This window comes from Plectropomus leopardus, chromosome 3 (genome assembly GCF_026936395.1).
Source record: "Plectropomus leopardus strain MGB_pleo_1.0 chromosome 3, ASM2693639v1, whole genome shotgun sequence".
In the NCBI taxonomy this organism is placed as follows: domain Eukaryota; kingdom Metazoa; phylum Chordata; class Actinopteri; order Perciformes; family Serranidae; genus Plectropomus; species Plectropomus leopardus.
Window position 1 is genome coordinate 14,719,501 of NC_142178.1, and position 144,179 is coordinate 14,863,679.

Genomic DNA, 144,179 nt, shown 5'->3' on the forward strand with positions numbered 1-144,179 from the left:
AAAATATTCTAAAATAAATTTAAAAAATTACCTTTGCTATATTTCATGTCTGTCTGTGTTGTTGCATCGCAGACATAATGATGTCGACTTTTTGTGCTGCAGCAGTTCACGTGGCCTCTTTGTTTCTCAGCAGGATGTGTAAAATCTGCTCAGAAATGCAGCTTGAAAACAGCCTCTGTAATTAATCAAATTGTGAGTATGAACAAGCTCATAGCTTTTATATAGAGTCACCCTCGTATCTGTCTGCCTGCTCTGCATTATTCTACCACATCCTCAGCATTACATACAACAATGCCTCTGCAAAGCAGTGCCTTCCTCTCCCACTTTGCTCTCTAACTAATTTTAGTGTCCATAAATATACACATATGTCACTATATTGTTATCCGTCTTCGCGTCCGCCGAGTACAGTGGGTCACAGAAGGGAACCAGGAAGGAAGCCAGAAGATAAATAAACGCAGGGGCAGCAGTGAAAATATAGCTGGTGTTTGCCTCTCCGAGGGTGTTAATGTTACTTTGAGGAGGCAATAAATATCACCTTAAACCCTTGGCGGTGAGTCAGCAAATGGATCATCAACTTCAGAGCCCTGAAGAATAAATCCCAACATGCACTTACAATGACTGTTTACATCAAGCTTTGCTGCGTAAAGAACGAAATAATCCGTGTTGTAATGCTGGAGGGCTAGGGGAGACTATGGAGGACTTATTCTAATCACAGTGAACTTGTCTCATTTCCCTTTGTTCGTGCATTAAATTTTGAGTTGTTGGATATACTAATACACGGGAAACAGTGCAAAAAAAAGTTTCATTTGTAAAAGCTCCTGGACTTTTACAAAGGTTGAAGAGCTGGTTTCAAGAAGCTTTGTAAAGTTGTCAAAAAGAATCTCTGTCAGTGTTTGGGTGCATTATTTCCTTATTCCATACCTTTGTAAGCACTGTCACTTACTGTGAAAAAAAAAAAAATTAAACGGATTTACTGGCAAACCAGCCTTTGTTGTTCAAGGAAGCACGCTCTCTTGCTCAAACTCAAAAGACATTCCTGTAGACAATCGAATGTGTTGTGTCTGCAGCTGCTGTATAAGGTGAAAGTAGCAGTGAGATGATAACATCTACTGAAACAACATCATACATTCAGTCCTACAGACTGACTTGATTCTGCGTCATTTGGCAAGTGATCACCTGAAATTAAAAAGCATGTTGCTGTTTTCAAAATGAGACACTTGACTCAGCAACAATAAAAGTCACCAGTGCCACAAGTTGCCGAAAGTTTACAGTAAACAACTGATGTGTTTGTATTTCATACATTAATGTGGCTCGCCACCTGAACAGTGCGGTACAAGACGTTTTCAAGAAACAGGGTGAACTTAAAAGTCCAGTGTTTAGCATTTAGGGGGATATAGTAGCAGAAATGGATTTAATTTCATTAGTATGTTTTCTTTTGTGTTTCAGTGACCTTAAAGTAGAGGAATGAGTCCTAAAAACCCTAAATAAATTAGCATTTCAGCAGCTTGGGTTCCCTTGTCTCAAAGTCAATGGGCTTTTTTTAATGGGTTTTTTGGTTAGAAACCTTAAATAAGGTCTGTGGTTAACACTAGCTTCACATTTTGTTCTACAGCTTAAAGTAAATTGGTAAATACCCCACTTGTAAACCTTGAAGCTTTTATGTGTCTTAAAAAGACGGTTGCTAACAAATGATGATAATAAATGAGACTACAGAACGTCATCACATCAAGCCGCACCAAATATGACTTTACAACCTTGTAGCAGTGGCAGGGCGACCATAGCACAGCTCCTAGCAGCCTCACATAAGCTTTTTACTTCTGGCGATTGCATTCAGGCTTCAAAAATCGTGAAAGTGGTGTTCATTTGTGAAGATTATCTTGCTGAAGAAAACATGTAAGTATCAAAAATGTTTGTTAGCCACACAGCTTATTTTTGGCAATGATCTAAGATCTAAAAAAAGTCCCATGGGCCTTTTAACGTGGGAACCAGGGTGATGTAAGCTTCTGAGTTGGCCCACAAAAAAAAGCCATCTCTGGGGCACTCTTGCTTTGAGATTGCAATGCTGCATCACCATTTTCCACAGAAGCCCATAGATAGATTTATAGATAGATGTTTTTCCATTTTCACGTTTTCACGTCAACCACTGTCGTCAGAAGCCCCTCCTGCAACAAACAGCGTGTTCAAATAAATAAATAAATAAATTATATTCAGTGGTTCTGCCTGTTTAAATCACTTGGTTCATTTGTTTTATTGAGGAGGAGACCTCTGCGGATCATACGGCTCCCAGTAAAGTCTGGATCTTAAGTTAAAAGAGCAAAAAAGGTGAGCACATGTTAGCAGGTGCTGCCCTTCTCCGGCAAGCCAAACAGCATTGGAGAAACACCAATATGTAACGTGAAACTGTTTTTTTCTTAATTTTTACCTGTTAAAATCAACAGGTCTGTTTGTTTTGGTGACATGATAATTTGGCTTCCTTTAAAAACCTCCTGAACATTAAATACTGAGGGAAATCTAACGGGAGAAGGTTCATCTGGCTGCAACCTGCAATCCTCAGCACTACAAGCCACTAAAACCCCCTATAACTTACACACTACAGAGAGAGTTGTGTAGCATTGTACAGTGAAGAATAAGATGTAATGATGGAAAGAATACAGAGTATATAATACAACAAACACTGAATATAAATCAAATACATAAATATGCATCATCGTAAAGCAAAGAAAAGTGTCTGCAGATATGTAGCTAAATGTAAACTCTATTCTTTTGGAGAAATACAGATGTGTGGCTGCAAACCAGCTGGAGTTTTACCTTTTATTGGGGGTATTACCTCACAATCTATACACAATAGATTTGGCAACAGGACTGTGGCTCATCATGGAAACAAATGTGACCTTCATGGGAAGCCATGTCAGAAATCCTCCCCCGCGCAGATGCACTGAGATAAGGGATTTTTTAAATGTATTTTTATTATTAAAGGCCGGAAGTTAAGAGTCATTTCTGCACCTCCCCTCTGTCGGTCTGTTCCCCACTTGCTCTCTCTCTCTCTCTGCTATAATTCCACCCTCTTCTCTTATCCCCTGTTGTCCAGCCTGTCCCCCCCCTCCCGTCTCATCACCTGTGTGGGAGGCACAAAGCCAAATCCACTCAGCTGGAATTAAACTCACTGGGACCCTACAGATTGCACTTCTTCACTTTAATCACACACACACACACACACACACACACACACACACAGACACACACCTGCACCTAATCACACACTGACACAGACGCTCTCCCACTCAGCGGATGGAAATAAAGAGGCAGGGATGGAAAGATGTAATAGATAGGAGCACTGGGAGTGCGTGGCGACTGGGGGGTGCCCACGTCATAGGAAGTAGGTATAGACATTACAGTCGCATGCAGTACATAAAGCATAAATATACAGACCGAAACTGTTATCATTTGGAGCTGGTGCCAGTGTGTTGGAGAAACAGAGAAAAAACACACCATCAGACGACAAAATGAAAAAACAATTTGAGGCACATTACCCACAGCTGTTTGTCAATAGTATGCTTTAGGATTATTAATGTTTCTAAAAGGCTAAGGACAGATTGTACAGGAGGAATAAACAATAATAATAATAATGTTATACCTACTGGGCTTTCTGTTATCAAAAAGGCTAATGGTAAAATGATTAAAAGTCAAAATTTAGGGATGTTTAAGCTGACTATGAGTTGATTACAACTCACGCAACCTACTGCATTCAAATCCTACAATATAATTTCATGAACCATAAACACAGTGTTCTGTGAATAGAAAGGACAAACCACATGTTACTGATCAGACTTCATATTGTATAATACACTTTGACAGAATATCAGTGGGTGGGAAAGCACTGTGTAATTTCATTGTCACGGTGATGCCCCTGCACACATGCACGCGCGCGCGCGCACGCACGCACGCACACACACACACACACACACACACACACACACACACACACACGCACCTGTACAGGCACGCATGTGCGCGCGTGCGCACACACACACACACACACACAAAGATGTTCATAAGTTTGTACTCATTATGGTGATGTTTAAACTGATGTGATGCAGCACACTGAAGCTGGTGGCGGGTTTAGCATGCACACTGACAGCTGGGCGTTGACATTTCCTCTTTCTATATCATTCTTGAAAGAGGACCTATTATGCTTATATTCTGAATTTTACAATGCCTGATGTTCGTGTTAAACATAGCTAACGTTTCAAATAATGAGGTATATTGTTTGTAAAATAGCCTGTGAGCCAAAACCTCAGCTTCAGACTGTTCTAAATACTCTTTTTCCAATCTTTTCTCTATTTTGGCTACAAGACACAATATTGTAACATACTTTTTTATATGCTCATCTACTCTAGGTACGCCACTGTAATACCCCTTTTTTACCAATATTAGCACATGCACGCAGGTTTTTGGAACATGGGTTAACCTAACAATTGGCTACTGCTTTCCCCTTGCCAGGTGAGTAGAGCTGTGTACATGGCTCTGCATCAGATGAGTATGCATTTCTATGTGTGTGTGTGTTTTTTGTTCTGATTTGTGTGTGTGTGTGTGTGTGTGTGTGTGTGTGTGTGTGTGTGTGTGTGTGTCTCACATTCTACATAACAGGAGAGGCCGGAGAGGAGGTAAATAGAGTGGCTACTCTTTATATATCTCTGACTAATTCAGTCTCCGTTTCAAACTTGGTGCAGACTAATTTGTATCGATGTGTTAGTGCTGATTAGGTGGACACAAATGGACATTTGTGTTGGGGTCTCACCAGAAGGAACTAAAATTACTGTGTTCACCCAGGTGCTGTGTTTCCATCAATGCCAATCAGAGCCAGAGGCAATAAATACCCGACACAACTGCAGTCATTTGACCCAGGTGTGAATGCCAATTGTACACTTTCCCATTGCATTAAAAAGCCAGATATTAGTGGGTGTGAGGAGGTTTTTTGTGCAGTGGAAATAAGACTTAAGTGTTTGTTAAATCTAGTCAACACTGCTACATGTAGCAACTTGGTAACATCAGGGAAACATAATCTTGGTTGCTAAGGTTGGTTTTTTTTTAAATTTTTGGATCAAATTCCAGCTGAAACAGGTCCAGTTGTGTTTAGATGCGAGATGAGATAGTCCCTCTATAAACAGTCAAACTCCATCGGCCAGTACACTGCTACACGTAGCTACGCGCTAACATCATGTAAACATGTCTTCTTGTAAATTACCCCCTGATTTTGGATCACGGAACATGTTTCTGGTTGTGCTTTGAAGCTTCTATTGATGATTTTTCATGGCAGAATATGCCCCTGTTCTCCATTACTCGCATTTCCGCAGCTGCAATGATGGTGCAGAGACGCAAAAATACAGAAGACCTGGAAACCCTGACTAATTAGAGCAAACTTGGCACTTACGGAAGGGGGACTTGAAGAGACAGCTACTTAAATTGAGTGTTTCAGACAGAGGGGGTGTTTCAGCAGACATAGTGTCTTGAAAATCAAAGAATATAAACATGTTCTATTAGAAACCCAGAGTAAAAGTTTGAACCTGAAACTGAGCTTAATAGGTCCCGTTTCACAATCACTCAGAGGAGCTGAGGCGGGGGCTGGGCCGGTGACTCATACATTGTCTGTCTTCATCTAACATCCCCCAATCAGGGGCAGAGAGAGGGAAGGATATGGGAGGTCTGACTCTTAATTTCTTTCATTTTTTTCTTCCTCATAATGACTTCTCTTGAAGCTGCCACCCCAACGAACTGACTGGCAAGAGTTTTGGTGTTTGAGAGGATGTAAAGGTTACGTATCCCTGATTGTTGGAGGCGTATCTCTTTCCATCTCCTTCTTACCCCTTTCTTCCTTCCTGCAGAGCTATCAAACAGAATGAGGAACTAATTTTATCTGAAAACGCGCTGCCTTGATTACAAGGAACCGCTGCTTCTTGATAAAGCTGGTCTGTGGGTGGGTTGAAGTGGTGTCGGGAGGGGCAGAAGAGGAAAGACATGTAACAGAATATAAATGACACCAGAATCCCAGCTGTGATCAAGTGGCCGCATCCAGATTGTCAGCTGTAGAGATGACAAAGTAAGAAACATGACATGTTGTTGATTTCACTGACAGACCAACATTAAAAGGGGTCAATGTTCTGATCTGTGTTTCTCTGTCCATATGAATATCCATTCGTCACAGCAAGTTGGCAAATGGTACAGATGCCAGAAATAAATTACGCTTACCACAGTCATGTGGCCAATGAAGCACAAATTATGTAAACTTTTAGTCAAATACTCATTTAATCAACACCACAGGTACAAATATGGTTCATTTTAGTTGGATAGAAGATCATTTCAAGCAAATCTGACCACTAAGAGTGGTCCAAAGAAGCAAAATTTTGGTCCAAGTTTTCCAGAGCATCGCTGAGACAACACAGCAAGAAAAATGTTACAGTATATGAAGCAGAACAGTCTGAAATCATGACAACATGCACTATACACAGACTGTGCAGACTACATGGAGAAAGCATGATAAAGCTGTATCATGCTTGATATATATATTATTCCCCCATTTCTTTAAATGTATTAAAATTCTTTCATTTATGTCATAATATAGAGCAAAAGTGGGCTATGTTCATACGTAGCTGGAGTCACATTAAGAGTTAGATTCTTTTTCCTTCATGCCTATACAATGACTCTTCTGCGGTGTATTTGTTGTATTTATGGTTACAGAACTGGGATTGTAGTAAACAGAAGCTTTTCAGCAGTGACATGTTTTATAGAAAAAGAGTCATTTTTAATTTTTTTGTTTTGTCTTTATCATCAACTATCTCTAATGCCATTAAAAATTTGTGGGAAAGAAAACACAAGCAAGGCCCAAGCAGGCCAATCATAGTTCATGCTTTCTCCATGTTGTATCTCCATAGTAGTGTAGCCACCTGCCTAACTTGCACCTGATAGTTTGTATTCTACATCATAGATACAGTGGCTACTGCTTGGCACCTTCATGCACAACTATAAAACTAGTGTTAGAGGGGAAAATGGTGACATGATGGTTGTATAGTACAGCAATGTATTTTTCCTAGGATGGTGAAGGCATGACCTGCCCTGCTCTGCCTTACTAACCGTAAACCCTAACCCTACTAACTTTAACCCCCTGGTTGGCCACCAAAGGCAACAAGCACTAGCCAATCAGAGGGAGAGAGTTGCAGGTCAAGAAAAATTACGTACATTACACAATATAAATGTTGCGACTGAATACTGGTAATGGTCATGACACCTTATATGATCTTTGTTACTATAAAGTTTAAAGTGAAGAAAATATCATCTGAAGTGGACAAACTGTTTGTGGACATTTTGTGTGTATAAACTGCTTTTGAGGCCATTCACATGTGTGTCTTACTTTCTTGTTTAGATTTTGTAAAGGGACACACTGACCTAGCTGCACATAACCCCGAGCCCTGAGCCAGCATGGTGTAGTCGGAAATGATGCCCACTAATGCTCATGAATGAATGAGTGTCAGTGGACAATGTCCAAACTAAACCACATCTGGGCCAATCTCTGACAACCTTGATACTAAGCCAGTACTGTGTGCTCCGACAGATACTTATACAAGTGTTGGCCCAACATGTTGAAACGGGTGAGATGTTTGTACTTGCTTATCTTAATGACACACTGGGTTTGGTGAAACCATCGGCATGTTGGAAATGTGTTGAAATGTCAGTAGGAGGTATGTCTTTTTGTTTCAGGATGTTCTAGAGAGCAAGTTTTGAAAAAAAAAGGAGATCTTGGCTCTTGGCGGAAGGAAATGTTGAGTCACAATTATTGACCAATCTCAGTATATTAATCATTTCTATATGTAAAGGTTATTTTGAATCACCAAGAAATGCATTTTTGAGGCTCTAAGATATAAACAAACCTCTGTACTCATGTAAACAGCCCCCAATAATGACTAATTATTTTGATAAACTGAGGAGGGAACAGTGGAGTTTGAAAAGCATGTGGGTTTGTGTGTGTGTTTGTGAGGTGGGGGTGTGTGTGGATGTGTTTTGGGAGTGCAGAGGCACAGTGACATTAAGCTGCTGTGCCGTCATCAGTGAGAGAAACACATTAATCCTCCAGAATCCTGCAGGTTCAGAGGAGGGCAGACATGTGGGTCAGAAATGCTGGAACTGAAGGAGCGGGGGCTACGTGTGTGTACTTTAGTATCTATCATTTTAGGGACCAATTTGAGTTGAGGACTATTTAGAAAAGAGAAGGCATTTTGGTCGGTCCTCACCGTCGCACAGACCAACAAAGGCCTGTCAGAGGGGTCAGACTTATAGTTCAGGTTAGAATCACGGCCTCTTGCAGTGTGTTGTGCACTTTTGACACTAGTCCGTCTTTGTCAGGTGGTTTTTGGCCGTTTAGCATGTTTGCTTGCTGGTGGAGCCAGTAAGTGAGTGAAATCACTCTGATTGACGTTTTGGCTCAGCATTCAAGAAGAGAAACAAAAGTGAGGAAAACACATAAACTAATGTCAAGAGGATGTGAGACTGAATAAAAGTTGTGATATTAGGTAAAATTACTTTTTGAGCGATTAACCTCTTAAGCAGAAACACATAGTTACTGTTTGCTAGCGCATGGTAAATATCCTTTGCATTTCAATATCAGGTTGTGTTTTTTTATATGCTAACTGGCTAACAAGCGTTTTAAATCTGTTGTCTCAGTCTTTCGATTTCCATTTTTTATGAAGAATACAGACCGTGGCCACCTGCTGGTGTGTCTGTGCAATGTTTTCAGATGCATTTTTTGGACAAGATACAGGCAACTAGTCCTTTGATGCCAGTTTGGTGTGTCCTTGCTTTTAGGCTTAGGTTAAAGGAGAGTAAGTGTTGGGGTTAGGCCTTAAGTTTTGATGGCAAAGGTTAGGTAAGGGGCTACATAGCCATTATAACTTCACACTTTTTGCTTTTATGCCGCACTTACACGACAGGATATGGCATGGTTTTACTCAACTTGACTTGCTCTTCGTTGTCCATTAGCAAATATAGCTACTTTTGTTTTTTTAGTACCACCTTGATTCGTCACTGAAATCATTACTTGCATTTCTTCAATTTTTAAATACCCAGACATCAATAGCGACCTAATCATTGGTGACTTTACTGCCTAGTCCTAACTGTCGTGACGGTCCGCATTGGTTGCCATGTGCTCATGCTGTGTAAACATAATGACTTGCTGTGTCATCCCACCATGTGCATTTGTTGACATCAATATACCACCATCACGGAGTGTAAACAGCTGATGCAGAAGGATACCTAAAACGTCATATGTAGACGCGGAAGGTCACAGACAAAATGGCGCCATGTGACAAGTTGGGATGAGAATGTGTTGCAGCCAGCTGATCTTTTCATACTGATTAATAGGTCATTTATCTTCTTTGTCCACTGCAAGGTTACCCCTTTGGATTAACCTTTACCCTGACAAATGGATGTCAATTGACACATTACAATAGCCTTGAATATGTGGGTGCATGCTGCATAATAATGTTGTACAGACTGTAGAGCCCATTAAGGCAAATTTGCGATTCTGAGCTATATGAACAAAAAAGTATAAAAATGCAAAAAAAAACGTCGAAGAGAAAACAAAATGTCACAATGAATACTGACTTTCAGATCCTTGTCGTGGAGTAATTTTGCTTCCAAACTTGCACTCATAACTCTATTAATGAGGAGATTATTACCAGATTTTAATGGGAGGCTGTTAAAATGAGCAATAAGAGATGAAACAAGAGAGCAGGAGAAAGAGCAGAAACATAAAAAAGTGAATGTCAGGGAGAACGACCTTTTCTTCCAACCAATAGTTTATGACAGTTATTGAGATGGTGATCAAAACGCCCTGTGTGAGTCAGCGTGGTGAAAAAATAAATCTCATTCCTGAGTCACTGAGACAGAAATGATGAGCAACAAAAGGATAGATACAACAGTCACATAAAAACGTATACGAAGCAGTAGAGAATCAGGCCGAAATATCTTAAGGGAATACCCTCTAACAGTCATTTCCGTTTCTACAAAAGGACAGCGGGCAGAGCAGCTCCCTTTGGTATCACGGCAGACAGAGAGGACCAGCAGCACAAAGAGTTCAGCCGTGAAAGTAAAAGTCAATCTTGATGCACAGTGACACAATTAAAAAGCTACTCTCGGTGCCGAACCTCTCAATTCTTTGCTGAGATTCTTTGTTTGATGTTTGGTGTCAGCCCTTAAAAAGCAAGTCACCTTTTTGCAGCAACATCCAACCTTAAAAAGAAACAAAAAAAAGATAAGAAAAAACAAAACAACAGTTCTGAAGCCTTCTGACCAGGATGAATAACACATGCTGCATTTTCTCCAAAAATCCTTTTCTTAATGCTGTTACTAATTGTCTCTCCACCCACCCACACCAAACAGGTCCAGGCATGTTCTTTCAGAGATTTCCATTCCAATTCAGTGGAAAGTGTGAAATCAGTGACAGAGGAGGAGAAAAAGATGAGGCAAATTGGTGCAAAGTTGACACTCCGAAAAAAGAAACAGTCCTGGAAAATGCCAAAGATGATAATGACAAATGGTGTGAGAGCATCCAAACACCTTTTGCTTTTAAAGAGAAAATGTTTCACTTTTTATGTGAACGTCCAATCAATGCTGATGGTCAATATAAACAACTGAACCAATAATTCCTAAGTGTATGATATATTGACCAAGAAAGCGGAGTTCTCCTGCTTGCCGACATGTACCATGGTGCATTGCACGCAACCTACTGACGCCTAGCTGAAATATTGTGTAGCATGCCTATGAGGGCAATGAAATGAAAACACAGATACTCCATAGTACAAACCAACGTGACCCCAGACGGCAACAACTCTGTCTTAATTTCCACACTTTTAAAGGCAGCACATTACAGCTTCCAGCAACTCTGCTGCATTTCTTCGGCATTTCTATTCCGGCCTTGATTAAATATGGCTGAATATCTGTGTAAGCCAAAACAAACACACTGTAAAAAAAAAATACAATAAAATTAAAAATTCTCTTCTACATCGTCCCTTGCACTCATATTTTGGGGTGCCATTTTTGCTGTTGGAAACACAGACTGTTTCCGAAAAGACAGTTTTTTTCTTTGCACTGTTTGAACATATATCTACAAAAAGGAATGCACCAGAATTCCTATACAACCCAGGAAATCACGAGCCAGTAATTCATAAATAACTCATGTAATAGGGAAGGTCATGTGATCATGTGATCAATGTGCTGACAGGAGTAAAGAAGAAAGTAGTTCAATAAGAAAAAAGTCTACATATGGAGGCAGGTTTGCATGGGTCAAACAAACACAGGACTTTACCCCAGGAGACTGGTGTTCCTGTCGTGTTTGAGATCAAGGGAACTTTGAGTTTTTAATGTTATGTCATCACTTTTTGATGCCCAACCGTAGACTTTAGTAATTCCTAGACACCAGACCAAAAATGGCACCTATTTATTCGACTGGAGCTGCTTGCCTAGCACATACGCCGAAAATGTTTTCTAGCTTCCCGGTTTACTTCTGCTATATGTGGCCTACTGAACATGTACATCAGTGTTTTTCCTGCTGGCTAAACTTTACATCGTGATGATGATTTATATTTTTTAATTGCTTTTCTCATGGCTCCAAAATTCAGAGTAGAAAGAGTCATTATTGACCTTGTTCGAAGTTCAAGGTGGCCTGTCAACAGCTCTAAAGACGTCTCTTTTATAATGGTTGCCTATAGGGAAAATGCTTTGTGGGCCACAGGGGATTCTTTTGCTGCAATACAGCGAGTAGCCACTGGGACAAAATTGCTGCAAGACTGAGTGGCTTCCTTAGCCCAACATGTCTTTTTCTAAACGTAACCTTAACTTTTGTTAAGTAGCTAAGGTGACGACAGTCAGCCTAACCTAACCTATGTAACTTAACAATAAGTACGTAACGTAATCATGCCAATTCGCAGATATCATATGAAAGGTATGCCGGAAGTGAATAAGGAAGTTTTCTGTTTTTGACTGGCCTCCTGTTTAAGCTGAAATAGTATGTTATTCTTCCTTCTTCCAGGTATGTCACTGCCACATCAAGATGGCACTGAAAGGAGGAAGAACAACAGATTTAGAGCTGTTTAACTCTACCTTCTTGGAAAATGTAACACACACTGAGGCTTTTATTGTTCTAATCGACTGCATTTATCATCAGCACTGACTGGCCATCCGCATAAAAGGGGACAACCTTCCCCTTTAATTATTACTGGGAACATTTTTTCCTTTTCCAAGTAACATAACTGTTAGTTCTCATCATTTTCCCTGATTCAATCTCCCTCTGACACACATGGAAATGAAGGTCTAAATAAGAGATACACTTAAGTGTCTCATCCAGAGTCACCTATCGTCAGCTGGATCAGAGTGTCTAAATGGCAACTGCAGCATCAACAGAGTGGTGACTGGTCAACTGTGATCCATGAATTGCTGGTAAATTGTTGCTAGGGATAATTTGTTTTTCCGCTCTACCAGCCACTCCGCCATTAAATCATCATCTTGTGTTTGCGTTCATGTTGTAAAAATCAATTTTCCTGGTAAAAAGGTAAAATAAAAGATCAAAAGGCAATTTCCTGTCTCCTGAAAGTCAGGCCACTGACGCAAGCTAATGGCCTTTTAATCTACTACTGCTACAGATGGAGCGTTTTGCTCCGATTCCTTCCTCGATATAAGTGGAGGCAGATATACGCTCAGCCAGGTTATCTCTGTTCTCTGTTTGTCTGAGTTTTAAATGTAAAGCTAGGAGTCTTGATAGGAAAGGCTCCGTGGCGTCTGCTCATTAAGGAAGCGATCAATGCTGGAAATGAGCCCCTCTACCTGAATTCAATCTGTGGAGGAGCTAAAGCCCGTTATCATGAAGTACCTCTGGCACTGATGAAAGGGGACAAGGCAGGCAGACGTCTCCCCACGGAGGGGAGTCGGGCGAGGCTGGATACTAGAGAGGCATTTCCCCTTTGAGCGGAATTCCTAAAGAGTAGCTGAGAGCAGGAAGCAAAGACCTGGTCAGCCGTATCCCACAACTCTGTAGATTTAAGGTTTTCTAAAAAATAGCACTGCTGATTATCAGCCAAATTCAAATCTGACACCAAAATAATATAGAAGACAGATATTCACATACCTATTTCCCCAACACTGTTAACTATAATCTGGTGATAATCCAAATTCAGTCGTGTATTCTACTTGCTGCCAGATTAATTTGTCATCAGACCAATAGAGGAGAAAGCGGAGAGCAGGAGAGCTCTCAGTCTGAAATACAAATAGAAACTTGACTTTGCACCAGGTGCTCCAAGTCAGTGACCACCTGCCACAGTTTGAACAGCCATCCATTCTCAGACGTTTTCTCACACAAGTGTTTTCTGAGCAAACCAACAAACACTAACCAGCTAAATTAGTTAAATATAAATTACATGCAATTAATTTTTTTCTATATTTACCTAGATAATGTAATGCTAATTCAACATAGCTTTTGAAAAAATAAACACATGTAAAGAATAACCTGGAAAAAGTGTATATTAATTTCGTAAAACATTTCTCATATGGAATTCTGATAATTATAAATGTGTTTTTCCCTAAGTTTTTGCTTTTTTTCCCTAAACATTTTCCCTAGCTTTTGAAAAATAATTTTCTCAATCTACTCATGTCTTGCAAATTCAAATGTTTAAATACTTGTGAAAGGCATCTGGAAGCAGCACAAGAAAAAAGATGTTGCTCCAGGTTGCAAGGGATTAAAGAAGCAAACCTTACCAGATGTACCTTTGCAAACAACCTATTTTGTCATTTAAGTTGTCTGGATAAAATAGGTTTAATGGATGACAGTGGTCATTAAAAAAAAAAAAAAAAATTGACTGTTGGGTGAAAATATCTCCTGAGCTAAAAGTTGAATATTTTGTTGATCCAACCATCCACCTGGCCTCATCCCTACACTGACTTCATAATTTACTCCAGTCTCAGATTTCCACAACTTTTCATTTCACTGCAGTATATTAACGCTGAACTACTTCCTGTTCTTGCACTAAATGTTACCACGCAATATAAAGCGGTAATACAGAAAATTTGCATATAAATACATTTCACACGACACAAGGCTATAATGTTCACAAATACCCGCACGCACAACTAAAGACACTAATGTGGCTTTCAGGGTGACTAATTTGTGAAGGAAGTGATAAGAAGAAAGAGCCTCCACACGCACGCTATGGGAGCACGGATGAAAGACCTTTGTGAACAAATGAATGAGTCAGAGGAGTGACCACCCCCACCCCACCAACACCGTCGCTCGATGACAGCTGATGCCTTTAAAAGCTTATTTTATCCCATTTGTTTAGCAATTACCTTGCCTCTTGACTCATCCTTCCAACTTGCACTTTGTTTCACCCATCGCTCCCGCTGCAAACCTGATAAATGTCAACTCAAATAGCCTTCACTCTTCTCGCCGCCCCCTCCGCCTTCCAAAGTCACCTGCTGCACGTCCCTCATGCTTTCAGCGTGCCAATTCCACCTGACGTCAAAAACGCTCAAGTTAATTGGCTATTTCTCTCTTGGCTATGATGCACCCAAGCAACCGCCTTCCATCCCTCTCTCTCTCTCTCTCTCTACACACACACACACACACACAAACACAGCTTTCCTTAAGCTCGCAGCCATTTTGTTTAGCTATGGGGTTCGGGCATCAACTGATGAGTCATCGCCAAGCCGCCGCATACCTTCATTCACACTCTTATTAGCAGCTGCCATCATCAGCGAGGTAATGATGCAGCTGACCTGAGGTCACGTTGAGACTCCACCGAGCTGATTGCCGTGTTTTTGGTGTGATTTCGCCGTTGTTGTGGAGGGGCTGTGTGAGAACATGGTGACACTCTTGACAGTGTGTAAAAACATGAACTAAAGCGTTCATCTTTGATAGGACGCTATGACTGTTTCAAACATCCATAACCACAGTTATGATCACAAACTTCAACCGAACTCAGATATAAACTTTGCTGTGACTCAAAAGGAAGATTACCCTACAAGGGCTTCCTCAGACGAAATATATTTTCATAGTTTTGGTTCTGGGGACAATCTGCATGGCCTTGAAATGAGCTAAAGACCTGTATTTGGGTTTTCTTGTAGAAACCCTATTTATGTTTATTTTTTTGATTTCTCATGCTTGACAAAAAAAGCCCCGAGGAATATTCTGAAGAGTAATTTCTCTAAATATAAACATCGAACAAGACAACGTGCTCAAGAATTTCTTTTTAAACTGGGTGCTGAATATACTAATATTCTAAAAATAAAATATGAACATCCATTTCTCTTGTTGAGTTTTGTGGAGGTTTTGGTTTTGATCATTTAAAGCTTTTTGGTCAAATGATGCAGGATGATAAAACTTCTTTTACAGGTGTACTTCATCAATTTAATATTGCACTTCCAGACTCACATCTTCAAAACTCCACTTGCCCAGTTTCTAATTCAAGCATTTTATTACAAGTTTTAAGTCTCAAAGCCTTTTGACATCACTGTGACATCATCGGGGATTTTCACATAATAATACTCTATTTGAAAGGTAAAATAATTTCAGCGAGGCTTTAATTTATCTCAAATTTAAATGGAATTTTAATGATTTGTTGTTTAGATTACAGAATATTAATGAAAAAAATGTAATAATGTACATTTTTTTAAGCCTGCTGATTTTCTGTTTTTAGATCTTAAAAATGTTTTCTGTATTAAAATTACAAACTCTTACTTTTACATTTTTCATCAACTGTGATAGGATAATTGCACTGAGAATATCATTAGCTATCATTTTAATGTGTTATTTTTGGTTATGTCAATGTCAATTCAATTCACCGTGACCGGTAAAAACCCCTAGCATTTTTGGTTTTTTGCTGTACTTCCCTTGTAAAATGTTAGTTTCTGTTTTGCAGGTGAATTCCTCTGAAGAGAAAACAGATGTGACATGTATGTCATCTTTAAAAAAAGAACAAAAGCACAAAGTAATGAGGTTAAAGAAATGTCATCCAAGTGGTGAGGGTAAACACCAAGAGGCCATGAGAAGATGATAACAATGATGAACAAAAATACAACCAGATTGTGAAAGGCAGAGGTGAAAGAAAGCTTTTTGCCCAATCACAAAACAAGAAGACATTTTAGTTCCCTTTCAGAATTTTCTTTCCAAATTAACAGACATTATGTACACAGGACAGAGAAATAACTCAGCAGCGATGAGTGGGATACACACATGAACTAACATGACATTTCAACAACAAACCACAGAGAAGCTCTGTTTAAAACAGACTCAGAGGTAGTGCGTAGTTAATTCATACTCTGCCCAGGATGCCATTACTCCACTGTATCTCTACATTGTAAATAGTGGTTTGCTGCTATTTTATTGCTCTGAATGTTGCATACAGAACCATAAAGACAATAAGTGAGACAATGTGCATCACTACTGTCCTGTATAAGCAACGCAACTGACAAGTTCAGAGCTTGTAAGAAATAACTGTGGATTCAGCAGCTCTGATTAGAAAGGTCATCCAAACATTGCTTCGGACAATGTTTGGCATGCCGAGGGGAACAGTTTCCTGTTGGCGGTTGTACTTCCTGTCCCCACTCTGGCAAGTGACACAAAACCAGCCATTTACTTCCTCTACAACAGGAAATGGAGCAGCTTTTATCAGAAGGACTGAGGCTGGGTGGTAAACCCTGCAGATATGCTGCCAAATGCTCGTATGAGTGAAGTATGACGCTATTTTAACTTCATATTGACAAATATTCCTACGTTTCTCACCTGACCAGCTTCACTGTGGTAACTGGAGGCTAAATGTCTGGCTCAGTAACAAATGTTGATGTTGAAAGTGCATTAGTAGTTGAAAGAGGGTAGTTGTAAACACATGACATGAGGGAAAAGTAACGCCTGCCCACTTACTCCATGCCATACAAGTTTGAAAAAACATACAAACCGAAATAAAAGGACTATGAATTTTGATATGAAGTATTTAGATATAATGTTTTTATCAATTGAGATATGTTTGAGGTTTTGTAATATGGCCTTGACATCACTGTTTTTCTTTCCATATGTACTTTTTCTATGTATTTTCTTTGTAATTTATTTAATTGTCAATTGTTTTACTACCCTTAGTAGTTCAGATGGTTAACCACACCTGCCACCATAGAGCTCGTCAGTCAGCCGATGAAGACACAAGCAGGATCAAAACATTGTCTTGAATAAACTTTCTTGGAGTAAGTGTGCAGGCGTTACCCTTTTCCTCAAAGGAGCAATACTAGTCATCCTTCCTATTTACTTTTTCCAAGTCTTTCTTGGTATCCCAGCCATGACCGTCCAGTTTCCAGCCTCTCTAACATTAAAAACTATTTTTAATTTGGTATTTTCCAAGGCTCATAATCTTAGACAAATAGTCAGATGCACTTTATACCACCTTGTACACTCACACCTGGGGAATATATAATATAATATTATATATATATATATATATATATATATATATATATATATATATATATATATATATATATATTATACGGGAAATCCCTCCGTATTTTCCTCAGGAAATAAAGTGTAAGAGACACAGAAGATGCAGTTGTGTTTGAGTGGATGTGGTCAGCAGTGACTGAACTGCAATCAGCAGATGAATCTCATCACCACAGGGTGTATTTGAGTCATCATGTCAAGCTCTTGGGGCCTGTCAGCTTGAATAAGGTTTTTAAAGGGAAATGCATTGTTCATAACAGACTGCATCTGTGTCAATTACACAACAAAACTCCTGTCAATGAGTTTGCATATATCTGAATGTATTTGACATTAGGGTGTGTGTGCACACTGACATTAGGAAACGAGTTAGAAAGTCTTTGCATCATAGTGTTTGTACATACATCAGTTTGTTGACTTATTTGAGTCCAGTATGTCACTGCCAGTCAGCGTGTGTTTGTTTGTATGACATCCACACTTATTCCCGCTGCAGTAAAAGACAGACATGTCATTGCTGATCTATGATCAGGAAGGACTGTGGTTTCCTGAGGCAGATCCTGTTTCTCTGGAAGAGCAGTCACTGTTTTACACTTGCATAGTCAAAGTAGTCTGTTGAAATCATGTTAATATGCAAATTCTAGGGGCAAAAAGTCACAGGGGAAGTCACAAGTTTGTGCGAGTGTTTCTGAATGAATGCTGTAACTTCAAATAAGCATTACACAGCAAATGATCACTGCTTGGTCACAGTCATATTTCCATGTTTAAGCAGCCAGCAACTGTAAACGGGTATCATGAAAATGTCGTCTTATTTTATGGCAGACTCCTTCATGATCCACAGCTCAGTTAAAGCTAGTCACTTTGTTAAATTCATTTGTATAAGTCCCTGGCCTCTTGACCTCTCCTGACACATTTCTTTATTGAATTTATGGATTTTGTGCAGTTTAATGTGTGTACAACTAAAAAAATATATAATTAACTTAAATACATACCCTGGTCACAAAGTATTTAGCAACCATGGCAATGTGCTCAAACAGCACAAGCACAGGGAGGTTAACTTCACTGCTGTTTAATTCTGAACAACTGAATTACATTGTAAGATTTTGCAACTTTACAGAGAGAGTAAAGTATTGTATTTGTTATCCTAAGACCACAGCTTATTTTTTAGACACAGTTTATTTAGACTTTTGTATGGCAGCCTTTAAAGGGACTGTGCAAATTTCAGAGTGTATCATTTGCCTGGACATTGTTCTTAACGTGGATGTGGCTAAGTGCCTAAATATTTGTCTATCCTGACAAAAAAAAAGTTGATAATGTTTTACAACATCTACAACAATAGAGATAAATTGAGGCAAAATTAAGAAAGATTAGTATATAAGCTATAGTTGCCTATAAAAATAGGGCTTTTGTTGCTTCCAGTTATGAACTAAGATCCATCGATTTTCAAATGAATACCATCAGTCCACCTCAATAAGCATATGCTTTGGGTCCTGCCTTCTTTAGCCAATAATTTGATCAAAGAAAAATGTAAAAACTAAATGTTGTGTGTGCTCAACCTGCTTTTAAGTGAACTCAAGAAATTTTGACTTGTTCTACTTGAGCTGAGTTACTATAAAGTTCGAAGGATAACAGCGTGAGCTGCACAAAAGATGGCTGCTTCCTCGTATTTCTTTCTGTTACTGACTCGATTCGTATCTACGATCCTAGGGCGAACACACATCAAACTGTCTGTGTCCTGGAGGGGTAGAAGCAGACAAGGAGGTGGGGGGTCTGGGCCTTACACTCTACGCCCCTTATTCTCCCTGTTTACCCACCAACATCCTGCACAAACAGGCCTGCCTCAGAGACAACAGTGAGTAATCTTGCCCAATCTGTTCCTCTGCTCCTCTGGCTTCTGCTTCCTCCCAGCAGGCTGTAGCCCAGAGCCAAGAGCTCAACTCGCGTCACGCAGCCAACCTGGCTCATAAACTAGGTGTGATCTGAGAGCATGGTGATAACGAGAACGAGTGTCAGTGAGGATGTTGATGACGAGGCTGATATACAGTAGCAACTGGGATCCAATGTGGTGGAGAAGTGCTGATTGGAGTTAGTCGGCTCCAGTTTTACAGTGGACAGGTTCTTAGTGATTCGTCCTGATACATGACCTGCTTACTCTGGGTTTGTGATTGCTGTTTGAACATCAGTTTGCACTAAACAGCAGCGTGGCCAACGTTTACAGGGGATGTGGTCATACTGCAGCAGCTAACAGGTGTGACCAGACCAGGAGTGTAACAGGAGTGTCATTTCCTCTTGAAATTAGGTTAGTATCTTTAAATACAGAACACATGTTCCCTGCTTTGGAAAGAAAGAGTGATGTATGAAGAGATTAAGTTTAATGAAACATAAGTTTGAAAGTGAAACACCCAGTGGAAAGCACCTATTCCGCTGTCTATTTTCTCCCACTTTTCTGGGTGTGGTTTGCTGGTGCAGATGAAACTTTCCAACAAGTCTGGCCAGTTCAAATGATCCAAAGAAACTTTACTCTTGACAGACTCACCCCAACTATAAAGGAAAATAAAGGCAAATCAACATTTTGGGTAAAAGACCTTTCTTTTTAGCTAGTTCGACAGGGAGACTCATACCACCGTCATGTCTGTCTGCTGGGTATGACACCTTTTGACAGTGGACCTGAGGGTCAAAACACTGCAACTTCTCAGAAAACTCTCTGTTTTCTGAAATTTTGAAGTGTTTTCTGAAGTGCTGTAGTGTTTTGACCCTCAGGGCTTTTCCTAACATACAGTATGCGAGCAATTCTGGAGGATGGTGGATGGAGCACAAAAAAGTATCCAGATGTACTATGACCAGCAACAACATTCAGGTAGCCTATTAAGCCCTGAACAAGCCTGCACAGTGGCCTTATATTGCTCTGAAAAAAGGTAGGAGGTGCACACCTAAAATAGTCCTGGGCGAGTTTATATTCAAACAAGTGACATGTCATTTCTGATGTCCGCTGATGCTCAATCTGATGTCCGCTTGCTCATTCACATTACATCCAGTCAGGAAGAGGTTAAGGGCTAAAGTTAGTTGGTTTATCTTAGCATTTCTACCCCAAAAATAATCTTTTGTTAAATACCGAACTGTAATTTTTCACAGATTAAGCTAAACCGATCTCAGAACCATTGGCTATCGATCTGGTGATAATTTAGCCTCTGAGGACATTTCAGGGGTCCTGATGTAATCAATGGATATCTGGACCAAAACTTTGCTTCTGTGTGCCGGTCACTGTTTACAGTTCGATAAGCAACTTCAGAGAATTCCAGACACTGGGGTTGATCTTAATTAACAGATGAATCTGCAAATGAATACAAATAAATAGATGAAAACAAACGGGCAAATGGGCAAAACTTCTGTTTTAATTTCCAAAACAATGTGGCATCATCTGTTTTTCCCCCTCCTCCTGATCTAATGACAAGGGAGCTCAGTGTGAAGCCAACAGACTGCCTGGCAGCAGACTCCATTGCAGCTTTATATCGCACTAAACTCTACGCCTGACCACTTTTTAAAGGGTTGATCAAATGTGAATGACTTGATTTACATCCTGTCCAATGCTCAAACATTCTGTTTCACTGGAAAATATATCACACTACAAAAGCTAAAGATGCTCTAACCTCTTTTTCACTGAAACTTTAGTTAATAGCTGATGGGTTCCGAGATTGCATTTCGGCTAATTTGTTCGGCCTCTTTTGGTCTCCATACAAACTGTTCACCTGCATGTAACCAGTGTCCACTCAGTGTGATTGGTTAATACTACTCGCACTACAAACTGACAGCAGACACCTCCAATAAACTCCCAAAATACTGTCCTATTGCCTATAGATTCTGCAAACTGTTTTCTAGAGATAAGCTAACTGGCTGCTAAGTTCAGCTTCATATTTAGCAATAAAGCCAATGTCGAACTAGCCTGGTCTTTTTTTACCTTGTCTTTTTTTTAATATTGTTCATATTTTTTTTTCTCTAACTATGTTTACTGCTATGCACCAAATACCAAGCTTTTTGTGTGAAAACGTATTTGAAGCTGACGATTCTCACATAATGAAGAAAGTTAATCTACATTTCTTTTTCCTACTTCATGTTCAGAAGTCTGTGATGTTCATGTGAGAAAGTGATGGGAAACACAGGGTGTGCTCAGCAAACATCCCAGTTAAATAAAGATCTTAGTATGTATTTAGTTAGTTTTACATCAGGCTTTTACTTTCATACCCTGCAGGCAGAAGCGATGACACCTTCATTAGCAACGCAGGAAGTGCTGCTGAGAGGTGAGGCTGATCTGTGACTCAGCCGTGACAGCTCTATGCAATTAATTATAAATCACCTTAACTTTCCAACAACTATTCCAATAACCTACTTAGTATTATCTATTTATAATTTTTAGGTTCAATTTGTCATAGTGGTGCTAACACTGTAAACATACCGTTATTCTAGGTTGCATAACATTCAATCTGACATTAAAAGAAAAACTTGCGTACTTTGTTTTTGTGTTTCAGTTTTGAGTTTCTCAGATCAGTTTAAGTACGCGTTTTTCTCACTAACAGAACGCGTAAGTGATGTATGACACACATGCATTGAATCATGTTTGCCGACATACAGCAGAGACAGCAGAGGAGTGTTCGATATGCTGCTCTCGATGAACACACACACTCATCAAACATTCATCTGAACACGCCCCTTGAGTTGTGTACGGACATGCCTTCCTTGAGAGTCACCTATGTTTGTGTTTTCTTGGTAAACTCGATTTGCAGTGTGTCACACGATTCTCCCCTGAGTCTGCACACACTGTTTTGCAAAAGATCATGTGACCCATTGTCAACATTTAAGCCTCAGATGTTTTTCAGGAGCGCAATTTTTTTTTTTCTGCAGTTAGCCCTGTGGCTCTCTCGCCTACAATGTCAACAGACTGTATGTTTTTTAGTTAATGAATCTGTCAGCAGTTTTGTTTCAGCTTTAACTCTTTATATCATCATTATGTTTACATTTAGATTAAAAATTAAGATGAAGTTTCACTGTCCTTATCACTTATATTTCAAATTGATATTAAATTTTACTTGTTTTAACAACTAGTTTCATGTTATGTTAACTTTCCATGAATGATAAATGTTGAATGTTGTATTTGTTTGTTGGGTAACTGCCCTGGATGTCCCAAATCTTTTGGACTTGCAATTTTACTAAGAGCACCTGGGGACACAGTCCTATATGGGTCCAGTTTTGCAAACCCACACCCGCTCCCTCTGACAAAGCTCAGTACCAACCCCTTACATGCATTTATCTCCAAGTTAAATCTGGACCAGCCCTGAACTGTTAATACAAGTCCAACATGTGACTTGTGACCAAACTTACAGGGTACACAGTCACTCACTTGACCCACTAAAATACTTTAATTTTACATGCAAAATGGGAACATCTATAAACATTATAAAACTCATAATTAACCGTAGTTCATTTAGCAGAACCAAATGCCTCTTCACACTGACATTTAACTGCCCTCGAGCCTGAGGTTGCTGTGCAGAAGAAGAATATTGCCCATAGTCGCTGGTTTAACATGAGTTTCTTTGCTCCTGAATCACAAAGCTAGCTGAAAGCACACACATTTTACAGCTAACTGGGTAATGCCCGCCTTGTATTCGTGTTTTGGTGGTTTGAGAGTGGGTTCCTTGGAAGTATCGGCCTGTTGGTGCAGCACCTGTACTCTAGCAGCTGTCGGTGTGTTTACTCAGAGATAATGTCCTTAGCTAATAATTTCTGGCAATTTTTAAAAGCAGCAAAACCACAGACAACATTATGCTCGTAGACTCTGATCACAGTCAATTTCTCCCAAACTTCCAACTTACCCTGTGATGATGTATTGTTCACATCTGGTATTTACCACTGGCTATTTTTGCCTTTAGGTCATCTATTTTGATGTTCTGGAGTCTCCACAACTGTTGGATCGTTGACTTTTCATTATTTGGCCAGATGTGAATTTAGGTGTCAAAGGTTACATTGTAGGCTTTTACAACTAAAAAAATCATGGTGGATGATTAGGCGTGATAATATGTGCTAATTTAGATCAATTAAGAAATAAAATACTGCACAATCATTTTCATTTCTAATTTCTCCACAAAAAAAAGTTCTCACCCGCTGCCGGCTTTTTATCTATGCCCAAAGCTGTGAATTTATAAAAAATGTATCTTTTTACCTGTTACACAACTTTTTTTGTGGGTAGCAGTTAACAAGGACTCTGCTTAGGCTTATTATGGTCCAACAGACGCACCATATGACCACAGCGTCCCATGTCATCCTCCTCTCCCTTTCCCCACATTTCCTGTCTTCCTCTTGACTGAAAACCATCAATGTAAAGCTGAGATGCCCAGAAATAATTTAAGAGAAACACTTTCTTCATGTGGTGTTCTATGACATTTTCAAAACCTTTAAGATAAACCTCCATCTCCACTTCCGACTTTGAATGTTGGGATGTCTATAATAAGTTAGAATTGTGTCACAGTTCAAACAGTAACGTCTGACCAAATCACCAAGTCATCGTCATCGTGTGTCAGATACACACCCTCAGATTGTGATGCCATTCCTGTTCAGTGCTGTCTTTGGCAACAATGACGACCTGCCCCGACGCCCCAAGGCACCAACCATCTCCCTCGGGAACTTTCGATGACTCAAATACAGATACAGTTGCTCCAGCTGGGGAGAGTTTTGTTATCTCAGTCTCTCCTTAGAGCACGCTGGTTAAGGCCACAATTTTCACCACTACTGCTTTGCAACCTCCCATGAGCCATTGTGGGGGGGACCTTTAAGGAAAGTTAGGTCCCACAGCGGAAGATGAAGGGCGAGCTGCTATTTTGAGCTCCCTGCTTGCGTATGGAGGTGTATCATCACGTAAAGCAGCATTAATTTGGCGGTGTGAGTTGGACAAAGAAAATGGGGAGTGCTGTTTAAACATATAAAGATCTCTTTGGTGCTGACGGCTAAATCATACACCACTAAACATACCTCTACATCTGGTTCAGACTGCTCTGCATTCATTTATGTGCGAGTGAGAGTAGATGTATGTGTGTATGAGAGTGTACGAGAGCGGCCGCGAGGCAGCGTCTGCACGTGTGTGACAGAGATAGTGAGGAATGGGAGCAGGAGGGTGTGTGTTTCTATGTGTGTGTGCGCACATGTGGGTGTGATTCCTGCCTCTTTGTCAATACATGAACTGCGTGAGTCTTCAAAAGGCTTCTGGATGACGCACATCACAACAGGCAGTGCTCCGTTTATGAGGAGCCTTGGTGGGCTTTCCAAATATGATAATTTACTGACTGCAAAAGTAATATACTTCATATACTATAATATACTATATTATTTTGCTCATCATGTTGAAGAAACGTGAGTGGATTCAGTCTTAAATCTCAAATATGGAAACTAATATACATGAGAAAAAAGAGCAATCATCATTTTAAAACTGGTTTCTTTACACAGAGTTAAGCAAGTTTTAATGGAGTCAAAACGCGCTGTGTTTGTTTCTTTAAATCAACAGCCCCTAAGATTTTCATGACATAAACTCAACTTTTGATACTATTAGTGGCCTCTTTTTATTTTGTTTTTGCCATTTTTTGCAACAGCCATTACATTTTTTTTGATTTTTGAAAATGTTTTGATATGTGATTATTTTTTCCCCTGTTTTTTTGGACATAATGGGATGTTTGAATGCAATTGATAAACATAATTTTTTGTTAAACTGTATTTTTTATATGTCAAACCCTTGGAAGATAAGCTAGTGAAGGGCATTAGCTAACAGGAATCCTCAGAAATGAAACAAAACAACACAAAACGTATCTACGTTGTCTCTATTGTAGTTTTCTGTTGGTAGTGACGGGGTCGCCATTCCAACTCTCGATTCAGATTTTCTAAACATTAAGGACTTATTATGTAATTCTCCCTTACCAAAACAATGTGTGTCTGTTTAGCTGCACTGTAAACAGGTACATCAGTTGCTTTTTAGTTGCATTTCTGACAAAAAAAAAACTGCTTAAGGATTGTTTGCTGCAGCAGTATTAAAGAGGGACTGAAACCACGACTGAAATCTTATGGATTACAACTTTAATGGCCAGTTCAGTCAAATGCTAAAGCAAAGCTATTAAATGTTATAATATTAATAATGACAGCAGCCAAAATGTGACTTGCTATTGCTCAAGTACTCTTGTTATTAAAGTGCATGGCATTTAGTCATTGCATAATTTAGTATCTCTCTCTCTCTCTCTCTCTCTCACACACACACACACACACACACACACACACACACACACAACAACAACAACACACAATATCGCACTGATTAGGCCATTTCATACCATAGTAAATAGCTGGTAAAGTAATGGGCTTGTAAAGAAACACAGAAACAACACTGTGAAACTTTGAGGAAAGGATGGAAACATCTCAGCACATGACACACTTTAAACCCAGTATATGTGTAAAGGAACAAAAGAGGAGCAAAACTCAAGTCATAAACGCACCACTGACATCATTTCCAGTTGGCACAGAAACTGCGGTGACAGTTGCTAGGAACAACTTTTTTTTCACAACATTGAAGAAGCTGGGTTACAAAAAATGGTATCACTCTCATGACACACTTGTCACATTTGTTAAGGACCTTTTTCTGTTGCTATTTTTCACGCATGTAGCTTGGTAACTACTGAGTTAAGCAGGAAGATGGCATCCCCATTCTTAAACCCACAAAGACCCTATTGGTTTTTGCTGTAACATCGTAAATAGATGTCAGTAAGCACAACACCAGACCTGTTTGCTGAACAAAGCAGAAATGGGGCTGGGAGTTGTGTTTTTACTTAATTCCTGTGATGACTCATTAAAAATACTAAATATGAGATGTTCTCATTTCATTGATCAGGGACTTACAACCAGGGACTCCACAAGGTATTTTGGGTGTCAGGAACAGATTTGATATTGTTCCCGCTGCCACAGACCACGCAAATGCTGTGCAAATACTGTACCCACACCTCCATAACCCAATCAACCCCTTCAAAGCTTTAAATGGCACTACTTTTGCAATATTGTACTTCTTACGCCGCTATTTGTTTTACGTATTTGACACTTATGCTTGTGATTTGTTTTTTAATAAAAACATATATAACTATATCTATGTCTCTATATCTATGTGCCCCCCTCTCTGTTTATACATACATAAATATATATATATATATATATATATAGACAGTGAGAGAGAGAGAGAGAGAGAGAGAGAGAGAGAGAGAGAGAGAGAGAGAGAGAGAGACAGTATCTAAAATTGGCTCCACATCCACAAGTTATAATATTAACATGCGAGCAGAACTATAAAACTATATGATACTTCATTATAACCAAAGGAGCTCATGTTATATCATAGACATAATATTTGTATGGTTATGATAGTTTGAAGGGGCCATTCTTCACCATGAGCACTTTTCACTTTTGATACTTTAAGTACATTCTGCTGATAATAAAATGACATTTTCTTTTATTTATCATTTTGAACCCAAGACTTTTTCTTGTAATTAAGTATTTTGAGACTGTACTATCTCTACTTTTACTGAAGTAAAAATTCGGAGTACTTATTCCACCATGAGAAAAAACATCATAACCAAAATTTCACTCACTATCGGCCAGTATGTGATTTGACAAAATGCTGCTCACCTCCTTGTGCAGTTGGGAGTAGGGCTGGTTCATCGGTGGGGATGTTTTGGGAGACATGGCTGCTGAGGAGGAAGCTGCATCTGTAGTTTGGCCTGATATCAGGAATGGACAGGGACAACTGACTTAGTTTGAATAACATGCTAACATGCTAACATGTTAACATGCTAAAAGTCTACTGACTGAATGACGGGTAAAGAGGAGCTGCATGTAAACACATTAACATATGAACTCTGTTAGGCGAGCAAACGCTGCTTCTTTCACTGCGGACTGAGCAGCTTCATGTCCACCACTCACGGTGACCCACCTCTCTTCGTGAAGGACTGAGTGACATTCAGTCTTTGGTTTCTGTGTCCTGTTTCTTTAGGTTTTTGGCGCCCACACTTTTCCTCCGGTAGGTGACCCATAACGCTCAACCACACCGGCACACGTTGTTTACAAGTATCGCGTGAGCCGGGTTTATGGGCGGGACTGAACCATGCACCAGGTTTGGTGGCAGGACCGAACCATTTCATGAAAACACGTAGGGGTTGATCTCTGGACATTTACTCTTTTCTTTTCTTTTTTTTTTTTTTTTTTTGCCAAATTTAAGACAGGAAAAAGGGGGGTTCGTATGCTTAGATTTTTTTGGGCCCCTGTCTGTCACCCCTGATTACAGCTCTCATAATTTGTGTAGATCTGGGCTGCCAACCATATTCTGGTCTTCCCTAAACTGTTTTTTTTTATGTATTAAAGGACAATTAAAGGTCATAAACTGTGATTAATTATCAGAAGTATCTTCATGAATAATCTTTTTTGTCTTTATTCTGTGTTTTTGCAGTGTACATTTTCCAGAGAGTGATTCTCTTTGGAGTCTATGAAGTAAACATGTGAACAGTAGAAACACTGAGAAAACTGAGGCTCAATCCACCACTGCAGCCTCGCAGTAATTCATCATCGTCCAGCAACAGACAGCACAACCTCCTCTTTTGTCTCCTTCACAGAGTCATCAGTGACATCATTGTAGGACACCTGCCTGCTGGCGTCACAGTTTATACTAACAAGTGTAATGACAAGTCCAGTGAGGCGTCAAAACTCTGCCTCATAATTTCATTCCAGAGGCATTTTGTCTGCGACTGGTTTCATCAAAACACATCTTGGCTGTATATCAAAGTCAGGCAGCATGACGATTACGCTCGTGTGAATGTGTTTGTATTAGTGTGGGCCACATGACACCCTTGAGAAATCAATTTTAATAAAAGTTGGGAAATACTTCACAGGACACAAAAAGAACAATGTTTGTTGGGAATGATAAAAAAAAAAAAAGCTCACGAAGAAGATTTTAGCACAAATTCAGTGGCTTTGAATGTATACAGTACATTTGGAACAATAGCCTATGTTCGTCATTTTTGAGTGTAATACTACATAAAACAGATCTTGTGAAACTTTTATTTTATGGCTCACGTCAAACCAAGTTACTGTGCTTAAAGGTCAATCTGGTGACAAGAAACATATCATAACGGGCTGTGCTTCATCTCACACATGAGTCATGACACACAGACACAGAGAGAGAGAGAAGCCTGTGGGCATAAACACACACATACAAAGAAAAAGAACGAGTCTGTGACGAGCCTGTAGGCACTAATACACATTCAGACGAAGAGTCAGCCAATTAGATAGAGAGAAAGAGAGAAAGAGAGAGAGAGAGTGTCTTCAGGCAAACGGGAAAATGAAAGAGGGAAACAGCACACACCAAGAAGAAGCTTTAATATATAATCAAGTGGTGACTCATACTCTTTTGTCAAATCCCTCACATGCACATGTGCACACATATATGCACTCACACACACCACCACACAAAGCTTTGCCTTTTTCCTGACTTCTTCTCAAACAGAGTGATGAAGGAGGCTGGCCTCAGGGACTGAGATGGCAGGGTGACCCACCACCCTAAATTGGCCTGATATAACAGGATGTGACCCACTCAGCTGACTGTCCAAAATCACAGGCCGGCCTCCGAGCATCACCCTACCTCACTTCTGCACGTCTGCCTCTCTCCTCACGAAGTATTTTGTTTTTTCTTACGCAGAAACTGGCCATCAAGTCAGGTTTGATCCTGCTCAGCGTGCCAGATCTGGTTGTTTTTGGGGGCGTCATCTGATTGGCGGCCTCGGTAGAAACAAATTTGTTTGGTCTGACTTCTTTCTGTACTTTGCATTAGTTAATTGTTTAAACCAAAGCAAAATGTGTTTTAAACCATCATGAAAATTGTTAGTTGTGCTATAATATAGTGATTCTAGTATTCAGGCGCCAAGTTTGAATGTTATCGCAAAATTAAATGGCCGTTATTAGTGGTTATCAGCCACATCGATATATGTCATAGAGCCCTGCTGCACCAACTAGCAGGCTGAGACCATTTCAGTCCACTGAATGTTCAATATGCGTCAACAGAGGAAGTCACGTGACTTAATGATGGCATCAAGAGCGAAAAAGTCTGCCTCTGATGCCAATGGGTATTTTAAATAACAGTGATCTCAATCTACTAGTTGGTTTGCCGGGACCATCATAACCCATGTCGATGAAGCTGGGAACCACTAATAACACTTACAATCAAGTGATAACATTAAAAATCCACAGTGTATTTTGGTTGAGTCTGAAACATGATAAACTGCGTGACCACAGAAAGACTTATAGTTTTGGTCTCAATCAGGTTTCATTGTGGATGCACTACAGTCAACAATGAAAGTTTCAAAGAGAGGCCATTCATTCATCCCAATGACAGCACATCACTCATTATGCGAAAAAATCCCATCTGCTAATATATTCACTTCAGAGCACTATCTTTGCTCATGAATGATGTGAATATTGATATGTGTATATATATATATATATATAGTGCCTCAACATAGCCACACGTTAACCACGTTAAAGACTAAACACCCGCTGCATAATAACACTGTTACTAACAATGTTACATATCCACTGTTTGCAGAAATGTACCGTGCTGGTGATTAGGTTGGTTACATGTAAGATTTAAAAGATCAGTATAAACAAAAATTCCACAAAATACAGTAACTATTAATTCTACCATATCCTACCAGCAGATTCATCTTTTAGATTCTCATCCTCTGTAATGGGCTGCAGTTTATTTATTTCTTTAGAAGATGCTTCAGCAGGCAGAGTAATACAAGAGGACAAGACACAAAGAAGACTGATAATGAGAAGTCACTCCTCCACTCATGATGATTGGTATGGAGTGGTGGAGACTTCTTAGAAAACATATCAAATCTTGTCACAAAGGCTTTATTAAGATGTGGTGAGGACACTGCAGTGTTCCCAGCGTGATTCACCCCTCCTCATTTCCTGTTGACCACAGTCATGGAGCCACAAAGCACCACATGGATCAAGGCGGGCGGGGAGCAGACCGCCACAGATCAGAGCCAGATAGAGCGGGCGAAAATATGACTCCCTCATCGTTATGAGCACCGTCACCCTGGCGAGTTCTCATTAGTGGTCGAGTGTGATATGATAAGGTGTGAATGACGCTGGGTGTCAGGCGTACCAGATCTTACACTGTCACAGTCTCACGTCTAATTGGACTGGTGGCAGCTTTACTCATGTTGTTGTTGTTGTTGTTGTTGTTGTTGTTGAGCTCCCTTGCACGGCTGGTTGGAGGATGTTTGGCTAGAGGAAGCATGAAATAACAAAGGAATGTCTGTGATACTCTTTCGCACAAATGCAAGCCCACACAGCTCAAACACACACACAAACAAACACACACACACACACACACAAACACAGATACAAACTCACTCGCAGACATGTACACAGCACACACAAATGAGCGCGGGCACAAAAAAACACACCATCAGGAGCTCTAACTTCGAGAAACAGCTACACACTAGCTATTATATACACTCTCTTACTGTGTGAGCTCTGTACTTGCAGCTCTCAGAGACGACACACTGAATTTGAATTCCACTTACACAGTTTCTCTTCCTCTACTGTATGAGGAGGAGAGGTGCTGCTGCTGCTGGTGTTGACGTAGCAGTTATCATTCTCGTGCTGCAGTATTACAGCCAATCCAAGAGGATTAAGGGCGCAGAACAAGTAGAGTTAGTCATTATCCTCGTATAAGCGTCATCTCTGCCATCATACCAGTCATCTGCTGTGTAGATATGTTAATTGAGGGGTTGGGAGTTGCGATAAAGCTGAAAAAGGCAGACACCCCCACTAACAGTGACTGTGGGAGATGACAGTGGATGAAAACTTTCAAAGTACCTTCACAGCACGTAAATTACTGAAGCTTCCTCCATCCTCTCTCTGTGAGGCAAGCTCCAGCCGACATGGTGATTAGGCTCAGAATGAAACCTGCAACACGCAATGAAGCTGCAGCTCGAGCTAGTGTTGTATGGAAATGCATGTAGGTCAAAATTAAAGGCATGTTTCCCCTAAATTATAAAAACTAGCTACCCTGCTATGCAAATAATCTTGGTAGTGTTTGCACATATCTGTCTCAGGTTTCAGTAAGTCAGACACAGAGACTGGTCCGCCACTTCACTTTGTTATTGTTGCCTGCAGATCAGTTAACCACTGCAGTTTATTACCATTTTCTTGCACCCTGAAAACAACTTGTGCATGATCTAAAAAGTGAGTTAGATTCCCAGACAGCTCACATTTTAAAAGGCGCAGCCAAGATTAGGCCTATTTTTCCACTCTTGATCAAACATCACAAGACATCTTTACATTTAAGTAAAAACCTATAAAAACTCCACATTTCATAGTAAGGAAATGGTGTGGCAACAATGCCTAATGAGACAGTAGATTGAAATTGTGGGTTTCACATTAATTAGATGGGTGTATCTATTCATTGTTATACTCTCACATGGATTACCTTTTGAAGTACAAAAATAACACCTCTTTGACAAGCTGAAGCCTGCGTGTTTTAGAAATAATAAATGCTAATCAGTTCAGAACAATACAGTGGATAGATACATTAATAATAATGTATTTATGTATAATGTGCAATACATTATGGACACCATTTGCTCATGGCTACTCTGTTCTGTGGTGGAAATGATGCAGACAAACAGATCCTCCGTCACATGGCCGAGGGCTCAGAGCGCTTGCCTGTCATGTGGTGGTCCTGGTAGCCCAGATAAACATCTGGGAGAGAGAAATACTGAGGCAGGCTGATGGAAACATGGCCGGGCTAATGCTGTGTCTCGTCATACATACCAACAACACTGGTGACTCATCAGCCCTCTTTTATGTCCTCCGACATTATCATATTTTCCCAGCTGTATGTTTTTCCCTCTGTTTCATCAGTGTCATGGGGCTCTTTCTATTGGCCTTCGATCTGTGTCACCACTCCCCCCACATATACAGGCACAGAGTCAGATGCCTATAGATGATGTGCCGCTGATGCCTTTTTCCGTGATGCGCTCCTGTCTCAGCGCTGACATATTTGCTGTTGTAATCAGACTGTCATGCACTCACTCCCTGTACCACGAACACAGAGCTACATTCATAAATCTGCTTTCATAAAAACAAACCAGGTGCAGTAGCGGTGAATCAGCCTCCACATAACCAGGTGTGAGCTGGCCGGGCTGTTGCTGCCCTAAAAAAAATTGCACGTTCAGTAAAGTAAACTTTTTTGGATTTGAATAAGTCATTCCAAACACTCTGAACCATAGCAGTTAGATTTCCACGTCTATATATCCCCTAGTATCTTTCATGAGGGGGTAGAAATTATGTGACGTGATGTGTTTGACAGAACGCTGTTCACTCTCCAAACAGGCTTGCGGTTGCACACATCACCTGCCAAGCCCCGAAAGTCTGAGTCAACAACATGAGTGTGGATGATTATCATCTGAGACATCTCCAGGGCAGCTGCTGCAACTGGCTCAGTCCCCTCTGCCTGCCGTGCCCTTTTAAACTACAGCACTTTCCTCTGTCTCAGCAGTCCCACTGCTACACGCTAAATATAAGCACATACATACAGTGAGAGACACACAGGAAGTTAGATTTCTGTTATCGTACAGACCATAAGCCATGTGTTGCAGGATATCCCTACATTGAAAGTTGCACACAAAGGAGACAGACATTTTGGCCATGTCTGTAATATAAAACATAAAATAAATAATATAAATACAGAAAAAAACAGTGAATAGTGAAGTATGTTAAATGGTGGAGCACATAGGAAATAGAAAATGATAGAAAATGATAAAGCAAGATGTAGTACTAATTGACAACAGTTGCTCATCCTTCTGTAAGGTTATGTAAAGTTAACATAAGGACACTGAGACAAGCTGTTAAGACAATATTGACATTTTGTCACCTTATAAAGTTGATCTGCTGAATGTGTTAGAAACCAGTTACCTATTAACACACACAGCAAACACAGTGCAACGTCAGTGTGCACTTCGCTGTAGCTGCACCAAACCTGTGGAACAGCTTACCACTTAAAATAAGATCTGCCCCGATGCTAGAGCATTTTAAATCTTTGTTGAAGACAGATCTTTTCTGAACGGCCTTCGTTTAAGATAAAAATGATTTTATCCCAACAGATTTTACTGTTATTGTTGATATTGCTGATAATTTTGATATTGTTTTAGGATGTATGATGTATTCTCGTGTTCATGTATTTGCCTTTTGACCCTGTAAAGCACTTTGGTCAGTCTTGTTGTTTTAAAATGTGCCATATAAATAAAGTTGGCTTGACTTGACTTGAAGTTGTATTTGTGTCTAGATGGAGACTGTACATGCATTGTCACTCTCCTTTTAGCTTTGGTTTTGGTCTCCTCCAACTCCAAGGGGAAATATCTAGCATTTAACTGCTAAATGCTCAGCTATGTTCACTAGCTAGTTGTGAAAACTGTCAATCTGCTACATGGTGCTGAACAAGTAGTACACAGCTCATTTTTAAGAGCTTTTTCAGTGAAACAAAGCTCCTTTATGCGACTTGAAACAGCACGATGAGAGCAATGAGAGTGAATAAAACCAGCTGTAAAACCAAAACAATGAAATTTTAGAAGGAAAGTTAGTTTGTACAAGCTGCCCCTTCCACATTATACATACCATAAGTCATTTCATCCACTGTTTATATAAAAATATTGATAAGAGAAGCTTTAACTTGGCTATTTCTAAAATCACTTGTTTTTAATTATCAATTCAATATTATCTACCTTTTAAAAAAAAAATTGCAGCTCCTTCAGTACGCATTACAAAGTATAATTAAGTTGTAAGTAGAAAGTAAGTTGTGCCAAAGGTTAACTGAGTAGCAGGAAGCACCTTGTATGATAGACTCAACCACCAGTGTGCAAATGGGCCAATGTAACAAGTGATGTAAAAGTGCTTTGAGTGGTTTGAAGACTAGAAAGATGCTACACAAGTGCCAGTCCATTTACCATTAACATGTGGTGCCAAGACATGGGAGAAGTTTGCCTATAAAGCTTTCCGCCAGAAAGCCATTTCTAAATCTTTCCAAATTGCCAAATTTCTTCATTTTAACCCAAACTACTTTCTTACCCTAACCTTAAGAAATGCCTTTCTTTCAGAAAGCCCCCTCGGCAAGCACAACTCTTCACTTTACAGACATGTAAATCATTGTTATGCTAAATCTTACTTTACTTATCAGAAACAGAAATATATCTTTTCCATCCCGGATAAAATTTATCCGGGATAAAATCTAATTTATCTATAATTTATATTAATTATTTTACACTTGTCCACTGTGAGAAAGGCCTATTGTTTCTACCATACCACCTCATCTGAAGAAGACAATAATAATGTGAGACTTTCAACCTGCTTGATGAAACATGACATGCCAGGACTCCTTGAATCTCTTTTTAAAAAATCTGTTATGCCCAAATATATCTATAACATCCAGTCTCCCTGCCCCTCCATTCAAAATGTGCCCACTGTCATGCTTCACTGTCACAGATTCATTCAGTGTGGATGAAGAGTGATGGAGCATTGAGCAGAGAGGAGGCACATCTGAGGATAAGTGAAGCAAGGAGGATGGATCCCCGCGGCCATCTTCCAAAAGCTGTGCAGTCGTGACCTCTCCAGAGGCTGCCAACAGTGACAAGTCACACTGCATGACGCAGAGATGGAGACAGAGAGACATGTGAATGAGACATGGACATAGAGTGAAAGACGGTGGGAAAGAGGTTTTAAAAAGAGAAATAGCTACTAAAAGATAGAGAGAAACTGGCAGTCATTACATGATTGTAACGACAGCTTGACAAAAATACTCCCAGCTAACCTTGAGTGATCAACAAGGGCAGCCTGTCTGCGTTGCAAGTGACATCGTGACCAAGTCAGCGCAATGGAAGTGTGTGTGTCACCTACATGTGTCAGTAGTTGTTATCTGTGTGTATGTGTGTGCGTAGACAGAGGAAATAACACATCACCCCATCAGCAAAGTGCTACTTCCCATTTTTTGCAACAATCACAGCTAAAGAGACAATGCTCAGCAAAACAGAAGAGCCAATAGACAAAAACCTTCCTACTGAAACACGCAGGGACAAGATTCGTCATGGCCGCCCTTCTGTCACTCTGTAAGGACAGACAGGAAGCTAGTGAGTGCTGATTGTTAGTCATGTATGAGCCTCTTGATTGTGTCTGACTGGAACCTAAATGACCTGGGCACGCTGCTGCTGCTCATTTGCATTTCTTTGCTTTGCACACGCGGGTGGAAATCTCATAAGATGAGGCTGCTGGTCAAAGATGTTGACATGTAAAACATCAAAGGATGTGTAAGAAATACACACCCGAATGCTATTAAACCTGCTACGTGCAACGCTTCACCACCAGCACCCTCCCACCCAATGATGAGCACTCCCCACTCGATGCGTCATGTAAGTCTACTCCATCAGAGGTGCTCGTCGGATGGTTTAAATCAACACGTTCTCACTCCAACTCCCAACCAAAGTGAGAGCTTTGTCTTCATAATTGGGACACGGTCAAACTTTTTTTAGTGTTTGTTGGCCACTGCCAGGGTTTTCCGCCTTCACAGATTCTGTTTGTGATATTCATGAACAGGATTCTCAAGAGGCAGCCTGGGAAATGTGAGGTTTGGGGACCTCAGAGTGCATTTTTGCTCTTTGCAGACGATGCGGTGCTGTTGGCTTCATCACACTGTGACCTTCAGCATGCAGTGGGGTGGTTTGCAACTGAGTGGTCAGAGTGACAGTCAGCACCTCCAAGTCTGAGGCCATGGTTCTCTGCTGATTTCCTCCCATCTGGGTTAGGTTAGAGTTACTGAGTTACTGCCCTAAGTGGCTGTTTTTTCCACCAGGAAAAGTGCCACAAAAAGCTAGTATTTTAAGTCAAAACATGGCCTTCTCCATAACCACCACTAAGTGCTTTTGCCAAAACCCAACTACCTGTTAGCCCAACACATTCTCATCCCAACTAGTCACATTTTACAGCTTTGTCAGTGGACTTCTGCGTCTCTATATTGCTAGTTAGGTATCCTTCTGCAACAGTTGTTTACTCTCCGGGATGCCACTACCATGATGTCAACAAATGCACATGGTGCGATAAAATTCTGATACAGGACAAAATTCCAAAATGTCCACTATATAACAGTGATTTGCAGAAATGTAAAATGCCAGCATTTTTTCTGGCTTTGGGCTGACTCCAAACATGCAAGGCCAAAAACTGTACCAAGGTTCGATAAGTTGATTTTCTTTATCTTTTGCCCTTATATAAACATTAATCCTTTCTGTCAGAAGCAAAGGGTATACTTTAGAAAAAAATAAAGAGAGTTTGGGGTTGTCCCCTTGATTAATTGTCTGTCCTGAGACCTTTGTTGCATGTCATCCATGTTGCTCTCTACCAATGTTTCCTACCGGGCGCTATTCATTACTTTTCAGACAGCTGAAGTAATTAAAGTATCTTCACAATGTCTGAGGATGAAAATGTGTTAATAATGTGTAATCACACTGCTGAATGCATTTTTCATTCTTCTCCACGGATATTCAGTGAAGGCCATTTCCTGTTCAGATTGTTCAGAAGAATAAAGGAGTGCAAAGAAAATTCACTCACAAGTCATGGAGCTGATAACGGCTCCATGTCAAAGAGTGATGCATGGTATTTCTGCTGTTGTATTAAACTGGTGACTGATCTATCTTCGCCAGCCACACTCCCTGGTTAAATGAGGTTTAGATGGGTTTCCTCTGGTAACATGGAAGCAGCTGTCATTTCTATGTCCATTTGCAAGGTCTGCCTAACAGTTTTTGAATTACCTGGTGAATCACTCAGAGGAGAGGCATTAAATTACAATGATTGTACTTAAAAAAAAAAAGCGCTCGCAGAACAAACGGTCATGGGCCTGGTGCCTCATAATAAACCAGAATACTCTTCTATGCTGTCTTTATTGAAGATGCAAATATACTTGATATGCCAGTAAATCTTTCGGAGGAAGACAGGAAAAGTAATTTACATGTGTTTGATTTATTCCCCAGCATACTCCACAAGCCTTCCTTTAAAATTCAACAACTACTGACAAGCAGTCCGCCTGTCTCCCCAGGCTTCCCCACATGCTAAACAGGAAATGCATTTATGAGAGTCCACATTGGATACAGGGACCAGTTGTTGTGTTATTAAGCCTCTTCCTGCGTCCTCAAATACTTTGAAAGATGCTTCAATTACAGAAATCGGCAATTCATTCAAATGCCTACAGCAGCCTACTTGTAAAACCTTCTGCATCACTTTTGGATATTCGGGGATGACGTTTCTATTTATGGTTGTTACATGCATTGTGTATTTTCATAATACAAATCCATTTTTACAGGAATTGTACAATTTCCGCTCGTTAAGTGTATACAGACTTTTTCAAAATAAACTTACAAGTTTGGTAAAATACTTGTTTTTAGGTTTACTTCCTAAGAGTTTAGACAACAAAAGCCCGTGGTTACATTTAGGCTGCCAAAGTCTGTGGTTAGGTTTGGGCAACAAAGGTCTGTTGTTACGTTTAGGCAGCAAACATCTGTGGTTAGGTTCAGGGAAAAAAATGTGTTTTGGCTTAAAATAAGGCTTTTGTTACCAATGTAAAGTCCCCTCATATGACATAGGTCACATGACGTGCATCACATGTCACAAGCATAGCGTGCTACACCTACCACACACTAGGTTGTTATTTAAATAACTCGGGTGACTTTGGTGGTCGTCCGACAGAAAATTTTGATATATTTTGATTTATTTGATATTTTTATATATTTTTGTTCTTTTACTGCATTAGTTTATGGTCTAAATGTCTGTAATTTTGTGTTTCTGCGTTTCTGCACAAATTGTGTGTGTTTGACTAAGCAGCAAAGTCAGAGTAAAACAGTGGCTAAGTGATGATTTCTGATATTTAAAAAAAAAAAAGAGAGAAGCATCACATCTACTGTCTGTTACACAACAGTTGTACATACATCAGCCACACTTCGGACCAAGATTTTAGTTGGTCTCAAAATCAGTCTCTGAGTATCCAAATCCACAGCAGGCACACATTTATACATTTTTTTGTCCCAGGCTTAAGATAACAGCATAATTTGGACTTCTGAGATGCTGTAGTGAAATCTATGCAAACACCCTCACCATGTGTCAAAGCTCCTTCTCACCCTGCTGAATACTTCTTGAATGCAACTGACAAACACACTGCTAACGGGAACTTACGCCTGAATCCTCTTGATGATTTCTCTCCTCTTCTGTGGGTGACTCACAGGTCACAGACGCTCACAATTTCCATTAAGCCTTTTTGATTTTGTGTTCAAGGACTATGTTAGGCGAGGGAGGGACCTACGTGCATGCTGGTTTTCCTCGTCCTGAGAGCATGACGATCTCCACAGCAAAGAGAGAGAGTCTTTTTACGACTGGGTGCCCTGGAGCCTGGTCAGGGCGTGACGTCGACTGGCCTCCAAACCAGTCCCTCTCCCTGCAACTACAATTACTCTCAGTGTCCGTCACAGTGATACACACAGACACACCGCTGCACACACACCTGCCCACCTCATTTCAGAATTACAGCACACCTCAGGTCTTGACTACATGCCGTCAGTCACCTCGGGGACGTGATGCATAATTTGTTGCCTTGTGAGTCCCCCCTCACTTCCTCCCTCATCCATCAGCAGTCAAGGACATTTGTGGGGAATTGCCTTCCTCCTCTGATAAGGGCGCTGTGATGTCAGAAGCCTAGTCGCTGTGGGGACGATGACTCATGCACATCACTGGAGGAACCACCCCCCCCAATCACTCCCCCACTCTAAGCATATCCCCACACACTCATCCCCATGCACTGACCTGCTTCATTTTACCCCCTCATATTCCCTCATGGACTCACTACTCTGCACTATCAGCGCAGTAATTGGTTGCTTCTCTGCAAGAGATGTGGACGGGGTTGAAAAACAACTACAATATGGAGATGAAGTCCACAGTATGAGTCATGAACAGCCCGTGACATTTCTCTCACAGCCAGCCAACAGTCACTATCTCTAATATGAATCCAGGAAAAGTATGACACAAACATTTTTAATTAGAAAACAAAGCCTACTTTTCTCTGTTATCTGGTTATGTAGCAAGAGGTAACCTTGAATTATCTGCAACCCACTAAAGCTTTCCAGAAACCACATTTTTAGCTCCAAATGCATGGTACAAACATGTTCACAGACTGTTCAATCTGTACTCCCAGCCCAGTTTCTGACTGACTGGATCTCATTCCTGTTCTTGTATAATCATCAGCAGCTCATTGTTTTCACCTGGTGTCTCAGGTGTAATGAGTCTTTCTGACTGAACGCCCAGTTTTTACCACAAAGTAAGCAAGCAAGCACAACTTAATTTATGTAGCACATTTCATTTATGTTGGTAGCACAATGTGTTGCACAAAGTGCAAAGTACAATTTGCAAGCACAAAGTAATTTTTTATTCAAAATAAAATAAAAATAATACTAACAGTAGACCAGTAAAAGAGAATAGTATATATTAATTAAAATAAGTTTTAAAAAGTAAAAACTGAATAAAATACAATAAATAAACAAACACATTAGTAAAACCAACAAACTAAGAAAATAATAGATAAATCAATAAACCAGTAAAAATAAAAGCACACCTGAGTGTAAAACCAATAAATTAAATTAACATAAAATAAAATAAAATGAAATAAAATGAAAAAAATTAAATAAAATAAAATAAAAAATATTTGGCCCAGAATACTTGAATGCACATCTAAAAAGGAATGTCTTCAACTCAACCTTAAAAACTGACACTGTTGCGGCGCTCTTAATGTCATCAGGTAACATGTTCCTGCAGCTTGAAGCATGAAAGCTAAAGGCACTTTCGCCTGCATTTGTGGAATCTTGAGGAATAACCAGGCGACCTGTGGGGTCGAGCTTAGGGGTCAAGCTGACTCATATCTTACAAGCATATCAGAGAGATATTTGAGTGCCTGACCTTGTAAAGCCTTAAAAACAAGAGACAAAATGTGCCACTGAAACACTCCAACGGAGATGGTGAAATCTGATGTGACATGTCATTTAAGTGCAGCACAAACTGAGTCATGATGGTCTTTTTGTCACTGCTCAGAGTCCTGTGAGACAAACAAGACCTTTCATACTATGAAATCACAGTGTATTTAAAACATGTAATTAGAAGCATACAGTTCAGTGGAAAGAAAGCAGTTATAAATGATTTTTCAAGGACCTTATGTAACCACATTTTCTTTAGCTTTTGGCAGATTATTTACTCAATATGATACGTTGACTGTGTAGTTGTTAAAGTTGTTGTCTACTTTCCCCACATTTCTCCAGTTAACTGACAAACCCCTGAACATGAAAAAAATGGAGTTATGATGTAGTTGCTTTATATTATTTCATACAAAGTTTATAATTAGCTTTCCATAAAAAGGTGTCACTTAACCGTCAGAGGAAACAAGCATCAGTGTGACAGTGGTGATCAGCACTTCTCTGAGAGGTTTGTGTGGGTTTTATTCTCCTTATGAAGAATGATGAAATTCAGACGGGGTTCACTGGGATTCCTCTGATGTTTCCCCTGTTCCTTCTAAATGACGAAACCCATGATATTACAGAAGTGGGTGTATTTTCTGTGGCAATAATGTTTTCTCAAACGTCAAACACATTCAACTCCCACAGATAGATTAATATGGATTGAGCAGATAAACGTCTAATTTTCTGTACGACTGACTGATGGTTTTTCTGTTAAAGGGGACAATCAAGACTGATTCAATAAGCCAGTGATGTCTGAGTGTCATAGCAACTCTGAAAACACAAACTCACAGTGTTTTTCGTGAAAATATTTGTATGCCTGCTGTTTTTTTCACAACGATCTCTCTTTGTCTCTCTGATGTCACAGTTTACTCAGGATGTTCAGCCATGAGATTCGCAGTGCGTTTGTGCAGCCTAGTGGTGCAATAAGATTTAGGCAACATATCTGAACATATCAGAACATTGTGTTCAGATAGTCTAAGTCAGTCCTGCAGGGTCTGTATGCATCTCCATTTTGTTACATTAAAGTCCTCCTAACATCTGATTCTCCAGTTTGTCATTTTCTGCAGTTAAACAAACTCTGTTTTAATCAGAAGGTTCTGAGAGCTAGATTTCACCTCTGTGACAGAGCTGTTTGAAGCATCACATGGGTTAAATTTGCAGTCAGTAGTACATTAACACATTTAAAGCACTTTGTTAGATTCTATGCTTCATGTTTTTTAGCAGGGCCTGAATCTGTTCGAAATTATCCTTGCAGAAGTACAACGCCACAGATGTATCAGACAGGGCATGCAGAGTGTTAGAAAGGCACTTTGATGTACATTTTGCTGTCAGAACATGATTATCTTTATCATTATTTGTAAAATTTTGAGTATTATGTTATCATTATTTATGTCTAAACTGCCCTGCAGTATGAGAAACTTCCTAACTACATTTGTCGTGATACCCATTAAGTGAACTCAGCCCACCTCAATAGAAACTTACAACAAATCCAATCACTTTGAGATTCAAGAGACCACATGGATGATGCTATTGCACATAGCACAATCATTCGGGCTCCTTACCCGATGGCTTTGTTTGTTCATGTGAAATACAGTTGTATTGTTTACTGGACATGCTATCCAGCCATGAGTATTTAGCTTTAAAATGAGGCCTTTAAATTCTGATATCGGCCACCTCCAGTCCAGTCATCTATTGCACGCTATAAACTTTTTACGTGTTCAGACTGAAGTCACACAGCAACAAATCAGATACTGAACCAACACGTATGAAATCAGCCAGGATTTTACCTTGTGCTCAACACTGTAAAAATGATTGTTGTCCCACACGAGAAAAAAAAAACATGTTGTGAACGTCATCTTAGATTCCAGATTGCCCCGAAAGATAACAAAAACTCAAAGCATACAAAGAAAACAACTGTGATGTTGGTCTCTCCAAAATATAAATGTGAATGTTGACTGAGTGGAAATCTTTGGGACCACCTGCCAGGCTCTGTAGAATCACTATGAATAGAAAATCACTGACACAGTGGATCGATGCAGCAGCGTCAGACACAAACAGGCTCAGCAGATTTCTGTCAGTGTGCAGATATAAAACAGTAGGTTAGTGGTGACATAACAAATCATCATTGATCATTTCCAGGCCTCTTGTGCCTCCCAGTGGTTTGTGCTGCACTGTGTCACAGTAATATGGTTTAGTGAATAGTGATATCACCTCATATAGAGATAACTATCTTGCAGTAGTATTGGACAATATTGTAAACTGCAGCCATCATATAGTTTAATATATTTGGTTTATTAATTACATGATGTCATTATTGGTTTTATTCCTATTATTACCTCTGTATGCTGATAGCACACAATGACATACAGAGCACAATATGATATGATATGATATGATATGATTTTTACCTTTTTTGTGATAAAAGTAAAAGATGAGACGTGAGTTCAACTGTCAGTTCAAGCTGATCAACAGGAACCACAGACTGTTTTAATCCTCTAGGTGGCAGCATCCCGCTGAATACGACACTGTGGCAAACCAGCCAAGAAGGGGCCTGTTGTCCCTCACACTGCACTGTCATGTGCTGTGAGTATAATGTAAAATCCCAAAAGCAGACACACATTTACTGCCATGAAAAGTCAGATACAGGAAATATTTTAGAATTTGATTTAATAACAATAACAACAACAATAATGATAAATTGTATATCTTCAAATAAGATTTTAATACTTTTTCTACTGTCACAGCCCAGGCTCAGTAATCCACACAAAGATGGAGATCACGCAAATAAAGGTTATGTATAATTATGTATAATACTTTAGCCAAATGCATAGTCTACCTGAGCAATCCTAATGTTAGCATCTGCTTCCCCCTCAGTAACCTTGGTCAGGTCCCAGGAGAACTTCGAGAGAGAGAAATCACAAACAAATATGATCCGCAGGACACAATGTCACAAAGTTCAACACAAGACAAGAGTGTCTGCTCACATTACTTTAATTTTAATCTGGCAAAAGTGTTCATTTGTGAAAGCTGTGGGACGACACTTGCACCAACATACATGTTTAAACTGTAGCATGCCCAAATGGGCCCCAATGACAAGAGGGCGAAGATGGTTCACATTAACCCTCTGAAAGAAGTTACAAACTGGCTGATTAACTGCACGTCCACATGTTCTGAACGCTACAGCTCCAGCCCCTACCTTACTAGGACTACCCAAGAGCTGATAAGGATGATCAAGATGAGGTACAGCAAACACTGGTTTGGCACACAAAATAAATTTTCACATTTTCCAAATCATGACCACAATCCAAAGACAAACAGCAGTTTGCTTAAGCCTTCGAATCTTGGACGAGTCCCCATTTAGTCAATGCTCAGGCTCAGCGAGCTAGACATAGAGGGAGATCACACAAGATTAAAGTAATTTAGACAATGCTTAATTTTGAAATTTAGCAAAATTATGGTGATAGATTGATCTGTAGTCTGTAAAGAGGTGCTGATTGTAATGGGTGGTGTGTTTGTGGTGCTGTGAATGCAAATCAAGACAGTAGCTGATGACGGTGAGAGAAAGAGCCAAAATGAGGAGCCAGCCTAAATAACCTCGGCCCAGCATGCTCAGGTGGGAATCAATCAAGGTTGATTGCTCCGCCCATCTCTACCTGCAAAGAGGAAAGCACAAACAGCACAGGGTCACACTACTGAGACACTGAGGCACTGCTGCTTTACATTTTTGGCAACTCTTTATTTAAATGTCCATCTTTTTAGACTATTTCTGTCATTTAAACATCTTACTGTGTCACTCAGTCCGTTTATTTATAGAGTATATTTGACAATTTACTGCACATTAATCTGAAATTGAATAGTTCAGGTTCAACTAAATTATTGAGAATAATTTGTATTCTATAAATAGTCTTTTAAACAGCTACAGAATAAATTAAAACTAATAAACTCTTTTAAATAGTCAATAAACTTTCTGTAGGCGTACTGTCTGAATAAAGTTTAATCTAATTTCTTTTACGCACCCTAAAACAAATGTGTCCATTTCAACACATGTTGAAATGTCCATTTAAAGATGTAACATGCTTTTGTGTCTGTGTCAGACATTATCAGCTGCACAGACGGACACAGCCGGTGATAGTCAGTGTTGATGTGTCAGTCTCAGTTGATGTGTATCTTTAATCTAAAGCAGATTATTTGTACTCACATTGAGTTCTTTATGACGCTGAGGGAACAAAATCTTCATTATCACTGTGTTTCGGTGTCACGCTGTGGTTTTGAACAACTTGGGAGGTCAAGCCTCTTGACTGTTTTTCACAAGCTGTGATCACTTGAGAGGAATATTACATGTGGTGGATGCTCATGTGGTCTGTTATAGAGGGAAAAAATAAGTCTCCCCACAAGACTGCTTTGATCACACAGACATCATGTGAGCTTCGACAGAACCGTGATATGTGCGGACCGCTGGAGGTACTCTGACACACTCTAATCACTCTTTTGACTCACGTGAAACCTGAAAACAGAAAGAGCTGTCCAACGTCCGAATGAATAACAAGTCATACCTGGTGCAGGGGACAATACTGAGACATGTCACATGTCTCTCTTTTAATGTCATATGCCAACATGACATGTTTTTAATAGATTCATGTAGTTCTTACAGACATTTTAGTGCTGTCAACCCTCTTTTACTGACATACATTAGGGATGATGTCTTTTTCGTTGTTAAATAGAATATTCAGTATTTTACTGAGGGATTTTATTCTCTCCAGGGATGTAAATCCTTTAAAACTGGACTGAGATCTTTGATAAAACTATTCTTAAATAAATGTCTACTTACCAGCATTTTTCCAGGGGGTTCAACCGCATCTCACTGTCCTCATTACCAGGTGGAATCCGTTTAGTTGTCCAGCTGTTGTCTTCTGATTAATGCTTTTTTGTACATATATTTTTAAAGCTCCATCTCTTGATGTAACCTATGACATAGTTGAAAATTCAGGAAAAACTGAGTAAGTGGACCTTGACTTAGGACTCTTCTTTTGTGTCTAACTACTGTATTTGAGGCCAAAAATGGTCGACAGATACTCTCAGAGCTCACATTTGTTAAACAGTACATGTTCTATGACTGTGTTTACATTTTCTTTGTGTTTGTGCCCCTTATAATGCAGCAATATTGACCTATGACCATAGAAAATGTAAATTTTTCTATTCTTTCGCATGATCATTTTATGACCCACTAAAGGGGTCCAAACCTCAATGCTAGGAATTGAGGTGTCGCAGTATACTGGTATTTATGATAACCATGATATGTAAAAATGAAATATTGATATCATGTTAATGAAACATATATGATTATACTGTATAAATAATTCAGCGCCTCTTAGCTCTTATCCGTTTCTTTCTGTCCTCGCTTTGTCTCCCTGTCCCAACACCATCTGGCTGCATCCTCACTATCTGTTAAGTGTAATTCCTCTTTTTGTACTTTTATGGTTATGGTCACAAACTCTTCACCACTTGTATTTTGAGTTTATTTCATTTGCCAAAAAGGAAATGAAAAGAACAGTAAACAAAGTTGAGGTTGAATTTGAAATAAAAAAAATAAAATGTAAAAATAAATATATATTCCGATAATATTGTTATCACACTGTAAAATCTGACGAGTTAATTTCAATTTAAAAAATCTAGGAAATAAATTGCATTGAATAATGTAAGTAAATATAACTATTAGCCTTAATTCATGTTTATTTTATACCTCATTGTTAAGTTTACTTCAATTTTAGTAATGTTTTTGTGAAGTTGATGCAACGTCAATATGACAAGTTCAATTAAAGCAGTCTTTCTAAGTTTTAGCAACTTCAGTAAATCAAGTTGACTGTCCTATATGTCTGTATTCTGCTGGTTGCAAATGAGTAAGTTATATTTGTATTTTCTTTAACATGTTGAGAAAACAGAACTTGCAGATCTCCTAACTTCATCATTGGCAAAATCCTCTTTGTCATGATGAAGTAAAGTTAGACTAGCTTGGTTTGCTGAAGCTGCTGACACTTAGAAAGTACGGGATAAATTCAACTGTCATTTTTAAGTTGCAACAACTTCACAAAATTAAGCAAATACGGCTTAACAATTACAAATCAAGTAAATGAAAACCAAGATTAACAGTAATATTTCCTTTGCAATTGGTTTCCATCATTATTTTAAGTAAAATCAACCTGTCAGATTTTACAGTGCGTGATATCTTTATGGTTCAGTGAAAATCTGATATTGTGCCAGCCCTAACTAGAAACAACCATTTTATGATATATTAAGTTTTTGACAGAGGGAGTCTTGCAGAATAAAGGAAAGTGATTAATAAATAAAAAGCACATGTTGTTTTATTGTCCACTGGTCAGTGGGAATCATTTGGATAACAGATGTTGCAGCGTGACAGAACATTAAGCACTGACAGACTGCTTTATATATAAAGAGTCCAGCTGAGTCATTCAGGTTTGAAAATCTTGGTGTTTTTATTGTAAGTATTGCATCTTCAACTTACACGGCTAGAATCAGACTGCACGTTTTACAAAGGATGGCCACAGGTTCAGAACAACAGGAGGACTCCCTACGTGGGACTGCTCGTTTGGTTGGGCTAACTCGACCTCATGGACCCGTTTGCTCAAAAGCCAGACGCCAGAATGGAGTGTGGTTTACAAAAAAAACACTTCCAACAACTTCCACTTCGCCGTGGCTTGTTGGTACACTTCTGGCCAAAAAGCTGCAAAACTGGAACTCCTGGAAAGTGAACCTGAGCACAGTCAGGACCGCATGTCTAAACCTTTAAACACAGAGGTAAAAATATAGCTTTGTGATAACCAGCTTATGAAGATATGCTATTGTTTTGAATCTGCAGCATAGCCAGACACTCTTTGTCAGACATCCCAACTGATCTGGGCTGATCCAGGACCAGTCTGCACTAATAGTTGAGCTCAGTTAACTTTCAGTGCAAATTTATAGCTGCAAATTATGTGACAGAGCGTTCACTCCACTAGATTATATCCAACACTGGATTTATTTGTCTTTTTGTGACAAATAATCTCCAGAAGTCTGATATTTAATGAGTAGCAGGTGGGAACCGGCCCAACTGAGATCAGTGCAGACTAGTCATGGACCAGGTGCCTCTCTAAAGCCTCAGTAAGAACATGTAGCATACACACACACACACACACACACACACACACACACATACATACAGATACACAGTCTCACACACACTCACATGAGAGAGGACAGACCTGGCTTCGGTAAAATCAGTTCTTATAGTTTGTTTTATCCCGTCTGGGAATACAAGATCAGAGTAGTTTGCCACATGAGACAGTACACGGAGTGCCAGACAGTTTTCACACATTTCAGTGATTAACGACAAAACACTTTTGTCCCAATGCAGTAAAAATATATTGTACCCCGAGCAGGTTAAAACACCACTAGGATCCAGGTCCACGCGAGGAGTGGAATTCATTTCAAACACGGGACCTTTTTTTTTCCTGTCAGCAGTGCAGGTTCATAAAACCAACATATGACGACGAAAAACAAAAAAAACAAAGAGTTGAAGGTTAATAACTTAAACAGGGGAAGAATAAATGTAAACTGTCCCTCAGAGAGAGAGATGAAGAGAGAGGACACTGAGGTGTTCTGAGGTGGTTTTGGCATTTTTTTTTAAAATAATCAAGCACCAGAAGTGGTGACTTTCTGATTCAGTGCCAAGTCCAATGACCTCAACGTAGCTCCGCCGAGAGCTGGCATGTCAAACTCCACACCTTAAAGATGTCCTTCAGAGAAAAAACAAAGTATTTGTTCTTTTTTTTGTTGATTTTATTTAAATCCTCAGTCGGAGGCATTGAATTGTAAATGTAAGACACATTTTGTCAACTAAAACACAAGTCTAATAGAGACTACGATCCTCCTAAAAGAGGAAAGTGGAGTTTTAGACCCCTTTTATTGTGTAGTAGCTGGCTCAATATTTGCCAGTAAAGTCTTGGCTATCGATAGGCCTTGTGCCGAGATGACCCCCGCCCCAAAAAACAACCAGACAGGAGAATTTATAAACAAAATGGCCAGTTTTTCACCATTTTGTCTTTGGTTGTTTTAGGTCTGCGTTTGTGGTCGCAGGCTGTTGTCGGGGGAGTCGCCTCCGGACAAGGCTGGTGACTCTAAACAGGCGAGGCTCAGCACTAGGAGCAGCTTAGGGGCCAATTACATTTCAAGTGTCCATTGAGTTAAACATCAAAAAAAAAAAAAAGAAAAAAAATGGCTACATTTCTTATCCCCTCCCACCCCACCCCCCGACCCCAAAAAAGCCATAAAATATACAATTCTTAAAATAAGGAATGAGGAATAAGCGTCAAAAAGAGGAGTAAAATAAGACAGAACCAAAATAAGTTAACTTTTTCCCTGTTTGCTTGTGTTCTTTGAGGGATTGAGAAATAAATATTTGAAAAGGGAGGTGTTGTTATTTTCTTTCACATATAAAAGGACTAATGTGAGCTTCATGAGCGAAAATGACAGTGGAAATGAAAAAAAAAACAAAAAAAACTGTGGTTGAAGTGCAATTCTTAATGCCAGTGGAGTTGGGATGGCGAACATTGACATCGTACAACCCGTTTTCTCCTCGCCACACTTCAGGCTTTCTCTCCACAGATCACCTGACCCCCAGTGGAATGCCATATACAGCTTTTACCCCCAAATTTATGAACATTACAAACAAGAGAAAAAAATAAATAAAAAGAGTGCCACACAAAGTCAGCATTCTCCCACTTGAAGTCATACTGGGTCTGCTTTTCTGCGTCGGGATGGGAAGTTGTTCTGTCGTTTTTTTTTTTTTGTTTGAAGGGTAACTTTTCTTTTCCGTCTCAGCGCAGCAACAGAATGAGTAACTTTCAAAAGTTTCCACCAGCAAACTGAACAAAGTAAAAGCGTCCATGCCACATCCACTGCCAGCTCTGAAGAGGATCAAATCTTTCCAAAAAATTTTAAAATGCACAATAAACACAAGTCAAACAGCAACAGAGGCAATAGTTCTATCCATGAGCTATAACTTTTTTTAAACTCCTTTTTAAGGTTTAATTCATTAAGCTATTTGTATGTACAAAAAAAAATTAAAAAATTGGACGGTCACACAGTCTTTAGGGGAGAAGAGAAAAAAATAAAGGAGGAGTTCAAACTGACGAGACAAAAAGGAGTACAAGAGTTATTGCTTGTTACTGCTGGAGACAGGATGGACATCTATTCCAAAGTTTGTTGTTGTTTGGACTTTTTCCTTGTTGCTGTTGTTTTATTTTTTTTGTCTTTTTTACCTCTTGGTTTGTGCCGTTTCTATGGACAGCTCTAAAGTAGGCAAGTGCAGGATAGCTTGTCGTAGCTGCTTGTTGAGGAGGGAGAAAACCAAACAAAACACACACACACACACACACACACACACACACACACACACACACACACACACACACACAAAAGTTCCAATTTCCACTCTTTGAAAATGCACTGAGCACCCACATTCGACAGGAATGTTGTTGTTTTTCCTCCATTTTTGTTTTTGGTTGTTATCCTCCGTGCTTGGTTGGAAACTATCGCTGCAGACACATTTTGTTTTGCTTTAAAAGCTCGGTGGTGGTAGATCTGATCTGCTTCCTTGTTGGTTTGTTTCACAATAGCACCAATGCGAGTGTCCGAGCTTCTGCAGTGTCAAGCAGAGGATACGAAAAACATTAAGACGGAGGTTAAATTCAGGGATGGAGGGACGTTTGTCATGGTCAAGCTGTGTTGATATGGCAAAGTTCATCCACAGTCTTGATCATAGTCCAGATTACATTATATCCCGTTTTTCCAGGGCCGACACCAGAACGTTAAGAAGGGATACACAGGACCAGCTCAACACACACGCACGCGCGCCCACACACACACACACACACACACCAAAGGAGACAGCACCCAACAGAAACTCTGAATTATTTCTATATGAATTTAAGTGCATTTTGGATTAAATTAGGGGTTGTGTAGCCTTAAGAAATTCAGACAATTGACAGTTTGAGTAAAGGAAACAATTATTTCAACTGTGTGGGTTTAAAATTGAAGATGTTCATTTTTCATATCAGCCAAGTCTGATCTCCCTTTAAAAGAAGATTAAAACCAATAGGCAGTTTCACATCACTGTGTTTGGGTCCCTGGTGTCGGTGTTGGTTCGGGGCAGCTCAAAGTCCAGAAATGAGAAAAAGCTCTCGGTGGAGGTCCTCCCACAGTGGATTCAGCAGCGCAGGAGGAGGGTGGGGTGGGGTGGGGGTAACTTAAGGAGCTGCTGAGAGGCAGGAGCGACAGGGACGCCATTAGCTGGGGGGCGTGGCTGTCGTCTTAGGGTGGAGGCATGGCTGGATGGACGACCAGATTGGAGGGCAGGCGGGTTTGGCGGGGAGGTGGTGGTGGCGGTAGTGGTGCGGGGCTCTAGGAGGAGAAGGCAAGTTTGACACTGCAGGAGGAGTAGCCCTCGTCGCTGGCCATGCTCTGCAAGCTGCTGTGGTCGTCCAGGTCGCTGGTGCTGGCTGTGCTCACACTGTCCAGCTCTCCATGGGAGAACTCCGTGCTTTCCACGTCCACCTCGATCTCTTCTGTAGCCGAGGACAGAGAGACGAACGGAGAGAGGGCGGAGGGAGAGAGAAGAGAAGAAATCTCTTTAGTAAAAAGTGACAGGATGACAGCGTTCTTTTAAGGATAAGGCTGGAAATATGCTTGATTTTTGCAGCGCTCAATGAAAATAAACTTAAAATGGTGCTAAAAAATGAGTTTCACTTGGTTGAACCAGGATTGCACCGTGTTGTAATGACAAAAAGGTAATGATAGCTTAATTTGGAAGTTTGTTACTCCAACTCATCAAAGTTAACCGAAAAACCTTCCAGGAAGAATTTGCATTTTAAACCTCTATCCAGGAAATAAGTGTTGATTATTTTCACCTGACTTCACACACGGTCCCAGAGGAGCTCTGGCCGGTACAACCTCATCGTGGTAAAATTAGCCAGAGAGCAGCTGGAGGGTTTGATGGCCTTGTAGTCGCCAAATTAAAATCCTGTTTAAAAGCTGCGGCCTCACTCACCTTGGTCAGAGTCAGAGCGGTCGGAGCAGAGGGTGGAGCCCACACTGTCCATGCGTATCCTCTCCCCCTCCCCTGGGCTGCTCTGGGCTGCAGCACCGCTGCCTCCCCGCAGCAGCTCCAGCTGGCGCTGGAGGTGCCTCTGCTCCCGCTCCAGAGACTCCAGCTGGTACTGGCTCTTCCTGTCTGTCTCTTCAAGTTTCTGGTCAGGAGGAGAAAGGGGAGAAAAAGAAAAGGTTAATTATGTGTACAAGGGACCAAGGCGAGATGAGAATGTTTAGATAAAGTGCTTAAGAGGACAGGATAGCCAGATAAAAACACGCTGAGAAAAAAGGTGAGACACAAGAATAGTAGATGGCTGCAGAGATCAATTGAGACAACTTAAGCGACAGTGCTGAGATACAGAAGAAATACATGTTAGTTTGTAAAGAAACTCCTCTCTGAAAGTCTTTCAGAATACAATCAGCACAAAACAAACAGCACCTGTATTAGCATTCAGATTCTAAACTCGTCGCGTCCCTTGGACTTTCCTCCTGCCAGCTCTGAAACCCCAAAATGATTTCCCTCACCTGCCTTGTTTACACCGTGACGCCTGCTTTACCCGCTGCCTCTGTTTATGCCTTGCGCCATGACAATATCAGCGCAGGCCGTGGCAGGGACTGATACAGCCGTGTGGTGTCTCTAACCTTGTAGTCTTCTGTCACGGTCGCCGACAGTGATGAGCGTGACTCCCAGCGACGGACCAAAACAATGGGCCATCAATAAGAGATGGAGAGTCTTAAGTTGACAGCAGCAGAAGTGCAGAGTGATTACGTCAGCGGTGGGGGGGAGGCACGACAACAATACCGGCTTTATGCTTCTCCGCTACGTGAATGCATGCTACCGCAGGCTTTTCCCATGCACACTGCTCAATCTCTGCCTGTCACATGCCTGTTTTTTAAGTGGATGGGAAAGCATGAAGCAGGATGTCTTAACGTGTTATATGCTCTGGCAGGTAAATTATCACCAGTGACCACATGAGTACTGGTTAAATTTTGGCTCAGGTTTGTTTGCATGAGCCAATTTTAATGCTGCAGGAAATGCATTTTATTTAAACACCCACAGCATGTTATGTCGAAGCATTTGGATGGACTTATTCATGGCTGTACTTAAGGTCTTCTGGCATTGGATATAATCTATTCACAATACTGATATTTTTATAAACTAAAAAGGTTCAAACAAGTGTTCCATTCAAAGCATTAATATAACAGAAACCTCTATTTACAATGCAAAGATAAAGTGGAGCAGGGTTTCCTACACATTCATATATTTGTAGTGGCCTGCAACGATTAAAATGTCTGTTGCCATTAATAGAATTTTTATTTTTGGAGCCCATTGTTCATTAGGAGCACTGTGGAAATATATATACCATTTGGTTATTGATTCACTACACTCTCAGAGCAGAGAGTGTACCCTGGGCAGAGATGGAGCAGCAGAACGCCAGGCACAGAGAAAGTGAATCTTAACGCGCTGGATCTAAATGCCTGCAGTCACTCACAGCAGTAGCGAAGCTGCAAAAATGTCAGACTTAAGAGAGGGGATGCAGAATGATAAAAAGACACACAGACACACACACACACACACACACACACACACACACACACACACGATAATAAAAACAGAAAGCTTGCTGACCCTGCTATCCACTGGCTCAGACTCCTCTATGTTTAAGACCATGTGCAGACAACTCATGCTGTGAATTTAGCATCGACCCGCTTGAAGGGTCATATGACGAAAAAAATGAAAATTGCAATAAAAATGCACACCGCTGTCAACAACAAAATGTAATCAGGTTCACCTCAAAAACATTTGTGCTTTGGCATCCCTGCCTCTGCAGCAACATGAATAAATTGCGTATTAAAAGTGATCCCAGCAGGGGGTAGTTGAATCTGGCAGCAAAGGTCAAAACAAATAAAATCCAAGCAGGGATTTATTTTTTAATGGAAGTGCATGTTTGTGCATTTGTATCAGCGTATCCATCTGAAAACTTGTCATTTTGTCATTTGAGCAATACTTTGTGTGTGTGTGTTATAATTATATTTTTATTTACTGGGTTTCAAATATATTTCAGATGCCACCATTGATCTATATTGCATGCTTAAATGCTTTGCTTTCTTCTTTCGCTGTGTGGTTCATGTTTGTGTGTCTTTAGCTTTGTGTGGGATAATTATCCTATACCTTTATGTGTGCTTTGGCTTTGTTGAGCAGGCCCAGGGTGGTGTGGCGGTTGCAGTCGGGTCCCAGGGGTATGAGGGCCTTCAACCTCTCGAGACACAGCCGCAGGTGAGCTCGTCTACGGGGTTAAGACAGAAATGGAAAAAGAAACAGAATGATTAGAGAAATGACAATGTACAGTAGGAAAGTCTTGACAGTAAAATGTAAAACACATACAGTATGTGTAAAAATAATTTCATCTTTCGTTGCTCAGTGCCTTCTCTCCATGTTTTTGAAAGAAATTGGGCCAATTTGCTCAGGTTTCAAAGGGTTAAAGGTCAGAAGGTTCTAAAAGGGAAAGTTCATACTTAAACACTGTTTAAACCAGCTCTTATACTGTAGTATATTATATTTTCTCATGCACTGATGACTGTCTAAAGATGTCAAACTATTTACACAACTTAACAAAACAACTCATTCACAATTGTAGAATACAGATTCTGAGCATCCGAGGGTGGATTTTCTTTTAAAAGGTCTGCACCTCAGCACCTAAATGTTAGCCGCATTCTGTCACCTTGGGATGCCGGCTCATTAAGACACATTGTATTCTTTGTGAGAAACCAACAGCTGCAGACCTGGCTCGTGTATTATAAATCCCCAGCTTATCGTTCAACAACACTGCAGGTTACATATGATTCACGTCCCACGTAAGCCTCGAGACGATACATTATCCTCTGCTGGTATTTTTTGCACCCAGCTTTAGTTACCCTTTTCAACTACAGTACAAACAAGTTTTATCTGGGGGGGAGGGAGGAAAGGTGTAATGGCATTTCCTGGACCGTGCTTGGCTGGTACGCTCCATCATCCTGACAGTCCCTTAGTCTGAGACTGCAGACAGGCCAGGGGTACTATCTATCCTGCTAATGGCTCCGAGTTGAGAGGTAAAGAGTGATAATTGTGGCTATAACACAATCAGTGCTCCATTAGTAGGAGCTGCCCTTTCAGCCAGCCTGAAGGGAAAAGTGGAGAGGTATTAAGAGTCAGTGGACTCAGCGGAGCCACCCAGGACCTCAGGAGGAGCTATCTCTGGAGGGAGGGAGCCCAAAGGAGACAAGCCCAGGGGACCAGAGCAGGAATTCACTACACTGATTACACCAGGGCATGACTGCTCTCTGTTACGCTCTGCTGCTTTAAGACTGGTGGAGATATGTGAGCACTGGCTCGAGTATATCTGTCTGTGTGCATGTCAGCGCGCGCGTGTGTGTGTGTGTGTGTGTGAGAGAGGAGGGGAGGTTCAGCTATGCATGGATGGTGTTGCCGATAAGAACACGAGAGAAGAGTGAGCCCTTACACCAGTGCAGTATGCGTGAGTGTGTGGTGCTTAAACTACGTGATCAAGACAAGCGCTGCATGTCTGGGGAGATAAAGAGGAGGTGCCCTGATTCTGTCTGTAGGGCTAAAAGTTGATGATGTCACAGGTACACACACATTTTCAACCCGGGGAGTTTGTAATGATGAGTCCGGCTCAGGTCATCTGTCTGTGTAATCACTTCTGTTCACAAGAGGAAGCAGAGTGCACCTTTGCTCTTTATCTGTGAAATGTCTGTGTTTGCCTCATCTGAACCCCGACACACACACGCGCACACACACACACACACACACACACACACACACACACACACACACACACACACACACACACACACACACACACTCTGATATCAGCTGGCAATTAATCACTTTCTGATCTTTCACAGCAGCCTGAGGGGAATACAGGCAGCTCCACCTGGGAGACGTCTAGGACACGCTACTGAGAGGACAACATGGCAGACTGTCTGTCTCAGTCATTCCACTTTTTTTCCAAAACTGCAATTATGATCATTACTTGATCATAAGTAAACCAGGCATTAAGTGCATTTTGCTAACCATCTTCAAATTAAGTAGGCCATGTACATGGAATGTTTCAACACTGCTGATAGGCCACTAAATTATTTATTGTGCAGCTGGAGCTGAAGAGCTGACACAAATATAATTTCACGTTACGTGCAAGAACAAACAAGTACTCGCTCATGGGCATCCCATTTTTAATCCTTAAAAACATGTGTGCCACTTGTGCATGTGTGAGAATGTCTTGTACACTCTTAGTTTTTCCTTAGTCACAATCATTTTGGGAGAGCTCGATAAAGAAGGCTGCCAGGGCTGAACGGGACACATTGGTCCTGTATGTCTGTCCGGTCTGTCGGGTGTCAAGTTAACAAACTCCAGACACCGGAGACCACGATCTTCTCCTCCACTCCCATCCAGATTAAAACAACCATCTCAGCAGACAACCTCAGATAACCCTCACTTACAGCCACTCCCGTCCTTCTTCCACCCTCCCCCTCTCCCTGACCCCGATGAGTGTTCAGAGGAGGTGAAGGGGTACGCTGACCGCACAGGCTCCGCTGAGCGTCACCACATATCTAGCCTTGGCTCTGACCGAAATATCCCATTATGGTTCTTAGCGCTAAGACTTCGATTAGTGAGTGCGGTGTGAGGCGTCACTGGTCGGGCTGCTGAATCACCACTTTTTGCCGAGTCAGTGTCAAACCACACACACCCTTTCACACCCGTATGATGATGAGGAGGAGGAGGCAGAGGAGGAGTCTGCCACGCTGTCGTCCCTCTCAGCACTTTGAGTCCTGGTTTCACAGCTACCTTCTGCATCATGTGGCCTCCTCTCGCAGCGACACATGCTACCGGGTTGGCGGCTCACTATGCCTCTTGTCGATAGGCAGACATGTGAGACGTCTGTGTGACATTTGTCCTAATCTCTGGGTGCATAACGTGCTCTGCTGTGATAACAACAGGAGCCCCAGAAAACGCGCAAGAGTGACTGACGGAGGAACAGAGTGTGACTGTGAGAGAGGAGAGAGTGTGAACTAATGTGTAAGTCACGGCCCTCACATCGAGCTGCCTCGTAATGGGAAGTCAAACAACTGGAACTCTTATTCTCAGCTGTCGAGTATTTCAGAAATCACTCTGGGAGAAAAAAAGATTATGTCCTCAGAGCTGCAGGCAACATAAGATAATGGCATAGACTGGTTTGTCATGCTAGTCTGCACCACCAGCACTATCTCTTACTGTCTCACTCAGGGGTTAAGGGTCATGAGCTACTAGCCACTGGTGCTGCCCCCAAGACAGGTCCCTAATCCCTGAAAAGGCTTGTTTATCATGTCAACCCACAGCCAAAGAGCTTAAACCATTTGCAGCTTACGATATGAGTGGCGGCTTGTGACCATAAATACCTGCGTGCTGCAGCCAGAATCTCTCTTTGCCTGTGCCCTCTTGTAGCCACATAACACTGCGACAGAGCCTACTGTTACCCGAGTTCTTAGAAAAGGCCGGTGCTAGTTACATAAACAGCTATGGATTTACTGTGCAGCCACATAACTCCACGTCCTCAGCTGCTGAAGCTAAGGATTGGTCAAGTAAACATGGTTTAAAGGATGTGACATCACAGGACAGCAGGCAGTGTCAGTAGGTTGTTGTTAATGTGGCTGATGTGACCTCGCTTTCATCAGGGGTTAAACGTCTCTACTGAGGGTAGTACTCACAGCAGGTAGGGCTGCACAGTTTATCATTTTTTACAATTGGCATTGTGATGTTAACTTTACGCAATAAATATATCGCCAAAGTATGCTAAATTGTACTCAGGGATTCTCTGAGTTACTTTAAAGAATGTATGAGTAGAGAACTGCACTTCAAAATGTATCTTGTTTTTGCAAGCATATTTATATAGCACATTTCATACCCAAAGGGGCTTAGAAATAGTAATTTCAATTCAATTTCAATATGATCTATTATGTTTAACACCACAAACCACAATTAAACTTGGATGGCTTTACAACATTACTCTGTCCTTGAAACCTCACAGTGGATACTTCTTTTTTTTCAGTTCAACATGCATTTGTTGTAGTATTGTAGCAGTATACTGAAGGCAGCAGATTGGCAGAACAGAGTGAACTTTAATAGAAGTTTATGTATTGCACGTAATATTGTTATCACAGTATTCAACAAGGTCATCGAATATCACATATTTTCCTGATATCATTCAGGCCTGCTTGCAATAGCATGTTAAGGAGCCAAAAGCAGAGCTAAAGGTATTAATAGCTGTACTTCAAGCAAAAAATATTAAGCCGAACCAGCGTTCTGGTTTCTTAATGTGAGAATTTGCTGCTTTAATTTGCCATTTATCATAGCAAATAAAGAGTCTATGAGTTCTGGACTGTTGGTTGAACAAAAGATGAAATCTGAAGATATCACTTCATCAAAATTGTCAGAAAAAATTGTGATAACCATTTTTTAATTTATTTCAAAATGCTAAAACAAAGTGGATGGGAATTGTTAGTTGTAGCCCTACTGTTACTGTTTATTGAATATGTTTAGCTCAGTTAAAAAAAAACTTTTTTTAAAAAGTCATAAATGTAATGATTATAAAATGTCAGTTCACATACAAAGATACTTAAAAAAAAAATCAACCAATCAACCAAAGCAAAACGATAAAAGTAAAAATCAGACTATAACTGTAATACATGTTAGGATTTATACGCTGTTGCTCTGCTTCTTTGCATTTCCAGTGTCTAATGAATGGCACAGCGAGCTGTAGGGTGCCTGAACAGGGAACTCTTCATCTGTGGCAGATTACATAACACGTGGCCAGTTGCTACCAGGACCTGTGCTCCAAACTGTCACGCACAGCAGGGATATCAAATCCCTCGCTGACAATAAGACAACACAGACAGAGAGGCCTGGTTTTGCCTCGTATTCAGTGGTGGGAGATTTCTGAGTATGCAAGCAATATAATAGCATGTTTTACTTTGTTTTTGTTTGGTGTGTTTTCTTTTTTTGTTGCCTTGCGGGTATACCTGAACTAGCAGCTGCTTTTGAAATCCCACGCCCTCTCTGGTAGTGAGGCAGTGAGCTTCTGTGGACTCGAGTCTCCATGCAGATCGATTCATAATGTAACTGGCTATTCAAAGGAAACCACATCTAAAGCTGATCTCCCACGACTTCGCGGGAGTTACCTGGAACACACAGCGTAAATGTTTGCAGCTTGTAACAACGTTTATAAAAGAACAGCAGAGATGGAGAGCTTTTAGTTTTCACTTGTTATTGAACATAGTCAGTTGTTTTCATATGTCTCCTACAAAAAGTCTAAATAAATGGTGGCTTGGCTCAGAAATGACCCTCAAACATTATAAAACCATTTTTGAAATAAGGGCGAAACATTCATTTCAACAGCCACATTGCAAGTATTATTAATCATTCACTAAAATAAGAACAGTCCAAGGCAAAAGATGTCTTTTAAAAATAAAGATGCCGACTCCACTCAAAAATAGGAGAGTTAAAGTGTGCAAAATCCTAAAGGCATGACCTGGAGCCAGCCTTCCCTTTCCTCCTGAGACAATGGGACGCTTCCACTCTACCAGTGTGTGTGTGTGCATGTGTGTCTCTTTCATGCTTGTGTGTGTGTTCCTGTGGCTTGTGTTCTTGATGGGCCCCAGATGGGTACGCAGGCAGGCAGCTCTGCCTTTTGGCTTTGACATGTGAGCGAGCAGCCAGCCGGCCCCGGGTCACTGCACCACACCTTTCCTCTTCATCCACCCTCTCCTCTCATCCCGGGCTCCCCGTGAATCACGTGTAGCAGGACCTGCCCTTTTCTCCCAGATCTGACTCTGTTCAGTCCTCTTTCCTTGCTTCACTTCAGTTAAATTCAAATGCCTCATTTGTAAGGTTAAATAACACTGCAAAACATTTCTATTCAAACAGATCTGTCGTCATCTCTGTACCGCTCTTCCTCTCACTGTGTGCTGCTTCACTCGTTCTTGAAATGCGTCAAACTGCCTCCGATGTGATTGAAGCAGAGTCCTTTTAAAGAAGCACTTTGAAGCTCTCCCTGCTGGTATGGGAGAGCTGCCCACCACAGCTCTTACAGAACCTACGCACATCATATGTACATCTCTCTCTCTTTCGTCAGTACAGCCAACAACAGCTCTGCTGCACTCAACCTCCCCTCGTCCTTGTATCATCTCATGCACACAAACGGAGTACATGTGCCTTTGGATGGGCACTGAAGGGCACACACACACAACTCTATGCACATGCATACACACACATTTTGATATCTGATATTGCTGTAGTCAAAAGCTGGTGTCAGACAAACAGCCCTTTAAATTTCTGTCAGTGTGACATGAAGCAAGTGTAATATCAGCAACAGGCTGCAATTCTCTCATGACGATAAGGGCAATCAGTGCAGTGGTGTCCTGAAAATATTCAAATGATTCAGGAGGGATAATGCAAAACAGAGGAACCAAAATACCAAAACACAGACGGTCTTGTCTTTTACAGTGTTAAAGGAACACTTCACCCACAGAATTACTAAATTACTCAAATTACTATATCAATTACTCAGCCAATTTTAATTCATGAAGAAAACTTTGTTTTTCTCGCATACTAAACAGTCCACAAAGTATTCAAAACGGATATCGAAACATCCATTTACAAACTCTCACACAACTTGTGCAGTATTATCCTAGTCTCATTTATCCAGTTCTGTGCTCAGTACTTCCAAAACACATGCATTTTTTGTTAAAAACTTACTATTTAAAACACTTCTGCATAAACAGTCTTGTGCATGGATAAGTAGCATCTCTGGGTAAGCACATGTGTTTGAACTCTGCTCAAAAGACTAAGCAAAGCTCAAACACATGCACTTACCCAGGCACACTTTTTTTTTTTCACCGTTGAGGCACGAGAGAAAAACAAAGTTTTCCTTAGAAATTCAAGGTAAGGTTAGTAATCTAAATACCAATTGTCATTTAGTGAGTGAAGTGGTCCTTTAAGCTGAGTACCGGGCCTTTTTAACATCAGGACAAAGCTCAGAAATGTATTTTTCTGAAACTAAGGAACTTCACCTGTATCACAACTGCAGGAGCCTCATTCCATTTAACCAACAGCCCATACTTGTTGTATGAGAAAAAGTTATCAGCAGCTCCAAAATGGGCTGTAAAACAAAAGCCCCACTCTGCCTCAACTAGTGCACTTTATTGTTTAATTCACTCAGTCTCAAAGCAAGCACTTATGGTCTCTGTATCAATATCAGGACTCAGGATGGGAATCATTTTCTGTTATATTGACACTAGATTTAGCAGACTTTCCAAAAATGTGACAATCTAAGATTAAAAAAGTGAAAAAGTCTTCCTCCCACCAAGCTGTATGTTTTTCTTTCCATTATCGGCAATTTTCCAATTGGCACATGAATATACATAAGGACCTTAAAGTCCCCGAGTTAGTTCCTAGGACAATTTTGTTTTTGAAGTCTACATTTCACGATACTATCAACATCTAATCTTCCAGTATTTTCACGCTGCTTTTAATGGGGCACACATCAACTAAATTTTCCTTTTGTTGTGCAGAGATGTTATTTTCAAGATAATTCTTCTGACTAAAATACACATTTTACTTGCTTCCTGTCACTTTGAAGACAGGACTTGATGGCTATCTATACAATTTGGGAGCCATCCAGACAATTACTGTCTTTTCTCTGCTGCTTACACAAACTCAAAGCCCCACTTGATTATTTTCTCTGTCTGCTTAACAGAAATCTGTCCAAATCTGATCCCTGGCATTTCCTGTGGGTATTGAGAGGAGAAGGGGCTGAGCAGAAAAAAAGCAAAATGCATATTCATGTGAGTGTTCTTTATGTGTGAATAAAATAAATGGTAATAATAGAGCACCTGGGCCTGAAGAGTGACACGGACAGAATGGTATTTTTTCCCCTTCTTTTCATAAACCAAAGGCAGCTGAAAACAGCACTGACAAAGCAACCAGTTTCTGCTTATTTTTCATTCAAAGTCCTCTGAAACCTGCAGCGTTAGTCGAGCGCGAGCGATGAAGAGAAAAAAAAAAGGCTGCCCTAGATTCCAAACTTGTGAATACATAAATAATGGATAACTTCTCAGGCCATCCAAGATGTCTGACATAATTACTGGACGTGCTCTTAAAAGGGGAGGGTCAGATTTCCAGCCCAGATACCAGTCAATACACTTCTCTATGGCAAATCCCACACTCTCTCAAACCCATTTAACACACACACACACACACACACACACACACACACACACACACACACACGATTTGACCTACTTATAATACGTGCAGAGGGGGAGGAAATTTGACCCTTCACCCAGTTATTACACTAATTACACATCACCAATGACCGTCTCAGCAGTAAATCTCCCCAATTGACATGCGAAAGGAAATTAAGACATCATTACAGGGGCCATCTTAGGGGAAAAAAATAAAAACTTGACTTTGGGAGGGAGTTCTATTGTTCCTTCTCTGCCTGACTCTTTCGAGTGTCGGGGCTCATTTAAAGTCGCAGTAAATCATGATTCACAGCAATGTCAAAGATTATTGGAGTGATTAGAGTATTTTGTAATGCAAAGCCTCATTTAAAGTCGACTAAGCCATGTCCACTGAGCACTACATCAAATCATCGGCAAATTATCTCACTATGCGGTGGAAAGCAATTAAATCAAACTGGGAATGTGGGCACAGATGTCTTCTCCTTTCTCTGCTTTGAGCATTATTTTCCAAAACATTCCAAATCCATTATTTTATGGTTAAAAATAGCAAGCGTGAGATGCAGGTTTGCTTAGATGTTTCAGACCAGTTGCTAAGGCGAATCACATGTAAGGCTCCCTCTTTCAGATCATGCATAGTAAAACAACATGTGAACATGTGGCACAGTGATCTATATGCTGCAGATGGTAACATGCAATATACATGGAGAGGAGCTCAATCCACATGGCAGTATATACATTTGTTTCCCATGATGCTTTGCTGTGACTATAGGAATCTCTGACATGCAACCAAACTGTCGAGGACAGATGATCACGGCTAAAAAAAAAGAAAAAAAGAAAAAGTCACGCTCCTGATGGCTTGGTGGATTAATGGAATTTAACTAATTATATTTTGGCCTCTTGTATCAACACCTGGACCATTTTCAGCTAATTTTGGTTTCCTGGCAGTCTAATACAAAGCAATAACATACTTGAATTTGCTTAATTTATAGTGAAATGAAGTGTAATTATTTGATCAGGAGAATAAACCTGAAATGTGCACTACCAACCATCCCCGACACACTGTAGCCCACACACATAAAGCATTATAGTGTGACAAAAAAAACCACACACAAACTAGAGGACACACAACGATTCTTTGTGTTTGCTCACCACCTTTGTGTACTGGATCGCTGAGTTCACACAAAGAGCAGGGTTGTATTTTCTGCTAAAGATGCCTCTTCTAGGATTCTCTGTTTTTTATGCCCCCTATGGAGGGGTGGGGGTAGGGGGTGTCATTCTCCCTCTCTCACATGACTGCGGTTGCAGCCAAGGTCACATGTTCACCCATACAGACAGTGGCACCTGACTGAATAGGGTTTTTTTTAATAGGGGAAACTACCACTCACTAGGTTGACTGCTGGAACAGTCATCACAGAGCCAACAGCCTGGCTGCAAAACTGGCGCCCGACATATGTGCTTAAGCCAACTACAGCTTTATTATCTGAGCTATAAATGGCACATTCAGGAAATGACAAATGCAGATGGAGACAAGTTTATATGTTGAACCGGCGTGGATTAGGATGGTGAAATTATTATTCTAGTTTTCCCTTCATGCTGGAAACTTAGTGTGGATGATTTATGATTTCACAGATGGTTCTGGCATTAGCCCATGGATGGCACGTGATGTGTAACTCACATTTTAGAGTCATTATTGCCCACTGGACAATGGATTGGACTGCGACACACACTGTTAGTGGGAACTAGGGCTGGGCAATTAATCAAATTTAATTTTTAATGACGATTTTATATTTAAAGTTTTAAAAAAATCCACTGTTAAAAAGATACGTTTTTTAAGGTTCAATAAGTGCATGACGTTTTAAATGTTTTCAATTATAGTAATAAAGCATTTCTCCAACAAAAAAAAAAACTTCTGTTTTCATTCCTTTGAGGATCATTGCGACTGATAATAACACTGTATAGAGTCATACTACAAAACTGCAAGATTTTTTGAGATAGTTATCATACCCTGAAAATCTCATACTGTTGCAACCCTGTTTCAAAGTCAATGGTTAAATAATTGTGATCGCAAAAGTGACCAAAATAATGATTGTTATTTTTACCATAATCGAGCAGCCCTAGTGGGACCTTAAGACAAACCTATGGGACTTCAGATGACATCCTAATACTATGCTAACACTTCAGCTGTATATACTAGCTGGTGTGGTGAAAGTTTGCCCTAAAGCAACTATAGGCTTTCTTTTCTTTCTGACTGACTGATGCTTCCCTCATCTCCTTTACAAAACACGGACAGATGGGATGGATGCAGAGAGTCAGAGCGAGATAGAGAGGGTGAAATATATACAGAGTGGGGGAGGAAGGGAGAGTGTTCTGTCTGTGTAATCTGCCCAGAAACTAGCCATGGGCACAAACGAGAGCCAGTCTGTCAAGAGTTCCACTAGGTTTACCAATGGTAAACGATGAAAATCCGCTCTATCGTTTCAAGTTCTGTCTCAGATTTTTTACATCAATGCAACGTCTGGACAAATACCATGAAATACTAGGAAACATATGAAAGACGCACATGCTTAGTGTTGAGCACATTCATCTGAAGAGCCATGAGTGCGTATATTTTATGCACGGGTGACAGCAGTGGAAATTTAACCCCTAACCCTAAAAGATTAAGAACTAGGCGTTAACCATGGAGCTACAAAGGTCACAGGACTCATGAATTGGGTCAACAGTATATCCTTTGTTTTGAGTGACAGCAGTTAAGCGCTTATGAGGCTACTTGATCAAGATGTTTATCTTCACGTCTTTCGCCTGACAGTGAACATAAAATGAACAAGGACACAGAACTTTGCGTCTATTGATAGAAACATACTATAACAACAGCAGCTCAGATAAAATGCTCTCATTCGAGTGCTGCCTTCCTTGCGGGGCTATGATATCCAGTGGCCCACGCCCTAACGCTCCAATCATTGAGGGTATTACTACACTGTCCACAATGACAGCTGATTGTTAAGTTTGACAAACAGGGCTGAGGAATGAGGGGAATGCTCATCTGCCTCCCACACACAGCAACCGCGTTCTTGTCTAAGGAATTAAACAACTATTAACAAGTCTTGGGATTCCACGGGAAGCACGCTGTATGGTGACCCATATTCTGGTTAGATGGCGGGGAAAGAAAAAGAAATGCAGAGGGGGTGAAAATGCATTGCTGCATGTGGGTGGGTGGGAAAAGGGACTTTGATATTTCTGAGCATTCAGGCAATTGTGACCTCAATCCCAAAAACGAGATTCAGTGTGTGTGGAGGAGCAACAGAACGAGTATTTCAGATTGACAGTAAAGCTCACTGTAAAAACGTATAAGGATTCAGGGCTGAACCCACACTGGAAACTGCGGGGCAATAAAATGCAAATGGGACTTCAGAAATCAATTTGAACTTGCAGGAACCCACCCCACTCCTGTCAACCAATCCCAAGGCCACAAGTGGTAAATAAAGCAAAACGCAGATGATTACTAGGCAGACCAATGCCGTTTTCACACTAAACTCGCTGAAGCCACTCCGAGCCACAAACAGCATCCGCCATGCATAGCAACAGTGCAGAGGAGGGATGGAGGACAGATTGGGATAAAGTGGAAACAGGGGAGACGGAGATGAAGCTAAGGACAGATTGAAAGGAAAAGGGGATGAAAGAATAGTGCAGAAAATTTGCTCTCTTCGAGCAGCAGACATAAACACGTGCTCACACACGTACACACACGCACGTGCATCGGTCGGAGTGGTGGTGGTGGGGGGGTGTGCTCACTGTGCGGTGGGGCCAAGAGACTCTGGGGCTGAAGCCCATCACTAACACACGGATTAGTTCACACGTGCACACTGCCTTTTAATCTGCTCCACTGACAAAGGTTAGAAGAGAGAGAGGGGAAAAAAAGAAGGCGTGAGACAAAGAGATGGAGTTGACGGAAGAGATGGCCATAGAAACAGAGCGAGAGAGGAGGAGGGAGATGGAATTAGTGGGACAGAGGGGATAAGAGATGGAGGAGGGGACATGCCTTGAGGTGCACTGTACAAGAAGCACACCACCTTTAAGTAATGTCATGTAATCAATACACTTGTCTTTAGCGAATGCCCTAAATCCCTTTAAAACACACACATATGGATCTTGTGACCGGACTTTGGAGGGGTAAGGGCAGGGGCTTTGGATTAAAACTCCAATATGGCCTGGCTCCTAAAATGGGCCTGGTGTAAAGCCAGGGAGATCCAGCCAGATGTTGGCTCCAGGGGGGAGGGAGTGGGTGGTGGGTGGTTGTGTGTGGGGAGGGAGTTGCTCTGTCAGTCCACATCCTCTTTACAACTGCTGGTGTGTTTTAATACAACCAACAGAATACAGTCTAAATATTCTATCTCAACCTTTCTATGTGCAAATACGCAGATCCAAAAATACAGAGGCACGCACTTTCTCACTCATCTCGGTTAAACTCACTAACTTGTCTAGCAAAGACACTTTACAAAGTTGGCATAGTTGTTAGTTTTCGACACAGAAATAGAATAGAATAGAACAGATTAGAACAGAGTAGAAAGCCTTTCTAGTCATTGTACAAGTATAATGAAATTTGGAAGTGCAACTTCTAAAACAGAGCAAATATTAAAAATATAAAAATGACACGAACTGGGGTAGAAAAGAAAAAATGATGGGGAGTTATGTCATATTTATGAATTTGTTTGAATTTAGCATTCTGATGGCAAATGATGACATTCAGCGTACATGCTGATGATGAGAGGATGTGAGGTAGATGATCCAAGAGTCAGGGGTGGGGACTTCTCTCACTGCTTCTTCATCATAAGCTCTCATTGGTGAAAAGCCAACCTCTATGATTGGTCAGAAGGCAGTGGTGTTTCCCCCTTTTTCCCCAGCTGTACGGCTAAAAATAGAAGCCATACTCAGATTTAGACTAATTGAGTCTGTCTTGTGTCTTTAGCAAGCATCCTATTTTTTCCCTTTTTCTATCTCAGTCTCACTCTCTCTTTACGGTACAAATTAAGTTAGCTGCTAACGTGACCTGCTGCTCCAGGAAGGAGGAAGGAAAACAGGAGTGTTTCTTCCAGGAACAGCATGTAACCGCAGTCTCATCCATTTGGCCAAAAGTGGGCTTATCAACAAGCCCGACACAATGCCGTTAATGGAACAGGTTGAACAGCACACTATGTGGGAGGAACTGAACACTTTGCAGAATACCGCAGTACAGCCTGAACATACAGTCCTCTATTTCAAGTTGATTAATTTGAACACCTACAAACGAATCCCTGCAAAATGTTCCCATTTCTGTTGTACAAAAATTAAAACAAGCCTGGACAGCCAGGGTTGAAGCTCTGCTGACTAAGCCCGTATGCTCAACCGGCCTTGTTGCGTTTGGTTACACTGTCTTTCCACAGAATCCTGTGCGGATGCACTTTTGCAGGATAAGGGCACAACAAGAAGGCGCCAAGATAACACACGAGTCAAGCGTCACAAGAGCGAGACATGACTGGATTGATGGGTGAGGCTTCAAGTGCCGACATCCCATCCCCTGTGAGGGGCCTTCTTTACACCTGTCTGCCGAACATCTGTGTTGGGATGACTTCTGAGGATGTGAGGAAAAACAATGGTGACCTCTAATTTTACATTGACTTCTAACATATGACAGCAAGCCACTGGGACTGCCAGGATATGTCCACAGAGCTGCAAAGGTCTGCAGTCTATGCTTTAAAGTTCTCCAGTATAGCTAAAAGGGCTGCCAAACCAAAGTCTGGGGTTCGACTCATCAGTCAGAGACTGCTCAGTCGACTGAGATTGCTATAAGTCGAGCAGTCCTTTTTTTTTGTGTGAGTCAGTGTGCTGTGCGGTGTACTTCTGAGGATGTTTTAGTCCCCGGATTTTGTTGCAGAGTGAGCACTCTTGACTTTCATCATACTTTTTTTTGTTACAGGCTGCTGTTGACAAAATGAAGTGACACAGAGGGGGAGAGACTTTGCACCGCAAGGCTCCGAAATAACATAATCCTTCACATGCATGCTGCTATTACACTTAACTGAGCCCGTTCAAACGTTATATGAAAAAAAAAAACGTTGAATATTCGTACTGAATAGCCATATCCGATACAACTTGCATTTTAGTTGGATACAGCCCTAATAGCTGATTCTTCTGTCAAATTATACACATGCACATGATACTGAAATTACAGCAAATATAAAATAGATTAGTTGATTATAGATAATAACAAATGAGAAATACAATGGTGCTTCTTTATTTTATATGCCAATTCAAACAAAAACTGCAATATGCCAAGCTCAGTTGTCTTACTGGGAAGTTATCACTGCAAGAAGAAGCTACAAGAAGTATGTAGCTTATATTAACAGCTAACATTGAAAGAGGTCTGCTATTCCTACTTCCTTTCATCCTTTAGCACTGCTCTGTCCCCCTTGACGCTTGTGCTTTCCTCCCCAAAATTGGCTTATTAGGAAGTGAGAGAACTGGTCGTATTTGATCTACACTGTTTCTCTTTAAGGTTATGGATTTTTCAATCTCTTGATGTTAAAGGCAAGTGTCTCTCTTTAAAAAGTATGAGACTGGCCCCCTGAGAGTGCCAATCTACAAAAACTTCTCTACTGTCAGAAACCTGGCAACCCAGCAGTTAGGTGCGATTGAAAGGGAAAGCAATGTAGGGTAATTCACTCCTCCTCAACCTCAACTGAAAGCTACACAACCACACGGCAAAACTGAAAATGCAAGTAAGTTTAAGGTAGTACGTGCTTTCCTGAAGTGCGAAATACACTGTTTAAAGAAGGTACTATCAACATCTTATGAACTTAACTTGATCACAACTGGGCACCTGCCACACTGGTTGGTAGAGGAGGCATACTTCTAGCCACAACCACAAATTGTCACCACCTGACTGTTTGCAATGACTTTCCCCATCCTGATACTGGCTCGTGTCTCAATGTGTTAATTACAGGTCGGATATGCTCACTGTGTGCACGCTGACACAGTGCGAGTGTAGATCAGGCTTGCGTGCTGCTTCCCTTAGTCAGGTGTGTTTGACCTATCCCTCTGCTCATCCCATCAGCCTGTCAATTACTTCCTCGTCCTCTGACACCGTCGTTAGCTAAGCCAAGCCAAGCTAGGCTATTAAGGACTAGCACCGGGTGGATGGGGAGGGGGGTGCGGGGTGCCCCAGCACGTGTGCGTGCTGTAGCTGGGCTCACCAGACCAAAGATCAAGTCCCTTAAGCCGCTTTTGTGAGCCAAGAAAAGCTTACAAGTCGTCACGTTGGTCAGAACAAATGGTCCCAGTTTAAGGCCCTGCAGCAGGGCCTGAGAATAGGCTGCACTCACTGGGCAGACAACAGAAAGACTGGTAAAGCAGTTTGGCTTTCTTCATGGAGCATCAGCAAAGCCAGAGAAAATGTAGCCCTGGCTTATTCATGTTTGACTGCTCATCCAACCCCAAAGGCTGGAGCAACGGAACTGAGTTTATAGCCCACTGGTTAAAAAGAATGGAAATACATGAAGGGCTTCAATCCCAGCAGAGTTATGTACCATTTGAAAAATGTGACACCTATTCATTGATATTCAGCCGTGAGTTTTCCTGCCTGGAGTACATGTTACTGAAACTACTGTCTAAAACAAGGCCTGTAGCTGTAACAGTTACATTCAGTCAGGCATTTTTTAGTTAAATAAGAGAAGTAAGATCTAAAACTGACTATTTATCAGCTCATATATTCATCAACATAAAGAAAGCTTTGCACATGCAAAAACACACACAAAAAACAATAATGAAGACAGTGAAGAACACCCACACCAATCCAAAGTTGATGGCAAATGAGGCGTGACTATCTTCATTTACCATTTCACATACCACTGAGCCAAAACAAATCCCGAGAGGGCAGACCTCACGGATGCTCCTTACATGCCACCCAAGGACAAACATCTCCTGCTTCCAATGGGCAAGCCTTTTTAATATTCCACAGGCACGCACTGAAACGGTGTTTAACCCACACTGTTTGCCCAACTCCCCTCGAATCAAGCGGAAAAGCTAATATTGCTCCCACTGCCTGGATACTACGGGTCAAAAATAATTTGCTGTGTGTATTATGAGCTTGGCCTTGATAAACAATATTAAAATGAATAGGTCGCTGTGGACGAGGAGGGTAAATGATAAACGATGGTTCTTGTGGATTTATTGTGGCAAGTAAAAGCCTGTTGTATTGATTATCCATAAACAGAGTCATCATCCAAAAGGGGGAGAAAAAACAAGATTGAATAACAGATTAAACTCTTGGCAGTGAATATTGTGGTGTATTACTGAGTGTGTAAACAAGGATCACACGACAACTAACCTGAGCTGGGGAATTTGTTATCAACATGTTTAGGGGAAAAGGACTAATAGGCGAAAGGCTGTGAGATCAAAGCGGTGAAACTGCAACATGCAAGCCTTTTACTGTTAAACCTTGTCAAGGCAGTGTAATTTAGTAGTGACATGAGGAAGTGAAATAGGGCTGTTAGGAGGTACATGATCAAAGCGGCAGAGCCACCAAGTTATCTGGTCCCGCCGCACAGTGTGAGCATCTGGAATGTGGTTGTTTTTTTTTCTTTCGGTCCCTTTTATCCACATCCTGTGGTCTCCTCTGTCATGGCGAGACTGCTCGTCACAGAGGTTATCGGGACCTGTGGTAGCCATGCAAGGCAAATCGTCTCGCAGGCTGGCGGCAGATATATGGGGTTGATAAGTGTTAAAAAAAACAGGCCGCTGTAAGGATGGACCATAAAGGCGCTTGCTCCAATTTACACGTCTTGAAAGTTTGCTGAGATGGAACGAAATCTGCTGTAGCTGCTGTAGAATCATGGTATAAGCCCGACACATTTGAGTGAACAACTTTTCCCGATACATATAGCTTACAGTGAGGCATGTGCTTAAAGGGAATTGGATTAACCGCTGGCAAAAAAATAACCCCAAAAACCGAGGGGGATTATAAATGATTCTAAGTGTGCTTCTAAAAAGATGGATTACCATTTCAATTTTTACCCTCTTTCTTTGCTAATGGAAATCTGAATTGGTCTTATTCTGTTCAACTACTGAGCAACAACACCACACTCCATGTGCTGAGCTGAAAACAAAGACAAGAAGGGGGAGAAAAAACAGGGTGTCAGTATCTGGATTTGGTACAGAGGTGTGGTACAGGACGCCCTGTTCCCGAGTCCAGTCTGTTCTGCTGCAGCTCTCTCTCTCTCAGAGTCTGCACAGACTAGCAAGGTGCAGCCAGGAAAAGGAGGAGGGAGAGGATGCAAGTTGATGATGATGATGGGAATCAAAACACACCAATGCAACACTTATGCTGTTGAATGCACTTCAGAGGGTAAATTAGCAAAAAAGCAGTTTTAGAATGCATAGTTTTATTTCACTTAAAGGGATACATTGCAGAATTTCAACCAGCTTTTTGTCATAATAACGTGGACAGTATGTGTAAATAATCTGTGGTAAACTTCCCTCCATCTAACCAGTGCCTGGATCTCCCTGCTCCTCTCCCAGCAAAACACTGCTGGATGATGCATTTTGCGCATCCAGCAAGTTTCGTTGGTTCTGTGGCTTTTGCTGGAACTACAGGCTGCACTTCTGCATTTTTGCACTGTCCACCTCCCATGCCATCACCATGGACGCCAAAAGTATAGTGGTGGATGAAGAGACAACCCCCCCTTCCCCCTTTCAAACTAAGACCAAACTCTGATCACTTAGTAAAACTAGGCAGTGCTGGTCAAATACAAAACAATAAAAAAAATATTTTGTTTTCAGAAACATACTTGAGTGCCCTGTTAAACTGTAAAATCAAGAGTCTACAAACAGGAAGTGGCCGTCATACTGTTGCATAGTGAAAACGGAGACTGAAAATACTGACATCACATGTTAAAATTAGGCAGCACTGATCAAATATTAACCAAGTTTCTGTTAAGGTGTTGCAAGCAAGAGTGTTATTAGCCTGGTATGAGGTAGTGTGTTCTGGTAACTGTAGGTGTTCTACCTCTTGAGAAAAAGCAAATGCCATCATTTTTCTCTGTTTTCTCTATTTCTACTACGTAGACAGCCTAGTTTTATGAAAGGACCATCTTTCTAGTAGTGAAATACTTCTTTAATCAAATTATCTATCTAATGGTTCATAGCAGCAGTAACCATAATTCAGTGCTGAAACAAGCCAGCAGTGATCCCTTCTGTTCAGCCATCTACAGACTTTACACTAGTCTGCTCTGATTGGCAGAGATGACTATAATTCATACATGGCCATAGGAACAGGCCATACTACAAAGTATCTGGCTATGTGAATGTGGAAGGAGTGACGAAAAAAACCTTCACACTCTGTTGTAGGGACAAACGTCTGAGCCGGCACCTTTTTTTCTTTTGAAAATGTATTTGTGTGGGTGGAACACTGGAAAAATGCAACCCCGCATGGGTGCTGCAATCTGCCGAGGCCATTCAACCGACCGGCTGGCCTTGTGTGGCATCGCGTACAAGCACCAAGATGACACATCAACTCTTGTCTATATTTAACTCACTGGACGTCTCTCCTTCCAATGTTCCCATCCTTTTAGAAGAGGCTGCCAGGGAGAATGGTGAGAAAAACAGGCCGAGGTGATATGTAATTATGCTGAATGGATCCAGCCTCCCACATCCTTTCATTGTACCCACACCCCTCAAAGATAATGAAATTGAAGGCATGTTTTTTTTTCTCCATTTACCATAAATCCTGTGCGTCTAGCCACTCTTATTTATGGTGTCGAAGAAAACCCTTAACAGCTTGACTCTTGCAGCCTGCAAAGTCATGAAGCATAAACAGCGGCAAGCACCCTATGTGGGTGGTGAACTCAATCTGATAAGGGCTTCTAAGAAACCAATGTTCTGGTCTCTTAAGAAGACGGTGCGGTAAACCATCACAAGCCAAGGTCTCCCTGAATACCCCACATTTCTTCCACTTTAGATACTATCTTGAATGCTGCGATATAACTCAAAACAGAACTATGATTAGGCTCAAAAGCTACTGAAAGGACATATTGTTTGGATACAGGGACGACTATGTTGCCATTACTACATACCAATCAAAAAACATCTTTGCATCAAAGCAAACACTGAACTTTTGACTCAAGCTCCAGTTCTGCCTGTATGCAAACTTGCCTACCCCTGTAACTTGAAGCTGTTAGCCCAGCAACAAAACTGTTGCATAACTCCACAAAGGTGCAAAGAGTGAGTGCACAATTGAGGAAAACAGAGGAGGGAATGTCTTTAACTGAACACAACTAGGTCACCCTTTACTTTTAAGGACCTGTGGAAAAGGAAGTGCTTTCTTGAAGAAGGGCAAAAACAGTATGGGGAAAAATTCAAGTAAGACATGATGGACTTGTTCACATGTTCCTGCAGGCTGTGCTCTTATGATATAAATGTGAAATGTGTTGAAAATTTAATGCAGACTCACCTATTCTTCTCCAGCTCATTGTGTGTGGACCTGCAAAGACAGAACACAGAAGTTTTCAAATAAAGAGCAAATGTAGGCTTTTGCAACAAGCAAAGTACGGACCTGAAAAAGGCAATGCACTTTGTTCAGTCTTAACATTAAGATAATAACTAGGGATGTACTGATCAAGTTTTTTTGCCCCTGATCCCGATCCAAGTCATATGCCAATACTGAGTCTCGATCTGATACTTGCATTTACTTGGATGATACAACTGCACAATGCACACTTCAAGTACTTTAAAGTTATCGAAATCAATCCAGTGTATGTGCTTTACAGTTGCCGATGTCCGATCTGATCAGGAATAGCTATATAAGCTAGACCAACAGGGGCAGAGAGAGCCACAGTGAATTACCTCGTCTAATTTGATTAATGTTTTTATTAATAAATCCCAAACGAGACCACCTCTATGCCCAGTGCACTGGAGCCTTTACCCCAACGAACGTCAGTGTGACAGGGAGGCACTGGCTGTGGCATAATACAGCCTCTTCCTCAATAATGCACAGTCCAGCTCTCTCTTTTCGGTGTGTGTGTGTGTGTGTGTGTGTGTGTGTGTGCGTGCGTGTGCGTGTGGGAGAGAGATACTGTAGCCACTAAAGTTCACACTGAGTATGAGCATGTGTGCATGCATGTGCTGCTGTCCAAGTGCGAGCATGCACACACGCACGCACGCACGCACGCACGCACGCACACACACACACACACACACACACACACACACACACAGTGCATGCAGCAGTCAGGGTTCAGTGCTCTGTTAATAATGTAAAGTGAATCAGCTGGTCCCTAGGAGTCTCTTTGTGTGGCAACATACTGAAGGGAGACAAGCCCTCCTCCTGATGCTTAAATGGCCCTAGTTCCCATCCACACAAACTGCACTCCCCCTCGCCTCAAGGGGGATAAGTTTTAGGGGGAGCAATGATGGACTCAACCTCTTCTGAGTCATGTACACAGCACTTCTCTATATTGTGGGTTTATCAATACTGCAATATGGTTTCCTCGTCTATTTTTTTTCTTTGAACGCTGAGATGACAACACTGTGGTCTTGGCAGGAAATATGAAGAAAACAGGAGATAAGACAGGAGTAGGAAGGGAGGTAGAGAGGGATAGGACGGAGGGAACAGTCCAAGGCTGTAGTCCAGTCTGTAAAAACTGGCCATGCCTCAGAGGAAATTATTTTTTCAAAGTTTAATTATTTACACCAATAAAAACACCATATGTCTCAATTTTTGAACATTATATTTCATGTAGTTGGGTATGCAAGACTGGATGTTAAGTCAGCTGTGGAGGTGTATTTGATTTAGCGTGACAAGGTGTATGGCCAGGTTGGCTATCACAGCAAAACACAGGGCTCACATGTAAGCTGGTCTGGGACCCTTCCTGAAAACCTGTCAGAGCCTAAGTGCTCACACGTGTGCTCTTGACTTGACAGGATTCAACTTACGTATTCTACAACCGTGTAGTAGTCATGCATGACTGTGCTCTGCATTTGCCAACTGGTCACACATAAAAAAAAGCACAGAACTGATAAAAGTAAAACCAAGCTTGATCTCTTCTGTATGGCTACTACTACCCTCTTAAATGTTATCCTAAAATGGACTCACAGTACAAACATGATTTCTTTGTCGGGAAAATGATTAGTCACAGTTTTGTGTTCAGTGCATGCTCTTATGTGACTATGTAATTACTTTCTAATGGCAGCACTGCCTCTGATTTCTGTAGCTGTTTGTGAGTCAGAGCAATAGTTTTGCTAACAGAGGATGAATACTTTGGAGTGCATAATTTGCGTCATGAGCTGTCACCAAGCTTGCACTGTGTCTCTGTTGCTTGGAAACCCCTCATCACGATTTGTAATCTCTTCCAAATTTTGGAGCATTTTACCACTATCTGATTAGTGTAGTGCATCATTATGTTTTTGTTCTTTTTTTTTTTTGCTGATTATCACTTTCTAAGAATGATGGAAAATGTATTTTAGGGTACTATTACATTTGTGGCCATTTCAAGCAGCGTGAAAAGTGTATCTGCAGAATTAGTACACTGTCAAAGGACAGTGTCATTAAAGATGCAAATGGTGGTAAAAACATCCAAGTCTGAAAAGCTGATAACAATACAGAGAGTGATGAAAAAGTTGTAATTATTTTTCCCATTTATAAATAAATAACAGCCAAAGCCTATTTTAGGGCAATGCTGATGTCACTTTACTCTAAAGTGAGAGAGGCCTTAGGTCAGCACTGGTCCAAGCCCCCCTACAATCAAGCAGCACACACACTTTATCTCAGTTTGGCCTCTCATTCAGAGAAGCCAGCTTGCTTTCTCACTGGCTTTTATCATCACAAACCACTTTCCCTGTCGCCTGAATCAGATATGTCCATGTCTGGAGCTCAACAACAATGATTAAAAACTGGCTCAAGGCCACACACAACTGTATCACACTTCCGTCTGTAGGCATGCACACATATGTGCGCATGTGTATTCACATGAACACACAGAGTGGGTCAATGAGATAAAGCAACCTGGCTATAAACGGTAGGCAGGAGAGGACAGAGTCAGATAAGCTCATCACTTTAAGCTCCAACACGCTACAGAGAAGGTAGCTACTGTATAGCTGCAGCAGGCCAGTGCCAGACAGCAAGCTGGGTTTCGAGAAAATATTCTATTACTTATTCTACTCATTATATTACATTTCAAAGAAGTCAGTTAAACTTCACTTTGAAATGCCCTCAAAGTGATAATAAATAAGGAATGAATATTTACAGGAGTGCACTGTAGGTCTCTTTATGTCATTTAAAAAGCACACAGAGTAGATGATGTAGATGTAAGGGTTGGGCAATGTGGAGAAAAACAAATACCATGATATTTTTGTCCAAATACCTAAATATTGATATTGTGAAGATATATTTAGAAAGTTTTTCTTATAAGTAATCATCAGTAATGTAGATATAATGACTACGTGGGTGAAGGCAAATAACATAACAGTTAGAACAGTCTGGTCCGTTCAGAAAATAGTGTCAGTTTATTGCAATTCAGCTTCTAAAAACAGGAAAGGACCACACTTAGAATAATATGATATCCAAAATCTAAGATGATATCTACTCTCATATCATGATATTGATATAATATTGATAAATTCACCCAGATTTGATGTAGTTGTTTTGTTGAAACCTTGCTGGCTTCTGTGAACGCTGTTATCTAACTTTGCGAGGTAGTGAAAATGGTTCACAACTTTGACTAATTAGCAAGATTTCTCCTCTTCCTGTGTCAGCAGACCATAAATAGGACTGTTGGGTAAATTAGACCACTAATGATGCAGACATGTGCCCCATCAGTTACCCTTACAGCACTGGGGATATACAAATAATGCTGTTTTGCTGCTTTGTAAGGTGTGCAGTTCCAGTGGGAACGAAATAAACTGCATCATAAAAACGAGGCTGAGAAATGGTGTTAAATGCTAAATGGTGTTACCTCACTGAGTGAGTTGTGAATGTGGTCTCTGTGGAGAACAAGACCAAACATTATTCCTGCACAGTCCTTTAACTGTGCTAACGCCTTGTTACAGGGCGTTAGGACAAGATTTCTCCTCTCTGTGCTTCTTGGTGCCATTTTTTGCTCATGCTTCTGAAAAGCTTTCTAAAAGTGCACCCCCCTACTCCTCGGGAGTTGTTCACCTTAGAGGCTTTATTAAGGGCCAAGATGCTTCGTTTAAAGCTTTTCGTCTTCTGAAGGTTCCATTTCACACTGAAGATTATTCTGTTCCAAAGCATCATTATTGTGTTAACTCACTAGGAATTTCCCTATTAGGAGCGACTCTTTGGAAGCTTCATGAAAAGCGCCTTAGACCTATATCTGATCATGACTGTTGCCATGCAGAACAAGGCAGCACTCTACGCTCATGATGAGTAATGCGCAGTTCCTGTTTGTGGCCCGCTCTTACATTAATATTAAAAGGCTCAGTGAAAGAGAGAGATTGAGAGTGAGGGGGTGGCTGCATTTGATGTATGACTGTCAACAAATAGATTAATGTAAGCAACCTATCACAAAGAAAAACACACAATACAAAGGAGTCTTAACTAGAGAAATTCTTGCCTGCTTCTCCTAATACTACATGCAAGTTTCTGTCTTCAGTGAGCGCATTGTGCTTGACAAGGGCCTTAAGCTTGGTGGCAGCTGATAATGTAATTATCAGACAGTGTTAAATCTAACTACATGATAAAATAGACTATGAAACATATGCCCTTGATGATGCATACAAAAAGATGAAAAACACGAATGGTGTGGACATGCTTTTCTTGATAGAATATACAGTTCTGTACCAAAGTCTTAAGCCACCATAAATTTGTTGTTTTAGCAAAGTGATAATGAGAATATATATTTATTTCTAAGTCCCTTTACTAAAATACAAATACAACAGAGAACATATGCAATGCATTAAAACGCCAAAAAAGTCAGAACAAAATGGCCTCTTCAGAATGAAGTCAATATTTAGTGTGAAACACGGAATCGCACCATCACAAAAGGTAGCTCAAACAATCAATATTGAGCTTTGGACATGTCTTGAATGTAACCTGGTGTAGATACACCAGAAGATTCATATGGAAATCTCATATTTACTGCCCAAGAGAGTTCGAGACATGTCAATTAGAAAGGAATTTCACACTAAACACTTGCAACTTTAGCCTGTTGAAGTTTTTTTATTCTGAAATGTGCGTTTTTTATGCCCAGTACATATTGCCTGTATGTTCTGGTTGTATTTCAGTATTTCTGCAGAGAAACAAATATATATGATATATATGATTATTAAATAACAAAGTTCAAGGTGGCCTAAGACTTTTGCACAGTACTGCAGATGTACATAAAAAAGGTAAAACAGTAAATTACTGATTACTGAGTCCTGAAAAGCCTCCATATATTCACCTTAGGAGGTCTGCAAACAACAGCAGCCATAAATAGACGTGTTTCCCCTTTAGGGCGGATGGCAAAATTATCCCTCTCTCCCACAGTGTAAAATACATTTGTCGTTGGAGAAAATTAGCATAACTGCCACCGAAATCTGAAAAATAACTCGATTTAAAATAAAAGATCCCGTGGGTTTATTTCATCACAGACAGGATGAATCCACGACATTTAAAAGTGAGTCTTGTTGGTTTTGAAGCGGTCACTTTTACCACGATCCCTAACCTCAGCCACTGCAGTCCGTTTGACAATCAGCTGATGAAAAGCCAGCAGAGCCGTTGGTGCTACCCCCTCCCCCAAGCCAGCAAAATAACGGGGTGGACGCTCATACGTGCAAGTACGTATTAAACACGTTTCCACAAGTTTGGGCAAACGTCCATGCAAACTTATTTCGACAAACAAAGTGTGTTTTCTGGACCGTGAAAATGCTGCCATCCACTGTATCCACCCCGTGGTGACAGCTCGCCTCCTGTTTACCAAACGCTGCGATAAAGCGCTGGCAGGGAGTGTAAGTTATTATCACATGCTGTCTGCAACACTTCCCAGTACATCACGTGTAGCAAAAGGACAGTTTTAAAGTACTGACATTCACCTGTAAAAGCAAATACATGCAATACATAAAAGTTTCTTACCTATTGTGGTTACTGCTGAACTTCTTATTTCGGAATTTTCTTTGCCTCTGGTAGTTTGTGTTCTGACTTGACGGAAATGTCGAAGCATATCCGTGTTCACACTCTGTTGAAAGACAATCGTGGTTAAAGTGGTTAACAGTTGGCCCGGGTTTTGACACTTTTTCCTCGACCATAGTCAACAATTCTTTACGCTGACGTAAACATATAAGCGACACGTTTGTGGCGAAATTAGCTGACCACACTTCCTATTTAGGCGTTTATCGTAAAACAGGAATGACCCTTAGCCGTTTCACAACCTGAGATGCAAACGTTGTTTGATATATTTCAACTTTTGAGCACACATTTGAGCAAATCGTTTACCTCTTTCTCTCCTTTCTAGATATTCCGCAGCCTCCAATAACCGTTGGATATTCATTAGCTGAACAGCCGTCATCTCTCCTGAGGCTGGCTGCCGTTAACGTTAGCTGGGCTCTCGTCAATTTAATGTTAGCTTCGCGAGCAGCAGCAAAGACAGGTCGCTTTTAAGTGTAGGGAAGACAGTGCGTCGGTTATTACTACACTGAGTGTTACTTTAAAAAAAACCCGTCGTGTTATTATCTTGTTCGTTGTCTTCGCTGCCCTTTGCCGAAAGAGGAGGGAAAAAAATATCCAGTGTTTCCAAGCTGGCAAGCTACAGCCAATCCTTGCCAGGTGTCGTTGTTAGAAAATGTCAAAAGCTGTGTATCAAAGTATTAAAAGTTTCTAGGAAACATGGTATTAAATCTTTACAAAAACGGATACAAACAATATAAAATTTCCCCGAGGCAGCCCAGAGCCAGCAAAGTGCCTGCTGTCACTCGTTTCCTCTCCTCTCCTGTTTGTTTACCTAGCTGCACAGCTGAGAGGAGGAGACCTCGCGGAGAAGAGGCCGGTCTACACGCAGTGTATTCTGGGAAACCGAGTCTTTCGGTGCATCTATAAAATACTGTCAAACATGCATAATATTCGGTGTTTTCATAATTTAGCATACTTTTACTGTGATTCATCAAGTGAACTAGAGTCCAATATTACTTTATGATTTAACTTTAACTATGGTAGGTAAATTAAATGGGTAAATGCATCTGTGGGGCAGCTTCAGTCAACAGAATTTACCCCAAGTTAATGTATTAATAATTATTCTTGAAAGGTGTAATCGATGTTATTGCTACTTCTGATGAAAACGAAGAAAAATAACTTTGGGGTAAAAAATAATAATAATGATATTTGCATTATTATTATCATAATAGCTGTCAAGCCTGTAAAACTATAGTTTAATTGTTAATACGTCATTTCTTGCAAAAAAAAAAACAAAAAACATAAGAACTAATTAATATAGGACATCAGTAATAAATGCATCCATTGAAGCGGTTGTGTGATGTGTTACTGACTCCACACACATATTAATTATTATGATTTTAATTCCTCCCACAGCATTTCTTCCCAATCGCTTCTGTCCGCAAAGAAAAGAGCCCTACAAGTCCCATGATTCACTAGGACCGTGGGGATGTGCTTGCCGGCTGAAGCCAGGCCCAGCAACACATGACGTAGCTACCGATCCTGCAACTGATTGGCAGATGGCTTTGACAGGCGTGGGGGGTTGAGCTCGCAGCTGACCAACCGCAGAGGAGCTTTGCGCCATGTGGAAACCATCGCGGCACGCCCACAAATAGCAGGAAGCAAACAATCGAGAGAGGTGCTGAGCCGCTGAGATCTGCTGCTGCAAATTTCCCACGTTACATTATAATGGGTTATATTACTCAAAGGACCTTTTACAACGCTCATCGGCCCGTATGCTCGGCTTTTCTGCACAAAACAGCCCTGTATGATTAACACGCATACGAAATTGATGGAAAAATCCGCTTATTTTCCTGCGTCTTTAAATCATGACTTGTTAAAAGGAAACGGGGACATCATGAATAATTCATCTTTTAAAAAGTCGTTTTTAATATTGCATTTATTACATATGATCTGCCATTAAATTAAACATAGGCTAGGGTGTATTGCAAAATTTGCAATTTGAGAAGGCGATTGCAATAGTCCCTATATATCGAGTTAATTCCTAATACGCTAGAAGTTAAAATTGAGGAAATAAACCAAGCAGGCAAGGCTTATATATGTTTGATATATATCTGATTCATAAATCAGTTGTGTCTTTTTGCATTATATCCATATAGTTGTAGGTTTTTCGATCGAGTCTGCGGGGGCACACAATGACATCATCCGAAACTGAGTTGGAGGGCGCTGCAATGTGGTCAGATTTATCATATCGGAATGGTAGCCAACATGCACACCCACACACCCAATCATTATGTCATATTGCTTTTTATATGCTGTAGAGAACAATTACAGATCCCTGGGTTGATAGTTGTGCAAGCGCAACGCGATGCACAGTGCCAAAACATGCACACAATGCAGATACAAATAGTCCAGAAAATAATGTAAAGCATATATGTTTATATTCTCCTGTAATTGCAATGGGTATATCACTCATATTATTCTGGTGCAGGCTGTGCTTATGGCAGGCAGTGGTGCTTAGTTGAATGAACTCAGCCCTGTGTTGTCTGAGTCTATTGACAATGAAGTCTTGTTTTCCTGAAATTCAGAGGCAAATGACATGGATCAAACGCAGCACATTCAAACTCACTTCCGTCCTTCCTCTCGGCGCTCTCAAGAAACCGAGCAGCCTCCAGCAAAACTTGTACGTTTTTCAGAAAAGTGTTGATCTGCTCCAAGTGGGAGTCTTTGGAGTTGAAGACGTCATTGAAAGGGCAACTAGACATCTCGAAATCTTGCTGATCCAAGAGAGACGCATCGGAATCAAAAAAGAACTCCTCACTCTTCAAACTTCTTCTTTGCATCTCACTTTTGGCCATTTTCCCTCTCTTTTTAAGTTTGTGTGGCTTCTGCTCTGGCGACGTGCTAAGCGCAGAAAACAGCGAGGCAGCTACCAGTGGATGCTGCTCTTGTCAGATGGTTCCTCTGTTCTTTCCTCTTTTTTTTTATGAATGCGGGGTGTTTAATGTGGAGCAGTGGCCAATGTCAGTAGATGGTGGTGCATGGGAAAACGAGAGCCCGGCCCCCCTCTGTCTCAGGAGTCTGCATGGTCCTTGTGCCCGTCAATTCAACAGAATAAAAGAAAATAAATAAATATATAAATAGATTAACATAACAGTCTGGCATTATTTTTTTTATCTATTAATACAATGTAACAATGGTGTTAGTAGCAGAATAGTGACGGAAAAAGCAATGCTAACAGTTATAGCAACATTATACTATTTGTAGTACTGTTACTCCAGCCTAATGATATTTTACTTACAGCATAGGACACTGACATAAAAAAATCTACCTAAGTGATTCTCAATGGTGATCAAAAGTTGGTTTTAAATGTAAAAAAAAGAGGTTGCTTTAATAAACCCTGTATAATGTTATGCCATCATGTTATGGTATATGGAGTATGGTACAGTAGGATTACCACAAGTCCTTCTCCCAGGAAGTGGTGCAGTAACACAGGAATAGAAAGTGAAAATAACAATAAAGGCCATAACCTGTATGACACCATGATGATGAGTGGACATACAGACTAGAATGTTTAAAGTGGAAAAAGTAGACATTACATTTGGTAGTAAACCACACCCTTTATTGCTGATGGTGCATTTACTGGAAATATCTCTGCTGATTCTTTACTAAAAACAAAACTTACAGTAAGTGCAGACATTACAGTACCAGACTGATTCTTTAGAAACAGCAGTAGTAGTAATGCTGTATTAAAGCAACAGTAGAGTAACTGGTAGAAGTTAATAAACTGGTGGTAAAGTCTAATGTCAATAAAGTAGCTGATAGTCGATGTTTGCTTCATATATACATTTAAAGGCAAGCCTTAAAGGGACAGTTAACCCCAAATGAAAAATACATATTTTTCCTTTTACCTGTGCAGTGCTATTTATCAGTCTAAATTGTTTTGGTGTGAGCTGCCGAGTGTTGGAGTTATCGGCCATAGAGATTCTCTTGAGGTGCTCAAAGCACCAAAAAAAAAAAATTACATTTGAAAAACAGTACAATGTCTCTTTCCAGAAATCATGATCTGATTACTCAAGATAATCCACAGACCTTATTACGAGCATTGTCATGTAGGAACTATTTTCTATCTACCAAACTGCACCTGCCAACCACATCATCATACAGGTATGTTGCTAATGTTAGCTATGTCACCTGAGCTGTACAACATTACAGCTCAGCCAAGGAGAACGCCATTGATGTTAACATCTCATGTTGTCATGAGCATGAGGCCTCTCATTCATGGGTAGATGCACCCGTCCCTCTCACACGGGTATACAGTTAGCAGGTGTATGTTGGGGAAGATTCTCAGTCATCCAGGTCCTGGTAATTCCAAGTGCTTGATTTTCATGATGACGTTTCACCTCTCATCCATGAGGCTTCATCAGTTCATAAAGCGAGACTCTAATGAGAGGTGAGACACATTCAGGTAACTCAAGAAAGTCCAGTTGCCTACAGTTTAGCAATAACTAGTTGGCAGACGTCATTTTAAAGAAAGAAAATAGTTCCTACATGAAACCTCTCACAACAAGGTCTGTTGGTTATCTTGAGTAACTGGGTCATGATTTCTGGAAAAAGACTTTGCAATTAAGTCTTTTAAATATGTTTTTCTGTGCTTTGAGCATGAGCCGAATGCTGTCTAGTTCCATTATATTTGACAGATGGCAAAAAAATGTATTTTTGATTTTGGGGTGTACTGGCTCCTTATAAACATCAAATCCAAGATGGTTTTTCAGTTAACCCCGCCCCACTAATCTTGAAGAGTACTGAGAGACAGCAACGTACAACTACTGTGTAGGATAACACTATATTGTGTCTATAGATCCTCTATTGTGTGACAGTAATGGTAACTGAGAGATAAGTCCTTAGCCTTGATCTTGTGCCATTCTCAGTAGACCTTTAGCTGAGCTGTTTTTACTCTGTCGCAGAGTCCGTTTTGAACCGGAACATGTCGAGGCAGAGGCCTGTATTCAGCTCAGAACCCCCCCCCTTTGCCACTTCAAAGAACCAGCGGCAGCCTATGACCGTTTGATGTAAAGTTCACAGAGACAGAAACTTTCAAGTCCAACGCACAAGGGAATCTCTGAAGGTCCCTCCCGCCCCTGCCCCACCTCTCCACCGTCGGTGAGGGTTAGCAGTAAAGGAAGGAAACCCATTAAAGAGTGGTCTCATTTGGAGTTCTCAAGGTGCCACTGCTATCAAATGGACAAAAATGGCTGGATTTTGGAATGTGCTCAGCCACATCGTCTTTAGTATCGTAGCCCAGACTCTCCAATTTAAGTTACTGAATACACATTTGTTGGCTGTACTTTTTTAGGTTGCATTTGCCTCCTGCAGTGCATAGCTTAAGGGGAACTTTCCCTAAATGCGCAGATTTAATGCATCATCAGAGATTAAATGTATAGCATCGGAGTTTAGGGCTTAATCATGTTTTCATTCTCAGTAAGGATGACACACAAGCCAAACAGGTCACACGCCACTGATGGACCAGTTAGGTCACGTGCAGCAGGGAGGGAGACTAGAGGAATGCAGTCAGCAGTAATGTGTCCCAGTAGGCAACACTGGTCACAGTATGAAGGTAAAGACTTAAGAGGGACTATAGCTCAGGGGTATGGATGTCCTACAGACACATTGTTTGGCCGCCCCCTACACTGACAGGTCAAACCATTCCTCTTCACGCGGTCTTTCCAATTAAAGGAATTAAAGGGCAACACCCATGTCAAAACAAGGAGACAATCCCAGTCATAAAGCCTTGGAGAACCAGCTCTGGCTTTCAGTGGAGAGACGGGGAGACAGAGGTCAAACATTTCTAATAAGACTAGCTCATTTTTCTGAGCCTGGGGGGCGAACCACAACAACCACCCACTCATCTGTATGTTTAATGGTAGAAAGCAGCTAAATGGAAAAATGAATGCTAATGTCTCCCCAGTGGAAGTGATATGAAGAGCTGCATCAAAGATTACCCATTAACTGCCCTTTAATTATCTGCAAAAAAAGGACTGCAACTAATTCAATACCTTTTTAAATCTGTTGATAATATATTTTCAAAGTAATGGTGAAAAATATGCACAAACTCCTAAAACTTAAGATGATGCCATCAAAAGTGTTGTTTGCCCATCCAATTGTTTGTTGCTACCAATATTCAAGGTCCCTATAGGATGACAGGATGACATCTAATCACTTCGGTGGTCCCATCAAAATTCAGGTCAAAATTCAGGTCAGGTCTTCTCAAGTGTCTAAAATTTATGACTTTGGGTTTAACCCCTTGAAACCTGAGAAAATTGCCTTGATTTCTTTAAAAACACACGAAGAAGACAATGAGCTATTAAATAAGTTATGACTCAAAAAATTTCAAGAAATTAGTATAAAGTACAAGAAAATTACCTTAAAATTAGTTTTAAAATTTTTTTAAAAAGACCTAGTAAAAGTGCTTTAAAATGTATAATCATTCATTGACATCATGTTAAATATGTAATTATGATACTTTGAAACATAGCATTGTGATCAATCAATCATTTACTCTTCATATGCAAGGTACAACTCCAGTGACATGTGATCCAATCAGCTCCTTTAACCTGTGAACTGTAATTTAGTTGTTTTTTTCCATCTTCTTATTTGATGCTGCTTTATCATTGTCCTTATGGTCTGGTAATCCATGGCCTCGGGGTTGTGAAATGATTTAACTCTACTTACACCCTGATCTAAGCAGGACAGCCGCATGGTCCTTTTCCCCTGAGCGGGCAGCGCCATACTGCAGCTGCCTCTGAACAGTGTCACATTATGGCAGTTACCCACAGCAGGACCGGGAGTATGGTAGCATGCTGACATTGGCATTTAGTTCAAAGCTCCATTGTGCCTAATGGTGCATTCCTATTGCACTGGGAAGTCGGAATTTCGGAATTGTTCTCAGTCAGAAATTTCAACTGGAATGACCCTTTGAAGTCACATTTCAGACTCAGAAAGTCAGACGAAAACCCAAGACGGCTGCTCTGTCCACCTACAGTAGTGAAAGCTGTAGCGATATAATGTTTAGCACTTCTGTCTCATTTGTGACTAATTGAAATGGTTGTACACACAGAACTGTCCAACTTTTGTCTATGGACATGTTGCCATGCTGTTTGTGTGCACAAAATACAGTGTAATGTGTTGTTATCAACTGGTATTGGTAACAATGGTGAACAGGGCTAAAACTGGTATTGCTAAATCAACATCTTAGCTTTCCAACTTGTACTGAAATGCATTTAACTTGGGTGTGACATCATTCCGCTTAGACTTGCTGAGTAAAGAGAACGCAGCAAAACCTCACAGAGATGCTAGCATGCCTTTAGACTCTTAGTGTTTTTGCTGAATAAATTACATGGCAATAAATTTATTGAAGTTACTGAAGATTATGTTTTTGTTGATCATCTTATTTTTTCAGCACTGGTAAGTTACTGAGTGACATCTGTACAGTGTAAATGGAGAGCACTATATGAGGATTGTAAGGCTGATGTTGCAGCTGACAAGGATAAAAATCATAAGGTGATGATGATGACGACAATGCAACCCCATCATTTATATAGGAGGATATAAAGCAATTTTGAGGTGTAGTGAACATTGATCTAATTGCATTTCACCTGGGAGGAATTACAGAGTTTGTTTTGCCTAAGCCATTTTGCATCATCCCTGAGTCAACATCATCTATTCAGTCTCTGTGGATTGAGGACATATTAGAGTACGCTGCAAAATGAAACTCTCAAATCTTCCAAAGGCGGTTATGTAGGGACCGGAGACACATTGACACAATAAAAACGCTCGGCTATAATGGCTCTCTCGCCCGTTATTGCTTCAGCTGAAAACTCACTGACATTTTCGGAAATGTCACAGATTTACATCATTCTCAGAGGACCACTTCAGCTGGTGGTGTTCATGGGTAATTAGGCAACGTCCACAACGTGCACCCCGGGAGGTAGAGCAGGAGTAAAGGGGGACTGAGTGATACAAAGAGGAGGAAAGAGGGTAAAAGGGGTTTGAAGAAATTGTGTGATAGTTGAGAGAATATCAGCGAATCTCTCTACAACAAACATGCAAGGCCCTACAAAGTGAAACCTTTGTTCTGGCAGCGGGGCGTAGAGATTTGAAGAGTGTCCATTCATACTGCTGACCTTTTTACAGCCTTGTATTCCTGTCTGTTTAGCTTTCCAAAACACCAGAAGCACCCTTCTGCCTCACATTCACCCAGTTGACCTTTTGACCTCAGCCTGCTGCGCCCAAAAGGTGAATGAGTAAAAATGTGAACTTTAATTGAAGCATAAAGGAAAAAAACAGCAACATGCCTAAAATGTAAAATACTTTAAGCAGCATGTCAAGTTAAAAGATTTATAAATACATTAGAAAGTTATCTCCGAAGACTGAAGATAAGAGTGTCAGCTGCAGCCGGGTATCACCACCCTAAATCAACCCGTCTCTTTTGTTTTGGAATCTGTCCACTGGTGTGGTTAACAAGTCCTTTGAAAGAGACCCTCATCCTTAGCCTTTATGTCCTCCCCTCATCAGTCACAATAGGTATTTGTTCTCCATGGGAGGTCAACCCTGACACACAAACACTGAATACGTGTCCTGCTTACTGCTCTTTCCCCTCCACGGATCAATTACTGTAATTGTTAGCTTACATGTGAAAAAGCCGTGGTGACTCTCTACATTTACACACACACAAATCTGCAAATCCCCAGTTGTATTGTCCCAAGCTACTCAACAAATAGCTACCACTGTGTTTCAGGTATTTACAAAACTCACTGTGCAAACTGACAGCAAGCTAACACAGGTGCCTCAGCGTAATCGCATGCATGCTCAAAACACCGTCCATCAGACAGAGGCAATGCTCGTTTGAGGAAAATGACCGGGTGAGAGTGACAAAGCTTTTTTTTTTTTTTCGTGGGAGTCTCTTCCACTGACCTTATGTTGACACTGCGGGCTATATGCTACTGTCAGTCTGCTTATTTTCCCAAGGGCCCACGAGTTGTGTGGTTCTCTGCTTTGTCAGGGCTTTCTAGCCAAGATACTAATCTGTCTTCCATCAAGATTGCAGTCAGGCTGTTCCTTTGTTTGGCTCAAACCGTGCGGCCGCTTGGGAAAGGCTTCCTGGGTATTATCTTCATTCCAGGATATTCTCAGCCCTTCCTTGTGATACAGTATCAAAACAACACATTATACAACTGCACCCCGCCCTATTCCACAAATCAACGCTGCTGATGCGACTACTTCTGCACCTCTCAATCTCAGTTCTCTCTTCCTGTCTCAACACTTTTCCCAGTGCATATTTTCACATTTTTTTTTCCAGACTTCACTTCAGTGTCCCACGGTGACAGAAGACACCCACAACACAGAGTCACTCGCAAATATGCTGATGAAATGACAGGGTGAGTGAAACATAAACCTGTTAGACGACAGACTGGTGTCGCCCCTCCCTAGGCGATTGCCCTTTGGCTCTCAGTGACCATTGTTCCCCTCTGTTCCCAGGCACTGACATCTGGCGACAATGGCCACGGCTGGAAAGAGGAAAGAGAGCCTGCGAGTGTGCGCTTACACAAATACATACATACAAACACACAAAGACACACGTATATTTGCAGATATCAGAGAAACAAACAAACATGGGGTGCGTCCAGCACTGAAACAAAGGGCAAAACTGGGTGAGCACACTCACACGTGCACAAATTTATGAACACACAGAAAAGGAAGCAAACTAAATATCTGCAAAGAAATGAACTTGAAGGCAATGGCTGAGCTAAAAAAAGAATGATAACACAAATAAACACATTTGCAGACGATTACATACTCTCGCAGGCAGGGGAGGGGCGAGAGTGGGTGGGAGTGACACACATACATACACGGGGGAACATGCAGAGCCACACAAAATAGTGCACATGAGTCAGATGTGTAAATGCTTATTAAGAGTTCAAGGGATCCCATTAAAACAGCACACACATGTACACTGTCACGTACATTTTCACCCAGTTGGATAGTGAGACACAAAGGCTGAGCATGCACATCCAGCATGTCCTTTCTCCGAGCAGCGACACACCAGTGTGACTATTATTTGCTTCAGGTTTTCTGTGCTAACCTGTCATTTATCCACAGGGGCCTCAGACTGCTGTCTCTGTGTCTCTGCAGCTCCACTGGAGGTGTGGCACCGCACTCCCCGAAAACATTACAACAACCCTGACTCTCTGATGTGGGACGCTGCCAAATTAGCCGAGAGGGCCTTGGGGCAGTGTGTCTCCTTTGCAAATTAGAGAGCAGAGGAAGACCAGAGAGAGAGGGCATACACAGGACAGAGAGAGAGGAGAGAGAGAGAGAGAGAGACTGCAGGTTCAAAGAACTAATGACCTGCATAGAAGAGGAGCAGTAATGGGAGTCGAGCAAAGGGAATCAGTGGAGAAATAGGACGAGGAGACATGACCTCATCCCTGTTGCTTGTTTGGACCGATCAGTCCAGGAAGTCTGACAACGACATTTGTTTGCCAATCCTCACAAAACCGTATATAATGAAAGTTACTAAAAAATTAATAATTAGATGCAGTTGCTAATTACTTCTCTCAAAAGTTATTATTTTACCCATTATTGCATATTAAAGTAATTAGTTTCTATTGAAAGAAAGTTTTGTGTTACTTTTAAAAATCTGCTTCAATTTTCTTAAATAGGATGCACAAATTCTATGAGTCTTGCTGCGGCAAAGTCTGGAACAAGACAATTGTAAGATTTTATCCATAATTGTACCCATTATCACTATGATGAGTAAGTAGTGGAACGGCAAAACACATTATGTTTTGATTGGCCTGTTTATTGCAGCCTTGACAGGCTCTTAAATCAAGAGTCTGCCCTCATGCCCTCTGCCTTCATTGTGTCAACTACACACCTGTAAAGTTTTGTGCGGGGCAAAGGAGGGGCAGTGGCCCCTACACCCCTGGCTTAGGTTCTGTGACTGCATTGTGCATGATTTTGACTTTATCATGTTGACAAAATCTGTCCACATACAGACAGACAGACAGACATACAAACACCTGGCAAAACACTCAAAACCACTTCTGTGGTCATTCCCACTACAGCTGGTGCTTCTACAGCCTCATTTCCACTGTAGAACCCCCCCCCCCAACATCTGGCTTTTTAATGCAATGGGAAAGTTTACAAACGGCATTCACACCCAGGCTGAATGACTCTTCAGTAGTCATAGGTATTCATCGCTTCTGGCTCTGATCAGCACTGATTGAAACACAACACATGGGTGAATGCGCTAATTTTAGGTCCTTAACCGACTGTGATGACATGCAGCCACTAACTACTGTCTGTCTCCACCAATGCAGCACTCAAACATCGATCCAAATTGGTCTGCACCGAGAGAGAAGTAACCACCATAAAGTTTTCACAGGCCTCCACTCACTCTGCTTACTACTGTTTACCTGTTCTTCGGCCTGTAAGTGACGTCAAATGTGACACACACATTTGACACACAAAAAAACCCCACAAGAAAACCCCTCACACACACACAGAAGGCATACTAGTCTGTTGCACAGCCGTGTACAGAGCTCTGAGCTACTAGCAATGGGAAAGCGGGTTTATCTGTGTTTAAAAAACCCACGTGCATGCACTAATTTTGGTGGAAAAGTGGTATAGGACCACATTTTGCCTTGATACTCACAGACTGACAAAGTGAAAACAATTCAGCCTTTGCAACATTGCTACAGCTGGTAATAGGCTCATTAAAATCTCAGTAAATGCAATTGTGTGTAATTAAAAAAAAAAAAAAACAGTAATATGTTACATTTCTGGTTACAGCCAAAAGTCGTGGAATTACCTAAACTCATTACTCCCAACACTGTAGTGATGATAAAATTCTCACTCACTGACAAGATAATATCTTAACATAGTAATTTTTCGCTCCCTTTTCTTCTAATTTATCCAGATATTTCTCAACAAAGCTTTGATGCCCCAAAACTGGTATTTGGGACAGCCCTAGTTTTTAAGTGTTACTCACTCAAGAGTAAATAATACCTTTGTTTTGGACTATTTTCAGAGGTGGTTTAATACACATTTGATGCTCTGGTGAGTATTTACAGCAGCAATATGGTGTGTGTGTGTGTGTGTGTGTGTGTGTGTGTGACTGAAAATAAACCACAGTGCTCCTGTGCATCATACTGCAGACCACATCAGCCAGTGCAGCAAGTGTGGCTAAATTATGTTCTTTTAATAGTAGTTAATAGTAGATAAACAGTATGAGTGTACAGCTATATCAAATTAATGTCTTGGTTTTGGTCTTATCATGGTATTATTTTAACAAAAACTGAATGCCAGCAGATCTATTTGTTAGGTATTTAGTTTAAAACCCCAATTTGAAGCAGATTTTTTTTTTCTTGACAATGAAGACATTATGTTGCAAATGGTGTTGGAGTTGCATTTGGCCAGTAAATAATCATGTAAGTATGGCAGGGTTTGCATAACGAACAGCTCCACTTCTTTGTGGATTTTCTGGAATGTTGTCTGTGAAATGTCCGTTAAACAGAAATCTTAGATGTTGCTTCAAGCATAATTTGACGGGTATGATTGCACAGTGATTAGTTTGTACATTAAAATGCTGCCAAGTGCATTTCTTTGTCTTACATCTTCAAATGAAAGTACTAAACATGGCCAACAAGACCTTATCCTCAAAAACAACACAGTGCTAACACACAAACTGCAAACATTGGCTTGTGTCCCAAACAAACAAACACACAGACACACACACACACACACACACACACACACACACACACACACACACACACACACCAACAAGACAACACTTTTGCTCTCATCTTTCTTGTAGCTGCAGTCGAGTAGCCTCAGACCCCGGAGACACTGCTATGTGATGATTGGTTACACTTAGAGAACCTAAAGGGGAGGTGAGAAGAAGAGCCAGAGGAGGAGAAGAAAGCTAGAAGGAAACAGAGGGAAGAAGAAGACAAGAGAGGAGATGCTGTGGGAATCCTCCTTCAATCGTTTTCACACTGGCTTCCTGTTGTCACCGCTCCCATTTCCTGTCCCAGAGGAACTCTGCTCACACATCCTACACTTCTCCCTTTTGTTTGTGTTTATTTCCCCTCCTAGTCTGCTAAATACAATTTTATTTTTGGGTGATATTTCTACTTGTGATATTTCTGGCTGAGTACATAAATAGACAGTTCTTAATTTCCGTTTCAGGAAATGGAGTCTCGAAGAAGCTATGTTGATCACTTGTGAGCATTTCCTATAGTGTTTACCAATCAAATGACCAGGCCATGCAGGAACAAACGACGGATCTGATTGGGTCAGACACAAACATTCCCCTCTATCTTATCTCCCCTTCTCTTACGTACCTCCATCTTCCCTCCTCACTGTATTTTTTTTTTTTTTTGTTTTCCCAGGTACTTCTCCCTATTGCAGCCCCCCCTCCTTCAGGGTCTGTCTGCAAATCTCCTCCTCTCCTTCCCCTCCTTCTCCCCTCTGTGGTTTTCTGTCTGTTTTTTAAGGCTTGGGGGTGGGGGGGTGTGCAGTCTGGCTGAGGCGGCTGCCTGCAAGACGAGCAGTAACCTTTCTTTGGGTCCTTGCTGATTTCATTATTTTCATTATTGGGAGACTTCCACCGTAGCAATCCCATTAGGATAAGACGGAGCCCAGCAGGAGAGGGTGCGCTGCCTGGGGGTGTCGGGTGTGTGTGTATGTGAGTTTATGGTGTGGGTGTCCCTCAGGACGGGAGAATGAACTTAAGCACGGTTACATTTATCCGAAGTGTAAGGGGGTCTAAATTTTAAATGTTTCATTTGTGATATTTGCCTCTTTAACTTGAGCTCTATATGTTTTTCATCAAAATAATCAGCCTGAGAATGTGATGATCTAGACCAACGTATCCTCATAGAACAGTTTGTAAAATATCTTATAAAAATACACCAAAACCACAACCAATTCTGTCTGGCTACACCCTCAGCTGATGCTGTCCAACGGCGTTTAAAAGTTCATTCAAAAGGTGTCTAATTGTATCGTGGACTTACACCAAAAACACTGACAGAGCGACACTATTTTACCAGTTCAGAATGAGAATGAGCTGTGACGACTGACCTTAAAAGCCACGAAACACTAAACCAAAATCAAAGAACTAGCAGTGATGAAAAACCAACCATTGCGTAGTCTCATATTGCCTGTTTCCCTGCCAAAAACTTGCATGTAAAAAACACACTGCAAAGACTAGAGCCAACAGCCCATCAGCCTGTATGTTCTGCACCTGCATGAGAGGAAATACATTTCCGTATAGTGCCCCAAGGATAACATTTTTCTGTAGGGCAATTTGGAAGTTGGCGTTACCCTGGTTCCCTGGTCAAAAAGCCTGTGGGATTTTCCTGTTGGATGTTGGATTTTTTTTCAGAAATAAACCTGACAAATTTGTTTCAGTCCAACTGCCTCTTGAATTTAGCCCTTTGTTTACTTTTCTCACTTCTGTTTCTCTTCTTCTGCCCTGAGCTAAACTGCCAATCAGACAAATGTCGAAGTCAAGGGCCGATGAGGGCCAATAGCGTACGACACACCACATAGAAAACAGGTGCTACACGCGCTTCCTGACTGTTCAACACTGACTAACTACTGACCATAAGCTTGGTGTGTCAGGGCCTTAAAATGATTCAAGGGTCATTTGTTGTCACACAGTTCTGAACACCACTCTCCTGGGGGAGATCCCCCACCCCAACCTGCCTCCTTGGTCGGACTACTTGCTTCTTTACTCCTTTCAGTGCATTGGTCATGACATCTCTGCCTTCCAAATTATGTGGGTCATACACAAAAAACTGTCTTCTGATTACGTGGGTTGTTTACTAATAGGTATATGTATAAACTATGCATGAGGAAAGCCTGTTTTGACGGACCTAACATTACAGAGTTCAGCCAAGCGCCACAGGCTGATACGTAACAGCTGACAGTTCATACGTTTTCCATAAACTGAAATGAACATCACAGTAATGTTCACTGTCACTTTGAAAGATTGCCAGCAATCCACCAGCAATTAGAAAAGAGCTGATCAGATATGACAGTCAATAGGCCTATATGTCAATTTAAAGGTGACAGGTGATCAATTTTGCATATGTGCAGTCACTTAATAAATCCCCTCAGACGCAATAATCCATAAAAAGAAACCTAGACAAGTGTTAAACATGATTTAGCCATCACAGCATTTACTTTCAAAGTGAACTAGTTTGCATGTGATGTGCTTTATTTGCCTTTAAACAAATCAAACAAGCCATCCAAACATGTTGTTTCTTGTCTTGCTCGTACATTTCTGTGAAACTGCAACCAGCTCTTCTCTGACATTAACATATTTAGCTTTCTGCTTGTTCTGTGTGTGGTCAGGCCCATGAGACTTTGCTTCTCTAATCAGTTATTGGCGGTGTAAATCACCTAAACTGCAGTCATGAGGAAGTCCCACTGAGATGTGTAATGAAAGTGTTTTTTTTTCTGCTTTTATTGATTGATTCAGAGAACTGATGTATGTTATCAAGTGTTATTCATTTAATATAGATAGAAAATAAACAAGTAAAATTCATCAAATCATTTAACAGTGGTCATTGCTCATTTGCTTATATGTGAGCTTGACTATAAGCTATTACTTTATGATTTTGGTCATGGGTGTTCCCTTTATAATCTCTTTTCCAGCAACAGGTTTCGTATTCAAAGAAATGTTCATGATCTCACAGATGTCTGCCTTCTGCTGACATCTGTGAAATCCACCCACACAGCTGTTTCCACTTCTAATTGACAGTCATCTTCCTCATTCTCCTGTTGCACCTGTTTAGGTAGGACAACTTAGAGTTACATGACATCACATCATATCCATACAACTCCAGTTATAAAATATCACCTGTGTGAGTGTGCAGGACCTTTAACAGAATTACCATCACAGAATGGCAAGTCCATACTTCCTGCCCACTCTTAGATACTCTGCGCATCTGATAAAGCCCTTTATGAGCTGCTGAAGACCAAGTTTGTTTCCTTTAGTGGTTGCCCATGAATCACTGAAGGCTGAAGCACAACTGGGTGTTTATAGAGTATTTGATAACTGCACAGACACTGGTACAATCTCTATAAAAGCCAGTGTGTCCAGTGCCATGGGGGACACAACAGAGAAGCAGAAACGGAGGCACAAACACTAATTTGATCAGACTGTGTGTCACTAGGTGTAAATCTAATCCAATTAAAATGAATGGATGTTCACCTGAAGCCATACAATAAAATGATGAATGCCCATGGTCAGTAAGTTGTTTATCTTATCTGATTCATTGTCCTGCTGGCCCGTATTTCTTGGCAGCACCTTGTCTAATCTTATACCGACAGAGCAAAAATTTCTCAGCGTTGTGTTTTATAAGACAACTGAAGCACGTTATTTGAGTCTCGGAGCAAACCATTTTCTAACAAACAATGCTAATCTCTCACTTAGCTATCATTTACTTCCTTGTCTGTTAGCTCACTCGCGTCTCTGATGAGGCTCAGAGGGAGTAGAGCAGCGTAATAGCCAATGAATCATCTTAAAAGTGAGGGGGTGTGAACCGCGGCGGCCTCCTTACAACATCATTATCTAGAGCCAAACTCCCGCCCTGCACTCATCACCCTGACAGCTTAAACACTCCATTTAGTGCTCTTTTTGTGGAATGTGTGTGTGTGTGTGTGTGTGAGTGTGCGTGTATGTAGAAAGGGAGTGGAGGAGGGGTGAAGGGATGAGGGGCCTCAATTGAACTTAAATGTTGATAAAATGACATATGCATATACTCATACATACCAGACACATTCACACACCACATTGCCACAGATGCATACACACTAACACTCACGCACGCACGCATGCACGCACGCACACACACACACACACACACACACACACACACACACACACACACACACAGAGCCCTATATTGGCCCAAACAGACCCCTGCTCCCTAAACTCATGACAGCAGCAGCTAAATCCTTACCAGTCTAATACTTCAGTGTTGCTGTCAGCAAAATAAATACCACGAATTTGGTATTACAGGGTGCCTGGGTCACGCAAGTGTTGCTCAGGAAATGTATGTACTGTGTTTGTTGTGCTCAATCTCCAATCTGACATTTGGCAGAGTCCAAGAAAACGTACAAGTAGGATGAGAAAGATCGGAGAAGTTGCACACAGATAAAAGCTCAATAATGAAATTAGGGTTGAGGCTCCTACATGCTGTTTGTTATCCTCTTGGTAACCATGGAGATTAAGATCAAGTGTCACCACGATACACACACAGACACACACATCCATGAAAGTCTATCCTTATGAGTACCATTTACTGACAAAGTAATGGTACTGGCCTACACAAATTCCCATTAGACTACCATAGTCCTGACTCTAAACTAAACCATAACTAATGTCCAACCTGTACTGAGAAAAGAGCCATGGCAATGTGCAGAACAGCATCTCTCTTTAAACTTATGCTGATGATCTACAACTCAGATAAACCCTCATGAAGAGGGATAGCAGAAACACAGAGAAACACATAAACCATTCCTGGTCCTCAGCGAGATATCCTGTTTTTTTTTCTTCAATAAAAAAACCCCTGAAAATCTGAATGTAAGAAGGACAATCTACAGACAAGCTACGGAGCCAGATATGTGTTTGTAGAGGCCAGAGATGAGCTAAAGAGAGAGAGAATATCATCTTACTATGATTCATCAGGTAACCAGAATTCAGCTCAGAAGCAATGGAGTATAATCTCCAAGTATTTGTAGACTGGTAGCTGTTTGCATACAAGTAAGTTATAATAACTTCAATTTTCTGCTTTTGTGTTGTGTTTTTATTGTGAGGCACTTTGACCTGCATCCCTTGTATGAAAATGGCTCTATAAATAAAGTTAATTATTAATATTCTTATATAGACAAGGTGATATGTGTAAATTTTGTGTTAAACTCTTGCTCTCACTTGCTCTCACTCTCTGCTGCCTCAAAAAGACCAAAAGATATCTCAACTATTTCACTGGATTGAATTTGATAATCAGCAATGAGACTGTTTGGTTGATAATTCTGTTAGAGGTTTTACATATGAAATGTAAGAGCTCCTTTCATTAAAAGGGAAGTCAAGTGGCCAAGTAGAAACCACCTTAAACTTGACAAATAGACTGACTACTGTGAGCCACTTAGACATTAGTGTTCATGGGTCACAAGCAGCAACACCCAGGGCTGAAAAATAAAACCAGTGCCAAAAAATGGACACTCCAAATGCGAGTCAGTCCCCATGACCCTATGTTAAAATGCCCAACTTTACAGCAGAAATGAACATATTTAAAGGCTGGAACAAAAAAACCTGTTTGTGTCTCTTGTCTCTCTGGTTGTGTCTCTAATTCAACATTTACGACAACTGTATGGGGAGTTAATATGCTGTTACTCATCCGTTTACATTTTATTGAGGCTTAAAGTTATACAAACTTAACAGTGAGGCTGCTTTGAGTGACAGGCTGTCTGCGAGGCAACACCATCATCTATGAATCAAACCCACCCCTTGCTCCTACATAGCTCCAATCTCTCCTCCAAATAGAGAGAATCAGCACCTCCAAATCCGAGGCCATGGTTCTCAGCCGGAAAAGGGTGGAGTGCCCCCTCCAGATTGGGGATGAGATCCTGCCCCAAGTGGGGGACTTTAAGTATCTCGGGGTCTTGTTCACGAGTGAGGGAAGGATGGAGCGAGAGATTGACAGGCGGATCAGTGCAGCTTCTGCAGTAATGCGGACTCTGGACCGATCTGTCATGGTGAAGAGGGAGCTGAGCCGAAAGGCAAAGCTCCCGATTTACCGGTCGATCTTCGTTCCTACACTCACCTATGGTCACGAGCTTTGGGTAGTGACCAAAAGAACAAGATCGCGGGTACAACCGGAGTAGATCCGCTGCTCCTACGCATTGAGAAGAGCCAGATGAGGTGGCTTGGGCATCTAATTAGGGTGCCTCCCGGATGCCTCCCTGGTGAGGTGTTCAGGGCACGTCCCACTGGTAGGAGGCCCCGGGGAAGACCCAGGACACGCTGGGTCTCTCTCAGCTGGCCTGGGAAGGCCTCGGGATCCCCCAAGAAGAGCTGGACTAAGTGGCCGGGGAGAGGAAAGTCTGGGCTTCCCTGCTAAGGCTTCTGCCCCCGCCACCCGACTCCAGATAAGCGGAAGAAAATGGATGGATGGATGGATCTCCTCCAAATATGGTCACTTTCGGTTGAAAAAACAAGAAAAATTGACTTCAAAACAGCAGTCCATAAATAAATGAGTGACATCACTGTAGGCACATTTCCATTAGCCCTCAAACTACAATTGATATTGTGAATGTAAAAAAAAGCCTTATGGAAACATGTCAGTTTTGAAAATCACAAAAAAAATTACGCTTGCATGAGGTGATATTTCAGGTAATTCGATTCCATATATCACAAAACTGCAATGGAAACACTTTTTTCACTTCACAGCTTTTCACTGTTGGTAGGAACTGGCTCCTTTGGGCATGATGCAGCAGTGCCTGTTGCATCATCATCAAACAAGAGGTGTTATTGCATCACATAATTCTTTAAAATTTGAGCGGGGGTGCCCAGTAGCTCAGTTGGTAGAGCGGGCGTCCCATGTACAGAGGTCCTCGCCGCAGCAGCTGTGGGTTTCTGGCCTTGGCCCATTTCTGCATGTATTCCCCTGTCTCTACCCCTTTCACACTCATTCTGTCATTTAAACTTAACTTTAACATTTAACTTAAAAAAAAAAAATCTTAAAAAAAAAACATTTGAAAGTTTTAAATCCACTATTCCTCTGCGGAATCGTGGACTCTCACCTCCCAGAAATACCTCACACGTGGTTGCTCTCACGTTTAGGGGTTTGCCTTTTCATTCATAACATGCGTATAATGACAGCTAGTGCGGCAGCAGCAATAGAAATAAACCTGCTGATGTTTTGAACATCCATTGCCATACTTCTTGTAATGTTATCACGGGAGGAAAAGTGCATAACATCGCAAGAGAAGTCGCATAACATCACTTGATGGAAACACTGTAATCTCGCAATTGTATATTTTCAGTGAAAATCCACCTAGTGGCTAAGTCCATAATTAAATAAATATTTTTCTTAGTCAAGCAAATCATATAGTGAAAGCCACTGCCAAAGGTGCTAAAGAATTAGCCACCAAAATGGCATACCATGCAATGAAATACGTTATTTGACAGCCTATTTTCAAGTAATTTTTAAGTGCTTCATGTACATGAACCATATAAAATTTAACTAAGGTTATAGAAAATCTTTTGAGCCTAGCTGCACTGTCATTACACATTTGATGAAACTGCAAGAAAATTAACTCAACTCGAGTAGATGCCAATAACCATTTGCAAAATAATATAAAATGTACTTTCAGGCTAAGATACTGTCTATTCTCCCATTGACCCACAGTGAAAATAGGGTGACCTCAGCAGTTGGCTGTTTTTGGGTAAGTAGGTCCAGGATGGGCCTCCAGCGAGGAGGAGGCCCAGCCAAACAATAGCAGCCGAAGGGAAAGAGTGGTGGAGAGGGTCCTCCAACCTCTACAGCCAAAACTAGGTCTTCCATTCACTGAGCTCTTCTCCGCAGACAATGGGGCTGGATGGGGGCGAGTGGGTGAGTGAATGAGTGAGCAAATGAGTGAGTGAGGACTTTATAAGCATGTTGAGATCGCCGGTGCCAAGCGGGCACATGTTTAAATGTTTGAGGCGCGTGTGCACGTGTGTGCTCCACTTCCTTTTGGAGAGTCAATCTGCATAAACACAAACACTCATGCACACAAACACAGACAGACAGCCCCTATAGCCAAGCCTTGCACCCCAGTTTTGGGTCCTCCGCAATCTAAATATGTCTCCCTACTGAACATCTGTGCTTTATCAAAAGCAAACAGCTCTCCTCTATTCATCTCCCACTCTTATGGCCCCTGAATGGTGATTTGATGTGCATTGTTTGGCCCCATGGTCATGAACCCTGCTCTGTGATATTTTACTCCCAGGGAGGTTTTTTAAAAAAGTGGAATGAGCCTTTAGTAAACCGTTTCCATGGCTGATTACATGTCAGATGTCACTTTTTCCCACTATTTCATCCATTCTGCTTCTCGGGCAGACATTAAAATGAGTTACGGGTTAAGACGTGGCTGTCACCAGGGAGGCGTTTCTTTCTTCTATTTCTTTTTTTGCCTTTGCATCATGTTTGATATTCAGATGAACAAATCTTAATCAAGTGTCAGTTGAAAACGACTCTGGTGAGAAGTTATTGCTCTGTTGAATAATTCAAACATTATCTTTTAGTGGGGGTGTCTGGGCTTTTTTTTCCCTCAAAAAGTCTGGGCAGAGACAATGAGCTATGTGAACAATTTCAGCAAGTCAATCGGCAACTCCCAGGAAAACACAGCCTCTCACTGTGTGCCAGTGAGTTGGGAGAGACTGAGGAGAAGAAAGAAAAGAGTGAAAAGTTGATATTTCATACTGAGTGAGTGAGAGGAGGGGCAGAGTCAAACACAGCTGCAGAGGAGCCTCGATATGAGTTCTTTCTTTCTTTCTTTCTTTCTTTCTTGACTATGAGAGAGATGGGAAAAACTAAGAGATGGCAGAGAGGGGTGGGATCTCCTCCACCTTGAAGAAAATCTCTGTCCTTGTAGTTGTGTGTGTGTGTGAAGGGGTGTGTGGAAAAGAAACGGGGAAGCTATCCCCCTCCTTAGACAAAGGGCGCAGATGGCTGGCCCTCCTCAGCTTTGGGGTGGGGTGGTGCAAGCAGACGCCTGCGACGAAGCCGTGCCCTCCCATGGAGTTCATTTCAGTTCCCCACTGAAAGAGACGGCAGACAGGGGGGCCCTCCTTATAACAAGAAGGGCTCAGAGACCCCCACACACACACACACACATCAACGCCCCCTCACCACTGGCCCATGACCCTTGCTCCTCACCAGGTCACATGCACAGTTACGAAGGTGGGAGGAATGCCAAAGCAGAGGAGGGAGCGAGACAGAGAGCACAACCTGGCCACAAAAACAGGACGCTTTAAGAACTTGTCTAATCTTGCAAAGAAAGCAGATTGTGCTCAGTTTGTCATCTGGTTATAGGAGACACTAATCTCATTTTTTAAGTAAGATAAGAGCCAGACAAAAGGATTTAAACGTTCTGTAAAGTTCATTACTTCCACTGTCTTCAAGAAGTTCCTTATGAATGATTTTTTTGTGCAATTTCAGCTGTAAATTTGCTGATTGTGGTAAAAATGCAACCCAGTCTCACTGCCAACTTGTCAAATAATGATGCTGTGTCAGTAGCCCTCATCGTCAGATACATATGCACAGAGGCACCCTTAACCAGCATTATGAGATGCATGGGGCAGCAGTATTTTTTGACATTCAGAGCCTCCTGCAGAATAAAGAGCAAGAAAGTCCACATAAGTCAGGTATGAGGGGAGGCAGACAGGTAAAGTAAAGGCCAGACTTTCACCTGGAAGACTACTGTTTTTTTCCTCATGTGAAACCAAATGTAAATCGTGATATTTTAATGACAACGTAGTGTGCTAGTACACATAGCATAGTATTGTAGTGATGTAGGCCATGTGACATCACATTATAATGGAAACAAACATACTTATTTTAAGTTAAATTGTGTTTTTTTTCTCTAAAACTAACCCCATGCTTCTGTTGGCTAAACCTAAGGGAGTAAACCTAAAAACATAGGGTGTTTTTTATTTTTTACCAGTGTTATAGTGTTTTTTAAAAGACTGTATGCATTTAACAAACAGCATCTATACATTTCCTGTGACAATATAAGTTTTTTTTTGACACAATGCATGTAACAAGTCTGAAGTTATACACCATCTCTGAATTTCCAAAACTGACGCAGGAGGGGTACCTCAGAGTCATAGTTTGACGTTGAGGACCACTGACTAAGCGTCACGATTTGACGAGTTTGGAGTGAAGATGACAGCTAAACCTCAACAAGAAATGGTGTTGTGTCACAAGGTGACTTGATCTATTTAGTGTGTAAAATGATGGTAAATGCACCGATTCATTTTGGTGCAGAGAGTTACATGAGACGATTAATAGGCCTATTACTCTCATGTTCATACACTAAATATGAGGTTAGAAGCAAGTTATGTTAAAGCAACATTATGCAACTTTTAGCTGATTGCTGGGTCTCATTCCCACATTCGCATTCACATTCATTCCCCGTCAAATACCAGCGTTTTAAGTTGGTGCTTCAGTCCAACCACTAACCAAACGCATCGATATTTGATGACCTGGGAATGAGACTCAGTCAGCTAAAAGTTGCATAATTTTGCTTTAGCTTAACTGCCCAGGCCCAGAAATATTTCCAGCACAACCAGAAAACCACAAATTACCGTTTTTACATTTAGATAGGGCTTCTTTTTTTTTTTAGGATTAAACAAACAAGATAAAACATGTTAATAAATGAGCTTCAAAGGTGCTGCTGGTAGACTAATTTATTTTTAACTTTGAACAGAGCCAGGCCAGCTGTCTCACCCTGCATCCTGTCTTTATGATCAGCTAAGCTAACAAACATAAGAACTGTGGTACGTTTTTAAAGAGACATCACTGCTTTCCCAGAGGGGATAGAGGCAAGAAAAGCAGTAGTTTTTTGTTGTTGTTTTTTTACGGAGATATTGCTGTGCTTTCAGCTTGGATAGTGGCATGAAAATTGATGTTTTTTTACAGATACATCACTGCTTTTTCTGCCGGGATAGTGGCACAAAAAGGGGTCCAGCTTCATATCAAACTCTCGGCATCAAAGTAAATAAGCATATACGAAAATGTTGAATCATTTCATATAAAAAGGCCAAATAGTTCAGTAAATCAAGGGAGGAAATCGTGAAATTGTTAATAAAACATGCCAAAAACATCAACAAAGAGGAACCGCATCCAAAGGTGAAAGAGGAAAGATAGAAGAGGAGGGATGGAAGAAGTTAGACATTGACCCAAAATGATCGGTCCACTTATCTCAAACATTTGTTATCTTTGAAGGAGGCAGGTTGTTCGTGTGCTCGTGTTCATGCCACAATCATCCCTCCTTCACATGACCCAGAGTACTCTGATGCCTTGGTTTGTTAATTTAACCCCCTTTAGATAGCTTGTTCTTGTTTCAGGAAAGATCTCCCAGGTCGGCCAGGATAACACGGTCAAACTGTTTCAGTGTGGCTGATTAGCGGTGATCCGATCGCGCTCATGTTTAGGCTACACCAAAACATGTCAACATACATCGTCTACTTTCCCTAAGCGGAGTTTGATTAAGGACAGCATTCGATGAGGGATAATCTGCAGGTGATTATCTGTGGTAGATAGGGGAAGAGCACAGTTGAGGCACATTCATAATTCCTATGTAATACACAGCACTTAGTCCCTTTGACCCAATGACCCACATCCTGTCTTGTAGAAGGGGGAGCCTATATTGTGATACTGAAAGGCTTACAATGGCTTATCTGGAGGGACCTCAGGCACAGTGAGGCGCTTGTCAGCCCACTCCTGATCCAGGGGGGATTTGGCCACAATGTGCGCATTATAATGGGCAGTGGGACGTATGTAGGCGCTCTGGCAGCTGTCCCACACACTGTACAGAACGTATAGTAGTTTGTATGTGTGTGTGTGTGTACTAATGGAGGAAGAAAGGGAGGGAGGGGACTCTGTTTGCAAGTCTAAGTGTGTGTGCGTAATAAAGACGGAGAAGGCGGTAGAATATATTGTCTGCCAGTCAAAGGGGGCATGTGTTGTATGGCACACACTGCATAAATGTGTGCCTGTGGGCATCTGCGTAAGTACATGCACATGTGAAATGTAAGGAAGAGGGAGAAATGCTGAGCCTTAAGTGTGCTTGTGTGTTTTCGGAGAACATGTCTGAAAGCTTAAGTGTATTTCTGGACTTTGTGTGTGTGTGTGTGTGTGTGTGTGTGTGTGTGTGTGTGTGTGTGTGTGTGTGTGTGTGTGTGTGTGTGTATGTGTGAGTTCAAACACGTGTGATGCTTGTTTAAACCAGTTCCTGCTGAGGCGAAAGGAGGACATGCACACATATATGAAACATTGATGCATATGCACACTCAGAATGTTTGCAGTTCTGGGTATGTATTATACAGTATGTGTGCATTAGTGTGTCTTTGTGTGCATGTGTGTGTGTTGTAGAGTGAGCGAGGGATAAAGGGCGGATTGTTGTCAAGGCTGTGCGCATGAAAACATTGTGTGTAATTGGAAAGAGGGAGCAGAAGTTTGTAAGAAAAGGTTTTGTGTTGCAGATGTACAGTGTGTGTGTGTGTGTGTGTGTGTGTGTGTGTGTGTGTGTGTGTGTGTGGAGTCCCAGAGTGTAGCGTTACAGTGAGTAGGGGTGGAGCCCTCGTTAGTAGCCAGTGAATGGAGGTCAGTGTGACTCCTGAATAGTAGGAACAGAGAGGAAAACATGACAGACAGAGGATGAATCAACAACTCCTCGCCTCTCTCTCTCTCTCTCTCCCTCTCCCTCTCTCCATCTCTCTCTCTCTCTCTCTCTTCCTTCCCCCTCTCGACTCTTTGCTCCCTCCATCTCCAGCCACAGCAAAGAAGACTTGAACTGCCTTGTAACCAGTAGTGGAGGACTGTGTAGCTTTTAAATGTGTGACTGGGCCTAACTTTATGAATGCCAAACAGGATAAAAGTCTAAGAAAAAATATATAAAACCTACATGAAGTTGCCAAAAGAAAATGTAGGCATTGTACATTTCTACAAATTACGTATATGTTACATTTGCACATTTCGTATCATATCAATGTTTCTAAAGTGACGTAGTATTTGAGCTGACTTTGACATCAAGACTTGTAGGGAATGGTGGATAGCGTGACACCAAGGCGAGACGCCTGCCAAGCTGCAGACCGCTGTCCAAGCACAGCACACAACGCTGGTTCTCAGCGACTCATGGCTCTGCTTCCAACGGCTTTTTAGCCCCCAAATGTGGGCGTTTTATATTTCTAGCCAAAATAGTGCCTCAAAAAGCGATTGTGTTTTACTAGGATTATTTTGAGTGTTTGAGTGGAGACAGTGGCAATGAAAGTGATTGTTTTTTAATAAGATCTTCATTTCCAGCGGGGATAGTAGCAAGAAAAGAGACTGTACAGAGACATCGCTGTGTTTCCTTATGGGATGGTGGCACGAATGTGGTAGGTTTTTAAAAAGACATCACTGCGTTCCCAGTGGGGATAGAGGCAAGAAAAGTTTTTTGTTTTTTTTCTAACAGGGATATTGCTGTGTGTTCAGCTTGGATAGTAGCCTGAAAATTGGCGTTTTTTTTACAGATACATCACTGCCTTTTCTGCCGGGATAGTGGCACCAAAGGAGTTGTTATTTGCCTAGACAGTGCTTTGTTCCCAGCGTGCCCCCAAAACCAAGTACTGAAACATGAATACATTGGACATGATCGTTTTGTGCCAAAACCTAACTACAGGTTTTTTCAGTGATTTGGTCGAAAATCATCAAATGTTGTAAAATATCATGAATCAGAAAGAGATCTTTACCCTAATTAACTTCTATAATACAGCTGGACATTTTCACAAGCAACTTACAGTTTACAAAAGTGTAGAGATGGAAGAATAAACTATAAATGGAAATGAAAACTCAAAAGTCATCACTACAGGATCAGTACACGCCTGTGATATTTAAACTCTGGGCTGTACGGCTAAACTGGCTAAGGCTAAAAAAATTCAAGGTGATCAACAAGGACATAATCGAAATCTGACTCTTTAACCCCTTTCAGGCCACAGCAGTGACCCACTACTGACACTTGTGTGCCTGGGTCAACATCCAAGCTGACCCATAACTGTGCGGCACACCTGTGTGTAATGTGGGTCACACACTGTTCAGCTCTGGTGTGAAAGGGTTAACAGATGTAGGGGAACGGTCAAATGTGGGCTGAAGGCTTGTGCATGATCCCACATCAAACACTGCGTTATTGTGTGAAAGTGCTGCTTGTCTCATCAGCGAATGGAGATGATTTCCCCTGTGGGAAGCATGAAATTGGGCAAATTCTGCCAGCAAATGTGATTACAAAAAAAAAAAAAAATCCATATTAAATCCTCAATAAATGTGACATTAATTATTCCTGTAATTTATTTTTTTGAAGCAATGTTTAATCTTCAGCTGCCATTCTTCCTATGTATATTGTCATTGTGATGACGGCCTTAATATTTCTTGCATCAGCATTGCGATAATAAACATGCAAATGCACTGGAGGAGGTAAATTGATTCTGATGCATTAATATTTGAGTGTTAGCCTGTCAAAGGCGATATTTTGTATTTGAAAAGTAACAGTCAAAAAAAAACATTTTGGTAAACTGCTCTAGCTGTTACTTGCTTTAGAGGCACATATCTTTTGAATGATGCATTTAAAAGTGCAAGTTTTCAAAACCAAATGTTAACCATTCCTCATTTTTCTGCCTCTCCTCTGCCTTGTCTGTTTTATTTCTATACCACACTCCATCATGACGCCTCTCACATCGCAAGCAGGAGCTCGAATTCCTCGAGAGCTTGAAGATATGACCGAGCAGAAAGTTAACCCCGATCCATACTCTCCCCTCTGCAGCTCTTCTCCACGTCTCACATCCCTCCTCTGTCTGCTACACCTCTCCTCCCCTGTGCCCTTCATCGCCTCCATCCACCTCTCCCTCCTTTCTTTTCCCCTTTCTCGCCTCAGCAGAGAGACAGTCACTGGGGACTTGCATTTCTGTCTCTCCTCCCTCCTCCCTTCAGAATCCCCCCACTGTTGTTGTTGTTGTTGCCCTCCAAATCTCTGCTGGCAGACTATGGAGAGAGCAAGAGAGGCAGACAGAAAGAAATAGACTTCTGCCTCCCCCCTCCTAAACCATCCTCACCTCACCATCCCCCCGCTGTTGTTGTTGTTGTCGCCCCTTCAAATCTCTACTGGCAGGCAATAGAAAGATAGAGAGAGGGAGATGGAGAGGGGAGGTAGGAAGGAGAGAGAGGTTTGGGAGTTTTCTCAACAGGGGGATAGTTCTCAGAGCGGCAGGAAATTACCCATGTTGTTTTTCGGTAATCCTTTTTTAATATCAGGTTTTGGGACAAGGAGGGGAGGGGGTGGGAGAGGATAAGAAGGCAGGAGTGGAGAGAGAGGGAGAAGGAAGGAGACAAAAGAGGGATCCAGGCCAGACAAAACGATTGGTGGCTCCCAGGGGGACGATATAGTGTCTGTGTGTACATAACACACATCTCAAGTGCTGGAAATGAATAGCATTATGAGACTCACACAGTATGTCTGTGCTGCCCAGTTATATTGTTGGTATCCATCAAAATGAATGACATGAATGAGCTAGTTTTTCTTTTTGGGGAGACTTTCTCCTCATTATTATTATTATCTTTTTTTCCATTACAAACCCTCTTTACTTAAAGCTTTGGTTACAACAAACTCCTGAATGAAATACGGCCCAGTATGAGTCCAAATAATGAAAATCTATTCATTGGGATGGCTTAAGTTGTAAACTTATTATTATTTCCTCTTTGGCAATAACATTTGAGCCAAAAGTTGTATTTCCTGTTATTTGTGATGTTGGACTTCTTTAAATAGTTGGAAGCATGACTCAGCGAATGCTAAATGCTGTTGGGTCTATGTCTGAATAACATGTCTCTACAGCTTCCCTCAGCTGTGTGAAAGGCTTTAGCATCTTTCAGCTTGATGTTTTGATTTTACGACCTGCAACTTTGCTGTTTGGCTCAGTCTCGCCGCTCTTAACAACCTCTTAAAAGATACCTGCCAAGCACCAAACAGCAGACGCACAAAGTGCCAGCTATTTGCTAATACTCTTGCCAAAAAACACATCATAAAGTGATAATGTGTCAGTGTTGTTTATAACCTGTTGTGCTCCGACTGTGGCTACTTGAACTTGTCAAGACTTTCTTTATACACTTTGAAGAATTTTTTTTCGCAACTTTCAAAAAGTCAAAATGTGCCTTTAAAGGCACACTTCACTTCATACTTCAAAGCTAGATAAGTGTGGGCTTGCAGTGATAAGGAGGAGAAGGATCTGCCTGCATTCTCAGCCATTAATCAGTGTCACTTATAGAAATCAAAGCCTCCCATCAGTGTCCCATTGTAGATGGTGTCTGACACAAAGGAGGAGGGTCAGCCCACAAGACACAGCTCCCAGTAGCCTGGTTGTACCTTATTGACCCTCTTTATGGCAGATGCACCCTTTTCGTAAGGGAATAAGGCGTCTGTCTACCCCCCCTTTTTTTCAGTAGGGTGTGGCAGGATGGAAAAAGAGAGAAAAGAAAACTATACAGTCTGTCTATTAAGGCATAGTCAGAAAACATGTACACCCTCTTTTAAGAATGCCTTGTGACCCTGGTATGTAGCGCAGGGGTGACACATACTCCATGCAACACACACACACACACACACACACACACACACACACACACACACACACACACACCTTATTTTCCCAACAATTGCTGCAATTCCTGGGGGTCAGGGTAGGAGGGGAGAAAATGGGTGTTTCACTCAACTGAGTTCAACACAGGCCAAAACAGGACACGGACGTGAATTCCAGTTCATCTAATTAACCCTGCGGGCTCCCTGGTTTGAAAATCTGCTGCCTAACAACTAGGTGTAGCTTTGACTTTTTGCCTCAGGGCAGCAGTGTCTGTTATATTGTACCTAAATACATCCCAGTTGTGTCTAGATCTAGTTTATCTACTGTTTGTCTCACTGACCACACAGAATATGCATCTTGAGCGATCACACCAATTTTTCTGTCATATGCTCTTTATTGATTTTATGAGAAAGAAAACTAAACTTAAAATAAGAAAGAAGGCACATTTAGCTCAGACAGGCAGCCTGAAAAAGCAGTCTGATCATATTTTGTGTCTCGCTTTCAGTGATTTCTGTTAATTTTGGTTTGATCTAACCAATCTCAGCACATCTACAGTGAGTGCATTACAAGGAGCCAGGATTTAGAGAGGAAGAATTAACCAATACTCACAAGATAATTAATTCTGTGGATGTTCGGTGAAGTTATGATCCATAAGATTGTAGTCCTGGTTGATGTCTTACAGCAGACAGTTTGACTTGTCACAGCAGGAAAAGCACAGGTGTCACTAATAACAGTAACGATGGCTCGGTTATATTCAAGCTTTCCAGCGAGAGTGACTGTGAGCACAATATCAGCAACCTGAAATCACAGCAGCTGAATGGAATTAAGCCATCGTTAATTTCATTATTTTCACCTGTGTTTTGCCTGTTGTGACAATCAGAAATGTTCTCCATGAAAAAGGCCTATTACTTCCTGGTAGCTGCAGGCTCATTTCAATACTACAAGTCCCAGAATTCTGTGGGCAGCAAACACTCATTTAGCATCTACTTTGTTAGAAATGTAACAGAGATGCAACCGGCATCATAGGCAGGCCATTTGAATTCATGGTAGTAATAGTGGACTACTCCACTAAAGATGAAAACTACTATATAGAAAGTTAACCCTTTGAGACCCAATTTGGTTGGATTTCTTACAGAAACATGGAAAGAAGGCAATGAGCAACGAAAGAAGAAATGACACAAAAACGAGTAATAAATTTGTGAAAAGTATGAGAAAATAAGCTGACAATTATTTTAAAAAAGAAAAGAAAAGAAAAAGAAAGTAAAAACAAACATACACAAGGAAATGAGCTGAAAAAAGTACTTAAAAATGTTAAAATTCTGTAACATAATTGAATATCTAATTATATCATTTTTTCCCCCTAGCTTTTCTTTCTTTTTTCCACAGACATTTTTCTCTAGCTTTATGGAAGTTGCTAGTTGCTCAGTGTCTTTTCTTTGGTGATTGTTAAAGAAATTGAAACTATTTGCTCAGGTTTAAATACTTCAGAAAGAAGTCTGAAAGCAGCACAAGAAGGTGATTTTGCTCCAGGTTTCAAAGGGTTAATTATAGAATATAAAATCATTGAATGGCTACTGCTGAAAAAATGCCAACCATCAATAGTTTTACAACCTTGTTTGATCTAATGAAAATCGTGGGGATTATAACTTTAGTATTTTAATATTGAATCGTGCCTGTTTCTTGGAGTTTCCCTTTAAATCGAGCTAATTCTACATCGATCAGCTGACTTTTACCCAGATCAGGTGTCCTCAGTCTACTAGTACAATCCAGCCTTTTTCAGTTTAATTTTACATTTTCCGAGTGGAGCCCAGAGCAACCAAAACATGCACAACTGATCCTACTTTTGCCTGCTCCGGTCCGTCCCGGCAGTCTGGCACAGATTACCCTAGAATTTTCTCTTCAGTTCATCCTAACCTGCGTGACAAAACAAGCAACACCCTGTCAAACCGAGCTTAGATCAGCACACTTCAGGCCCGTCTCTGTCTCTTCCTTCCTGGATCCCTGGTTTCTGGTGATAAGGAGGTCAAAGGGCAATGTGTGTGTGGTTGCCAAGGGACTTTAAATCACAGTGAGCAGCCATAGTTCTTCCTTTTCTGCTGAGGAGGCACAAACACGTCCTTCCATCTCCCCCTTTTTAAACCAGCATTGATCCCTAAAACAGTTAATGGTGATATGAACAAATGATCGGGTCGGGTTGATAAAGGTGATGTGGAGCTGCATCCTCGAGAGCAAATGACTCAAACACTTTGTTGTAACAATGCTCTGTTTAAACAATCATCATATGAGGTTTTATATCAAATAAATCTTGTTTTTTTTAAAAAAAAATATTGAGTAGAATTCTAGTCCACGCAAGTACTCTATTGAATCCTTGACAAGTGAAGAGGAAATAGGATGCTATTGATCTCCAATGGAGGATTAGATTTCCTATAGCAAAAAGGATACAGTCTCGTTCTACAATGGGAGGAGCATGTGACAGAGTGGCCTATATATAACCCACAGCAGAGAGTCAATAGCTAGGAGAACAAATGACACTGTGGCTACAAGCGATCCATGCCACTAATTCCTCTCAGCAGTCGCTGCATTTGTCACATGAATCTGTTAATTGTAAGAGAGTTTAAAGCAGCTCTCCATCTGTTTCCAGAGCTGAAGTCAGTGGGAGCTCCTGCAGGGTTTTGTTTAAGGGCACTTCATGTGCATCACGTCACTACTGTTTGCTCTGAAGTGGAGCCAGTGTTGCCATTTGTTGGTTTGTTAATTGGGTATTTTTATTTTGTTATTTTGTAATCCTTTGTGGCATTGTTATCTTGTATTTTTTTTAGCTGGTTTGTTTTTCTACTTTGTGATTCTGCCACTGCAACTTCAATATACTATACAAGGAGTTCATATCTGTTGCTCTTCCCGTAATTCCCCTAACTTCTGCAATATTTGGTGCAGTATTGTATCTACAGCAGTCCCCTGTACAATTACTCAAATGTGCAATGTTCTTCCAACTCTTGAATTGAAGGCTATATTTAACATGTTACACATTGTATATATTCTTATTGTTGTTCTTGCTTATTGCTCATTGTTGTAACTTTGCACACATATTTATATTTTTATACTTTTAACTTACATACTAGTGTTATACACTGCATTGTAGCATAAGGCACAGTTTTATATTTTACACACTTTACACACTCAGCACATTATCCATATTATTATGTAGATATTCTTAGATTAGAAGAAGGTAGAAGGCAGATTTATTGGTTATTTTTAAAACAAAGTTTAAAAAACAAAATGACAATTATCCTTGATTCTGTTACATCTTTAGAGTTGAAGGTTGAGTTGATTAAAATGAATTATTATGCTTATTGTTTATCGCTGTAGTTTTTACATATATGTTTTTACACACTTACATACTCAGCACATTTACAATTTAAATATTTACATAATGTGTTAATTGTTTGCACTAACTGGATTTCTGTTTTTTGTTTTTATACTTTTCTCTATGCTGACATCAGAATAACTGTAAGGAACCACAGTTTCCCCCCTGGGGATCAATTAAGTATTTCTGATTCACATTTTTCCTCCAAATGTGCTATACAGACTATTAGAGACTAGAGAATTTTGGCACAACTTCGCCTGTTTCCAAGGTGCATAAAGAAGCAAAGAAGTCTTGGAGAGGTAAAACTTCAGCAACTCTTAAAGACTGTTTGATTAGCCGATCGCTTTGACTCGTGTAGGTGGAGAAAAAGTTCATAAAAATGCAATTAAACCTGATTTGGCGCTGCGATGCAAGAAAAATGTCAGGACTCAAGCGCACGAATAGTAAGTATTATTTGTTAAGGAATAGGTACGTTTCAAATTGACATTCAGCAGCTGAACTGAATGCATTTCTAACATCATTGCAAAGTTGCACCAATCAACATTTTAACGTTAAGAATGGCTAAAATGATTGCATGTTACAATCAATTTACTGAAACCCACAACTCAACCAAACACGACTTATCAGGAAGCAAAATCATATCAGTATATCAGAAATCTACTGGTGTTTGTGACGCAACAAACTTGTCACTCAGGTTTGCAGGAAATTAGTAGTTTTTTCATCATGTCGCTCACTCTGAATGCAAACTTTTAGATATTCGAATCACTGTGACATATCAGTCATGAGCTTGTTTTTCTCTCACCATCAGGCCATTGTCGAGGACTCCATTGTGTCCCCTGCCCTTGAATGTCGATGCTAAAAAATGGCACTGGGTTGCCTGTTGGGGGAGGAATGATAAAACGCCAAGATAATGCCGCTCAGCAGATTTCCTTGTCTTGGTTTTCCAAACAACATCTATAATGTCGGCCTTCAATGAATTAAAGATTAAGGGGCCATAAGTGAGATCCTTACTGCCCCAAAGCACAAAATGAACTTAATACATCTTCAAGGATTTGATAGAGCAGTTGATCAATAACTGTGGCTCCACAAAATAATCACCCCCAACACACACACACACACACAAACACACTGACTTGCACTCTTCACCCGCTCAGTTGATGCAAGCCGGTGCTATGAGGGCACCATTATGTAGTCAAGCCAACAAAGCCAATAATGCAGCAGTATTATAATCACAGTACACTGCATCCTTATTATCTCATCACAGGACACTTTTTCTGGAGCTCTGCAGACGTTGTGGCTTTATTAGTTCAGCTGATTACAGGCCACCGGGACATTAAATATCTCAGCCAATCTACGCCCACAGAAAATGGTCAATAAAGGTTCTAGATGACTTAAAATTAAACCTGCATTTACTGATTTTTCTAACCTTTTGTGGGCGTTTGAAATGAGCTGTAAACACAGTGATGTCTCCCATGAGTCGCCATGGTGAACTTGTTGGCACACAGTTGCAGATTTATACATCCAGTGATTACAGAGCAGCATTATCATTCATTTTGAGTCTCTGCCACCTGGCAAAAGTAAATCTAATATTCACTCTATATGGGCTCTGTTTTCGGTCTCTACCGACTCCTGGGGAATATATTTGTATCTTTAGCTGCTAAATATGTCTCTATGTGCACTAGTTAGTTGCTACTGTACTGTTTTGGTGCTGGACTGAAAACAGCTTCCTGCTGCAGCTGGAAATGCTATAGCAGCTTTAATTTTGCACCATAACAGGCCACGGTGAATCATAGAGTTGGGTAGATCATGGATTTAGGCTTTAATTCACACTGAAACCACTCTGCTAAAGACACATGCACTCATGGTGATGCATGATGAATGAAAGCGTCCACACCAAACAACGTCTACTAAGTGAAACATCATGAAACACAACAAAGTGTAAAAAATCAAAGGTGAAGAAGTGTTTTTGGTGACGACAGTCTGGGGATGTTTAATTCATGGCCTGTCAGCGAGTCAAGATACTCCTCTCTTCACTGATCGTATTCTCTTTCACACAGAGGACCTCTTGGATGAGCAAAAAGTACCACCAGCTTGTATGAGTGTGTGTGTGTGGGTAGGTGGTCCCATGGGTCGTACATTTGAGCTCAGGCCTAACTGACCCCTTATGTTGTTTATCAGGCCATAATTCATCCCAGTGGCATCTGGGCATCACTGCAGTCTGTGGTTGCTGTAAATTTTGGAGAGGTAGGATGTCTTGTTGGGTATGTTAGGGTGGGGCGGGTGCTTGTATGTGTGTGTGTGTGTGTGTGTTGAGGGGTGCAGGGTTGTGTGGGGGGGCTATCATGGTTTCCACACTCCCCTAACAGAGCATCCATCTGGACGCAAGTAGGTTCATTGTTTTGACACTCACAGCGTGGTGCTGTCTGGAGAGGAGAGGAGAAACGCCTCTGCACCTCCTTAACTGTGCTGAACGTGATGCAATAGGACGGATGTGTGTTTAATGTATGAGTGTGTATCTGTGTTGCTTCAGTCTAAAATGGGACAACTGTCATTTGAAAGAAATATACTCAATACACAGCAACTTTGTAAAACACAAGCAAACAACCTGTCAACACATGCACAGCATAGCTGAGCACCACAAGTCAAACTGATCACAACGCAAAAGTTATAAAAGAAGGAACACTAAACATGGTGAGTGAGTTTGTCACTTTTTTGTTTCCTTTAGAAACCACTATACATTTACACATTACATTTTACCATACTTTTTTTTGTAGTTCCTCAGGGCCGTGATAGGAATTAGATATTTTTCTTTGTAAAGACAAACTTCAAGGAGGATCTATGTAGGATGCAGAAATTCAATATAAAATTCAAGGACGTCAACAAGATATCAGAAAATGTTGGATAGATGTTAAATTTAGGTTAGAATGAAAATCGGGTTGACAATATTTGATATTTTGAACGCCTGGATGGTTATAACTTGTTTTTTTTTCCTGCACTGATTGAATTGACAGTATTCGTTATCATACTAATAAATATACATATGCCACTTATCTTTTTCTGCTTTATAGGGAAGAGATCACATTATGAGAAATGAACTGTTATTGGTCCCAACCCGATTTCCTGAGGGATCAATGGTTTCATCTCTTATTCTGTTTTTGTCTTTCCAATATTCCAGAGTTAAAGAGTAAACAACAAACCAACCAAATGACCTCAGAATCAGCACTTTACATCAAAGTACAAACATCAGTGAATGAAATGATCAAACTGCCAGAGTCAGACTTCATCTTTCCACAATCACGAGACAAACAAGTCACAGGATGCTCATATGCTTTTATTGTTCGTATCAGGAGCGTTGCCAAATAAAGTGCTGTAGGATTACAGTGTCGTAAATACTATATATGGAAGCTACACCTAGCAATATGTAAAACAGAAATGATCCTGGATCAAGACTTTCTCAAGACATCCGTCCTCTCACTAACACACTCCGACATGTGGATTAGATGATTTTTAAAGATTGTGTTGTAATATCACATAGATGCCAAGAAGGTTTCCTTTAACTGAAATTACATTCAAATAACTTTTTTTGTCCAAACATTCAGACATTTTTCAAACTGTCAACTAAATTAACTGGTGCATAAATATCATAGAAAATTATTTCTGACAGTAGTGGCGGATGTTTAGTTCTATTGTTTTCCCCAAAAGTGAAAACTAGGTCGTGGTGAGAAAAGGTCACTGCAATAGGGAGATGCTTGGGAGTGTGTGAGACTAAAAACTGCTAGTTCTACATCAAAATCTAAATATTCACTCAGTTAGCAGATACTGGACATCTTATAGGGAAGTTAGCACACACTATCATAGATTTTGCATATTTTGTTTTGCATCTGAGGATTAAAATGCAGTCAAGGCACATTGGCTGCTCATAAGCACACAAAGTCCCCCAGTTGCCTGGATACTCGACTGGACAGTCCGTGCTCACCGAGCAACACGGACGCCATGTTGTGTCAAGCTGTGACAGGTCTGAACCAGCATGAGACAGACATCCCTCTGGTGGCTGGAAGGAGTGAAATTGATTTAGATATTAAGAGTGACGTGGACTCTTTGGCGGTAAACTGAGCATCTGTGGACACAAAAAAGGGCGCAAAATAAAAAGTCACACTTGCCCGTGCAAAAAAAACTAGAATAACATAATCATTGTTGAAAGCAGTGGTTCTGACTTTTTTTTTTAATCTTTTAAAGAGGGACTCATCTAATTTTACACATCACAGTCTGTTTTCAGGGAAAGACTACTTTGTATGAGGACAAATATGTATAAAGCCTTTTGTGGCTCCAGAGACAGCTGCATATATTTCCTCAAGTGATGTCACTTGAGTCAGTGTCAGCTGGGTCTGAAGACTACATCTTTGAAAACATACAAAAAAAGAGTTTGAAAGACATGAGTTTATCATTATTATTAACATTAATTTGTATGCTGGAGGCGACATTATCCCCTGCTAGCATAACACATAGGTCTAAACTGGCTGCAGTAGAGTTGCATTGTGGGTAAGTCAACTTGTTTTCACTCTGATGACCCCTTTTCCATCAGATTTGGACACTTCGAGACGGCGTGTCAATTGCCATTTGGTATGTGCTTAGTGTCTTTTCAAAATAAAATGGGAACCGCAGGTTTCATCATCACCACGACAACCTAGTTAGATTTACAAAAAAAAAAGTTAAAATGAGCACATTTGTTACAGAACTTGAGTAAAAAACATAAAAAAACCCCCTCAGTGTTTCACATGGGACACAACACTGATATGCAAGAGGGAACTTTGTTTGAACCTCCAGTCATAATATGGAAGTGAATAATTAACACTGAGGGAAAAATTATACAATATTTCAAAAGGGACATTAGAGGAAAGCCTAAAAAGTAAAGCTAATTTTGTGTGGCAAAATTGAGATCTTTTGATATTGCCTACACCAGTAAATATCCTACAACACAACTCGGAGATCCCAGTACCCACGTTAGAAACTGCTGCTTTAAAGAATACTAAAGGATGCACAAGTTTACAGGTTTGATAAAATAACGCACAGTATTTATAGCATGTCATTAATAAAATATAGCGACTGTCACGTTGAAGGGTAAAATTTTTAGCAATATATATCTTCTGAATGAATACACAGCATTTTGGAAAAAGAACTTCACATAAAACTCTCTCTCGACATTCACGCAGCAGCTCACTGTTTCATTGTGCTCACGCTGCATCTCACAGTCTGCTCAAGTGCTTCTGCATTTCCTGTGGCTGTTACGATCATCCTCACATTCACTTGCATTTAGTCAATCAGTGCCATAAATGTGTCACGACTTCCTGATTAAACTATTCACACACGCAACATTCTCATCCTTAAATGTCACGAATAAACATTTTAAAAAGGCACCAGTTACTGTTTTTTCCTGCTCATTGAACACATAAGTATTTCAGCAAAGGTCCTTTGAAGCTTTTTTTTTACAATACTGTAAATTATAATGAAAAATGCAGCATTAAGCTTGTGAGACTTTGAATATGTACACGTCATCATATATCCGCTCGACTCGTGATAATGGCATAAAGGAAAATGAGCGCGTATGGATTATGTTGAACTTAAGAACAGTTTGAGGAATGGCACAAATTGTGATGAACAAACGTGAAAAATGAGCTTCTGTTTCTTAAAATACAGTTTTTATTTGTGAATTTACACTGATTAGCAATACATCTAAAAGCAACTCCATTAGATAACCATTTATATAGGATTTTCACAGGTCACAAAGTAGCTTGGCTCATTCTGGCATGCCAAAGCAAAACTCGCTCTTTTTTTTTGTTTGTTTTTTTTAAACAGAAAAAAAGGTGGATAGAGAGGCATTAGTAAAGCAAGGTGCAAACAGTCGGAAACAGAGGAGGAGAAAATAAAAAGGATGCAATGCACATTCAGTTCATCTGGGAGCAATTTGCTCATAAAATGGTTAATAAAAAAAAGCCTAGTGCTCTCTGCAAACTAAAAGAAAACAAAAAGAAAGCATACTGCGATACAAATGGAGGATGAAAAACGTGTCGGGAGGGGAGATGGTATGAAAGAAGAAGACAGTCTGAGTGATAAAAACATGGTGCGTTAGTGTCAGGTTGTCCTTACCCCCTGTCCCTCTCTACTACACACACATATGCACTTCCATTTCCAAACTCACACCTCCCTTCTCCATCTTTCAGTTGTGTGACCTCAGCTCTTCGCCCAGAGCCAAAAGCTATCGTTTAACACAGCTAAAGATGCGTCTCTAAACCCTCCCTCCTTTCCTCCCCCCCAAATCCAATACTTCACATTGCTAGCTGGGATATTGGTACATCTGGTCAAACTGTGGGGAGGGGGAGGATATGTGGCAACCCATCACACTTTGGCTTTGCAGAGTTCAACTGCGGGTCGTCTGACAGTTACAACATGATCGTGTTTACTAGAGAAATTACATGAGGGGGAGGCTTTAGAGGCTGAAATGACGACCGAGCTCACATCAAATAAAAGTAAAATGTCCTTATGACCTCCTTATAATGCTTCAGTTCCAGGAGGAAATAAATGGCAAATTAAGCGAGGAAGCGTAGCTGCTATGGAAGTAGCTACTGAGAGAAAAAAAATAAAGTTTTGGGAGCCTGAGGGGTGTCGATGCAGTCACTGGGGTGATTTAACTCGTTAGGGTCCTTGACGCCCCGAGCAGGCAGAATCGTAACCCTTGTCTCATCATTTTAAAACAATGGAGGAAAAAAAAATTACAATATGGCTTTAAAAACGAACACATAAACACACCAAACAAAAGATATCACCACTCCACGACCCGTGATTCTTATTTGAGCTGGCGACTGCAGATAGTTTGGCGGTTCAGCGCTACACTTCCTGTTTGGTTGAGTTGAGAAGTAGAGATCATTTCTCACGTGTGACACCAATGAAAGACTATTCTTTCCTTCTTCGTTCGACTCACTTTCTGGGGTCCTGACCTTTCTCCGACACCATGCCTCGCTTGCTACCTGCACAACTTTTTTTTTTTTTTTTTTACCAAATACTTCACAATCTCCTTCACTGGTGAAACCACCTGCAACTAAAATGTGTTATATACCACAAGAAAAGTGCAGCACAATAAAATAAAAAATATATAGTTAAAAATCTATAGCCAACATATCCAGTTTTCATATATCTGTGTTATATAGTAAATTTGTGTACTCTGAAGATTAGAATATAATTTGAGCAATCAGGCATCACTACAGAACATAGTCAGCCATATAAATTCAGTTCTTGCAAAAAGAGAAAACATGCGTGACATCTGTAATTCTCTGTAAAAGCTTACAAATGAGTACAAAACAGAGTTGACTAATACCAAATTTGTGTTCAATAAAAAAAAGATCAAATTGAATGAGATGACAAAGTAGACGCAGACTGTGACACTTCACTAAAATGAGATTGTTTCCTCTTTTCTTCCACTTAGTTTGGCAAAAAAAGGAAAAAAAATAAAACTGAGATGAAGAGGAAAAATATGAAAATGCTACATAAATATTCTGAGTGAGTCAGCGGCTCTTTGAGATTTTGCTGTGATAAACTTCATCCTCACTATCTTGTCTAGTCCAGTCTTTAACTCATCTTCTAGCTCCAGCTCATTTAGCTGAGGAGAGGGTTTGAATCAGAAGAGTGTGAGAGAGCAGAGAGAAAACTTCTCTCACAGCTAATAAAATCAACACAAACCCCGCGGCTGTTTTTTCGGAGACCAGTTTTCCAGTGACTTCAAATTTCATGTGGTCTCTCAGTTCCCTACACAGAGTCAGGTGACCAGACTGTAAAAACAAAACCTAAAAAGACCGGGGGAGTCTTTAAATAATAGTTTAAAACAAAAAAAGGTTTAGTCTTAATTTGTGCAGTTTTACAACCCTCATGTTGCAATCCAATCGTTCAGTAAAATTGGATTTTGATGCAACAAATATGCGAGGTGGTTTCAAGTTCTATTTTCAGCCTGGGAAACAACACAGGAGAAGCCAGTTATTCAGGATCTAAATTGGCCTCAAATGACACGTTACGACTTCCAAGGAGCCCTGTTAGAGTACTGCAAGGATGATCAAGTGTGGAGACACCCAACACCCACCAGAGTCACCCCATATCTGCTGCAACTTTAATCTGCGGACCCACATTCCCATTAAAAACAAAACAAAAACAAAAAACCCATTCTTGTCTTGTTGCAGAAGACGACTTTCTTTTTTGTTGCAAACTAATTCATTTTTTTATGTAATCCCGTCTCCTGCCTTTTGCACATAAAACCTTTTGTTAAAAAAAAATCAAATAAAATTAAAAACATAAAAGGACATTTCAAACGGAGACAAAATAAAAACACAGACATTAAACAGAAAAGGTGGCTGCTGCCCCTCTCTCTTCTTCTGCCTCGCCCCTGCTGATCGTCTCCTCTCAGGCCTCGGTCTTCTCTTTCTTTTTGTTCTTCTTCAGGAAGGACGGGGTGCGGAACTTCTTCTTCTTCTTGGTGTTGGGCGACTTGGAGGGCGAGCTCTCGGGGGACAGCGCCTCCTCAATCTTCTCGCCGGAGCGCACCGTGATCTCCACGCTCTCCACGCTGGTGGTCAGCTGGCTGACGCGCTTGGACAGCTCCTCGTCCACGTCGCCGTGGTCTTCTTTACCGTTCATCAGGCCCGTGTGGTTGTCTGAGGGAGGAGAGGTGAAACACGGGTTAGGTGAGGACAGGGAACAATGAACAAAGGAAGGCCACATTACTCAATCCTCTGAGACACACCCTGATAACAGACAACACCCACAATTAAGAAATAACCACGTGGACTGTCCTGCCTCCTGTGACTAACACTTCTACAAACTGTACTGATGTGGAAGAGCAGAGAGTTGATCCCCTGTAATGCTCACTGTAACGGCGTTCACACACTGGGGGAAATCTTTTCATGCTGTCGTTGTCATAAGTACTTTTACATAGAACTCGGATATTACACTGCGAAACATATTTACTTTTTAGACAGAGGTCGCTTTTGGGGCTTTCGCACCGTGAAAAGAGGCATCAACCAATCGTGATTTTCAAAGCACTCGACACATCTCAACATCACGACAGCAGCAGACCTGCTGCAACTGCTTCAAATGACCATCTGCCCCTTTATGAATAGTTTTGATGCACAATATTTCTGCAGGTGTTTATTTCACATTTTCATTTGATCATTCATCATTTACCCAGTGTTAAGGCCTCAAGTCAAACAATTTTTTAGATAAAAGTTGTTAATGAACCTAATCTTTACCTTAACCGTAAGATTATATGCTTTCAAACTTGACATGCATCAAAAAGTCTGATCTCAAATTGTGTGACTGTATTACTCAGTTCAGCTTGCTGAATTTTGCAAACTACCAACTTAACATTTTCATCAGAAAAAAAAAATTCAGTTCAATTACAAAGGTATACACAGTAAACTAAACTGCACTCATCAACACGTGCACCGCTATGTCCTTCTAAAAACTCACACTCATCAGGGTGAAATGCCAAGTTTTTATGGAGTTTTGAATTGTACCATTATAAACCTCAAACTTATGCTTTTGGCAGGAATAGTGTATTAGACTGCGTTATATTTTCCAGGTGTTCACATTATTGTGTCCACTGCCTGAATGCCTCTCTTTGCTCATTTAATTCATGTGAGGCTTTTCTGCACCAAACACACTAAAACCATTTGAACTGTGTGTTGAACTTTCGTTTCACACAAAGAGACAGGCTGGCCCAGTGCTCTACATGTTTCATAACATCCGTGCGTAAAGCTCCAGTGACCCGATGGCCCAGAGACTCTGTCCTCCTTTCACCTTAAAAAAAAATTGGGGCTTTGAACAGCGGCCTGCGCCCTCTCCCTTAATGACTGTTCACGTAACAGGCCTGCGAGTGTCACATCTCTTCCTCTGGTCTGCAAATGCAGGTTAGGGAAGGCAGAGCATCATGTTGCTGAACATGAAAACAGTGACGACTTCTCGTGTTATCTTCATCTGAGCACACACGGAAGAAAACAAAACACACGGTGACATTAAAAAGCAGCTCACACAACAACTGACCTGGTTTCAGGACAGCTACTGTACAGGCTGACCTCATAGCGGTGGTGTCAGAAAATACGGGTCCCCTGAGCCAGCGTGCTGTGGTGGGTTAATTGTTACTCATTGTGCGGTTTTGCGTGTTTGTGCTGGAGGGAAGCTGACAGGAAGTCAATCCCATATTGTCGTTATTTACAACCTGTAAGGAGGCTGCTGTGATCTCTGTCTCTCTTGGAGGTACACCAACTAGCTTCAAATGTCAGGCACGAGAATTTCTATGCAAGTTAATAGATTTGAGATTGTACATCCAAACAGAAGTAAGAAACACCGGTTCAATAGCCAGAAATCCTTTGACGTGACATTCTAGCACATTAATGTTACCAACCCAGCAGGTCTGTGAGGTTTTACATAAAATACAAAAGAGAGTGGTCCATTTGAAGACACTCCGACAATAAACATCGAGAGTTACCTGGTAAGAAACATTTTGATTTGTGTTCTCTAAAGGACATAGTTTGAGTGGTAAGTGTGAGCTATAGCAAGGACAGTATTAGCTTTGCTTATCTTAGCATACAGGTAGAAGGGCTGTGCGGATGTTGTATTTTTACATTTGTTTTTTTTCACACCTTAGAGGTACTAGTGGTTATGTTACGGTATTGCTTACAGTCTTAAAGGAACAGTGCAGGCCAAAACCAAAAATACATTAAATTTACAAAATATATTTTCCCTCTTTCCTATAGTGCTATTTTAAAATGTGGATTGTTTTGATGCGAGTTGACGAGTGTTTTAGATATCGGCCATAGAGATGTCTGCCTTCTCTACAACATAATGGAACTAGATGGCACTCAGCCACCACAAGCTGAGTCTCTCATCTCTACTGTCGATATCTCCAACACTTCACAGCTCATATCAAAACTATCTAGATTGGTAAATGACACTACAGGTAAGAGGCAGAATGTTTTTTTCTGTTTTTTTTTAATTTTAGGGTGAACTGTACCTTTAATTTTAAACCATGCTAACTCTGCCTGACTCTAGCTCCATACTTTATGCACATGAGAGTGGTATCCATATTCCCGTCTAACTCTCTGCAAGAAAGCAAACTTTTTACAAAATGTTAAATTATTCCTTTACAATCAAACCCAGAATCAAATCCTGACCACAATAAGTAATATGCAAGCATTGGCACTCTGAAAACACAGAAAAGAAGAATGTGAATGTGGTCTTTTTCACTTTAAAGTCTTTTGGGTTTGGCAAAATCTTAGATATCCCAAAATGCACCAATGAGGAGAGCATTCAAAAGCAGTTAAAGCAAGGTAACAAGATCACTCCTGTGATGGATTACTGATCTTAAAGAAGTATTTCCAACTTGACTGTCCCTAACCCTAACCCTAACCAGATTTGTATCCTTAAATGTAGAAAATACAAATGTGTGCTTTAAAACTGTCAGCAGTAATGTAAAATAACTACTTTAAAGGTTTGCTTTATGACTTCTGGCAGGTTTGGATGAGTTTTCATTATCAACAGCAGAAATGTATTTGTGAGAAAAGGACAAATTAGGCTTTAAACAGAGGAATGGCACTCTGTTGCAATTTCATTATTGTAGACGAGTGAGCTATTATAGGAAAATCATTAGTGCAGTACAAAGTTATAGAACAGATCAGTAGATTAGGCATCGCATACTGAGCTCTTTGTCCATTTCATTTTAATTTGCACACTCATGCACACACACACACACACACATACACATCTGATTTTAGAGACACACACACAAGGCAGTGAAGATTATTCTGACAAAGTGTCTCTGTCCTCTGAGTGAGTGATACCTTCTTTAGCTGGAGTGCTTTGCGGGGACTGGGTGAGAGACAGAGACTGAGAGAGAGTGGAGCCGTCGTCGGAGGTTAGCTCGTGCGCTCCATCTGCAGGGAGGGTGGGGAGGGGGTCGAGGCGGGGTGAGGGATGGATGAGAGGATTGCAGGGTGGTGTAAAGGATTGAAGTAGTGGGACGACAGCAGGGGTGAGTGGGATGAGAGGTTGGGGAGGGATTTGGGATGAGGGGTCGGGGAGGGTGAGGGGGAGGTTGAGAGATTAGTGGTAACACACACATGTTAGAATCAGGCCATGCACAGCTGCTTTTCCACAAAATGTACAAAAATTCTCGTCTGATGATTGTCAGGCTCTTGGCGCCGTCACTCGATTGTTATCTGATTCTCCTGGTGTCTCAGCGTGCACTGTAACTTTTTGTTGTGCTGAAATACCCCAACTGATGGGAGAGATGCCCTGAACAGTAACATATAGGCTACAGCTAGCCCTTGGTGCAACATGCTAAGATAAAAACGCAAATGATAAGGTCATTTATCACCTTTCATTAGCAGATTTTGAAATAGATAAGGGAATAAAATACAGAAATCTTACAGAAATAAACAAGGTGATTAAATATACTGAAGCTAAGGCTGGGCATTTTAGAGTATATAAACATATAATTCTATCATAATACAATTGTTAGCCCAATCATTATTTTACCAAATCTGTGGCTAAAAATGAACAGAAAGAGCAATAATGACTTTTGATGCCATTTATAAAACCCTTCTCTACTTAAAAGCATAGTTCAGATTTTTTTGAAGTATGGTTGTATGAGGTACTACCATTTTCAGTGTATTACATACAGTAGATACCAGTCAGCTCGCCCCCAGTTATATCACTGCTTTTGTCAATGGATTCTGGCTTTAAAGAGAGCGATATAACAGCCTTATTTTTTGTTGTGAATTACTGACATGAAGTTAAAACACTTAAAACGATTAAACTGATATTGATTTTTTTAGGTCAGACATTGTTTAGGTTGTTAAAATACTCTTTGTTGCCGACCTGTCCACAGCAGTAGCTCGCTTAGCTTCCATGTTGAACTCTTCTATTTAACTCTTAACTGGGTGCATGCTGACAAGTATCCCATATAATCCCACTTCACTTAAATCTGAAATATCCTGCTAAGAGTTAAATGTGCTTATTTCCCATTCTCATATCGTTTTTCTAATCTCTAAGAGCACCTTAAGGCTCCTCCGAGCTCTTTATCCATAAAAACTAATTGAGTGCTTGTAGTTTTATACCCCTCACATGATAAAAACAGCTTTGAAAACAAAATTTTGTATGTACAGTAAATGCTACAGTTGAACTCAGCATCAGTAGCTTCATTCATTTTAAACACTGATTAGTGTGCATGAATGACATTCCCAGATCACTTTAACACATCCGTTAGCACGTTCAGGGTTACACATTCAGTTGGCTGAGGCTTCGCAGTCATTCACAACAGCAGTATAGGACGTGGTTGCATAACAGCCTGGTCTGTGCAGTGAAAGTGTGAATATGTTCTCTATCAGATGTTACATGCATACAGTTGACATTTGAGGAGTGGACTCAGTTTGAAGTCTGTACATTTTTTAAAGAAGCATTAAGCTGCGTGAGTCCTGTCACGCTGAAAATGACTGAAAACTTAGAGTGGACTGGACACTTTTAATCACAGGCTAAACCTATAAGTGAGTGTGTATGTGTGTGTATGTGTGTGTCTGTCCCAGGCCAGGCCATTACAGACGGTCTCCAGCTTGCATCCAGATTGGCCACCAGGGATTCGTGGGGCTGTGGGGGCAACAGTGTCATAGCAACGGGCTCCGCTCATGTGGCGGGTGTGAAGACCTGCTGTCTGTTCGGTCTGCCATCTTAGTCACCTCTCATACAGTGTACACACACACGCACGCACGCGACGCACGCACGCACGCACGCACGCACGCACGCACGCACGCACGCACGCACGCACGCACGCACGCACGCACACACACACACACACACACACACACACACACACACACACACACACACACACACACACACACACACCATGTTTCAGATGATCCATTTGGATAATCCTCTATACATGTATGAACACATGCCTTGCTGATATGAAACATGTACACAAATAAACACATTGATCTGGTCCAGCGTGGCAGGAGCCTGTGCAGAATGAAGACCAGTGAAGAACCCCCCCATCACTATCTGTTCACTATTGATTTTCCCCTTGCATGTCTGAAAGGCAGTAGGACGGAGGGCTAATATGATTAGCATTGACAGTTCAGTGTGTGAGCGTGTGTGCACACACGAGGTTAACACAGATGACAGCAGCAGCAGCAGAGCCCGCAGGGACGAGCCCTCATGTTGAAGTTACATAGGTGTGTGTTTGTACATGATACCCTTGGCAGTGTGTTAGAATATAGGTGAGTCTTCTGGGATCGCTGCTATGGCGATTATATGGATGTTTATTAACAACAAAACTGCAGAGAGAGGAAAGAACAAACTCAACGTGTACCGTAGTCAATCTGTGAGTCAAGATTTGAGGAGGAGGAGGGATGGATTTACCAGTTTTAAGAAATCCTGATTTGGTTCGAGCTCTGTTTGAAATCTGCTCCAGCTGTTTTAGCCGATTCTGAGCTCTTGAAAATGTCAGATGGCGCTTGTTAACAACTTTAACAGGCTTCAGCAGGACGTGCTCACATCTGGCTGTTAGGGTCTTGTATTTTCTGCAGTTGGTAGTCTTTTAGAGGAAGGAAAAAGCTCATGGAGCTTCACTTCACTCTCAGGTCAAATCCAATAGACTTTACTCTCAGTGTGTGCAGGAATAAAAACTACAGCTGAAGTCAGTTAGTTTTTGGTCCGATACCAACATTTGGTTAATAATAGAAATAAAAAAAAGATTTATCAGACAATTTTATTATCAAAGAGTAACGATTAAGGTTGCCGCAGTATATCGGTTAAAAGGTATACAAATATACTTTACATTGGTAGAAAAATTGACAGAGAATCTCACCTTTATTTTATTTATTTTCAATTATAGTTTTGATTATGATAAAATATTTCTTCGACTCAAAAAACCTCTTCACTTTTCTTCCCTTTAAAGGTGATTGTAATTGATAATGATAATAATTTTGAAATACTGTACACGGTGAAACTGTGATATTAATTACAAAGTCAAAATCTCATACCCTTGCAACCCTAGTTGCAATAAAAAATAGTGTATGTCAGGAGAGGGATACTGTATGGTTTGACAATAAATTTAACTTTAACAGAAAGCAGTAATAGCAGCAAATTATACACAGTTGACTAAAAAATTAACAATAATAAAAATAATTAAAATATATGTTATTTAAGAGAAACTGGGGTTAATAATCCATAAAAATGCATATTGTTGCAGTTGATTTCAGCCAAAATAGAAAGTGATATCTGTGATTAACTGATATTGGCAGATAATATTGGCCCTGGTGACAGATGAGCCGGCTCTAATACAAACAGCCAAAAACGAGAGCACACGTCTCGGAAAAGAGCAAAGACCTGCCGCTGGCTTGCTAAAACTTGTTGGCTCAAAATAATCAGAACAATTTGTGGCTTACAGATTGATTATTGATTAACTGTTTTAAATCTGCTCCATAATTTGATGTTAAGTTAAATGAACCTTCACAGATTGGTAAGATTGTTTGCCGCTCATAAGAACCTTTGGCTTTGAGTACAAGTCACTGTGTGTGTGTGTGTGTGTGTGTGTGTGTGTGTGTGTGTGTGTGTGTGTGTGTGTGTGTCTGTGCCAGTGTGTGCAGTCCATATGTCTCTCAGTGTGAGTTCAGCTCTTGTGGTTTTTGCAAGTTGAGCGTGAAAGAGTTCAGAATCAAATCCACACACCTATGAACATTCATGAATATGTGGACTGGTGTGTGTGTGAGAGAGTCTGCATGTATTTTTGAGTGTGTGTGTACATGCGTGTGTGTCATACCGCTGAGGCCTAGTTGCCTCCTCTCCACGTTCTTGCGGTATTCCTCTAGCTCCTTCTCTGACAGCTCACTGAAGGGGTTGGGAGGCAGGGGAGCCATCTGGTCCTCCTCTGTGGGCACGTATGGCTGAGGAGGAGACAGGGAGAGGGGTGAGCATGGGTGCACACACACACATGCACACACACGGTGAGGCGGCACTTAGACACACTCTGAAATGCAAAAAACAAAGCACACACACAAACAAACTGATGCACGCATCAGTGCACAAATGCATGCACAAACAAAAAAAAACAGATCCCTCTCACTTTTTCTCCTCCTCTTAAACACTAACACACAAACGAACGCATGTGCAAACACAGACACACACACACAGACACACACACTGTCTTAGGGAGACAATCATCCATTACACCATAACTTTAGTCTGCGCATATAAAGACAAAAGTGTCGACCACATCACACAGACTCATCTTATCGCTGACTCCACACATAAAGTCTCAACCAATTAGCCTGCAAACCTCAAACATCTTTTTCACAGACTGTGGAAAATAAACACTCCAAAAGCACAAGACACGTACTGATGCAGTTTACACTGGAGGCACCATCATACTCAGAGAACAAGTCACATGCATGCACACACATTTTATGACACGTTTGCTTTGACTTTTGTATAAAAATATCTCCTATAAACCATCATGCTCACACACATCTCATTTCAAGAAGTCACACAAGGGAAACAAGGAGTGCAACTTTATCTGAGGCAGAATTCAAACTGGTGAACATCAATTTCAAATCTTAAAACACAACATTTATATTAAAAAAAACATGCTATTTTTTCTGTTCTGAACAGGCAAAAATGTGTGAAATCAATCCACAAAAGAGTCAAATCAAAACACCACTGCAAACAGTGACAATTTGAAAAACGCTTGTGGGTATTTACCAGAACTTTTATCTGCACCAGATCCTTAAAGACAAGACACCAACCACAAAAACATCAGCATGGAAATGTCATAATTTGATATAAATGCGTATTTTTTCATACCTGAATCTTTGTATTTATCATTATCCATGTGAGTACTGATAATTTAATAAAACTGCAACTTACTAGGAGTTTGGTTTGTCTTTGTAAAATGTGCTCACTTGCCGCCACCTGGTGGTCAGTAAGTGTCACTAAACAGGCTCTGCTGTCTGCTGAACTACTGAGGTAGATGATCAAAGCTCCTGCGCCGACACAGGTGTTTTCACTTGTGTCTAATCAGTCAGAATAACTGAAAACACCTTTGAGTTACTGCTTCATTAACAAAGCTGTTCTGTAAATCTGTATTGTTGCTTCAGTGGTTACAGATAAAACCTGGATCTTTTTAAGCTATTTGCTGAAATCCTGAAACCTAAAAGTGAAGTAAATGTCTCTGGCTCTGAACACAAAGAAATAAAATGCTACTGAAAAGCAGCTAACATTCAGGTTGTTGCTGTTGTGTATTATATGTAATTTAAAATGGGTAAAAATGGACGAATCCTCCCAAAATTTTATATTAACAGAAGAATACTCTGAGCTGCCCTCAGTGCCAGACAACTCTGTTTACTGTAAACTGGTGCCTCTTCCAGCAGAAAACTTAAGTTTCTGTTTGGTGGTTACATCAAATCATTGAAAGCAATCTGCATAAATTCTTGTATTTTTGGGATATTTTCTTGAAGTAATTTTTCTTCTTTCCCCACACTGCAGATGGGATTTGGAGCAGAGTTACAGCAAAGTATAAAGGTGATCTAAATCAGGTCTTGGTGTCTGTCTGGCTCCAGCGTTTGAACAGATTGAATCAGACTGTAATGTCAGAAAACCAAGTGAATTTAGATTTTTTTCACGAGGTCTGAACATCAAAGGGAGGATATTCTTACCCGTCGCGGTTCATCGACAGGGATGCCTGCGAGGTGCTGAGAGCGTGGCCCTGATGACATCATATCACACCGGTTTTGCTCTCTGATCTGTGAAAGAACAAAACACGCAGCCGAACCTTAAACAGTGAGTTTGGATGAATTAAAACCGCAGTGAAAGCAATTCAGAACATGAACATAAAGGACTGATACGTTTACCTTTGTACAACTTTATATGTAAAAAATGCTGACTGAGAGAAGAGTTAGACTCACTTTATTCCTCTTCTGCAGCACCTCGCTGGGGTCTGTGTTGAGAGGGACAAACTGATTGGGGTCCTCGATTCTGATTGGGGTTCCCGTCTCCTCTGCCTTCATCCACTGCAGAGGGAAGAGGAGGTGAAAACAGGTGAGATCTAGACTGTTAGCTGAAAAAAAACTCATGACAATTGCATGTGTAACTCTGTTTATACAGTAATTTTGAAAAGCACATCTACTCTATACTCAAATTTTTATAAAAAAAGTTGGGGGTATGGACTGGAATACCCCGCAAGATATGAGCATCCACCTGTCGGGGAGTCTGATCAAAAACTACAGATTTGCATTAAAGCTGGCTGCAGTTGATAATTTTGATAAAAAGTAACTTTGTCATATTTAGTATAACTGTCCTTGAAGGTCTTCTTTTGACATTTGCTAAAATTCAGAGCAGTTGAAGGAAAACAACCAATCAGAGTTGAAGAGTCTCTACCGCAGCTGTCATATCAACCACTGCTCTTGAACTGCGGTCAGACTGTCAAACAAGGCAGCGCTGATCAGATATGGATCAGGATTCTGTTGCTGCGCGGCCTATTTCTCTTCTAAAATGCTTTAAGAATCATATTTTAGAGTACTGTTTAGCTGATTAAAATGCGGTGGTTTGTTTCGGCTCAACTGTTTTCAACATGGCAGCTTTAAAATACTAAACACATTAAAATGTGTTTCTAAATGAAGGATTCGAACACCATTAGAACTACAAGGAAGCAGAGGGACCTTTTTTTCTTTAGATAATCTGTCTCATATACTACTGGATGTTTACAGTGACAGTTTCAGCAAATATGACAAAAAAGTCATTTTTATAAAAGTTACCAACTGTAGCTTCAAGGGAACTTTAAGATCCCTTAAAGTTCCCTTGAACGTTATTATTATTATTAGGGACCTAAAGTCAAGATATTTCAGTGTCTTTGATCAAGATCTTTCTTTTTAAAAGTGTCTCCTGTAAGACACTTTGTCGAAGCACAATATTAAATTACTGGATTAGTCTTTTGAAGTCACTAAGTTAAACTCCTCAAAGATAAGTAGCATCAACCAGTGCAACTAAAGCAAACAGCAGTTCTCTCTTTAGCCGGTAGATGGCGATCTTTACTCATGCTTTAAACACTGAGGAGCAACTCCAGTCACAACAAACTAGTCAACACCAACTGACAATGACGTGACTGACAAGTCAGGCCACTGTATGATGCACTCTTTGTTACTTCAGGTTTATTATATTTATCTATATTTACATCTTAACACGCACACATAAATACATGTGTTTTATTAAAATCTTTAGTCTTATTTTATTCTTAATAAGATGAAGAGGTTCAGCTTCATAAATTCAGAAATCAGTATAAAAACCTGCAATTCTCCACTTTTTGCACATCACTGTACATGCTGTGCTCACCGTGGTTGTCCTGCTGTTGTAGCGCTCCTCTCCTCCCTCCACGTTGACCTTGGTGTAGCTGTTGGGCGAGTTGAGCCAGCGCGTCTTCTCCCTCTGCTGCCGCTGCTGCAGGAACTTGAAGGGCAGCCGTGTGGCACCGGCGTCCCCATCCTCCTCGAACATAAATGCCGTGACCGTGGCGGGGATCTCCACGTCGCTCTTGTGCCTCGGCTTCTCTCTCACGATTGGGTGCCTATAGGCGTAACCTGTCCTGTAGCCCTGCAGCGGGAAACACAACTCAAACTCAGTTTGTTTGATTTTGTTTGTTACATTTTCACAAGAAACAAAACCTCATGTCCACACAGGAGGTTAATTCATACATTTGTTTTATTTATTTGACCCCATTTGACTTCTACGCCACCATCCAGTTCATCTGCTGTTGAGACATCCTGTTTACCCCATGAGGATCATTAAAATGTCCAAGATCATCGCTCACACTTTACATACATAATCAGGCACTCACTTTTTCACTTTTATACCAGAAGGAGCATAAATTAAAATTCATTCTGCGACTTTTCCTTCCTGTAACGCTGGCCGAGCTGCCAGTTTCACACTTAGTCAAATGGAAAAGAAAGAGAGAAACAGTTGTGACCGCAGGGTTTCTGGCAGCACAGAGGACAGAGCCAGAGAGCCATTTCCTGTCCAACTCTTTCTTTTTTTGCCCCTCTCTCTCCACCCCCCTCTCCTCTTTATCCTCATCTCTCCTTTTCTTTCACATTCCTGTTTCTCCCTTCTCTCTGTTGCTGAACTCTCACTTGTCCCTGCTGTTTTTCAGACATTTTTCCAAACTTGGCTTGACAGCGAAGTTCCGTTCTCTTCTGTTTTATGCTTCTCCATTCAGCTCCGTGTCACAGTCAAAGTTGACCTTTCAGCTTCACTTGATCCCCCATTTTTAGCCAGACACAGTCAGCTGGACTGCTCTTTTCCCGTAACATCCTGCTTCACATCGGTCGATTCTGGAGGTTCATCACATTTGTATAGTGTTTTGTTAAAGTGAGATGAAGAGGGCGAGTAGTTTATTTTCTCCCCCCTCATTCTCATCACTGGGTCTGGGTCTTGTACTGACACCAATAGCTGATCTGCTACAATGCTGGGTTTATGAAGTGTGACGAAAAAGAGGGATGGCACAGAGATAAGCTGTTCGCCAAACTGAGAGGCAATGACTTGAGAATGGAGCAGACGAGGAAGAGAGAATGGAGATACTGAGAAGGGTGAAAAATGTGGCGTATGAGAGGTGAGAGAGGGAGACAAATACAGTGAAGCGATGGAGAAAGAAAGCGACATTAAGAGAAGCTCTGACAGAAAAAAAAGCAGACATCAGCAAAAAATCAGTATTTTCTGATCATTAGCATTCTCCTCCCCCCCAAATTTCTAACTGTATCACTTTAAATTAATGTCTCCCTCCTATAACTTTCTCTATATCGTGCATATAATATGTGTCAGTTAAACAGCACCGCACTGCTGGTTGTGGTTGTAAATGTAATGATACAAACTAGATGTTAGTACAATCTTTGATTTCACTCAAAGCTGCTGCTTGCTCTGTGTGCCGGAAAAAGAAACTTGGACAAAGTTGTCGATAAACAGAAAACATGCAAGACACTGGGTCCTCATTTGATATGAATCATTTAAATGCACAAAATCTCCTGTTGGACCACTGTCTAATAGTACCATTAGGTTTCTGTAGGGGGCGCCTCTTTTCTTCTCTGTCTCCAATCACTGTTCAACACTCCGCATGTTAGCTACCCAGTCCACCATCAGTTTGTTACAAAGAGACTCAAAAGAGGATTTCTCTTAGGCAGGACATTTAAACAAACAGAATGCATTCATGAAATACTTATGGGTTGAATCTAAATCTTTTTTGTTTTTTCAGTGAATGACAAAAAGAAAAAGTCGATCAGATTTCTAGTTGAATAATAATTACTTTAAATGAGTAGTATAACAGAAAAATGACCACAATGTGTTGAGCTCCACGAAAGGGAAAGAAATCCTAAGAGTACTCTTATCTTCGTGTAATATTAATATTTGCCTCTGAGCTTGTTTGTATAAGTTTAACACACAGAGGAAGTGAAAAGTGTTGATCGTATCAAATAGTTTAATAAGCCCAAGGCATTGTGATAAACGGATGAGCTTTCTGTTACCATCTGTGTCGAATGTGCAGATCTTACTGTGACGTCTGGACTCACCAGGTTATCCAGCATCCTCATCAGGGACTCAAACTCCAACTCGCCAATCTTAAACTTGTACTGTCCACCCATGTTGACAGCAGCTGCTGTGGCCACAGCGAACACTCGTGATTTATACTTCTCCTGGTCCAGCACTATCAGGTTGTCAACACCGCCAGCACACGAGATGGCATTCACCTAAAATCACAAAGTAGGGACAGAAAGAGAAGCGTGTGAGCATGCAGACTGATGGCTCATGCAACACAAAATAGACAAAAAGGCCTTTATGTCACCAAACATCTGTGACATTAGATCATCCACCTAAAATGAGAATATGCAGACTTCCTGACCATTTTCCATGCAGAAGAAAGACATCATTTATTACAAACCGAAATACCCCTCAACCTAAAGCTACCACAGCACCAAAGAATATACAGTACATGGCATAGAGCAAACATGAAGGGGGGATTTATTTATAGAAATTAAGCTGGGCTTTGCAGGATGGATTAATGTTTTCTTTTGCTTGACCGGGGAGAGTCAATCAGGAGATTTGGTATGACTGTTCCAAAGCAGGGCACAACAACATCTCTAAAATCCTCCGTACAAGTGAACACAAAGACACGCAAGAGTCCAAAGGCAATACACCAAATAAATCCCACAAATTACACTCACTTTGATACAAGCGTTGATATATCATTACGTCTTTCATAGCTCTGCCACTAAAAAATGTGATGAGAGGCCATTAAAAGAAAAAAAGTCTGATCGCTGGTGATAAAAACACTGTAGTTATGTGACCTGTCTTAGACATCATGGTGCTGGCTCCAAATGTAACCCTTTGAATAGACTTTAAACTGGAATCAGTCATCCATCAATGATATAAAAGTGCATATTGTAAAAATATTTTTTTCATACATCTGATATGTTCATGTCACATTGGTTAAGGCTGAATATGTGCTACGTTCCAAACATTCATCCATCACTTTATCCAGCCTCTTATTTGTTACTTTAAGCTAACTATTTCAGCAATTTATCCATAATTTTTAGGTAACTACTTTAACCATCTATCCCATGTATATTTTTTACTTTAGCCCCTTTTACACCACCTCTTCGAGGAGGTAATATTGTGCCTTTATGCTGCCTCGCCATTAGGGTGCTATCGAGGGGGCAGAGCTGTCTCCCCCTTTTTTAAGCCAGCAAAGGAGACAGTGACAGCGCTGAAAGTAACAGGACAGCCATCAGGACGAGATCATAGGTGGCATGGGTGTGACTTTTTGATGATGTTATGTGTGCGACCCACTGCAGGAGATTTATAAAGCAGCTATTGGGAGTTAACTCAAAGCAGAAGAACAGCTGAAAATGCCCACAAATAAAGAAAACAAAGAGGTCCAGGAGCTCCTTACACTCCGAGCACAGGACGACATTAGCTGCCATAAAACAGAGATGGTAAATGATTGTTACTGCCATTAAATGTCATTGTTATTGTTAATATATTGCTGTTGATACATATGTTATATGTCAAACAGGAGGCCCACGCTGTTGTGTTAAATGTCACACCCATTATGCCTCTTTTGATTCTGACTAAAATCACACACTGGAGCAGTATGATGATGCTGTTTGGTTCTGTGTAAAAATGCAGAGGAGGCGTAAAGATCGTACTTCATAGCAGCCACGATTCTGTGTAAAAAGGGCTTTTACCAAACTATTTCATTGATTTTTCCATTACTTTAAGCTAACTAAACTGTCTTTCTGTTACTTTTAGCTGCATCAACCATTCATCCTTTACTTGCAGCTATTCTTTTAAAATTAGCTGTGCTAAAATTTTTCCACATGACAACTGCTCAAGTACCCCCAGGGGTATAGATGACAGAATTAAGTACTAAGATTTAAAGATACAATCCATGAAATATTATCTTTAAATTGAATATCAACCAATAACTAAGAAAAATAATTCATATTTCCTGCCTGTTCCTCAACTCCTAAAATTCCCTTTGCCATCTTCCTTTCAGCTTTTTTACTGCCTCAAAAGGAAGAACACCACCCTTCTCTAAATGCTGCTTTGGATCGACATCAACAACCTTCATCGCTCATGATAGCCTGACTGTGAGACTGTTTGCCCAACATTTTACACAATGCAAGAGATTATGACTTATGGAGTGTTGTTAAAATAGGGTGAGTGCGGAAATGTGAAAACAGCTGTGAAGAGATTATATTTAGTGGGAAAGCTGCTGCCCTGTTGGTCTAATACAGGGGAAATGGAGTGAGGCTGGTATCTGCTACGTACCCAAACAGCAGCAGTTAGCTTGTGTGTGTGTGTGTGTGTGTGTGTGTGTGTGTGTGTGTGTGTGTGTACCTGGATTTCACAGGCATATTGGGCATTGTAGATGTAGTGAAAGGCCTCTTCGATAGTCTCGCCGAGAGCAACAACTCCATGATTCCTCAGCACCAAAACCTGTAACACACACAATTGGTGATTAGGAACAGCAGCACAGTCACACACTAAACAGTCTGTAGAGGTCAGTTTGCTTTAATTGCAACTGTGCTTTTATGTTACAGGCCCTTTAATCAATAAGTAACCACCAAATCCCTCCACATTTCTGCCTCCATGTATAAAGGGTTGGGCCACTAAGATGACGACAGCAGGACCTGGCAACACACCGCCTGTGGAAACTCCCTTGAATTCCCTGAATTTCTGCCAATACAATTTTTGTTGAACTCTGATCATTTTAAATTAAGCCAACTGCATGACGATCACAGTGGAAAGCACATGCAGGGACAGCAAAGTGACCCAAACACCACTGACATCTCAACAGGATTTGCTGGTTTGTCTCTCATTGCTGTTTCCGATTTGAAATACACCCCACCCTGATAATTAGCTCATTTCTCTTTCTTGACAGCAAGGAAAAGAAGCAAAAACACCCCTTTCTCTAGCATGTTAAAAATATCTTTCAAGATACCATGTCTGAAAATCACAGGCTGAATAACTGTTCCACAATTTCAGAAATATTCACTTGTTTTAATATTTTTTTTTCTTTTGTCACTATGAATGCAGAGTTTATAGATTGATAGTTAAAGGAATACATGACATCTGGGGAAATAAAAATATATATTAGCATTAAATGAGGATATTGATGCCTGCCTCTAAGTCAGTGCAGTACATATGAAGTTATAGCCAGCAATCCCTTAAAATTAGTTTGGTTTATGCAGGTTTCTTAAACATGGGAAAGCCTGCTAAAATAGGCTACAGACCTCTTTCTCATTGCCAGTCGACCAGAGCCATGCACACCGCTCTGCAGCAGGTAAGCATGCCTTTCTGGTTTTTACTGGTGTGTCACATTTGACATCAGGCCGTAAAACAGGTTAGTAAACTGTAGAAAGTAGCATGGAGGCCAATGAAAATGTTACAGTGGTTACTTCTCCTGATAATTATTCACTCCTCTTGAAGGTTAATCTTTAGAACAATGCTTAAGCGCTGCTTGGGTGGAGACTGACAATATTTTGTGGCGGGCCTTCATTGCATCTCGCCGATAAAGTGGCTAAAATGAGCGCGTTCAACCGGGTGTTGTATTTCCATTTCCAATCGGAGCTGGAGCCGATAAACTCCTGTGACAACTGCAGAGTCATTTGACCCGACTGTAAAAAACGATTGATACTTTTCCCCTTACATACATGCGCAGGATTTTAGTGGCTGTTGGTGTTTTTTTTTTTTTTTTATATTCTCATCTAACTGTCAGCAAGAAAGTTTATTAAATGTATTTGTTATATGCAAATTCTTCCTTTAAAATCCACGAGGACTGCCCAGCTTAAACCTCACTCAATGTTTTGGTCTTCCTACCTTTGCTGTTGGCCCCAGGGCCTTCTGCAGCTCTCTGCGCTCCTCCTGGTCGTCCAGGCTGCCCTGATAGTTGTAGTAGGCGATGTCACCCAGGACCAAAGCCTCCTGGGAAATGGGCAGGATGCCACACTTCATAGATGATACCTGAAGCAGGAGGGGGGTGAAAAGCAGGCAGTGGAGGCATATGAAAGATGAGAAGCCTTGACAGTTGTTTTACAGCTGTTTTACTCATCTGAGTCTGTGGCTGAGATTTTTGTTAGATGCCTCTGAGAAGAATACTTTGAAACCCTGCACTTCTCTGATGACTGCAGAGATAAGCCTCTTTGTAACATATCACAAACACTTCCCATAACAGTGTCTATTTAGAGATCATTATTCCTTTTCAATTGAGGTGATATAATTGTGCGATTTAAAATTCTAAACCTCACTGAAACCCAAAATCCAACATCGGATTTTTACGTTGCCTGTCACCAGGAGCTTCAGGTGTTCTGCAGGCTGATCAGGAGTTTCATGGAAGGTTCTAGCGTAACGTGAACTTACAGCAGCCGTGGCAGGAGTGTGCACGTGTATAATGCAGCGGATGTCTGGACGCATGGAGTAGATGGCAGCATGGGGGCTGAAACCTGCAGGGTCGACCCTCAGGTTGGTGGAGCCCTGATCGATCACATCCCCGATGATGTTGACCTTGACCTGGGGAAACACGCAGAGGAGACAGTGTAAGTAAATGCTTTGTGGAGCTGGTGGATGTGAAGCTGGTTTTACCCCCAACATTAGTTCCTTTTTCAGTGCAAAGTCAAACTAAAGCGTTTGCTAACTTGACAGCAACATCATCTTGACAGCTCTCCTGAGAGGGAAGGAGAGGAAAGATCATGAGGCTGGAGGGAGACATACTGTATAACTAACCATGCCCAGATCAGGGTAATCAAATATGCCCAAGCACTAAAGCACATCCAGAGACTGACACTTAACCAGATCCACTTCCCTCACACACACAAACAAACAGCTAATAACTGTCCAACATTAACTAAAAAGGCATAAACACAAGTCAAAATCAATGTGCATGATGACAGAAATCACATTATCAACGATTCCTCCTCTCTGTCCGCTCCTCTATGGGAAATGAATTGGAACATTACCAGGAAACATAATACAGTCGGGGAGTGGACATGACGTCCTTTACTATGACAACCTCATTACCAGCCAGTTAGCAGTTATTAGATTACAGCACGGGAGAGACAAACGATGGAGAGCGAGATAGAGGTTGAGAGCTGGAGGAAAGAGAGGTGGATAACCAGAGAAAATAAAGACAGATAACTGGACAGACTGAGGTATAAAACCTGGGGAAAGAGCGACTGACCGCAGACAGCAGTCCTCGCTGTGAAAGCTAATAACAAACAGAAAATACAGCTTTGCCTGCAGACCTTTTACAAAATTGCCAGCACCGTAACCACATGTTGTTCTCTGATACAAACCAGAACCTACAAGGTCACATTTCTGTTTTACAGTACAAAGTCCAAGTTTGTGTTATCACAACAGGAAAGGGCATCCATCAACTAGTCTGAGGCTAATGAAATACACCCAGTTCAGCTAGATATGTACAGCGTCCCATTTTTTATGCGTGCTTCACTTCTGCTGCACTTGAGAAAAACTGTGAGAAAAATTGTGGTTCTGCAGTAACTTATGAAGTGGAGGATGTACCGGGGAAAATTGGGGAAGAAGTGTGTGTACCTCAACACTCTCACCAGCTTTCTTACCACAAATTTAGTGCAACAGGAAGCCAGAAACCAGAATATATCTCAGGTGAAATAAGGAGAAAAGCATTTCAGTAATGAATTTTAACAGGCTTCTTCTGAATCTTACCACTGACTGTGAAAAAACATCCTTTTTCCAGGTGACTAGCTTCTTACCAACATTATTTAAATGACAAAAAAGCAATACTAAAATCACTGTACTTACTTTACTTTATCATCACCAGTTCTCACAATTATTTTTCATCATATTTTCATCTTTCCAATTAACATTCAAAACTTTCTGTGACCTGAGTGGAATTTGTGGTATAATCTATGTCACCTTAAAAAACAAATAAATAAAAAATATTAAAAAAGCAAGTTTCCTTTTCCTGAGCAGGGGCGGAAATTTGATTTCAGTGGTGGATTTAGTTCAAATTTGCATTGATATTGGCCCTACAACTTAAAGCCATATGAATATCAAAATATTTATTTATTTTAAAACTACAGCCTAGAGGCTATTAACTGCAAAGCTATCACAGAAAGAAATTGCACTAAGATTAAAAAAAAGAGATTAAAAAAAAAGTTATTTTACTTTAGGTAACATATGATGGTATGTTGGTGTAGTCCAGGCCATCGCATTGATTAAGAAACTTTGCACAAAACAATAGAAAGATAATGCAATAAAGCAAAATGTGTAGCGTGAGGAGGGAAATTCTTTTTTTAATTTCATGTTAATATGTGAGAAAGTATGCAAAAAAACCCCAAAAACTTCATGAATTTCTATTGAACTCAAGATTTCAAAATGCATCTCCTCTTACAATGTTTAAACTCGACACTCCAAGCTCAACTACAATATATGCTGCTACCACTTTTAACGATTTTCTACAGACTTTTGAAATTCTTTTTAGTTTTTAAGTTATTCTAACTTTGCTACTCTCCTATCAAAGCTATTTGTTGTTGCTGTTCTATTGTTTCTTGCTGTATTCTGTCCTGAGAATTTCTGTTTGTTTTTGCTTTTGCCCTCTTTATGGTGTCCTGCTGTCTTAATTCTGTGACTTTCCCATTTTATAGATTTTAGAACATCTAGCCAAATGACTGCAGCTGAAAATAAGCCAGCTGACTAACACTGGCACATACTGAAATGTTCATTAATATGTGTTGAAGTGAATTTTACTTTGGAGTGCTCCCAAAAACTTGTGTCCACAGAGAAATAAAAGTACCAGGGCTTACCGCAAAATGCTTCAGATTCCTTCAGATAACATTCCAGATTAAAAACATGACTTATAATTACTTAACTTTTGTATTTTTGCAGCTCTTGCATAGTTATAAACAACAAGAACTCATGCATTAGTAAGTTTGGATGTACCTACAAAAGACAATGGAACATATGTATATTGGCAAAGTGACACATTATTTAGTATAAGATTGCCATAGCAGGTGTTATTTTGGCACTGACATAAAATATTGATTAACTTCAGCCCCGGAGTCGAGTCCACAGCTTGCTGTTGATCTCTGGGTCAACTCAAGCTGAAAATCCTGAGATGTGTCCTGAATGCTGCTCTGCCTTTGGATGTTTGGATGGATGACCATCTATTGATCTTTCACCCAGAACAGGAAAGTGAATGGCACCAGCCGAGCGGAACTAACTACCGCCATCTTTGTCTCCGTGCACATTTACAGCTGCAGCCAGCTGTCAGCAATGGAGCATCGATTGGTTTAGATCACATGTCCAGTACAGTATCAGTTCACCCTGCCATGTCCTTCAAAAGGCTGCTCCCTCACCCGGTCAGTCAAACCCAACCTGCTGCTGAGAGGCCCTTCTGACAAACATAGCACTTCAAATTATAAAAAGAAGCCAAAGTGTCAGAAGACGTGTCAGAAAGAATCTGAAACGTGACTCGGCTGGATGCAAAGTACATGATAGGAGGAGGAAATGTGGGCAGCTAAAACTATCTGTCACCGCAAAAACCAAGTTTGTGCAAAAACACTTAGATGCACCAAAGTGTGAATTTTTCTACAAACTCAGTGACCTCTCTGTCACCTCGGGACTCCAACAGAGAGACTAAGTGGGAGAGGCAGATGGAAACCGACCAAAGCTAACTGAACTCCAGCCTTTTTCTGACACCGCAGCCTCCACCCAGCCGACCCCTGCACGACCTCCTAAACTCTTTATTCTGGATGACTTCCTCTTAATCAATCTGTTCGCTTCTCTAAACACTTGAACTCAACCATGTAACTATAGAGATCACTGAATCCAAACAGGCTGAGAGAAGAAGAAGAAGAAGAAGATGGGGAGGCTAGTGAGAGAGGAAGTCAGCAGCGACAGACTGGCATCAAAACACAAACAAACTAAAACACAGACAGCCAAATCTGAAAGTGCCAGACTATGCAATTTTGTTGCGTCTCCCTAAAGCTGCTATGTTGTGGTCGTTGCTCACAACCACAGGAGAGATGGATGTGCTCCAGACACACACTCAACTAAAAATACTCCATTTCAATCATTTTTGCCTTATATCTTTAGGACTGAACCTACATTTTACCCTGACTTTGTTGATTTGTACAATTAATTCAGTTAGCAAAAAAATGTTATTATGAGCCGTTAAATTTGGACACTGTCTTTAGTAATTAGACTTTTTCCCATGGTACAAGAAGACTAATTCATGTTGACACCTTACATCTAAAAAATGTGAAAGCTGCATTAATACACTGGACTATTTCTGCTTCATTTGAAAAAGGTTATAACAGGAAACAAAGCAGCACCAACTCTGGTCTGGTTAATTATTTTTCATAACGCAGTTTCATAGATGGCAAAGATATCTTTGTCAGTATTGTAAGATAAATGCTTAATGGCCAATATGATCCATTATGCCAAAATGGATGATGCTGTAGTCTTTTGACTCTAAAATGGCAACTTTTCATACTTTTTAGTTTTGATGTGAGAGCATTTTAGTCTGTACTACTGGTTACTTTAATTTAAATAAGCTTGATTGTGTGATACAGTGGTGGAATATTAAAGCTGTTAGGTTTAGTTTTAGTTGGCTAAAGACAGCTGACCTACTTGTGTGTGGCATTCAAGTAATACTTCACTCACATAGTTATCATTTGTATATCAATTACTCGCCACGTGTTTCTTTGAATTAGTGAAGAACAGGTTTGTTTTTGCCTCGTCCCTCCAATGAATGAAAAATCCAAAAATGGAGCAAATTCTTGATGACTGAAGTTGTCGGGGGTCTGCATTTAACTACAGCAAAACTATACCAGAACATCAGTTTTAAAACACTACGTACGCTCAGTACTTCCCAAACAGACAGCCCTTTCTCACCTGGAACTGAGCTTCAAGTGAAACTTTATTTATGCTCTCTCCAAAGACAGACTCCATTGACAAACACTGTAACTCTATCTTGCTGAATGCTTGAGCTGCTGGTGCAAAACTTTGTTATTGTGTGACTTTGGCCAGTCTGAACCTACACGCTAAATTTTACCTCACTGAACGGATGTTTCGATTTAGTTTTGCTGTTGTTAAAAGCAAGCACCTATGATTTCAAAGCATCAAGAATTTTCTTTGTTTTTGGTTTTCTCATTCACTGTGGAGGCATGTGAGGCTGTGGAAGCTTCACGAATTTAGCGTAATGCTGGCTGATCTATTCTTCCTTATAATGATTATTCAGGGATTGTGGTAACTACAGCATCATACATCCCCTCACACAGGAGCTTTGCACTGCAGGACTGTGCAGTGTCTAGGCTTATTTGTTATTATGAGGCAGCTAACTTACCACTACATTCTTTTTTTGGGTTGTAAAGTTGAACCAGATGTTATACAGACAATTTTCACTTATTTATTTAATGCCTGACCGCTGTCTTTATTCTTTGACTGACCTATAAACTAGATAGTTTGGATTTAGGTCAGGTCTAGAAGTGATGGACATACATATGAACTGAATTGAATGGATGTTTATTGTAGACTGTGTCTTTTGTTTGATTTTGTTCTACATTCATATAAATCCTAACTCTATTTTTCCCTCTAAATGAACTTCTGCATTATTTTCCCTCATACAGAATACAGAAAGCTGTATGTCCTTTGAGAAAATCTTGCGAACAAACTTATTGTAAAAGCAGCTTAGTCAATTATCTGACTTTGTGTTTTGTGCTCGACAGAAACTGAACCAATCAGGGCTGCCAACAAGATGTGGCAATAAAAAATGCTTAAATTAAAAACAGACTTGAAGAGGAATAAAAAAAATAAAACTAATCCGTCTGAATGACCATAAAAGTGCTTGTAAATTCACTTTTCACTCTTTTTACTATCATGCACCAGCAGAAAGCGGGTAACCAGCTGGAACTGAACTTCAACTGAGTGTCAATGCACCTCTTCACCTGCACACCGCTGCTGCAGGTCAAACAGTGAAATCCTCCTGTCAGCAGTACAGCTACTACATCCAGCTGTCGACCCACACCTGCAGCAGCATTACACAGGTGTGTGTGCGTGTGTGTGTGTATGTTTGCGCAGGTGTTGAAGATAAAGTAGGAGATAAGTACAACAAAGCAGGCAGAACAACAGCATAGAAAAAGACAGAAGATATTATTCAAGCGTTGAGTGACACTTTTATGTAAATTTTGGGGATGCCACAAAATAAAAAAAGGCGGATTATGGGGGAGCTATGTGGTTTTGTTTGGGAGACGCATAAAAATATTTCTCTGAATATAAAACAAGCCGCAGCCACCAAAACATGCAAAGCATTCAGGGAATTTATTACTACCGGGCAAGTTGATATTATTGTTTTTTATTGTCAGTTCATGTTTTTCATATTTCATATTTTATGGATTAAACCAAAACACAAAGTATTTCCCCTAAAGCACATGTGGCGACACAAAAATGACAGGTAAAAATGGAAACAGCTGAATGTTTCACAAATCTCATAAGTGCAGTATTTTTCGGGGAAATATCAATGTGAAAGTGAT

At 40.8% G+C, this 144,179-nt stretch overlaps 2 protein-coding genes and 2 long non-coding RNA genes across 10 annotated transcripts in view; 1 reads left to right on the forward strand and 3 right to left on the reverse strand.

The window, feature by feature from the left end:
• Positions 1 to 6,345: 6,345 nt before the first annotated feature.
• Positions 6,346 to 27,658, reverse strand: LOC148189938 (uncharacterized). Its single transcript, XR_015776130.1, has 3 exons — positions 27,513 to 27,658; positions 27,209 to 27,300; positions 6,346 to 10,278 (listed from the first exon to the last, which is right to left on the reverse strand). It is a non-coding gene; the product is annotated as an uncharacterized LOC148189938 (long non-coding RNA).
• A 19,482-nt stretch (positions 27,659 to 47,140) lies between these two features.
• Positions 47,141 to 109,434, reverse strand: mxi1 (max interactor 1, dimerization protein). 2 transcript variants are annotated; one of them, XM_042485364.2, is made up of 7 exons: positions 109,284 to 109,434; positions 81,855 to 82,316; positions 79,193 to 79,295; positions 73,574 to 73,603; positions 53,990 to 54,104; positions 51,776 to 51,974; positions 47,141 to 51,293 (listed from the first exon to the last, which is right to left on the reverse strand). In XM_042485364.2, the coding sequence occupies exons 2-7, from the start codon at positions 82,081 to 82,083 to the stop codon at positions 51,130 to 51,132; spliced, it is 840 nt and encodes a 279-aa protein (XP_042341298.1). In that variant the 5' UTR covers positions 82,084 to 82,316; positions 109,284 to 109,434; the 3' UTR covers positions 47,141 to 51,129. The 2 variants fall into 2 exon arrangements, with proteins under 2 accessions (XP_042341298.1, XP_042341299.1); XM_042485365.2 differs by lacking the exons at positions 81,855 to 82,316; positions 109,284 to 109,434 and adding an exon at positions 79,553 to 80,060.
• Positions 109,435 to 117,712: 8,278 nt separating this feature from the next.
• add3a (adducin 3 (gamma) a) overlaps positions 117,713 to 144,179 on the reverse strand; it is a 118,142-nt gene continuing 91,675 nt past the window's right edge. For 3 of the 6 annotated variants that reach the window (XM_042484713.2, XM_042484712.2, XM_042484711.2), the window contains 11 exons: positions 138,031 to 138,180; positions 137,491 to 137,634; positions 136,009 to 136,107; positions 133,680 to 133,856; positions 131,458 to 131,715; positions 130,035 to 130,139; positions 129,786 to 129,872; positions 128,833 to 128,856; positions 127,895 to 128,018; positions 123,915 to 124,007; positions 117,713 to 120,731 (listed from right to left, as the gene is read on the reverse strand). In XM_042484713.2, coding sequence (XP_042340647.2) covers positions 120,481 to 120,731; positions 123,915 to 124,007; positions 127,895 to 128,018; positions 128,833 to 128,856; positions 129,786 to 129,872; positions 130,035 to 130,139; positions 131,458 to 131,715; positions 133,680 to 133,856; positions 136,009 to 136,107; positions 137,491 to 137,634; positions 138,031 to 138,180 — 1,512 coding nt within the window. In that variant the 3' untranslated portion in view covers positions 117,713 to 120,480. The remainder of the gene's footprint in view (positions 120,732 to 123,914; positions 124,008 to 127,894; positions 128,019 to 128,832; positions 128,857 to 129,785; positions 129,873 to 130,034; positions 130,140 to 131,457; positions 131,716 to 133,679; positions 133,857 to 136,008; positions 136,108 to 137,490; positions 137,635 to 138,030; positions 138,181 to 144,179) is intronic. The other 3 variants (XM_088075691.1, XM_088075690.1, XM_088075692.1) reach the window with 3 other exon arrangements.
• LOC148189939 (uncharacterized) lies at positions 128,998 to 129,889 on the forward strand. Its single transcript, XR_015776220.1, has 3 exons — positions 128,998 to 129,354; positions 129,616 to 129,651; positions 129,756 to 129,889. It is a non-coding gene; the product is annotated as an uncharacterized LOC148189939 (long non-coding RNA).

What these genes read in the sequence shown, in the direction of transcription:
- mxi1 (XM_042485364.2), bottom strand. Translation starts at nt 82,083, where the DNA reads ATGGCCAAAAGTGAGATGCAAAGAAGAAGTTTGAAGAGTGAGGAGTTC. An exon ending in AAGCCAAAGCACACATAAAG is followed by an intron (nt 51,975 to 53,989) that starts GTATAGGATAAT and finishes CCTCCTGACCAG; the next exon opens with AAACTTGAAGAGACAGACAG. An exon ending in CCGCTCTGACTCTGACCAAG is followed by an intron (nt 51,294 to 51,775) that starts GTGAGTGAGGCC and finishes CCTCGGCTACAG; the next exon opens with AAGAGATCGAGGTGGACGTG.